Genomic DNA, 144179 nt, shown 5'->3' with positions numbered 1-144179 from the left:
GATTTTTGAAACTTTCACATTCATACCAAACAATAGCGGCAGCCTGGATGTAATCTGTCTCCAAGCTGTGTGTCATACCTGACTCTTCAAAATTAAATCAGGAAATACAGCTAAAATATACAAGCCAATTACTTCTAGGGAAGTTATCAAGTAGATGTAGAAGTAAAATCAAATCAGATAACCTACTGCATCTTAATTACTAGCAATGTTCTCTCTTGCTTACGTGAATCTAAATATTCATTAATTCTGAGCAATTAACAATAATGAAATGGAAGTCTGGGATGCTGAAGTTTGGAATTAGGTATGTCAGAGTTCAGTAAAAGATGCATGAATTAACTTCTTAACATTTTCTATCAAGAACCCTTCATAAGCATAATGTCACATGGTGACAAATTATTTACTATAAATGTATGCAGATCAGGATGTTGAAATTTGGCGAAGTTACTAAAGCAAATGTTTGTTCTAGAGACATGGAATGATGACTGCTTTTATATCTATGTACTCTATGCAGCACTGTGTTCAATTCAAAGTAGAAGAATTCATCTCTCCACAGTGTGCTCAGGGGTGCTAATACAATATCATGAGAAAACAGCTGTGTGGATCTATGCCAAAAAAATAACATAAATCCCATGATTTTCCCAGGAAACATTTGTTTATATATTTTATTTAAGCCTAACAAGCTTTTGGATGTTGCTTGCATAAATTCCCTATTACTCGGGTCTGTTCCAGTTGTGAAATATAATCAGTCTCTCTTTCAAAAGTATCACTGAATGCAAATAAAGTCCATGAAGAATCTTCTGCACTTATTAAATTAGGTATAATCCAACATTTCATAAGTACACACTATGAAGTCTTCAATGATGTAACATATAGCAATTCATCACCATCATAGACCTGTGCAACTGGTGTCGCATGACAGAACAAAACCAGGACGGAAAGTAGAACAGAAACACACAACTCAGTGTAGAGTCTTGACTTTCCTTAGCTTGCCTTATATAAAGACATTATTATTCTTTAAAGTAATTTTATCTTTTTTCAACAAATCAATGCAACTTCATCAAAAATCTTCGATTCATTATTGCTATGTGATCTAAATTAAAAAGAACTTCGGTACGTGACTATTCGTTTTTACCACTATAAGCATCTCACCTGCATGAGAAATATTATTACCCATGTTGATAACAGGAATACACAACAATGATAAAACTTAAGTTCCACCTTTAAACTTCTAAATTTCTGCTGGAAATATATTGGAACAACTATTTATATAATTTAGTGCTACCAGTAAGAAAACTAATGAGAAGTCCCTGAGGAGACATTAGAGAATATTTTCAAACAGTGAATGTGGTGAATAGCCAGTTTCTTTTCCTAATCACCAGAGGCACCTTCTACTTCTACAGAAAGAATGATTGTGCTATATTCAACCTGAAGGTTAATTAGAAAGTAGGTTACCAAGGGCAAAAGGTTCCGGAGGTATAATTTTTCTCTTAACTTTCAGTGATATGATATGAAGTATGATACAGTTTAATCAAGAAACTTTGAAAACTAGAGAAAAAAATCATTATTTACATGTTCTAGGAGGAGAAAACCCCCTGATTCAGGACAGTTTACAGATATAGCAAAATGCCAGATTTACCAACACAAGCAACACAGCAACTTACCAGGACCAGTCGTCTTTTGCTCCACATTCTTACTCTGAACTAGTTATTTTTTTTCAGAAAATCAAAAGGTTTTTTCTATTCATAGTAATGTAAGTCTAACAGAGCAACTGACAAAGAGCAAATCCCTCCAGGTCTTTGCATGGTATTATTTGTCAGTGCAATAATCCACTAGGTTGAACTACTCAAGTTTCCTAAGTCCAAAAGTCAAATTTCTCTAAGAGTTTCTATAGTTTAAACCTTCAGGAAACATTTCTTCTTTTCCTCCCCTTCTGGGGAAAAATAGCAAGACAACTTCTTTGTTTGTCTTAGCAAATCTATAACTTCAAAAATGTTCCAAATAATTGAATCAGATGCCTTTTCATATAGTAAAGATTCAGATAATACATCAACTGGTTGCAGGTGACTACAGTGCCTCCACAACCATAAGCTTTCACTTACTGAACTCATCACTTGGTGTCGTCTTCCAGGCAACACACAAAATCTCCTTCTTGAAATGGCAAGAGTTTGCTTTATGCCTTTCTTTCCATGTTTCTGAATGAAGATATTTAAGTACAATGCTTTGTTTCTGTGGACATTTTACTACTGCATCTTTATGCCTTAATCTGAATTCAGATGTTTCTCTGCCATGGTAACTTTATTAGTTTTCTCCAGAATTAAATAAATAAATAAGCTGGTAAAATAATTTTTTGGTACACTACACCTGCTCAAGTATTTTCTGGGTCAGGTCTTTTTATAATCTGAAATTAAATACGTGCACATATGTGTTGACTCTTTGCCACACTCTATAAATATCACAAAGGGAAATAAAGTCCGTTCAAAATTAGACTTTTGTAACAAGCTATAAAGTTAAATAACACATTACACAGCTTCTCCAGGACAGTATGCAGTATATACAATTTAGTTTATGCTTCATCAAGATACTTTTGAAATTAATTCATTGAATTAATCATTGATTAGTTTAAAGTATAAAACATAAGTTAGTCCTTATACTATTTACTGGACTATTCTGCTGGAATTTTGCTTTGAAAAAGGAAATCATATCAGAATTCTAGCCAAGATTATTTAGAAAATGTTGCTAATTTCAATTATGTAAACTGCAATTAAGTTTGCAAAAATGCCACTGCTACAAGGAGCCAAGCCCATGCACCAGGGCATTTTAAAATTCACCTATCAAAACTGAAGGTTTAATCAAAGACACACACCTCCACTCCTACCCTGCTCATTTCACTAGCATTTACTAAGGAAAATCAATACTAACCAAACTGTGATCTGTTACATTCTAGAACTGAGTTGGATGAAGGAAGCTTTGAGTTAGTCAACAAACCCATTTGTATTTATTTGCAGAAACTCCTGATGCCACGGACATCTAGCCTGATATGTTGATGACAAAGTGTTGAAAATCTTCTGCAGGTTGCACCACTGGCCTGCCTGGAATTACAAATAGCTGGACACACACAAGCAGCCAAACAAACTTCAGAAGCCACTAAAATAAATCCCTGAAGTTACTAGCTTTTGAATAAATATTCTGTTCTTTGGTGAGTGTGATGGATTGGTCTGTTAGGTTGTGCAAAGCCCCAGATGGCTGGCTGGCAAAAGGGTTAAATAGGTAATGGATGTTATTCATATAGAAATCTTCTAAGTCCCAGAGAAAAATGAAAAACAAAGCAAAGTGAGTTCATTCTGCAGGGATATTTACTTCTTTTCTCTTGCTCCTTCTCCATATTTGAAACAATACACTTCTTCCCTCAGGGCAATGCATTATTGAAGAGAGAGCATCATGTTGGTTAAAAGCTATGAGACTATTTTAGATGAGGCTTATTGGCTTGAACCTTTTAGACCCACAAATTATGAATCCCAACATCACTAGAGATTTACTTCAATTTGGAAGTTCAGCTTAGGTAGAAGCCTGTTTCAGTCCTGAGGGCAACTAACCTTATCTGTGAAATTTCTGAACTTTAGGTAGTTTCTGAAACTGGTAGCATAGTTCTATGTCCTCCCCCCCCACCTCCCCCGCTCCTTCTTTTATATTTGTAATGAAGATTCATATGGTTCTCAATATCTATGCAGTGGACAACACAAATTTCTCATAGGAGAGTTAGCTTAAAAACACATCACTAAAAATTCTATACTAACTAGATATGATTGCTTTATAGGAACCACATCTATGAACTCCACTGATGCTCCATCAATGACGTTCTCAACCTGGCTGAACCAATCACAAAGTAGGAATCAGTGGTCTATGTTCAGCACAATAGGACTGTGCAGGAACATCCAAAAATTCTGCACTAAGTTTTTTCCCCTTAAATGAATAATTGTTTGGGAAAAGCATTTCATAAGTAGGTTACAAGCAAACACCATTTTTTAAGTAGATCAAGAACAGAGAAGTCTGTGCATATTCAGAGGGGCCTAATACAGAACCAGACTGCATACAGGGTACGTGAAAGTCAAAGTTGATTAAGCTGCATATATATGCACATTGTTAGGCCAATCTAATAATCAGAAAACATGAGAAAGATTAATTTATCATTGGGACATTTAAGTCATGACATCTTTTCACTGCTCAGCTGTAAAGAAAACAACAGATGAAGTGTTAGAAAGCCTAAAAACCACCCCAGACATTACTGAAAATACTGCAAATCCTATTATAAAAGTCAATAGTGCTCATGTAACTCCTACCATGTTCTGCTCAGACACATTTTTTCAAAGACTGTAGCAATAAAGGATTTAGAGATAAATAAAAGATCTGAGAGTTTACCAAAACAGGAAAAAATATAACTACAAAACACAGATGCTTTGAAGTGCTTCCCAAATGCTTCTGACTGAGCAATTAAAAAAAAAAAAAAAAAAAAAAAAAAATAATATTTGTATAGTGTTCCTCTTTTCTTTAACAAATGCTTCCTACCATCAGTTTCTTGCTAAAGATCAGTTAGTCTCATATAGCAAAAACTTGAACAGTTTGGGATTTTGATTTTCACCTTTAGGTTGCTCTTTTGTTTCTGAAACAGTGAAGTCACCAAAAACCATCTTCACATTCCTTAAAAAGGGCCAAGGACTCATTCAACTGATGGAGATTTTTTGCAGCTAGTACTATTTTCATCTGTATTGGTTTCACTCCCATTCCAAAACCTTTTAAAACTGTATCACATGTCAGTGCACAGACACAGCAACATTTCTCAGAGACTGGGGAAATGTATCCAGAAGAGTATTAAACGAGCAGCTGAAGTTACCAGTGCTATCAAGATTTCAAGATAGTTTTATAATTATTTAAACTATTCTTAAATAAAATTTGACATTATCCTATTCCAACTAATCTTTGGTTGCCTTTTTTTTTTTTTTTTTTTACAATTACTTAATAAATAATTAAGAAAATTAGAGATTCATAAATGTTTTTGGAAAATTTTGGTCATATGTTCATGTTTCAAGAGCTAAGACCAGGTGATCCTTGGCTACACTTCTGTTCCCTGCTTTTCTCATTGAGAGAAAGCTCTCTAAAAACATTTTAGAAGATTCCCAAAAAATTGTAAGATCAGTTTTACACACTTTATACTTACAATTTATACACACACTACTTAGTGCGTGCACAAGCCACAAAATGAGCTGTAGTCGAACACTGGAACAGGTTTGCCCAAAGAGGCTGTAAAGTTTCTGTTGGTGGAGACATTCAAAACCCAACTAGACAGAGTCTGGGGCATCCTGCTCCAGCTAACCCTACTTGAGCCAAAGGGTTGAACTAGATGATCCCAAGAGGTTCTTTTCAACGTCAGTGATTCTGCAATTAATAATTACCTTAACAAGGCAGGTGAAAAGGTTGTATACTGAAAGATATATTTTGAATGTCAGATATGTTACCAAGTATAAAGTTTCATTGAAAAACATGAAGTGGACAGTTTATTGTAAACTTCAATTCTGATAAAGTATTGCCTTGCCTATAATCTTGTAAAACCAACAGTAGGAATGATCCTAAGTCCTCTCTTCTAGTTAAAGTGTCAGTAGTTAAAAAAACAACAGTGAATCAAAGCTCAGATTTCTCATACATGTGTTTATAGAAGCTAAATTATATATATTAATGTACCTAATAATCAACCTTTAGATCATACAACTGTCAAAACAATACTGATATCACATCGAAACATTGGTTTTCCTTTTATTCAGTAAAACAATAGCTAATGGGTATAATTACTTTGTAGCCTTTCTTAGAGATAACTAGTTTTATTATTATTTAAAGATCGTGTACATCATTCTTCAATCTAGCATGGATCTCGAGAAACCTTGTGAAAGTAATACTGTGTGGACTCAGATCTCTGAGTGGTAGACAAATAGTTTCTATTTGCTATTCACAGACTTTAGTACTGAAGAAATACTGGATTCAAAAGCAACTTGGGAATATGAGATTTTGTTTCTCCCCTCACAAAAAAAGAGTGTTTTCCTCCTGCATATGTTTCACAGACAAAATAATATCAAGAATCTCTACAAAATTGCAATACAGAGTTGCAAGTCATGTCAGAGAGCACTGTTCTGTTCATTGGCAACATACAGGCATTTGTACATTCATCACAGAACATAGAGAATACTTTAAAACCACCAGCCAGCACAACTGAAGTCACCACCAGTTTTCTGTAATTGTTCATTAACTCTATATTTGCAGACATTCATGTAGTACTTCCAAATAAAGTAACAGGGATCACTACTATACAATCATAAATTAATTTCTTAGTCATAAAAAATGGTTTCCTAATACTCTTCTGGAAATCAGATGTTTCTAATGTTCTCCACTGTAGTCATCAAAAAAGGAAGAACACACACACCCCCACGCCCAGAGAACAGAAACATAGAATCTGTCTATTCAGTAGATTAAAATTCACAATACAACAAAAGAGCTTGTATGTATATATTCACCATATCCTTTTCTTTCTCCTCCAAAAGCCTTGGGATAAGAGTTGGTGGAAGCAATAATACCCAAAATATTTCATGTTTCATATATTTTTCATGCATTTTTTCTTGCGTGTGTTACACTTAAGTTTCCATTTCACGTCCATTATCACTGTAAAACGTACTCCATACACTATATTCCAATGAAGTATCGTGTGCAAAATAGCAGAAATAAATATCGATATATGAAATGGATGTATCTGTACTTATCTGAATCCAAATACTTGCTACTGAACTGCAAATATGTAGTAGCGTAGCAATCTTTACTCCTTGTTCATCACTGTCTAAAAATTGCCATGGTAATCCTGAAGCCATACAAAAGCATCAGAGTTGGGATGTTTATGTGGTAGAAGACTGACTGTTATGTGAAATGTATATTACTTGAAATCTCTGAATACCTAATTCCTGCCACAAAATAAGACTTGCTCAAGTAATTGGAAAATACGCTGCCGCCAAGCAACTTATTTCAGAACTACAGTGTATATTGTCTCATTCTCCCTCATATGGAAAAAATAGATGAGAAGTAACATAATCTAATATTGCCAACAAGACTGATTGGTTCAAAAATATTAACAGTAAAAACACAGCAGAATTGTTGCAGCTTTCCACGGATGAAGCCTTTCTCTAGTGACAAGAGCACCACCTATAGACTTACAAAATCATCCTTTCGTTGTGTTTGCCCGTAAAACACAGCAGCTTAGTTTCTAGTCTTAAAAACTGTAAAATGTTTCACCTGTCACAAACTAATATTTAACAATAGTACCGTAGTTTTATAGAATTTTATAGGTCTGGCCCTATTTCCTTAAAAACAGTTACATTTTTAGAATATAAGGTCCAGCAAAAAAACATATATTGATAAAGACAACATTTGGCTTGAAAGGGACTTTCAGTAACACCACCTTTTAATAGTCCTTAAAAGACAGACAGATGTAAAACAATACATACTACAATTTGGTGCAGAAACAATAAAAACACTGAGTGCTATTAAGTTAGCTTTAGCATCACTGCTTTGTAAGCCACACATGCCTTACAGGGCAGTAAGCAGCAGACAGTAAATTATTTGCTTGGTAAGGGCTCGGTCATTCCACTAGTTTCACTGAAGTCAGTGAGGCTGCACTGGTCACACAAGAGGTTCACAAGACATTTCCAAGGGACTTATTGCAAGAACCATGTAAACATTGACCTAACGATAAATATACCTATGAGCTGATAACACTGTGAAATAACACTATGTTAACACGTTCCTGCTAATATTACAAAAATCAATTAGTACATTTCAACTCGCTTTTCTTAAACTACCAGTCTTCTCATTTTATGACAGCAAATGCAGTTTCCTATTTCTACAAAAACATCAGGATACTGGGTGGCTATAAAAGTTAATTTAGATTAAAGAAGGATACTGAATTAAGGAAAAAAAAAACCAAAACAGGCAAACTACTTTTTCAATAATTTAATGAGTAGACACACATGAATGACATTGACTTATTCTTAATTACTGCTAATTATTATCTACTTTGTAAAAGGTTAAACTAAACCAGAACAGAGCACTCTTTCAAAAAGGGTTTAAAAGTAATCACAGGGAATAATGTTTCTGAAGACTCAGTTGCAATTAACTCTAGGCATAGGTAAGTTCCAATTCCATTTTGTGCCTGTTTACATGGAGTGTGCAACATCTGTTATAACACGCTTTACGCTTACATCTAAGCCACGTAACATAGCATGAAGCTTTCCCCATCTCAGCTACATGTCATGATAGGATATGAGGCAAAACTCTCACATGTTCTGTCTTTTTCCTGTCAAAATAGTGTGATATTACCATCACAGAAAGCCTAAAGCCTTTCTTAGCTAGTAGAAACACATGTAAAAACGTCTAGTTTTTGTCTTTGTTAGAGAGATGAAATTCATAAAAAAAAGACTGGATTTTCTCACTTTTTTCTCATCAGTCATCTGAGTAATCTTATTAAAAACACACAGACTCCTCATGTGTAAATTTTAGACCAAGAGATTTTCAAAAACAGAGATTAGTACTAAAGTTACCCAGTCCTTATCTGAAGTGATGAAAAAATCTTTGGTATCTACTGGGCCTAAATTTGACCTTGCAGTGATGTCAATCCAGTTTCTCTAGATTATTCCACTAGGATAAAAGGTTCACCATTTCTTGTACTCCAGATAAATTCCTTTAAATCACGTTTCTAGCTCCGTCCATTCACCTCTGTTCAAGATCGTACACAACAAAAAGAAGGAACTATACGTAGCTACAAAGGCCGCCTCAGAAGCCTGAGCTAGTGTGTCAATTAGCAACTAAGTTGGCCAACAAAACCCAGGAAAACTCACTGCCCTTCCAAAGGATAGTGAGATTTAATAGTTAGAGAATAACCTGCTATTGGGGAACCATGAGGAACATTTGAAAAAGAATAATAAAAAGAGTTTTAAGTTTCACACAACCCTGTGAACAAAATTCAACAGTTCAGCCACAAATAAACCTTCAAGATTAGGATTGTCTTTCACCCATAAGCATCTCAAGATGCTTTTGCAAACACACAGGTGTTAAATCTTGGTCATTGCCATTTCCCTTTTCCCCCTCATATATATTATTCTTTTTATTTTTAAATAGTGCTGAAGAGTGGCAGACCATGACTCCACTACGTGGGAACTGCAGAAAAGCAAAATAAAAGGAGAGCTGTTGTCATGCATGCAAGTCATTAATCATAGTAATACAATATTTTGTAGAAGACAGAAGACTTCAGACATAACCAACAGAGGAATACCAAGAGAGGTCATCTCTTGGCCCACTCAATAGTATCAGCAACAAGGTAGGTGTCCAAATATTCCCAAGTTAAAAGTAATTTCAAAAAGAGATAACAGATACTTGGCAAAACTCTTCCACCTTCTGAGAAAGTAAGTCAATATCACTGGAAAGTTGAAAGGATCAGTGACCTTTTGAGTATGCAAAAAATCCTGATAGTACATCAACTAATGGGTTGTACAGTAGAAAACATAGAGGTTTTAAAGTAGAAAAATTGGAAGTGGAATAGAAGATGATGTAGACAAAATGACAAGTTAGGAAAGTCACCCATGCAGCAGGAATCTTGACAGAGATGAGGAGGAAAGCGTGAATTTGTCGAACATAGAGCTATGGAGTTATGAAATGATGAGATTCTGACTGAGAGTATCAATTAGGTGGATTGATAGGTTAGGGTATGTCATGGAGATGTTATGCAGAAAGAATGTGAAAGACCTACAGATGGCCTGAAAGTGAAATGCTAGACAAGTTCTTGTCAAAGAGCCATGATTTCTACACAGAATAGTAGTTAGCTTCTTCACAGCTTGAATCAAGCCGCTTCATCACTCATGTGCAATGTGAAAATTCAGGGAATTCAAACAATTCTTGTATAATACTGTATTAGACTCCCAACTGATTTAAAACAATTTATTATTAAACAGCAATTTAACTTCTCATCCCTTTTTATTAACTTAAGGACATAACCATACTACTTAATTTAAGTACTAAAGAATTCACAACGAGAGGCCACTGGAGAACACATTGAGATTACAGTTCTGAGTAAGAAAACACTAGTTTTCTGATTTGTTCATATTAACTGGCAATAAGCTTATAATAAATTTATGCAATCAACACTAAATTCATGAAAATAACTGCCTGGCAGAGAGAATGACTATCTAATGAGAGCTCAATATAGAGGACTAAAAAGTAATGTCAGAAGCTCATAGTTTTAGAGCCTCCTATAACTAGAAAACCCAGGGTAGAAGAAAGGGTTTTAATTATTTTATTCTTTTAAAAGGTAGCCATTTCTGATGTCTAAAATGATCATGAGTCACACCTCATATTATATTTAATTCTCCTTCACACCATTTATACTGGGAGTTGTCTCCTTAACTGTTGGGGGGGAATGCCATTTTTCTAGCCTAAGCGGGAGAAACGTGTTTTTTTGGTGGGGTTTTTTTTTTTTTTTGCCCTAAGCCAGGCTCACACTGATGATAGCTATTAGATTTTCTTTTGATAGAGTTTTCCCATTTATTTAATCCACCAAGGGTTAGTAGGGTAGTTGCAGGAAGTACATTTGACAACAATCGAGTTGTGATTATCACAATCATGACTTTTTGCTTTTGCCCGTCCAGGCAGCAAACAAACAAACAAAAAATTCTATCTGGACCACTGCACAGCACAGTCCTGGAAACCACTGTAAGATACATGTGTGTGCACTTATAAGGATTTGAAAAGAGATGATAGAATTTCTTTTTAATACAATGTCATGGATGTGATCTTGCTTTTGGCACAGTTGGAGTCAAATTGCTAGCAATACCAGAAGTCAGAAAGATCACCCAATTCAGTGTAGCTTCCAAATCAATGAAAAGCATTTCAAGCCTTCTGTCAAGGTTTTTATCACTTGTCACCATATTAAGCAGCTCTGTATTTTAGGGACACCACGACTCTGGATTTTCTCCTGACTTTTGTGATATTATAGTTCATTTGTATGAAAACTTCCCCTTGTTCTCTCTCAGTCCTAAATAGTCATTTTCAGAATCTAGCAGATAGCTTCAGGTAGAAGCATAAATTGGTGTTTGGATCTTGGCGTTCTTTATTTACAGAGTAGGCATATTTCTGAATACAAATGAAGCAAAAGGGGATAAATCCTTCTGTTCTCTTCTTCCCCAACTAAAAATCCTCCCTAGGAAGCACTATATCCATAAACCATCTGAAAACTTTTGCTGTGGGTTCAAGCTATTCAGTATTGCTGTGTTCCTAGCATTTCAATATAAATGCTTCTGAGAGTCAGTGCTCTAGCTCCTGCTGTACACACAGCTCAGGACTCAGTGTGTGACTACAGGTTGGTGATTATTCCAAATTATAGCTTTTTCCGTAAAGAAGATCATTCGTATATGCCTCAAAGCAATAGAAAGTAGCTACTGCGCAACGATTTCATTGGACTAAAGCTCCACTTGACCCGTCAGCTGGGCTGCTCTCAGGGAATTTATTTGCTGGGTTCCCTTCGTGCCCATAGGCCCCTGAGTCTACAGAGAACCCAGGTGTTTCCCTCTGGCTTTGGGTCATTCAAGTCCTTTCCTGGGCTATAGGCGGTGCTAACACCTGACTGTGACTATTTTAACACACAGTCTGGCAAATCCAGCTCTGCTTACCCAGCCCTGATTCCTCACCGTGTTCTCAGTCATTCTTTTTTCTCAGAATCTCAAAGGTTCAAACTGTTTCATTTAAATTTTTCATTACAATAGCCTCTAATCCTCAGAGGGGAAACAAAACACAGCAGAAAAATAGACACATTCCTGCTGATAAACACACCGCAGTTATTACAGAAAGTTTTATACTTCCCTATATCAAACTGGGTTTTATGTCTTTTGAGTACTCTCATTGTTCCAAGTGTCCTTGCACTAGGATTCCTTGCAAAGTAGAGTATTGTTCAAGTTGTTGTTAGATCAATCCAACCTGATTTAGTATTTGAAATGAATTCTCTTCAAAAGTGTATCCAGATTGGCAACTCAAGGAGATCTCAAGCTTAAGAAAAAGAAATTCTGAAATTTATTGATAGAACTCTCTGAAGTAAAACAAACAAACAAACCAACCTAAAATAACAGCACCTTTTGAATGTTTTGCTTTGTACTAGAACAAAATCAAAAGTCCTCTAACAGTCCATTTTCCCAAAAAGTCAATAAAAATCTATTAAAAGTCCATTTTGAATCAAGTAGTTTTTCTATTGAAGAAGTCCTCCTGGCTAAGCTTTGTGGTAATCCATACAGCCCTACAGACTCTCTTCAGTAGGAGGGGCTTCAACAGAATCATTTTGCCTAGTTGTCCTAACCACAGTAAACCACCCCATATGCATCTTGACAGTTACAAAGCTTTTCTTACAGAAGTGTTAAAATTTTGGACAGACATCATTATGAGAAAGACATAACAATAAGTAAGCACTACAATATAATTTGTAACAATATGAATATCACAAAAAATCAATTTTACACTAGACTGGCTGGGACATTTAACAAAGAATTTCTGTGTACCACAACTCAGAGTGCCATAAAATTGAAGTAAAATTAAATAATGTCTTGGTGATTCGAGTAACAAAGAAGCAGGTTTAGAATGATATTTGTCGGGAAAAGTAATCAGCAGTGGAATGTGAAATGTGTGAAGACTATAAGAATGGAATTAATTTACAATTTAAAACAGGTATTTCCATCTTTAATGGCATGAACAAGTAACTAGTTAGAAATTTTTGTTCAAATAAAGAAAATAATTATTTTTTTCTTTGCTTGGTTAAAATCAGAGAAAAGCTAAAAAAATAGGTAAAGTATTTCTTGAAGCTTGAAAACTTAATTATACTGAAACGCGTTCAGTCCTCAGAAAAAAGTAAGACCAAACCCACCAGATTTTCAGCAGATCCTAAGGAAAGATTTTCTTTTTGGGTGGGTTTTTTTTGTTGGAGGGTGCCTGTGTGTGCTTGTGGTTTTCCACATTTTTTTTTTATTTGTCAGTTCAGTGGAGTTAGATAACATCAAACTGGTGGCCACAATGCATAAACTGTGCTCAACCTAATCCTGAAATTAAATTCAATTAAGCCTTACCTTTTGAGGCCTGTTTCTAATAATTTTGAATATTAAACTACATTTTTTTTTTTAAATTATGACTCTTTCAGCTGGATGCATTTTAAATCAAACCTCCGGCTTAAAGAGTATTTACGAACTGAAAAATCAGCTAGCAGGACTTTGAGCTGTAAAACACAATGCTGGCTGAAGTGATTATTAAAATAGAGCACTGTACAAAAACATCTTATCTGCAGAATAAATGCTTATCCAAACATGATATTTCCCTCTTAATACTTGTAGACGTTGTACAAAGGATGGGACTAAATTGGCAAAAACAGTGAATCCAGGCAAACTGACATTTGTATGGGTGGTTATTCTCAGAACTGATTAACACACTCCTTCCCAATCCTAGAGGAATGGCTTTTAATTTTAGCTAAATATTTTTTGAGCAGTATTCTTTCCCATGTGGTTATCCAGCCTCCACTGGAGATTACTCACTGGCAATAACTGGAAACATGAGACTAAATAAACTCAGTTTTATCTTTTTAATCTAACATCCTCAGACAGACGTTCAGCTTCTCCATTACTGCTGTCAGTCTAGCTATCTGGGGGAGCTGGAGAAATTCTCCAGTGAAAATGTTTATTAAATATCTCAACAGAAAGCCATGCAACATATCATATCTGCCTAGCACTATATTACTAATATAATGCTTTGACATAACAGATTGAAGCACAGGTACTACATTAAATCAAGTCTATATCCCTGCTGTATATTATCAGTAGGGAGACATGACTAGCTCACTCAATAAATATAGGTAATTTTCTAATAGTATAAATTAATGCATATAAGTTTATTATTAAACAAGAGCTTTTCTGGGTTTGTTTTGGTTTTTTTTCTTTAAACAATTATAAACAAGTTTACTTATCCAAAGCAATGATGATCTTGAAAAGTACATAATTTTCCTTTACCCACTGACTTTGTATCAATTAGTCTTCATCTAAACTGACACATTTTAAGCTGCCCTTTGATATCCATGATAATTGTGGGCTACTAAAATGGTAGACACTTTAGTACAGTAAGCTTGGTATAGAAGTTAGTCAAAAAAAAAAAAAAGGACTAATTTATAACCTCTATATTTAAGTCATAAGGAAATCTCAAGCTGATAGAATTTGTTTGAGCTACCCTAAAAAAATACATACAATATCCTAATAAGAGTATAGTGAAAAAAAAAGGCTCAGAGATAGTAATTTCATATGCAGTCTTATACTTACTGAATATCACATATTCATTTTGTATTAAGTAATAATCCTTTTTCAAGTGCATCTCTTGGTGCCAAGCACTAAGTAAACAGAATCTTGAATAACAAGGTAATATCATGGCTTGCAAATGCATAAAAAAAATAAGTTACAACTAAAACATAAGTAATTTTAAAATTCAAGTTAAATCAGCATAACTGTCCATTTCATCCTTTCTGCTGCTGGCTAGAACAAGTCTGGAACACGTATTTAAGCAGCACGCACTAAAGCCTGTGTGCATATTTGACTTGCCCTATAAATGTGCAAACCCACACTGCACTTACAGGTGAGAGTTAAATCTCAGATGAGAAGTACATCTGAAAAAACATTTGACTGTCCTGAAAACATACGTAATTTGTATGGGCATTGGTGGAGGCACCACTCCATTTTACCTTGACTCCCCTTGCTAGGAGTGATTTCACATTAGGCTGCCAAGATAAAGTTCACATGAGGTCTGATCAGGCAAGACAGCTTTTTTAGAGAGAAAAACTTAAAATTTAAACTCTGGATTAAAGCTTAAAAGCTGTGGATTAAATACTCAGAGCTGTTTAAAGAACAGAATTTCACCAAAATCAACAGAATTATCACTTTCCTTCATACAAATGGTAACAAGAGGAAAGAATGAAACTCAGTAGTTTATTTCTGCTTTCTTTATGATGATCAGGTTTAGGAAAAGAAAGATGCTTGGACAATCAAGAAGAAAAAACAAACTATTGGAAGGAAGAGTATTTGCCTTGTCTCTAAGACTTGTGGGGAACACAGAATACAATTGTTCACAAAGGGTAGAAAAAACAACTTTCTTTGGGGAACTTCAAAAGGGAGTGTATGGAGTAAAACTAACACAAGTTAGTGGCCTGAAGTGGGACAGTGGCATCGTCTTGCAGAAGTGTACACAAACATTGTCATTTTGGACCTTTGAAAAGTAAATTGAGGAAAGAAAAAAAAGTTCAGTTTAGGAATTCAAGTATTTCTGAATAACGGGCAAAGATAAAAGATTTCACTCCAACTCAGGAATTTGTGCACCTGGTTGAACTTCTGTGACTCCCAGGGGCGTAAGTCTAGAAACCCTCAGCTCAATAGCAGACATTGCACAGGGATCCCCCTGTGCATGATAAAAAGCAGCATAGCACCAACACAAGTCAGGCAAAGTTTTTATTAGATGTGTAAGCCATTTGAAATACATTTGCCTCTTGAAAGTGCCATGCTCAGTAACATCTTAAGCAAAACATAGGCAACAAAATACAATTAAATCCTCTCTCTCTTTGAGACACTCCAAACATTAGACCATACACCAGAAAAAAGTAACCAACTCAGACCCTGACATGTTTCCTCAAAACACTGTGACATTTCAATTAAAAATAAATGTTACCTTTTTAGCACCTTTTATAAATCGTTCTGAAATAGTCCTGGTCTCTGTCTCTCAGTGGAAAAAACCAAAACAGAGTATGGAAAAAGGATAGCTTTTTTTATTTAGCTCAGTGGGGAATGGAAAGTTTCTGGAATTTTGAAAATTTTCACCAACTCCTGAATGTCTGTGCAATATCCCAGAGCATAACATCCAGTTGCTTTGCAAAGTCATCTGAATACAAACCTCAGCCTCCAACAGACGAAGTACAGCTCAGCTATGATAATTTTTCTGTAACCATCTTCATAACATAATAGCTAATTAAGAACAAATTATGTTGTCTAGTGTTATAAAATGGATAAAAAAAATTACATGCAATAACTGCTTTACACTTTTTTTCCCCCACCTTTAAAAAAAAAACTCTGAAGTATACTGCATAAAACATTTTCTAAAAAACCCTTGCATGGTAGTTTTAATGAATCTTTCACGGTTCAATAGACTATTGTATTAGGTCACTCTCCTGATGAAGCAATGTTCAAATCTCATTATATTTATTCAGAAAGGAATAAGGTACTAGTGTTATTGGATTTCTTGTAATTAGTTAAAAAGTAATTTGTTGGAATTTCCTTTGCTTATGCTCCTAGGGTTTAAAAATGAAAAAGAGAGTTGTGACAAGTAATATTGTGCTGTATGTAAGTAGCACATAGTGCATCACGCACAGTAACAATTGTCTGGCATCCTACAGCTGGGATGTGCTTTAAGCTTCAGGGTACAGCAGCCTTTTTCTACTGTATCCTTCCCCCTCCTGTCATCTCTACCGTTCAAAACAGCAGACCTGAGAATAAGCTTTAATGGCTGAATGCTCTGAAGAAAAAACACCAGGTGGTCCCTATAGCTGATGCATAATTAATAGAAAGTAAATCAGTTGCTTTGTATAGGACAAAGTAAAAGCCCAGTCAAAATAACCAGCCTCATCACAACGTTCTGTTTCCAACAGAAATTAATTTTGTGAGCTGCAGGAGTTTGAAATAAACATGTGAGTGCTAAAAAGACCTATTGCCATCATCTCAGCATGGAGAGAAAGATTGAAAGGTGCTTTCAGAATAAGGGTTACAGTCTCAGGACTACTCTGGGCATGGACAATATTCTTCCCCTGTGATCTTCAGGGAAGAAAAAAAAAAAGTAGAAGAAATAATACCACATGCCTTCACAGCTGGAACATCTGTGATTAAGAGGTTGGCACAAATTTATAATCTTAGATGACTGCATGAATCTAACTATAATTGACAGACATGGCTGTAATGACTTAGTTTTATCGATCTTCACTGGGACCAGGGCTCCTCAGGCTTGAAGTGCTAAACTGTGCTAAAAGAGCATGAGATTTTTCAAGCATTCACTGAGCAAAAAATTTTTATATTTTACAATCTATAGGGTTTTTTTTTTTCATATGAGCCCAAAGGCAGCCTGGACAAGTTGATAGAAGAATAATCTGTGGAAGGTTACTAAATACATAAACTGATGAAGCCCCTGCTCTGAGAATAGCTGGAGTCTGGAAAAAAAAGTTAAGAAATATCAGACTTGCTTCTCCTGCTCCTGTGTAGAAATCTGCTTGTGAACACTGCTAGAAATGAGCTCACTGAACCCAGCACAGATCTCTTAAATTCTTGTTTCACACAACCTATGTAATTACAACTCCTTGCAGGTAAATGATGAAGCAACATGCGAGTAGCACACTAAATGCCATTTTATAAAAATGTAGCTTTTTATTAAACACACGAAAGGAACTTAAAAGTGTTTGAATAAAGCACAAATTATCTTATCCAAAGTAAACAGCATGAACACACAATTAATGGGTGTCAAAACCCCTGCAGATTTTAAAAACCTCTCCTTCCCACATTCAAGATGTTTCTCTAAACTCAAGATTATTCCATTATAACTTCCCAAAGACTTTATTCCATCCTTTTATCTGCAAGCATTTTTCATTCCCTCTAAAATGTTTTCCAAAAGATTTTTTCCCAAAAGAAAACTCCAAACAAAAGCAACTCCAAAAGATTCAGACATACTTTCTCAAAGAATAATTGGCTTGCTGAGGAATTCAGAAGCCTGTAACATGTAACTACAAACCTCTTTCATCTGTGACCAAGACATCTGTATTCATAAATATTACAAGTTAAAGAAGTTTCTTACATGTCAGATAGAAGCTTTTTTTAAAAAATAAATAAATAAATAAATAAATAAATAAATAAAGCTCTCTTAGGATGGATAGATGAATCTTTGTTTTCATGGCTTTGTTTCTTGCTTTGAGGAGCATTGCCTTTTATTGTAGTTCTGTGGGAGATTCAGGGAATACACTCTTACATGTACTGAAATACTGAGACAGACTGATACAGAGGGATTCTCTCTCTCTGTTATGGATTTCCACACTTGATTCTCACTTTTAAGACTCTTTTCTTCAAAAGTGTTTTTATGTTGAATACTTTTCAGCACTTCTTTACAAAAAACACTGTTAATTTCTGATATTTAATTAAAATTATTCAACTGACCTAGATTTATATCTGAAACAAGCAAGAGCACAAAATTGGGGAAGGGTGAAAAGCTTCATACACAAAGAGTCGTACTTTTGCAATGCACAATGAATGAAGTCACACAAATATTTTCAGGCAGACAGAATATAGGAAGCAAGCACCTGAAGATGGAAGAATTTTTGATTCCTTCACTTTTCTCTTATTCTCGTTCATGCTCAGCAACCTCCTGACACCACGTCACTCTTAAAATGGAACTATAGCTTCTCACAGAGTAACCATTCTAGGGAGACTATTTTGCACTATATTACTTTTTCTAACAAGTCTGTAAAGTAGTATCAATTATCTACTATACTACACTCATTGAGAGTGAAATTATTAATGCAAAAAAATTTATGAACAAAGGCTGTTCCTCTTCATTTATCTGTCCCTTTCAAACCTGCTATGAGCTATGGAACTAAGATTTATTTTTTTTTTTTAAAACTGATCCAAATATTCATCCCTCCCTCTCCCAAAATTTCCAAAAACGTTGTCTGAATTTGAATACATTAGAAATTTTAACCCAAAACACATGAAAATTTCCTGTTCAACTTCATCAGATTTGTGAGTTTCAGGCACAATTCAACACACATTGAGAAATTTATGATGCCTGTCTTAACAAATTCTATAAACTTGGCTACTTTGAACCAGCCTTAGCCTTCACACTCACTGAACAAGTGTCCTCCTCTAACTGGTAGAAGCCTGATTTTATTTTAATCAAAGTAATAAGAGGCTGCGCTGGGCTGAATCCCTGCACACCAGCCCACTGCTCATGTAATCCATGCTGGAACATACTGTTATTTGTGCACTTTGCCATCTTCACTTTGAGCTTGCTTCAATTCAGGTATATGTCAATCTTAACCAGCTGTCGTGTTCTCACACTCTCTAAGGTTTTGGATCGTTTGGGGCTTATGCAAATACGGTCCAACTTCACTGCCACCAAAGCAAACGCAGTTCCAGCCACTGACACCAGCAGGAAGGGAAACAGGTCAATAACAAGTTACTTTTAAATCTAATTAAAATAAAAATCACATTGTTTAGAAGAGAGAGCTATAATATGAGGCCCATGAACAGCTACAACTGCGTTTACAATATTACTTGCTAGCTTTGATTTCCACATGTTTGGTTGCTTGAAAGAGCCCCAATGCCCTGAAAACAGCCAATGGCACTGAATTCAACATTAAACCCTTCCAGCCTTATTCACTGTCCACTTCTGTGTTAACTACACCTTTTGACAAAGAGCTAGTTTGGATACTGTCGTGTAAAGCTTCTCCTACTGCTCAGCATGACTGCAGTAACAGTCAGCAAAATATTAGCAGTTTACCTCTTCCTCTCAGATGCTGAAAGGACAGTTTGTGAATCCACCCTGTCCTCACTATCACCTTAACCTTTTTCTTTTGGTATAGTGTGGTGCGAATTTAGCACCTTCACAGTATGATTTTTTGGGGGGGGGCGTGGATGTGTTAAGGTTTATTACTTTATACATTTGTTCGATCAGCTGATTCTCCTTACGTCTTTTCTTATAGCTATTTTATTAGTGTCCCTTTCTAGTCATCTAAATACGAGTCAAATTAAACTGTTTCATCTAAAAAAGCTGTGAATTATGATTGCACAGCTCTTCTATGTTTCACATATTAAGAAGTCAAGAAAAGCTGCTTCACTGTCATGACAATGTAATTTCTTCATTTATCAAGACAGACACTCATGGGTGACTTCTGCACCACCTAACACTGACCATAACTTCAGAGTCCATAATTAAGAGTTTTACATGGCTCTCTAGGATTTCCCATGGAAGAAAGGTGCTCACATGCCCATACGAGACATAGGCTCATTATAGATGTACATCATTTTCCAAAAAAAAAAGTAAAGCAATTGATTAAACTATAGGAAGACATTCTGTATGTCTCCAGGGAATGTTTCCTGGAGAGGATTTATTTTTTTTTTTTAAAGGGCATTTCCAAGGAATCATGGGTTTTGGTAGCAGTACCTCACCTCCTGCTAAAAGGAAAAAAGCATAAGTGCTCTCCTTCAGTGCACCCTGAGAAGCCAGTTGTGATTGTCTCACCCTCAAACAGGATTTTAACCAAAAAATTCAGAGCAGGGAAACCAGTTTAACCGGAGCTATTGAACCACTTCCATAAAAGAATGGGTTAAGCAGATGAGGGTACTTGAGTTTGGAGAAGACATGACTGAGGAAAAAAAAAAACAGACAACTATGAATTTAGGAACTGCGCAGAGAAGTTGAACAGGAAGCAACTGTTCTCTGTCTTTTATACACAACTATGGAAACATCAAACTAAACTCGCAGGCAGCAGATTCAAAATGAACTAAGATTCTTCACAACGTGCAACGAGGAGACTTTTGACAATCTTACGTACTAGGTGCATTGCTATGGACACTGCCAGAGACAAGATACTAAACTAGAAATATCTTTAACTTGATTTACACCCTTGCAGCTTCACTGGGTAGAGACACACTCACCATATGGGTAAAATACAACAGAAAGCCACACGCATCAAGTTAGCTGTTCCACGGCATGATCTTCACCCATTTTAGCTCCTCTGCAATGATCTGAGCAGAAGTATGTCAGTATGGGGGAGAGTTTCCTGATATACTTAGTCTTTCTTTAAATTAAATGTATTCTCAAATCTTTTTAACAGAGGAGTTTTAAATAATTATTTCTAGCATTATTTAAATAAAATAAAAAATACAAAATTTTAAAAACCACCCATGACAGTTAAGGTCCACTTAAGATTGAAATAAAAGTGTTTCAACCATGTTATTAACAATCATTGCAGCAACGTACTCTTCAAATGAAGCAGAAGCTAGTGAAAGTTATTCCCACTTTCAGAATTTATTTGATTGTGAACATGAATAATTATTGTTATATCTATAAATAATATAATGTAGAAAATTATCAAATCATACAATTCAACATTTCCTTTTTAAAAGATTCAGGAATCACGCTATGACTTCACTGTTAATGTCAGTCTGCTGCATAGACTTTGCATGGACTACAACAATTGCAAATCACAAATTAGGGAGTGCAAACCACTGTTTAGGGAGAACAGCCTCTGAGAGACTATTCTTCTTCACATGTAGTTCACTTGCTCCTAAAGCCAAACACTGCACTGTAATGATGCTGAATGACTGGCACAGGAATTGTTTGATATATATGGGTGCTTGACCTCATCACATGCATCCATCAAATTTCCAAGCTGCTACAATTAAACAGGACTATTTTTATAAATTCATTCACTATTCAAAATTTGCTCAGTGATTTACCTCCATCAGAAAAAGCAATAATTTTAACTGTTCCCTGACAGCATAGCTCAACATATTCCTGCTAACGATTCAAAACACATACAACCCTGCCATTCACCCAGGTAATGCAGTGATTAGGCAACTTTCCAGCAAACCGTTCTTAAGGCTGCTTTATAAAAATTCCATTTGGAAAAAAGCTTTATTTCTTGTTCATGAATTTAATAATATATTGCAATAACTGCTTGGGGATATATATACAGTCCACCAACTGAGTTAAATTCTGTTTCCGCAAACCCTATCACTGCTTTTGCACTTTGAAATACTATAACTAGTTCCTGTGTACATAAAAGATGCAGTTAATATGGGTGCTGCTTTTTACAAACACACATATAACGTTCTAAAAACACACAATCACAGAGGTGAAAATATCCAGAAAATAGTCTACAAGAGACAACAACCCAAGAAACATAGCGGCAAAAACCAGTCTGGAGATGCAGAAAGAAACTCCTCTTGCTAATGGAGAAAGAATCAGAATCTATCTTCTGAAATTCCTCCCTAGGTAACACCCTTAAACTAAATCCAAAACTTCCAGAAATAAGCAGAAATACTACAACTCAGATTAAATAGAAAATGAAGAAAATGCTAAATTTTAAGCATTGTAATTCTTAAGCTTAGTGCATCAGTTTATTATCCACAAATGAAGAAAAGCGTTCACCTTGTTTTAACAGCATCTTACAAAAGACAGTACTCAACTGCAACCTTTATTGTTTAAACGTGTTTCGGTCAAAACAAAAAACAAAACTCAAAAATAGAAATTTTTTTTTATAATAGCTGATACTTATTAGCAACAACCTCTTGCTCTCTCCTATTTTCATTTCCTCAAAAAAGCAACAGAAAACTCAGAGCAACCTCACACGTGTTCAGTCTGAAATTTTTATTTGTTGTTTTTGGGAAAGGCTTTATAATTGCTTCACTGAAGGCTTTTTAAAAAACCTAAATGCTTCTTTCTAATTTATAGAGTAATAAGCTGTATACATTACATTTACATAAGACATCCAGAGAATGTCAAATGGAAAACAAATTGTGATGACAAAGTAGTATTGAAAGCCTCAGTACAAATAACATGAAGAGTTAAAATGTAAAAAAAAAAAAAAAAAAAAAAAAAAAAAAAAAAAAAAAAAACCACAACAAAAAACAACTAACCTAGTTGCTTTGGTTTTAAATAGTTTTAATATTTAATATATATATGAACCAACGCTGTCTTTGTAAAAAAAAGAGTGAATCTCTTTTAGAAATGGATCCAACCAGCCCTAACCAAAGTGGCAAAAATATGTTTTTAAATTGTCTATGCATATGTACTAATCCATCTGCACTATATTACATGAATCCTGTATTCCATAATATTTTACATGCTTATAAAACAACTATAACTCAGAACCTTACAATCCAGTTTCCTAAGAGAAGTTAACAAGACAAAATTATTCAACCTCTGTTTTCTATGGAAGGGTTTCATTTTCTGTTTGACTGCTTTTAAAAGATAAAAAATTTGGAAAAATCATATCTGCTTAGGGATTCTTTCTATGGATCTTACAGGCCATTGTAACTACAGAGGAGTGGCCTTGTATCGAACAACCTAATCCTGCTGAAGTAGAAAAGCATTCATTCAACAGATGTGGTCTCTGGAGTATAACAGAATGACAAGAGCATGAAAACACAGCATTAACAAATGCATTAAAAAAAACATTAAATACAATCCAAATCTTACTATTTCTTTGGTAAGATCACAAACAATGAGACAGTGAAAGAGGAATATGTTATAAAGATGCAACCCATTTTCCTAAAAGTGGGGCATCTGTTGATTGCAACATGCTTCAATTCAGATGTGAAGACATGCTTTTTACACCACTTTGGTTAGATAGATCCTACCTAACAGCTTATTTTAAATGGAAAATAACAGGCAAGTAGGGTAAATGAAGTCTATAGGTAAAAATTCTCTATGTGCTTATACCTTACTTTCAGATATTCTGCAAAATGATAAGGAGCAGAACCAATGGAAGACATGCTTGCATCAAGAGAGCCTAGATGGACTTTCCTAGCTGGTGGATACACACCCACAAATACTTCTAACTGATCGACATTCCACAAACCTCGCAAAAAACCTATGGCAACCATATAGGAGAGAAAACAAGGTTAACATTAAAGATCGAGTCTTCAAAATAACACAAACTGATTTTAAAGCTTTTTAAATGTTAAGAGGATAAAACTGAAGAATTTAATTTACTGTGCGTTGAACATTGCTCAAATGTAAATTGTAGATAACTCCACTACGTCAGGTCATTCTTGACTATATTAAATGCTATCATTATTACAAAAGGCTTTTGAAAATTCTGTGACCAGCAATCAATTTTAAATTAAACTATGTGTATTCAGTTAGTGTCCTAACCAATGAGGAGGCAAAGTAGGTCTTAAGGTGATAGTAGGGATTTATACCTCCAAAACTTTTGATGAAAAATTTAAAACAAGTTAGGATTTTAAAAACAAATGAAGGTTTACTGCATTTCCCCCACAAAGCTGTGCCTTTACTTTGATTTATTTCTGGCCACCACTTGTTAGATGGAAGCTTGCTGAAGGTATTAACACTTTTTGAGATGGCAGCATTTTTAGTCCGATTTAAAATCCACTGAATACAATGAAGACGACTTCTGTAAACTTCAGTGAGGTCTTCTAGGATCTGTAAGTGCTTAGCAGCTACTAAGCAGTAGGACTGGGAGGGGAATAAATTTCATGATGCTCAGCATATGATTTGCCAATCAATCATCTTTTAAAAAAGATCAGAGATGAATATTTATATCTTTTCAGTATGACAGTCCCTGTTCTGACAAAGCTTGCTGTACAGTGGGAATAGCAAAACCTATAAAGTTAGGAACAATATATATAGCTGTGACATATGGAAAAGCTAAGAAGAAAAAATCTTAAACTGTATTTATGTATGTATGTGAAAATACATATGCTGACATCTGATACATACACACAGATACTCATATATATAAAAAAAGCCTACAATGACTTCTCAAAACGCTCACTGGGGAATGCCAGGCAATATAGTCATTTCAGCTAAACTGGTACTTCAACATTCTCTTGACTGTGGGCATTCTGGGTCACGACCATTTCTTTTACAATATCTCCTGTCATAGAAGTGAAAATGATATCCACATTTGTTCTTTGGCAAAGCTACCATTGTCCTACTTGTTGACAGAATTACAGAAAATATTCTGTGTTTACTTTTTAAGCAATTGTCAGTAATAGTGTCTATGCTGTACATACATCAATCACGCTGGAAGTGTGATCCTTAGAAGCAGCTCCCTTTCTAAATCCCTAAAAAGACAGATATTCTGAATACACTCAATAGAATTGGAAAATGTTAGCTATTAGCAGTACAGCCTCCACATTTTAGTCACAGTACATCATTTCACCTCTTACCCAGAAGGATTTAAGAATTGAAAAGTCTGCTTTTTTCCAACTCTATTAGTCCCTGACCATGTAATTTCCATCTCCTGGATTGGCCATTGACAGTTTTTTAACATGAACTACATTAAGCAATCATCAACTCGTTTAATTTAGACTGTTGAACACTGTAATTAAATATTAGCAGGAATTAGACACAAGTAATTTTGCCCAGGGACAGGGAATGTTCCTTACCACGTTCCCCTTTCAGCCCCACATTTTAAGCATATAAGCAGTTCTGACAGACCTGAGTTTGCTTCCATCATTAATCAAATGTATAAAAATTCCTTCAGTTGTATTCCACAGCAAAGGATTCATAGCCATCTTTCTGGCTTTTGGGGAAGGAGGAAGCTGGTCAGGCACAAATGTTTTTCCTAACGATGCAGAGACACACTGTATGCAATCACTGTATGTACATATTATTCCTTCCAACAACTCTCAACTCCCACAAAATCCTGGAGCACAAGACCCATTTCACAGGTCATTTTTATGGATTATGCAATATTTGCTTGAGAATATACATATCACTGTCTTCTGCAGGAGGAACTGTCAGACCCTTTACGCAATCATCGGTTTACAATTTTCAGACCTTCTAGTAGCTGATCTGGAAAATTTATATAAACTACTAATACTCACAGATTGCTCAAAATATTCTGTCAGGTAGTTAGTTCCTTCAGTATGATTTTGTCCCAAAGGACATCAGCAGTCTGGGATAGATACTGTACAGAGCAATGATAATTTCACCACTGAACTGAAATTTAAAGAGTACAATAGCTTTTGCAGTGCAGACTTTTTGATGTTCTTTATTATTTTGTTATATCACATGTCCAATCCATCGAAATCAAATACAGGAATGCTTTTCAAAGATTGCATTTCTCCCAAGTAAATGTTAGGATCAGATGGACTGCAAAGTTATTGGTATTCATTTCTGAATCTTTTCAGCTGAAGGTAACCTTTGTCTTTCACTTTAACAACACAAAGTGCAACAAATTTGATATACCTCACAAGGTTAGTGAGCACCCCCAGTGTCATTCTGATGAAAGCTGTGCCAAAGAAATACTGCGTTCCTTTGTCCTTCTGACTTGCTTTCCTCTCTCATCAGCTATGGGAGAAAAGGAAATCCCCCCCCCCCTTTTTTTTTTCTACTTGCTCAAGAATATATCTATACATACCAGCCAACAGACATGGGTTTGGTAACAGAAATATTCTATAAAGTGTTCCTACTTGGGTATTACAAGGAAAATAACATCTCAAACATGACCTTAACCAGTTCAGGAGATAAATTAGAGACAATAATATTTAAATCACTATATACACTCAAATGTAATCTTTTTGTTCCTCAGTACATCCCTAAACTTCAGATTACTGCGGACAAGGAGCACATAGTGGAAAGGATCGCTAAAAATCTTTGCCTTACAATTTTTACTATTTACCTCCTACTAGTGAGTGCAACTGTTATGTTCCCAAATATATTCAGGTTATTAGATACACCACCTGGATATTGGGGGTCTAGCTATTCAGGTCTCTTTTGTTTATTGAAAAAAATTAATTAGCTAAATACAGAAAAATAAATGCCTGAAGTTCATGAAGATAAACAAAAATACCACAGTATGCTTAGAGACATATACAGAATTCTCCCCACCCCACCCCCATTTTTTGTTAACAGTCCTAGATCTAGGAAGACAACAGACATTCACTTAGGAAATATTTCAATACACATTCAAAAAAATTACATTCCAGGTTTGGATTCTTTACAAACCTTTACAGGAAAGGGTACAGTAGGAAGTATTAGAGATTCTCTTTTTAGGAATTACTTCATTAGAGGGAATTACTTACCTGCTGTTTTCTACAACTTCATAAGACAGTGTAGTTTATATCATTCACCGATATTATTTAGACTGAAGAGAACTATTTTCAGTAACAAAATTGTGTAGCGATCTCAATTTAGTCCTTCTATTTAGTCCCTTTAGATTCACATTCAAAAATATTTAAATCCATAGAGAAAATATTTTAAATGCAAGAACTAGGGCATATACATTAATAAAAATATATAACAAATACATTAAGTGAAGGAGAAAGGGTCCAGTTAGCCATGCACATATTTTTCATTTTCTTGTTTAACTGTGCAACTTAATGTTCATGTCAGTTTTGTGCTTATTCAGGACAACATTGTGTGTGAATGCTCTTGAAAATTAGGTGCCATAGCAAACAAATCTAAGTGAAATAAAGCAAGAAACAGAATAATTGGAAGTATTAAAAGAAAACAGACTCCAAAAATTTATTCAGAAATTCCCAACAGTTGCTACTGGTAAGTGGAAAATTAACAGTTCTGGTTTTAATGAATTATTTAATGTTTTAATAATGTATATCTCGGGGGAAGGGAGGGGAGGGATGTAAAATGGAAACACCTTAATCTATCTTGATAATTTTGGAAGGTGGAAGTCACTTGGTAAAACAGCAAAACAAAATCCCTATAAAAATAACAGCAAACATCGGAGAAATACATTTTGTGCATTCATCATAGATATTAGTTTTCATTAAGAATATAAGTGTACCATTAGGCAATGGCCTAATTTAATCCAGACAGAAAATGATAATACTATTTTTTAATAAGCTTCTAAATAGTGAAAGTGGTAAACACTGAACCTCTCTGAGCACAAATGAGCAGGCCATGAGCAGTGCAACATTATTCAACTTACGAATGCTATTGTCAACATGAAGACCTGTGACAAACCTTTAGTAAGTGGAGGGCATGATTCCGAGACAAGGACATCGGAGGGATTAATAGCAGACAGAGTCTAAACCACAAAGTTCAAAGAGCTTAGCTTGCCAGATGATCAGCTAAAACCTATAGAATCTCATTTCTGAATTTAAGCATAGAAAATTCAACTCCCACAGACATTCCCTTTTTTAAAAAGCTGTAGATAAATATATGGAAAAACCTGTATACAGGCTCATGTATGCAATCACAGTCTTATCAATATTGGTATGGATATATTATCAACATCGGTATGGATATATTATCAACATATGATTTTAGAATACACCTAAGTTACACTTAAAATGAGCACGACAGAAGTCACAAAATCCTGCCAAACCTCTGGCATTCCTAGAACATTAGAGGACAGAATATTAGAGGACAGAACTATTTTCCAAGTTTATCTACTATATAAAACTAGAGACCGATATTTCTCCTAGCTAGAAGGAAACACATTTATATTTAATTTCCACAAAACTGCAAACATTGAAAGCACATTTATTCCCCCCAAACATGAAATAGTTTCCTACCTTGAACAATCTGTTGAGTGTGTTGCTTTTTGAATCACTATATGCTAATATTTTTTGACAGACCACTAAATAACAGAGAAGTCAGTGAGTCAGCAATACAGAACTGTTATTGTCTTTGACACCTGACTCTAGCAGAGACATTCTTTACAATTTAATCAAGAGTAACTAACCCACACCTATTAACCGCAGCTGGCATTCAGCACTGCCAGCTAGATACAACATTTTCATACAGTTCAGAGATCCAACTATAGCACCACATTGGAAAGAATATTAGCCATATTATGACACTGTACAGCTAGTGGTATATAAATGGTAAAATATTAACCATATCAATTAGAGAGCTTAGATTGCTGTGGAAAAAGTAATAACTGAGGCTACAAAATGCAGGAGCTTTGTAGACAAAGACTGGCTTCCCACAGCAATCCTGAAAAGCTTTCCTGCTACCTGATTATAGGTCTTGTGAGGCACTTCATCTGTCAGAAAGGTGCACAGTGATGAGACTGTATAACAAAAGAGTCTTCTGTTTACAAGTACCTTCAGCACTGAATTCACTTGGATTCCACAAACAAATCAATATTTTTAATTCAAATAATTTATGATGAAAACAGTTTTCCAGTATTTCAGCCCCTAAAACAAATAACTAAAATGTATTCTTAAAAGTATTTCTAAATGTATTTAAGTCTAAATTACACATGAAGAAAGCACTCCCCAATAGGCAATGTGTTTTGGCAACTTTGTGGTTCTTTGGTCATCTTACTAGTTCGTTATTTCCCGTAACAGTACAAACTTTTCAGAATCACCCCAGCAGATCCCTGGGCTACCATGCATGAAGAAGGACAGATCTACGAGGCGATGCACAAATGTGACTTCACGCAAACATTTCTATCCTGCTCCTTGGATTACCTTATCCCTGGAAAGAGAACAGTCAGAAGTCATTCCCATTATCTCTGCACCCATTCTTCTGGCAGCTCAATTAACCCTTTAATTAATCCTAGACTACTGAGTGCCAACACATTTGACAGAAGCAGTAAGCTTCTACAATGGTTTTAATGGACTTAAGAGGAAAAAATCATTGGCAACTTAATTAACATGTTGCATTTCACTGCCCCCAGGCCCCTAAACTCTTTTATTAATTTAGGCATCATTCAACCTACATAAAATTGGGAGTAAATATAATTTCGAATACAGTTAAAGAAAGAAGTAGATGTCCTCAGCAGGAATCCTGTTAGACTCCCTAAAATCAGACTGTTATCAATACTCTCCACAGATATCTCCTATTACAGAGTGGAAAATGATTTGTCAGAAATGCTGATGGGATTGGAATACGCAGCACTAAGCAACCCAGTTGTGTTCAGAGGAGCTTCTCCCCACAATCTGGATTCAGAGCCCGTTGCCACTACTGTAATTTTAAACATTTGACCTGAGTTATATCATGTAGATGACACATTTCTGGCAGATACTGGCTGAAGACATAGATCAATCAAAACAGAGAAAAAGTATCATACTATTGGATTTGTATCTAATGCCTCACTGACATGGCTTGTGACACAAGGGTTATCAAAAAGTAAAGGACATTAACTTAGGTTTCCTCTTTTCGTGTCAGAAAATTATCAGTTCATTACAAATTAGAAAAATCTCAGCTATTCCAAAGCATGCAGAATACTATCTCTTCTTTATAAAAGCATCTGTCCTTCATTACCACTGACAGCTATGAAAAGCCATCTTTGTACCACGATAGCAAGAAACATCACAGGCTCCAAGCAACAGGCACTGTGGAGTTGGAGCAATATGCTTAGACAATCAAAAACATCAAAGAGAATTTAAGTTAAAAGGGCACCAGTGACAGTTAAATGACAATAGCTACCATTAAATAAGAAATTGTTCCATAGGCATTTAGAATCCTATAATGGCTCATGGGGGGAATTAACAGAACAAGAGAATAAAGACACCAAGTTATAGGTCTCTCTGATTTACTGGACTTGTCAGTAAGGTTCATAAGAAAATTGTTTTGTGCAGAAGATCACAGAGCAGCTTAAGTCTAGATAAAAGGAAAACCTGACAGAACATTTCCTTTTCAAAGGCAGACAGCTGTATGTGGCAAGTGGAGCATGAGTCTGGGTATAATACTGTAATCATATTAACTGTTGGATGCAGAAGACCTTTTTGAAATTGTAGCTTTCATACTTTCCAATCTACATTGTTACTTTGGATCTTTACAATTTGTCACCATCAATAATAAATAATTAATCAGATACTGCAATAGGGAAAAAGTAGACTTGAAAAGCCTTTGAGAAGTCTGAACATTTAGAAAAGGTCCACGAGAAAGACCACATGCTATGTATTCAGCACATGTATTTACAAAATACACATAAATACAACATAAACTAGTAAATTAACAAATAAGGTTCCAATAAATTATTTAATTTAATTTGAAAAGTTACCTTTTCTTGACACAAGAAAGGGATGCATTCATTATGCTTTAGGATTTCCATATCAATTTTTTAGTCAAATATCCTTTCATCATTTAATCTTAAAACCAAGTAAATATTAAAAGAAAGACAAATAATATTTAGATAGTGTACAAAATAGTGTAAAGGAAAATTGCTGCTACAGGAAACAGACTGTACTTGGTCCCAGTGGCCAGAAGTCACCCATAACCAAATCTAGAATTGCTGGTGCAAGTGAGAGTCCAGACGATTTCAACAAATTTCAAAAAACCTGTTATCAGATATGCAAAATAAATTTTTGACATTCAGTTCTGTCAACCTCAGTCTGAAGGATCGAAGCTGATACCAGTGTCCAGCACAGGAGCTGAGAGCACACCTGTTCCAGCTAGGGATCATATGCACTTGAAGCAGAACATTGTACTGACCAGAACCAATGCAGACTCTGAAAAATTTGTTCCATTGCATCTGTATGGGAAAAAAGCAAGTCTGTTGAATTTTGCTTAGGTAAGGATCATATGCAGGAAATGTTATTATACTCTAGAAAATAAAGTTGTATCTGTTGTATGTTATTTGACAGTCTTTAGGAAAGAAAATGAGAAACAACTGAATTATTCAATGCACTGATGCCTACATTATTTTTAATTTCATCAACACACTTTTGCACTTCTGTCTTCCAGTACAAGTAAGTAAACAAAGAACCAGTATATCCTTCATTCAACGTTTTATTCTGAGCTGTAAAAGAAAAGCTGTCACTATAACAGAAAGTATTAAAATGCATTCTGACACATGGGCGTTGTTACAAGCCTGTTTTAAAGGACAAACTGAAACTATACCATATAATGTAAGTATGAAAGCATCATCTGACTGACACAGGATACGAAGGTCTATCCTGACACTACAGAAGTTTTCTTCAATGCTTTAAGCAGGATTAAAACACGCTTCAAAGTTTTTTGAAATAACTTTTAAGTATTTGTGTGCTGTTGCTTAGTATACTGAAATCACAGGTTTTTTAATTGCTCCAAATTTTCTGTTACAAAACTCTAATTTTCTGATTCCATAAAACCAGTTCTTGCATCTTGATTTGGCATTTTAACACTGTTTAGTTTTTATCTCACATATTCATATTTTAAAGCTCCATAATGCTGAGTATCAACAACTCTAATCTTTTTAATGAGTCATCATGTTATTTTTAAGTTAATTCTCTGTTTTTCCAGTCCTCTATGACATTTTCCTGTAGGCTACAGAATACTGAATGTTCTAGCACCAGATAAATACAGCAGTAATTGAATATTAGTCTGCATGCTTGTGGGCAGGATACTTAGGGACATGAAAAAAAAAAATTATCTATGAGCAAAAAAATTAAAAATGTTTTATCATTGTATAAGAGCCAGTAAAACAATCTTAACTTGGCTACTAAAGCAAAAGGTGGGTGGTTATCAGTGCAGCTATTTAAACTGGATTTCATTAATCTCCAATACTTCCTTAGCAGTGTATATTCTCCAATTGTCCAGACCAGTGCAATAACAGGACATAAATTAAGAAAAGGTGTGGAAAAAAACTGATCAAGTCCTAGATTTAGTCTTCAGTCCAGCAATAAGGTGCATTGAGGAAAACCTGGTGCTCAAGTGAAGTCTGTGACAGTTAACAAAGCTCCTCAAACTTATTTACTAGTGTGATTACTGAAGTTCTAATTTCACATTAGATTGAAAATTTGACACGGTGCTTCAAGATTTAGTCCTATATTCAAATGCATTTAGTAATAAAATAAATATTATTCTCCCCTTTCAAAACATTGGTAACTAATTAATGCTCGCAGTTTGGATTCAGCCAGCAGGGAAATGAACATAGCTAAATGCAATCTTTCAAATTAACAGGCTATCTCTACAAACTATAAAATTATTCTTTAAACAGAACTACTGTTTTATTACTACTGGGATCTTAGGTTCATTATGTTCTCATAATGCTCTCAAATATATCTATTAATCTGCATAATCACAAATGGCAAGAATTAATTTTGAACAGATGCACCAAGTTGCTTGTTCATTCTTGATTTCAGTGACAGTTTTTATTACAGATATTTATATTTCAAAGAACACTTATAATACATAATGAAAAACTATGTCTTATTCGTAAGGTCATGAGTGTAGTCCCTTCAACAAATACTATAAATGTAACTTAAGAACTGAAGTGAATTAAGCACCTCTCCCAAGTCCCAAAGCCCACAAAACTCAGATTTTTTTTTTTTGCTGAATTTAAACATAACCCTAGCTGGGGTCAGGTTTTTTGTTTGGTTTCCTTTTGGGGTTTGTTTTTTTTGGCTTGTTTTTTTTTGTGTGTGTGTTTGTTCTGGGGTTTTTTTTAAGTCTACAAGCAACTAAATGAGTCTTAAAACTCTCTGAACTCAAGAGTCTTAAGTCTTCAGAGAAGATTTCTTCTGAAAATTCCAGGGTATTTCTCCACCTGCACATACAGTGCATCTTTTAAAAGGTGAAGTGAAAGTGAATCATCGTTTACACTAACAGCAAGAGACATGATCGTAAGATCCAATACGTTAGCATGACAACAAATGAAATTCTGCTATTCTTACAAGGAAGTTTTATAGTCGAGCTCACAGCTGGGAAAAAGATGCTTTTTCTGGGGTGTGGGAGTGGTTTGGGTTTTTCCAATCCTGAATCAAGTTTAGCTAAACCAAAGTTAGAAACAGCTGCAGAGAAGTGTGGAAAGCTAATCAATGCCTGAAATCCTTCTCATGTGAACTGCAAAATACTTTGTCCAGCCTCTCTACCTGAACACATTATTCCCCAACTTCTTCCCCAAGCCAATGACAAATACCAGGAGGTACAGTAGCTTTTACTACAACTTTTTCCTCCCTTGACTCTCCCTCCCCACCTTTACAAATATATATTTATAGATGTATTAGATATTATTATATTTGTACAGGAGTTGAAGCACAATGACACTTAGATGTAAGGTGCTTTGATACATCCCCTTGAGATCCACATATGCATAAAGAAAACCCTTTATGCATATAAACATATATGCATAAACATAACATAACATCATATTTAAGGGGGAAGTTAGTGGACAAGGGAATTATTTTCACATTAACTGTATCGAAACGATGTGAATCAAAATCACTTATGACAGCTTTGATAGGGCCACTTACATAGTCAACTACTTATGATCAAGTATTTTTAAAAAAATCAGTGAAGTGTTTTTATTTACCACCAGTAAATGATAACATTTCAGAGCCAAAGAATTTGGTAGAAAATTAAATATAAACTATTCCCCAGCTGAACCCTGGACAGAGCACAGAAGGCAGGCAGAAAGCAGAATAATTGGTTTTAGTCCATACATGTACAATATTAATCAAAAGACCAAACCATGCACTGTTTTTAGTGGGGAAAAAAAAAAAACATACACACACAAAAAAAAAAACCAACCAAACAACAAATAAACACCAAAAACCACACCAACCCAAAAACCTGTTGTAAGTTTGAGGAAAAGGTGAATAATAAGGTGGAAAAGGATCACACCTGATGGCTCTTTTGGCTGAATTGTTTTTGTCATTGTAAATACTCCAGACAAATAATTTCTGCCTTCCCATTATTTATGCTTTGTGCTGAGAAAAGCCCCTGGCATTTTATACGATGTTCTTTCTAGAGGTGAGCTGAATTAGTTCCTTTTATTGGCAATGTTTCTGTGATGTGAACTGTTGTTGGGAATTAACCAAGATCTTGTAATGAGACTATTTCTTCTATGTAATCTACTTGCCTAGTTATTATTTCAGCATGTCAGTTTGCGTTGAGGAGAAAATATAAGGAAATGTGATACATTGAAACAATGAACCAAATAATGGGGCGGAGGAAGGAAGTTAGAGCTGAAAAATGAACATGTATTTATTGACTGCAAAGGATTAAACAGGGATTATTTTTCTTCTCTCCTGCCCATTTCAGTTCATGATTTCTAAAAAAAGTCAAGTAAATATTAGGCTGTGTCTGTATGAGAGGGATACATTAATCCTTCAATTAATCCTTACCATCGCCTGCAAGTAATTTAATGAATTGATAAAACAATAATAAAGTTTCTAAAAGCATCTTCCATAACACAAACTTAAGTAGCTTATAAATATTGGAAACTTCTACATTTACACTGATAGCTGGGAAAAAAAGAAATCAAATAATTCATTCAGTACCAGACAAAAGGATTCTTCACCTCCTGCATCAACACTGACACAAAGAAATGTTTGTGACTGATCTAAACAGACAATGGTGAAAATCCAGGTATTTCTTTCCAAACACAGTATCACCATTGTGTGATGCTCTCTACTGTTGCCCACCCTGATCCCAAAGGCTATTTCTGCAGTCTGTCACTCAACTGCTGCTCTTATAAAAAATATAAAATTGGAAAAGTTTAACCATGAACAAAATCAAAAGCTATATACATAGACGTCCTTCTGTATTTCCTCTGTTTAGTGTATGTAACTTGTGCTACTTGTTCCAAATTTTGAAGGATTTTTGTCTTAGCTGTTGCCTCTACCTCAATTTTACAGTCCTTCATACATGTTCTTTCCCTTTAAGTTAACACAGCTATGGATCTATTTACATATGTAGATATTTTTCTCATCTCTCTATTTAGCAGCCCTTTTGAATAATACCCTTGTTTCTTATTATAGGGCCACGGTATACATTTTTCTTTTGTTTTCTTGCATATTAAATTTAATTGTATTATTGTATATGTTCAGGGCTCATTTTGCTACAAAAACATGGCATGTCAGAAAAGCCATGAGTTGTGTACGTAAAAGTGCTCTAATTTAGCAGTGATTCACTAACAATTTTATGTCTCCTTCTTAAAAAAAATGCATTTTGTATATACTGAAAAAACACTTATTCTCTTTTCCCAGCCTTTCCATGGGCACAGAATGTAGCTATAAGCAAGTGATCACATGGTACTGGCAGAGGTTTATTTCAAGCTTCACATAAAGCAGTCAGCTCCAGCTCTCCCAGAAAATCATTCTGTTCAATGTTAAATACACCAAGGTCACAGAGAAGATGATACTTCCACTAAAATAAATATTAGGCTTATTAGGCTTCTTTTTACACAGGACAAAAATCATACATTATCCAGCATATTCTTTGTATGCTTTACCAAGAGGCCTTCCAAGTTGTCAGTCATGGTACAACACATCTCCAACACCGCACCCCAGAGACATTACAGAAGGTAAATGGTTTAATAATTTATCAGCTGCTGTTGATATGAGATACTTCAGCACACTAAATCTTTTTATTACTCTTTATTGTTGAGAAGCTTTTATCTGTTCTCAGACTGGAAGGATTGTATTGCAAAGTCTTCATCTGCCATCACCAATATGATTAAGTTACCTAAACTTGATTACCATGTTCTCTTGAAAATCATCTTAAAAGAAAGATGAACAAGTGTCTGCAATTTAAGAACTGAACTGTCAATGATACAAACAGACCAATAGGTAGATGACTATTTGGTTAGTCTGGGTAGTGCTAAGACAAACTTCTCTTGCCTACAGTGAGCTCAGGAAGTGCAGTCCCTAAATTAATGAGCTGGCAGGGGACCACAAAACTGCTGGAATATTCTCTTTAAGCTTTATTCTCAGCAGAGGAATGCACTAGGGAATAACTGCAGGGCATCATCCACCAACATTAATAAGTACAACAGGCTACAAATGCATACAGATTATAGTTGCTATAAACAATAGACATGAATTTCCTATAAACTCCTTATGAGATCCTCGAGTCTATCTTCCCTGCAAGCTACAAAATGCCTTTCCAAATGAGTTGACAGAATGATATATGGGAGTCGCTCATCTTTCAGCTGGGTCAGAAACTGCCCAATTCAGCTTTATTCCAGTTGTATGAAAGGGGCTGGTTGTATCCCGTCTTTATATGTTATTGTCGATTAACACTATCATTTTCATTATCAAAGTGAAATTTGTTCATACCTACATGTAAATAGGCACAGGACCTTTGAGGCTTTAATTCATTAGGAATTTTAGAAGTGTAACTTATCCTTTATCAAAAGCCCAGTAAGCTTTTTTCAAGGTACTAGGCTTTACAAACTAGAAAAAAAGAATTGAACTGCATCTTCAGTTACCCAAGTTAAGAGCATTAACATACGACGATAACACCCAGTTTTACAGCTAGTGTCATCTAGTGTCAACTCTTAAAATCCATTTCTCATCAAGGAGTGACGTGCACAATTTCTATTTTACTTAGTTGTAGTGAATAAAAATTTAAATGCTTGAATACTCCAAACTCAGTTAAAAAAAAAAGAGATTGGAGCACCAATTAAATAATTCATTTTAAATCTCTTATATGTAGAATATTGCATAAGGAAGACGAATTAGTAGAAAAGTTTTCACACCTTACTTGAAAGTTTAACATAGCTCTCTTAATGGAAAATTTTGGGGTTTTAAGATTCAATACCAATATCTGTAAATACTAGAATCAAGTAACATGAAGTAGGGAGATTCCTACTCAAGAATTCAGAACACATTTACTACTAGATACTGCTTATATCAAACTGAGCCCAGCTGCCTCCAGCACTGACACACAGCACAGCTTGTAAAACCCCTGGATTGCATGGCAGGTTCACACTGTGTTTTGTGGCAATATAGCTAGGAACACTAATGAGTGTTAATTTAACTAAAACTCCGTTTCAGCTCTTAGCTTAGGAAACATTTTCAGAAGTATTTCAGATTGCATCAAACACTCTGAACAAATATTGTTACCTTGATCTGCATCACACTCTCATGATAAGCATCAGAAGGAACAGCTGAACTCCCCCACGCCCCAGGAGAGGGGCAAATAGCACAAAATCCTTATGCACAAAGTTCAAAACAAGCCTATTTCATCTCTAGCTTCTCTTATAAAAGTGCTGCCAAGCCTCATTGCCTTGATCTCAGAGAATAAGAATCATTGAGCACAAAAGCCATCAGTGCTGACTGTATGACCTCAGCTCCACGGTATTGCATGCTCATAGCTCATCTAGGATAGAAATTAATGAATGTATGAATCTAGTAAAAGCTTTGTTTCAAAGTTTAAAACCAATACAATTTGATGGTTTCTAAACACTCTTTACAGCAATCTATTCCTCTAATAAAATATGTGTATATTTTGTTATTCAGAGAGATATACAATACATATATTCAGCGGTAACACTGTTCTGATGTTACAGGATGTTGATGTTAAACTGCAGCTCTTTGCCTGTGTTCACAATGGTTCAGGTCAGCTGTAGCCTTCCTATACTAGACTAATGTCCTGCAAAAGCTTTAAGAAAAGTAAATAAAGGGGAATACAGATGCCCAAAGTTTTCAATCTCATATCCAATGGCCAGAATATCCAGCTGCTTCTACCTTTTGCAACTTTCACAAAGTAACTTTAGTCACCCAAATTGAAAATGATAAAAGTGAATAAATTTTGAGTATGGTGCCTACTAAATGCAGTATCAAAACAGGAGCATATGACTTCATGAATGTTCACCTTTAACTTAGCAGTAATGGATCTTTTAAAAATAGTTTTTAAAATGGTAGGTTGTTTACAAGAAAAAATTAATCATAGTTTTTTTTATTGAATAATTTGATATTTAACTCATGTATTAAGAGACCATCAAATAAATGGATTATTACTCGAGTGCAGAATTTCTCAGAACTGTGATGGCAGCACTTCAGTAAATGCCATTCTAGTTATTGCACAAATAACCCAGACCCTTAAGATATTCATGTCTGCCTTGACCTTACACTTTATGAATAATAAGAATACGACTACGTTCAGCAAAGGAGAACTTCATGGACTCATTTCAAATTCAGTGCCTTTAATCTGAATGCTCCTTTACCCTAATGTTATGTACAAAAGGAGACAAATATCTGTTTAGGTAAACAAACAGCAACAAATTAGGCTTATGACCCCATCTATGAAGTTAAGATCATGATTAGGTGATGGTTATATAAGCAGAATTAGAAGTGTTCTATTTGGTCAGATTTGAACCTTTGTTTCCAAAGTTTTCACATAAATTAATCATTATAGCACAATTATTTACCAAATCTAAGTAAACACTGTATCGATAACATTTTTTAAATGGAAATGCAGTTATTTAAGAATTGATTTAATAAAACAACCTCTAATTAGAGAAACAATAAACCTACTGCATACATTCCCTCCAATATTGCAGTTGCTACTTACTGCCAGTACCATGCCTTTCTTTGTCCAAATAGCACTATGGTTTGAATTGAAGTCAATGTAGGAATGCATCCATGAATATGAGAAAGAATCTGGTTCATTCTTGTCATTTAAAAGATTACAAAAACTGAACTTCATATTTACCTTTTTTAAAACTGTAGATTGCTGATAAGCTGTTTCTTATGGAAAGCCTTATTTTCCTTGTGTTCTTAAACACTAAAAATCTCTAATAAAAGAACTGCTACAGGAGACTCTAGAGAGTCTTTTTCCTTGCCCAGGTGTAACAGACAGATTTGCCATGCAGAACAACACCCAAGGCAGGGCTGTATGCATCCAAAGCTGTAACTCCTGACTTGAAAAGAGTAAAGCAGCTTTCATGCCAGTCATACAATTAAGGGTAACAAAGACACTGTGGGACCCATGGGAAATAATATCTGGCTAGTTTTACATACTTTCATTATCAATGTTTCACAGACAGAAAAGTTTGGGGAAAAAAAAAAAAACAAACAACAACAAAAACAAAAACAACAAACCCTTGAGTTGAACCCCTCAGGAATGGACAATTTCTCTAAGACTGATCTTAACTTTTAAGTGAGGAAACTGAAAAACAGCACTGTACCTTTGAAATCACTTGGACACATAGTCTAACAGAGACATGGAAAAGTGTTTACAAGCAAAGATCGTATGTCTTAGGCAGATCAAAAGGGAAACAAAACAAAACCCAAAAGCAACAGTCCAAAGTAAAAGGACAGACATTAAATTAATGCTCGTCTGTGTCGGACTGAGCATACATCACCACCCTTCCGTTCACCACTTTTGCTCTTTACTACTAGGAAGAACATGTAAAATTGAGCTATATAGGTGACAACATTCAATTAAGAGCAACACTTCTTCCAAGGAGAACTACAGAATCATCTTTTATCAACTGTATCACTAAGCTACAGCCCAACTGGCTTGCAGTCTAAGGAAGTGAACTAGGAAATCAACTTGTGCTACTGGTAACATAGCAAAGGTCTAGAATGCAAGCAATACTTAAGTATTAGCTATTTAACTTCCTTGGTTTACCCCCTTCCTTCCTGTGCATAATCTTGCTTGGTTTAAGGTCTTTCCTACCTTTGTTCTTTCGTGAAAATACTTACAATACACTGCATCATCAAGTATCCTCAATCCATTTTCAGTTCCATCCTCAGACATGAACCACCCATTCTTTTCAATAGCTCTCACCTGCTCAGCTCATTCTCTAGCAGAAAACTCTGACTTCCTTTAACTGTTTGCTCTCCCTAGAAAAATTCTGCTGCTACGTTAAATGAGAAGACCATGCATTTCAGTGCATAGAACGGTCATGGAGCTACTGATAAATGCTTAAAAAGTGGTTAAAAGCAACACCACTAAAACTGAAATAATTCAAGACTTAAAAATTTATGCCCCTTTTTCCTAGATCCCTAATTTCCTATTACAAATGTTTTACTTTTAGTTGCATTTTAAATTCATTTGAGATCAAATAGTTTACATTTTTCAACAAGTAAAAATTTCAATGCATAGCATGTGACTTAAAATTAATTTAAATTTTCAAGACTGTAACCTCTGCATAACCAAAAGAATGTATTAGATACCTTCCCTTCTGCATTCAAGAAAACATTTCAGGACAGCCATCTTCTGAATGTTATCTGATATTTTAAGAACTGAGGTTTTTCACTATACATTAGTGTAACTGCTCAGCCCCTAGCTTTGCTGCTAAATAAACACTCCTGCCTATTAAAATTATTTCACCACTATTGATCCTCAACTTTTGCTTCTCAGATTGTTATATGTTAGTACATTTGAGGTGTGATTTTTGAAAACACAAGTCAGTATGGATGTGTTTAAACTACTTGGAAAACGCTCAAGAAGTTGCCAAAGTTCACACTCCTCAAATATCACCTAAAGCATTAATTGAAATTCCTTTCCAGAGGGGCTGAAGAAACACTGTTATACAATGGCACCTACCCCTACTTGCTAAAAACAGAGGGTAAATTCCAACCTCTACAATTTGAAGCTAGTTGTGAATTGCTAAAATTAGCTCTATTGCTAAAATATCAAAGGTAAAATGTGTAAAGATCACAAAAAAAAATGATGAAGTTCAACCTAGGTAAACTGGATTGAAAACAGGCTGAATGGCTGGGTTCAAAAGGCTGCTATCAGTAGCAACCAGTCCAGTTAGTGGTGTACCCAAGGGGTCAATACTGGGGCCAATGTTGTTCATCATCTCTAAAGACACTGATGATGGGATCAAGGACACCTTAGCCAGTCTGGAGATTGGTTGGTAGATCAGATGGTTGTGCTGCCCTTCAAAGCCACCTTTACAGGGTGGAGAAGCTTCATAAGCTTCCAGATATGGAACTACAAAGCAAATTACCTAAGAACATCCGTATGTATCAGCACATGATTATCAAGTCCTAAACCTTGGAGATACTCAAAACCCACCTGGACATGGTGTTGAACAACCTCCTTCATTTTACCCTGCTCCCAGCAGGGTGGCTGAACTCAACAATCTCAAGAGCTGCCTCCTAACCACAATCACTCTAATTATTGTCAACTTTATGCTTTTGGACAGGAATAAGAGAACATTTTTTCATTATAGTCCAGCTGGATATAAAACATGGACTTTATGTCTTTCACTGAAGCCTGACAAGAATCAGACTAAACTGGTTGTCACATTTTGTCTGATATAGCAGATCTTAAAGTTTACCAACCTTATCAAACACTCAAAGAAGTATATTAAGTGTTGGTGAGGCTTTTTCTCTTCAGCATGCATTGTAGAGAATGTAAAGATGAAAGCATCCTACTGTCTAGCTTTTCAGGGCTAAGTATATTCTATAAAAACTTTTTTGTGAGAATCCAACTGCATCTGCCCTTTCCCTGTTACTTGCTCCCAGGACCCTTGGGGAGTTCCTTTGCTTAGAAATCTTGAGGCACATCATTCTGACAAGCTTTGGCTGTATCTCTGTATCCTGAAAGGAGTTTGTTCTTGTTGCTCCATCCAGTCACCTGCATACAAGTCACTATCTGCAAAAAGGAGAAACTTTCTACTCCAAATTAAAAAAGAACAAACAAAGAAACAAAACCCCCAAGAAAGATACCTTTCTTGAAAGAACACCCACTGCTTTATGTGGCTGCCAAAATCTATATAATGGTAGTGACTAACAACTGCCCAAGATACAGATATGAATCTGTTCTCCTTCATAACCTCCAGTTTTACTCAGTTTGAGTTGTTGAATTTAGCACTCTGTTCTCAGCTCAAACTATATCTGTGCCCTATTGGCAAGTTATCTTTTCTCCCCTCTGAATTTTTTCCTCACAGCTCTAATCAGAGATGACCTCTTCTACATTGACTATCTACCAAAGCTCATGCAATTTATAATTATTTTAACCATTCTGAAAAGCTGGGATGCCCTTGTGTAATTATGTCTGCGAGTAAATCATAGGAAGAGCAATGGCTGAACTGATATAGCTTCCCTTAAAAACATACTTAGGAAAAACACAGACTTCTAAATCCATAAAATGTGCATATAAATGAGACAAAACAGACACTAACAAGATTAGGCTCTGAAATCTTCATAATAGTACATTCTGACTAAAGTCCATGTGCAATTATGGTTGCAACCTAAAAACTTATATGCTATGTCATCTTTACAGTGCTTTAATGGCTTGAACAATGTGAATATTTCTCCTATTTTCTATTCTATGTTTCCAAAACGCAGACTTTAGCAGTGACTTTGGGTAACGGTAAGCTTAAAAGAGCTGATACCTCTGACCTATCCCCACATTCCTCAGCCATTTCATTTCCTGTCCCAGCACTGCTCCTTCTTAAGTCCTCCATGTTATGTTCAAAGCAAGGAGGACTATCCCATGGGAGAGGCACACAAGCATGAGACTGATAATCATCTGAGTGTATTTGCATAGTATAGGGATCCTAGAGAACTTTCTGCGAGACAATGGACATGTGAGCAATCCTGCCTGTGAGCAAGACTGCTAAGAGCCTCAACCTCGGCAAGGACACGACAAGGAGATCACCCTGCATGGAGGACAAAGAACTCGACAAACAAACAACTCCAGGAAATGGGTTGGGCAGAGAAAGACATCAAGCAAGGCTGATGTGGTGCTTATTATCCAATCGCAAGAAGGCTTAGGGCACGTGAACAAAGTTAACTATCCAATCATAAAGAATTGTATCACGTACCGTTCGCGTGCACGGGAGAAAGCATTATAAAAGGGCTTGCTTACCTTCAATAAATTGGCATTGCTCGATCATATTGGTCGTATGCGTGTCCATATCTCCCGCAGCATAGTTGTAACAGTTATTCAAATTGTTACAAATTGAGAAGTACAAATTTGAAACCAATAGGGGTGAAAGAAAAAAAATAAAATTGTGCCATCACACAAACCAAGCTTTTAATGTCTTTACTTTGACTTGACTGTACAATACACCTGCCCTCTGCTTACTTCTGCTGTGCTTTGTGCATGTGAGTCTTTGAATTCGGACAACTTATGCGTCTAACAAAGAATAAACTTACTGAACTACTCAAGGCTGTATTTCCCCGGAGGAGGCAGTTTGATGCAATTTGTCAAAGGCCAGAAGAGTGCTTTAATAGACAATTTACTTCAAATGACTGCAGCATTACAGAATAAAGGAAGAACGCCAAGGATTAAAAATTGTTTTACTCAGGTCAACTTAATTCTTAATGATTAATGAACAAAATAAAACCTTTGCTATTTCCTCTTTTTATTCAAAAGCAATATAAGTAATTAAAAAATGCTTCTCTTTAATTTCTGTGGTTTGTTACATCTGATGTTCAACTGAGGCAAAGCTGCTTGGGGAAATGTTAATAGGTGCTGTTAACAAAGTACTCATAAACATTTAGAAGTTATTGCTTAAGTCTTCAAAATAAAATCGGACGTTTTCACTTCTGTCATAGCTCCAAAAGGGTCGCTGAAAGTTTCTCTGAAATTCTACATAATTTTTTAAAAAACCCAACAAAAACCCCACCATACTGAGACCCTAGTTTGGTCCCAGGAGAGCTCTTACACTGTCATTGCAAGTAGTCTCACATGTAATACTTCACTGTCATACAATATTATAGTACAGTTGGAGCATACAAAATGATAAAATTAACTGTGCAAGATGAATATACTGTAAAGAAAGCTCAGATCATTCGTTTTGAAGACCTTTCTTTGCCTCCATATTTTTCTTTATTCAAATGTTGAGAATGAAAATTTCACTAACTATTTAAGAGCAAATGCAGGTAAGTTAGAACTATAGCATTCCATTATACTATAGGAAGTATTTTATTGTTCAAGTTAGTGAAGGAAGCAAATATGGCTAAACACCACACTTATTCAAAGACCAGGGTAACCACTGTATTTGAAAATTATTCACCACCTCTACCACGCAACTCCATCTTTCAACCCTCCAATTTTAATCACCTCTAAATATTGAGGCATATTTATCTGCAAGCATAGAAGAGACAATTCACACCACATTAATACGCTCTTTAAAGGTTTCAAGTATAGTTTTCACTCTGCTTATAGTAAGTGCTTATCTACTGGAGCTCCACCACTGCAGATGCTTATACTATTCCAGGACAGGTAAGTCTCTGAAGTCAGCTATTCTTTGTTAGTACCACCTTTCAAATCATTTAGTTCTCTTGAATTTTGTCTTCACAAGATCAAATACCTGCCTAGCATTTAATAGAGAGAATACTTCCATAGAATCATTTGTTGCCTGTGGAGAACGATTAGGCACGTAACTAAATTCTCACTTTTATCCCAAATCTATTTCCAGATGTTCTTAATATTGCTGTGCTGCAAGTAGAATGCACATGGCAGCGTGCCTAAAAATACATGAGCTGTGAGACTAGCATGTCATTTTTGTTGACCTGTGTGTCACTTTCTTGTCAAACGCAAGCACACTGGAAGTTCTTATGAACTTATTTGAAGGCAGGCTTTTTTATGATGCCTGTTGAATAACCACCAGCAGATGTATCTTAAAATTCAAAAAATAATACACCTTAAAGTGCTCAGAAGGCAAACCACCTTTCAAACGCATTTAGAATAAAACTCTGCTCACTCATATTTTATAAATCCATATACAAAGTATAAAGATATAACTTGGCCCCAGGCATACAGGGAATCGGTGCCCAAGTTAGTGCAGCCCCTGGAGCTCAGTGCTACGGCCATCTGTTCAAAGCACTGGATTAAGCTCTTAAAATTTGCAATGACCATGCAATTAAAAGGGACAAATTAACATTGTTTTAAGTGAAAAGTGACCTTCAATGTGTAATTAAATGCTAAAACCCAAAAATGCCACAGTAAATAAATCCTGTCCTGTCAGGAGGACCTTGAACAAAATAAACAAGCAGAATATTACTGGCACCTATGGAGGTAGATTTGTCCAACACTACATTGCATCTAGTTGTGTAACTGAGTAACAGCCACTAGCAACACAAGTAGATCAAATTTACACCAGATTAAGACTTTTTTTTTTTTTTAGTTTTATATAAATACAAATTTGTTGGTCTAAAGGCATCTTTAAAGACTTTTGCACATAACATAAAATACCCTAATTATAAGACACCTAAAGTGACAGAATGCATCCAGTGATAAGCACTACTTCAGAATCCACTTGCAGTTACAGAAAGAGATATTTGCCCTGCTGTCTATTTCGTAAGTTAGTTTGCAGGTTATTAAACATCTTTAATGTTATGGCAAAGCTAAAACTAAGGAGTTCAGCTTGCATTTCAAGATAGTCATACTTCTGATCAGTTGGTAGAATAAAAGGAACACTTTTCTTCAAAGTTAGAAAAATAATTATTATTTCACTGAGATAGATGAAAACAAAGAATCTCAGAAGCCATGATCATATGAGAATTTCAAAAAAGTCTCTTGAGTCAGCCTACTGAAATCTTCAGATACACTTTAAATTAGCATTCTAACTTCCATATACTCATGGAAAGCATTTTTCCCAAATTAGTGAAGTTGTCCTCTACAAGTTGTCTCCAAGTGAAATCAAATATACTAGGATATCTTCCACCAGGAGAAAAGCAAAATGAGTTAAACTCTAAGAAAACAAAGCAGTCTTTCTAAAGAGCCAGGAAGGCATCACTAACAGCACCTCTTGTTAATAGGAGGAAAAAACAAACTAGATATACTGTGTTTCATAAATACAGAAATTTGACTGGATCAATGAACTCCCATATTTCAACCTGCATGATGAAGCAGCTTTTAGTTCTACAGTAATGTAGTTTTATTTCTAAAGTTTATAAAAGGAATATTCCAACACCATTGTTTGTGTTGCAGAACTGAATTATTCACTTTGATCCATGCATTCAAACTAAAATTGGGTACAAATGTATAACTATTATCTCAATTATGTTCTAAGACTTGAAGAGACAGGTCTGATGCCTCAATTCTAAGAGCAGAAATGTATATCTAATCACACACACAGACTCCATCCCCATACAGTTAATCTACAGAATATTAAATATTTTTACTCCCAAATTGAAACTCCAGAAATTTAAGTTTTCCTTTCATCCTGTCACACCAATCATCAAACCCAAAATTTCCTACATCAGATTCACTCTTACTAGCTAAACTATATGCCTATATTCCCCAGTATCAGCTTTAACAGAACCTTTTAATAAGCTAGTAAGTAAATCAAAAAATTCAATTTCAGATGTTCTGTAGACAAAGTGAAAAAAAATTGATCAAAGTTGATAAAAACAGTTGATCAATGACAGTGTAGGAAGCACAGCAGTTTTCTCACACTTCTAATAGTAAATCACTATGTAACATTTTTTTTTTTTTTAACTTATCTGGCATAACAAATGGCTACAAATTAAATCAAAACCATATGGTAGAGGGTAAAGGGTAGAGCGCAACATGAATTTTATTATAGAGAACCATATGCTGCACCTAATGTCCGTGATGACTTTCTATTTCACCACAGATGATGACTATAAATTAACGCTGTAGATGGGAAAGCTCTATTAAATTCTACAGTCAAATGATCTTGAACGTAGTAATATAGTATTTTCCTTTATGACATAATATCAGAGGATGCTGTATTATCTGTATTACGGATCACTTTTGTACTATGATGGATAGCGATTTTAAAAACTGCCAGTTATTCAAGTAGCAGTTTGGCAATACCTAACGCAAAAGTTAATAAATCATTTAAGGACTAGGGGTCCTTAAAGTTCTGTGCCTAGGTTGCATAGTATTTATTATACAATATTGTCTCAAAATTTGGTATCCACCAATTCAACTGGAATCTATTTTTTTTAAAACAGATTTTTACCAAAGACATAGGCAACATCAAAAGTTACTATTCCTGACTACATAATTAAATCCGAAACAAAATTCTCACAAAGGATACCACTTCAACTGCACTACTATTTGAAATGCTGTTATTGTGAATCTGTCTCTGATGTTGCAACTAGCTGGCTCAAGGGAAGCACAACTAATATCATACTAAAAATCGGCTCTTGTGTATCTATCTACTTCACCGTTCCTGTCCTTCAATGATTTACCTGACTGTGGGTTAACAATATTGGCAACACTAAAGTCTGGATCTAGAAAAGCTTTAATTACATGGCATCTTAGACCAAACTGTTGGATATCACAGTCCAGCCAACTTCCAGCATTCTCAGTTCTATGGACTAGCTAGCTTCGGTGCTGACATTACCAAAGATTTTATCAAATTTTATCAATTATATTTATCTGCAATTGCACTTCCACTAGGGCAAGTTGGATGAATTTTGAAAGCAAAAGTGTAATTCTTTTACTACAGCTTTAAAGGAATTAAAAAAAAAAAAAATACACTACTTCTGAAAGGTTTTCCTAGGGAAATTGTGATACTGAATAGACAGATGTCTTCACAATTTCAAAACATTTGATTTCCATTTCTATGTCCTCTGATCACCAAAAAAAAAAAAAAAAAAAAAAAAAAAAAAAAAAAAATCAGCTTTGTTTGAAAAGTGACAGTATATTCACTTTCAGTTTTATTTTGACAGCCCCCGAGAAGTCACAGGGGGGCTGTTTCTTACTCAGGCTTGATCTGTTCTTCCACTACCCACCAATCCCTTTGCTTTTAACAAGGAGAAATGGGTAACAGAAAATGAAGAAAATGCAGTGCATTCACTCCTTTGGTAGTTTGCTTTGACATAGAAGTATAAGAAAAAGGGGGAAAATAGTTCCAGATTCACAGTCAGTTTAGTTAAGAAGTGAAACCTCCCTATCCTCTTATCCTGTGCTTATATTTTCCAGGGACAAATCTAAACATATGCAAGCCTTATGTCACTTTTTTTTTTTAGGCATTTTTCAAATTCTGCTGTTGTCAAAAGGCTTCAATAGTGAAAAGAATTAGTTTACATATAAAATTATTATTAAAATATTATGTAGAAAAATATTAATTTGTAGAAGATATAAACACATTCCATTTCTCCTCAAAACAACCTTCACTTCTGGTAAGAGAGAAGGGAGAGTACAAGTAGTGCAAAAGAAATGGGAAGCCAGAAATGCATCACACCATCAAATCGCTTCATATGAATCTTCTTTGCATAATGGGAAATATGGCATGACTCAAGAGCAAGATCTGTTTGAATTTTATCTAGTAATTCTGTTTTATAAATATCCCCAATAGGAACTTGCATCAAGGACTTCTTATAAGATTTGTTTCCTTGCAATTAAAAAAAGATAAACATATCTCATCTTACTTCTGCACACACAATCTAAAAGCAAAAGCAGCTCATGCAGGTTACGTGACTGTACCTGTGACAACACGTAATATTAACAACGCACAGCCCACAGCTCATTTGGCTTTGTTTTCCAGAGCATCTCCCAGAGGGGATTTCTTATGAGGACTGCTAAAGTTATGCAGCCTGTCTAAGAGGGAAATTCAGTGGAATGCTCTCATTAATGCACTTTTAATGAAATATTAAATCTGCTGTGGCAGAAGGTATATGGAGGTAACCAGCTTAGAAGCAGTCTAAGCAAATAAAACACATAAGTAATGAGAACACTCATTCTCCTCTCTTTCCTGGGAGATGAGCAAGATGAATAGCAAAGTGAAAATATAACTCATTATTTCGATTAGACAATGTTCAAAACATGTTCCTATAGTGAGCAGTTCACGTGAAGTGCTGGGTGTTATATCTTACAAGATTTTTCCAAATGGAATGGTGAATTATTTCCTCTAAAGTTTCTAGCAAGATCCTGTGCTACTCTGAGACTTAGTTGTTTTAAGAATTTTCTTGTTTCTATTCTTATGGCTTTAACCCATATAAAATCAATTTTCTCTATTAATTCACTATGACTGAAAAATTCAGCTTTAGAGCTAATAAAAAATTGATAATTGATCAAATGGGAGATAATCTTCAGCTTTTGATTTTCTTTTTAAGATTGGCCTATACATAGGATGAAGTTCTCTAAAATACATTCTCATTTTATGAATAAGAATCATTTAACAGCATTTAGCAATAAGTATTTGGAACTTGCAATTTTGGAACTGTAATACTGAGGAACAAGAACTCTTAGGCACCTGTACTGAGGTGGCACATGAATTTACAATAAATTTCCTGATGCAAATATAGCCAACATATTTCTCATTGACTTCATACAGAATATTATCTTCACACATACTACACAAAAATTTGTAAAATAAACAAGAATAAAGGGTACAAACTAAATTTGAGCAGCACAGGTGAAGCTAAATACCCAGCGTACCTATGTATTATAATTGATATGTTAGATATCCTCCTACAGTCAACTGCCCATTGGTAGTTGTAGTTGGTAGTGGTTGTCCATTATCCAACTCACCTACTACACTTACAGAAATGTAACTGTTACAACTCCAGTTTAACACAGTAAGACTACACAAACATTCATTAAATTAAAACCTAGAATTCTGATGGTGTCAGTCTGCTGTCAGTGGATTAATTAAAAATGGTGATGTACACCATTTTTTAAGATAATTTTTAAGAAGCCCTGAATGACTGGCTGTCTTTAATGGTGGAGTTTGTCTCATTTACTGTTAACACAAATAAGATCTCCAAAATCTGCCAAGTTATAACAGGTTACATAACCTAAACCAGTTTAAGCTTCCTTATGTTTTTAGTTAGTAGAAAGATTTTTCGTGTGAACCACAACCATACAAACACCACTACATCGCTGGAAATCAATGTCTTCAGTCTTCCAAGTAATCGAAATTATTTTTGAAATAACATCATTCTCAGAAATCTTTACCACTACAATAAAGTGATAGAAACTGTGGTCACTATCTAACAGATTAAAGCACTGAATTTGACCTCTCTTGTCATAGATCGAATCATTTGTTCCAACCTCAGATGTTCCCTCTTCCCTTATCTAAGTTGTGGTTTTAGTCAGCTAAGTTTTGATTATACTAAAGCATGCTGTGGATGTGACCAAATGACCTAATTAAAAATAAAAGTACTAATTAAGAAGGTTGACACACTGAAAACAAAGTTGTGGCACATGTGATAACATAGTCTTGTCTGTTACGACAAATCCCTGATTCTGTCACATCTCACATTATATCTGAAATTATTTGAAGCTAAGGCAAGTCACATTGATGTACTTCAAAATCAAGCATTTTTAATCCTTGTTTGTTAAATATCTTTGGCTACTCCTCTATAATGCTTAGTGATTTAATTACATTAGACCAACTATGCTGTTTTAAGTAATGCCTCACAAAATAGCCTAACCAAACAAAACAGGGGATTTCGTCCCACACACATCTCAAATTTGCTTCTGTTTGCTGCCAAGAAGTTCTTCCAAGATCCTCCAGACTGTCCCCACAATAACCACCTGGCTGCAGAGCACAAAACTCATGAGTTTCTGCAGAGACCTCCACTAAGGATGCACCTCTTTGTTAAAAGTGGCACATGAAACAGCACTTACAAGCAGAATTCACAATGCTCCCTCCAGCAGGTACAGCAAGAGTAAGGCAAAAAATATTTAGTTTTATTATCTAAATCCTAACAGTTCATATCTCTGAGGAATGAAAGCTTCTCCATTCACTCATAACAAGATGACCTATTTAAGTTGAAGATGGTGTTGTCTAGAACAACAGAACCCATAAATCAAAACAAAGTCAATCCCTCCAGTTCTGCTTAACATAAGACCCACACCACACTGTGACTACGCCACCCTAATCCAGGCCACACTCGTACGACAGTTCACCTGCACACTGAGTTTGAAACGATTTTCAGAGGTTTCAGAATAGTCTAATAAATATCTTGGAAGCAGGGAAATGCCATTTTAATAGTCACATTTTAGCAGGATTTTTATAAGGTGTAGAGCTTTTGAATCCATACAGAAGACAAATTACATACCTCTCCTTTCAAGGAGGTAGATACAGAGCCCAACACTGGCATGTTTTATTCTAAAAAAAAACTAAAAATACAGTAATTTTACCCAGTCATTGACATGTCTTAAGTTTTCCTGATGGGTGTAATGTGTGATTGCTGAAAATTTCCTCAGGATGGGACTCTAAAATGCAAAGAGGTTCATTCGCAATGATTTTCCTCAACAGTAGGACCACATAATGTGCCTACCAGAAAGAGATGTCGCGGGTTGAGTGTTCTACTTTGCCCCAATTTAAAAAAAAAAGGGTTGATTATTAAAATAGCTGTCAAAATACAAATATTAAAAAGCACGAGTTTTGTAGCAAACTGTGCAATGTAACCATCACTCACCACATTTGGTTGTCCCACCGCTATTCCTTTTTTTTCTGGTCTCAGTCCTGCTACTGGTGACAGGAAAGAGCTTTCTGCTTGCAAAACAGATACTTTGCAGCCCTTAGACATCCTCTGAGGAATTTCCTCAGGCTTCAGTTTGTTCTCATTAGATAATGGATGAGGGCATCGTCACAATTAATGTTCAGGCTAGCAAAATAAAATTAATTACATCATTCAGTGATAATGTAATACAGTTACTCCATTGAGATGGCACATTGATTACCCTGTTAACAGTTCACAAGCCACAGACTGTAAATTCACACTAATTAAAAAATTTTCATAAGCCACACTAACATCCAGAAAAGAACTCCAGAAGCACTTACAAAACAGTAAAAGAGAGATGATCCGAGTTCTATCAGATCCTAATTTTACCAAAAGCTATAGACTAAACTGATGGAACTATCAAAAATATGCAGAATGATTAGCATCATACCTGCTGGACAGTCACACATCTGTAAAGTTATACAAAATCATGATCAAGGCCAAGGTATTCTGGGGCTTTTAACTGTGATTTGTGGATCTTAAATCTGCCTTTACATGAACAGATTTATTTTTAGCTTACCACAAATATCACAGTGTATGTTGTTATGACTAAAAAACATTCCAGCAAACTACTCTGCCATAAAAATTGTGCAGCACAGCTTAGGTTATCACTGTGCTCTCCATCTGGGGACACAGTGCTCATTTGCCATGCTTTCAGAGCCTGGGATGAGACTTTCTAATACAAATGACAGTTCTGTTCATTTAAATTTTTGAAAAGCAAAAATTGTGGAAATACAAATATTTAAGGTAGATTTGTACAGTTATTATTGGTGTGAGAAAATAACTACCTATTCAAAGAGCCTTTAAAGAGACTGAGGGAAGGAAACTGAAATGGAGTGGGCAGAAATATTCAGGGAAGAAACTGGAATCATGAGGCTATGAAGGTCATCTATTCAATAATTCTTCAGTTTTAAAAGAAGTGTTATGCACAAACATTCTAAAATAATGCCCATTTTTATTACATTAAGCAGGCATATAAAGTTGTACTCTAAATACATATTTGTAAGAAAAATAAAACCAGTTCTGCCTTTAATAGCTTTTCACAGCTAATTACTCTGGTTTAGACCATCACAATCACTGTTGTCTTCTATATCGTAGAATCACTTCCTCAAACATGTAGAACATGGTAGCTAGCACATACTCAGCAACATTATTCCACACTCAACACTATCAACCAACATTTGAGGAATTATAGAACAAAACACTTTAGCATCCACTTAAAATTTTCTTAATTATTTGATAGTAAATATTAGGTAATTAACTTTAACACTGTCACAAAAGCATTGTGAAAATTCATTATAAAGTTAAGCATAACTGATAGATTGCATGCAGTATCTTTGGCAATTAGACCCTTATTTGTCTTTATAAATATCAAGCCGCCTCTGATGTGGCCCATGGAGCAATTTTCTGAGAATTATCTTCCTGCAAGAAGAGCCAAAACAAAGACACCTGCAAACCTTCATATGTACGTGTCTTGTGCAACCCAAATCAGTGCAACATGATTTGTGTGGAAAAAATATATATACAAACATCAAAGTAAAAATACATTCAAATGTAATTGGACAAAATGAATCAAGAAAAGCTCAGATAAAACCAATGACAAGTTAGAAGTTCCCAATTAACAAAAATTCAAACCTGAAACTCACCCTCCAAATGCCTTTTGGAGCACAGACAGAAGGGAGGATGGCCATAACCAGCAAATAGATGGCAAACAACATTAACCACAGTCTTACTACTTATAGGAGTACAACTTCACAGTAGAATACACACACACAAAGAAAAGTCTTACTGCAAATCACAATCACTAATCAACTTTTAAAATACCAAGTTTCTAATAGATCAGGAAACCGGAGTTTACATTCCATATGCAATGTTACGGCATTCTGGACAGTCTCTCCAAACCACAGAAGCAGCTTTGCTGAACTCAAGTAATCTAGACACCAAGCACCTACATCAGGAAAAAAATGTCTGAGGTGCTAAAGAATTTGTGTTAGCATTGATTATGTTTGGGTTTGAGATATTTTTATTTAATTTTTCTACTTTTTCGTTTCAAGTTTATTTCAGTATACTCAAGAGATATTGATTGATTGATTTTGATGTCATTTAGAGACTATAGACTGGAGATCTGGGAACAGACAACTAAATATAATACTAGATATATTATTTTTTTTATGAAGGGTAAGTTTTTAAGAAAACAAGCACTGAACAAATCATGAAAATAAGCTCCTTAACTTTAGAAACATAATTGTACTATAAATATTCAGAATCCTGGCCAGAACCGTCCCTCCAGAATCAATGTTTCTGAATGAAAGGAGCTGAATTTGTGTGCGCATGTGTGTGTCAGTGTAATCAGGATTCAGTGCTCCATCGCAAAGCAGCTCACTTTTCTGTGGTTGATGCACAGTTTGGTATTTCACATATTTAAAAAAAGAAAAGCCAAAACCCTAGAATAAAAGTGCTTTGATGCTAAGCATCCAGGTTACCTCTAAACAAAAAAGGAGGTTGACCACAGTAGCCTGACAACATCTAATGCAGCAGCTGAACAAGTCAGCAGCAAGGGAGAAACTAGAATGAGCAAAATATGTGAAGGACACATACTGAGTTAGGGAGATAAATCTCTTGCTATGTATTACACAAGTTATCTACAAGCTAAGCCGTTTCTTTTCTTGCTTTCTAGACAGAGACAACGACATTTAAGAAATACTAAAAATTATTGAGCAATACAGAATGCTTTCAAACGGTTTTTCAGTGTTAAGAAATAAAGGAACAGAAATACAGTACAATTGACTGCTAAAATTGGACAATTACGATGAATAGAAGCTAAAATGTTTTCAAATAAGTATTCTAGCAGTTTCTATTTTAACAGTATTTAGAAATACATAGTATGTCCACTGGCAGTGTCACAGGGCACACCGTACAATAAATGTTTCAGAAAACTGCTCACAGCAATGGTCATATCTCAAGGTAAAGTATTTGCACTACCAATGAAAAAGACACTTTTCAAAAGGAACATAGGAAGGTTACTTCATTTCCACCTTCCACCCACACCCTTTTTTCAACCAGAACAATTTACCGGTTTTACTTCAATTTACCAGGTTTTCACCGTTGCCAAAAGATGTTTTCAGAAGAACAGCTGATTTTATTTAGCTAAAGCAAACTCCTGGTATTAATGACATACATGGCAAAACCCTAACTGATTTTTGGTGAGAACAGTGATAAGTGACAAGCCTTGGTATTTCAACCTGATTATTATTCCCAGTCTCTTTCCCACTGCTTCAGACAGTGCCATGCTACCTCCCTAGCAAGTTTTATCCACAAAATAAGTGAAAAATGCCATTGCAAATATGTCCAAGAACCAATTTTGAAAAGGAGACTGCATTAGGCAAATATTCCTCCTCCTTTAATATTATGAAATTCTATTTTATCGTTTCATCTTAATTAGAATAAAAATACCAAGATAGTCTACCAAGGAAATTCCGTTAGAAAAATGTTTATACACGTAATGCAATTAATATATTAAGGATTGTTCTGTTCCTGGCTAAACAGTAATGCAAATCAATAGAAGTGAAATCAATATCTAATTTTATAACAAAACACAACCATGTAGACTGGGGGCGGGGGGTGGGTGTGTGTGTAGGGTGTAGAAGTTCAGCTTTCTGGCCTCTTCTAAATACTGACAAATCTGAAAAAAAATCTGCAATGGACAGAAACAGAAATGCAAACAAGCTTTAACTTTATAGTTTCTGTAATTCTTCACTAGGGACCTGAAGTAGATAGCATTGGTCGTATTTCATAAGTACAATAACTGATATAATTCATCATTCAGGATTCTCAGAGCCTAATTGTTCCAACACCAGAGGATTAACACAGTTAAATGCATCTGACAACATAGGCCTCGCAGATCCTACAAAAACCAAAGAAATCAACGTTACTGAAAAAACATTTAACCCCCTGGAATTTTCCCATGACTCCCATTGTTCTTGGAGCAAGACTCTTTCCCATGATCCAGCATCCAGCTTTCACACATGTCACCGAGTCAACAGCAGTAGCAGTAACTGCTGTATTTTATAGTCAAGAGTTGCATACAAACTTACTTCCTATCATACAAAAACATAGGCAACTTCTAAAACGCATGAAACTGAAGGTAGCAAAGGAGCTAAAGATTAAAAATTAAAAGGTAAGAAGTGTAGAGAGCTCATACAGGGTTAATAACGAAAGTAGCCTTGAAAAATTTCTATTACACAAGGTACCCAGTTTGATATTACAAAGGTAAGATTTTCTACAATAGCCTAATCTGAATAATAATTACCGAAGTTACATGAGTGTTTTTTGTGGGAATAAATAGTATTTCCAGTTTATTTAAAGTATGGGGCTCAACCACTAGAAGATGGATTTGAGAAGGTGTTCTGCTAGCCCTCTACATTCACATGTTACGTAAGATTTTATCTCTTGTATGACCCCAAATGGCAATTCCTCTGAAGTCTTTCCATTTCTTTGCCCTTCATTTCTGAAATCATAAAGCATGCATTATGATCTTCTCCAGGGAGGGAAATCTTCAGGAAAGACAGATCAGATAATATCATGGTAAGAGGGACTAAGAGAGCACTTAGGGTGTACTCGTAATGTATACCACAATAGTCAGTCTTTGTAGCACAATGCAATGCTGTATAGCACAGCTGATCTCACAAAATTTCTACCAGCAGCACAGTAATATTAATGTGATGCTTTACCCCTGATTATCCCTGATGAGATTGTTAACATGACTATGACACTCGTGAAACTAATCTGAGAGGGTCAAGGGAGACAGCTCAGTCTTTAGGAAGCACCATCTCACATCATGCAACAGATGAGGGAATAAAATGAATTCTTCAGTAGCACATTCAGACTTAATCATTGAGTACTTGAGATTTAATATACCTAATATCTATGTTATCTTTTATAAAAGAAAGCCTTATTTGTAGTTTTCTAGACTTTTAAACATAGCAAGCATATAACATGCATCAATGCAGGTATGCAGTATATACCGATCCTTTGAAATGGAGCAGAAATTCTTGTATCTACTCTATATGATGGCCAAAACCAGAATGAACACAGACATATTGCTTTGACATTACCAAATCTTCGTTTCCCCTCACACTTTATTAAATGAATAATCGGATCTTACTCATACACATGCATCATCTAAGGAACACTGCTCATTTTAATTCTAATCTGTTGCTATATTAAGAGCCACTGCAACCCACAAATATCTAACAAAGGTGTCATACTTGCATAAAATTACTGCCAATGATCAACCTTGATCTGACAAAAATAAAGTACATGCAGAAGCAATAGGAGAGACACTGAACCAACGAGACCATTACTACTAAGCTTTTGTTATGGTTTTGGTCATATTTGCAACCAAAGATCAGGGCCTTTACAGGAGACCTCAATGTTGAGTGTTGTACCAAAATAAAAGGAGCAAGTGGCATCAATATCTCCTTTAAGAAGGGAGCAAGTAAGAAAAACTGGAATTACAAGGGAAAAAATTAAAACCCAACACTTTTTTTATACTGGTTCCCAAGCTTCTTCGAGTCCTTCTGCTACTGACATGAATTCTTTACGTTCCCAGACTAACAGGCATTCACCTTAGAACCATATGTTTGTACCATATATATCTCAGAACATCTAAGAAGAAACAAAAAATGTTTGCTCAAGTTTCAAGTGCAGTAGAAGTTCTTGAAAATATGATTGATGATACAGTGAAATAGAGGTCAGTAGGTCTGAAAACTTACTAGTTTTTATTCAGTTTTAACTTTCAATTCAGTTTAACAAGCACCTGGCAAGAATGAACACTTACAGGTTCACTTGAAAATTACCTGATGATGAAGTTCCAACAATTTTAAAGTAGTAATATATGACAATCCTTAAAATAGAAACCATATCAAGTTATATAGAAAAGTTAAGGAAAATAAATGCATCTCCCTTACAGAAAACTTATTGAAAAGTTTTACAGAATTCTGCCAGACAAAAAAAATGAGTTAAGGTACCTAGAGAAAGTGTGTGTGTATAGATATCTCTATATACACACATACATACAGAGAATATACTTTGAAACTTTAGATACAAAACGATTATGTATAAGGCAAGACCAGGACCAGCTCAGACTTTTGCCACTCATTCCCAGTTAGGCTCACCTCAGCCTCCAACACAATCAGCTGCTGAGACCCCCCTGTCACTCCTGAAATACAAATGGATTCTGCCCCTTTAAAATTCAATGGCATTAGGGTGCATTGGGCACCAGTGTCCACTAGAGCCTATATTGCTGGAGACCAGATGTGCCAGGCCATCGAATCCGCACAGTCCAATAAACTCAGTTATCCCTGTCCTCCACCTGACTGGAGGCAGGACCCCTGTAACGTTGGTCTGCTATCAAATGGGTTAGGGTGGTATGCATGGGTCTCAGTCTCATCTTGGTTACTCACCTCTTGTGAATATGAATCAGAAGTTCTTCTCATAGGATCAGGAGCAAAGTCAACCTTTCTACTTTGTTTGGACAACGGATTACTGGAAATTGGAGCAGCATTTCTGATGGAAGAATGCTGATTTGTAGTTGTTCTCCCTTCTGACTCACATACCCAGTCTTCTAGGAGGCAGGTAGGTTTTCCATCCCATTTTCTCATGGCTCCTCCATGTCATGTAGGCAATACCACAGGTTCCCCTGTGGTGTATACTGTTTCTCTTGAGTAGGGAAATGCTTGCTCCTAAATATCTGAGCTCCCAGCCCATGCAGGTGAAGAGTAGGACATATTCTCTTTGAATTGCTAGAACTCTCAGGATAGTTTTTCCACAGCCATGACAAGGGAGGAGGAAAGACTTTCTTCATATTGTTGTAGTCAGCAAGCCAATTCATACGTTGTTGGTCCCTCTTCGTCTCCAGCCCATTACTGCTAATGTATTGGCATGTGACAACAGCGCTCTCCATATAAATTTGTGCCACATGGGCCAGGTGCATTGGACTTCATCTGGATCTGTGGGTAGCCACACATCGTCTGGGTCATAATGCATATCCTGCATGGCTAATTCCCTCAAGTATTGGATAGCTCTCTCTGTGGCACTCAGCTTTCTTGGATGACATGTAACATCTTCCTTGAAGGGATACCTTTCCTTCACGCCTGACAAAAGTCGCATCCAGAGGCTGAGGTTTTGTGTCCTTCTTCCAACTGCCTTGTCAATGGCCCCTTCCCTAGACAGGGATCCCAGCGGCCTGGCCTCCTTACCTTTTAATTCCACACTACTGGCCTCACTATCCCAGCATCGGAGCAGTCAGGTAATGAGGTGCTCACCCTGATGACAGCCAAAATCCTTTTGCATGTCTCGCAGCTCACCTGGTGATATGGATCAGGTGACTGTCACTGGCTCTACCTCCTTTTCCTGTTCTCATGATGGTCCTGGTTCATTGTCATTCTTTATAATGTGAGGTGATATTTCTGTAATTTTTTTTCTTAGGTACAGGAGCAGCAACTGACACTGTCACAGGTTGGTCCTCTGGTTCAGCTGCAGGGCCTGTTGTCGGGGTTGGATTAGCTGCAATACCTGGAGGTGGAGTGGCTGCAGCACTTGTCATGGGGGATGGAGTGGCTGCAGTGTCTGTTGTGAGCTTTGGAGTGCCTGCAGTGCCTGTAATTTTTTTATCAGGTCCGGAGCCCTTCACTTCCCTTTGAGGGTACTGAATAGTGTTAAATAGGGCTCAGTAGGCATGGTCCCAGCATGTTGCAGTGATCTGTCCCTCTCTGGACTTACCAGGGTGACAGCATAGTTTTTCCAAATATTTTACTGTTTTGGGGGACTCTGCACTTGTTCAGGGGTGAAGTTCCAAAACACTGGAGGTGCCTACTGTCCTAGGTACTTGCCCATGCTATCCCACACGCTCAGCCACTCATAAGTCTCCAACGCTGGGATAAATCTCCAGGTGATATTCTTAAATAGTTGCTTAACTCTGAACAAAGGCTGAACGACATTCAGGAACACCAGGTCTTCTAGCAGTAAGACTACCACATTAGGGTCAGCATTCCAAGGATATTAAAAATTCCCAAAATTCTCAGATGCAACTGTAAGTAGCCTGCAGGAGGAGGGGAAGGTGAAAGAAGGTGTCTCCTCCATGGATTGGCCCTCTGAGAAGAAAAGGTAAAGGATGTAATTGTTAACCCATTCTGTTAGAGAACCCCTGAGGTACAGAGGTGACAGCCATGCTGAGTACAAATACTGGACTAATCTCAGGACTGACAACTTTAACATGCCATCAATCAGTGTTGCATAGTACAGCAAAGCAAAAAACTTAATCCAGCTCCCATGGGTGATAAGTAGCAGCACAGGCACTATATATGGTAAGTGAGGTCATGATGCATAGCACAACCTAAGAATGAAAGCCACAATTCTAGGAGCCAATTGATCAACATTATGACAAGCAACAGATAAACCAGTATAATTAATGCTTATAACAAATTAATTATAACACACTGTCATTACCTCAACCCTTCAAGCCCCACATTGAACAACAAAAAGGACTGTCATGGTTTAAACCCATCCAGCAGCCAAACACTACACAGCCACTTGCTCACCCTTCCCCCAGCCTGGGATATGGGGAAAGAATTGGGGTAAAGGGAGACTTGTAGGTAGAGATAAAAACTGTTTAATAATAGTAATAAAACAATAACAATAATAGCAAGTACAGAAGAGTAATGCACAATGCAATTGCTCACCACCTGCCACTGATACCCAACCCATTCCTGCCTATCGATCCCTAAATACCAATCCTGGAAGCAAGAGAGAACCTCCTTCTTCTCAGCCACCCCTACTTTATATATTAAATTATCTAGAATATTCCATTGGCTAATTTGGGTCCAGTGCTTGAGCTCTACCCCCTCCCAGCTTCTTGCATACCCGTGCAGGGGCAGGACATGGGAGTTGGAGAGTCCTTGATCTCTTGGCAACAACTGAAAACTTCAATGTATTACCAGCATTCTTCTCACACCAAATCCCATACTGAATCCAAAGCGCAGCACTATTCTAGCTACTAAGAAGAAAAATTAACTCTAACATGAAACCAGGACACTTATTAGCTCCCAGATTTGGAATGCATGAAGAGATTAAGTTTGTGGGAGGTTTTATTTTTTTGGTTTTCATCTGTAATAAAGGGCAATAATTGTTCACAAACAAAAAAACCTCCTCTACTGATATCAATGAATGAACAGATCATGGCCTAATATGAACTGTAGTAGCGAAGACATCTGTAAGGAACAGCTTTATGTGCTCACTGCAATAAGGTGGAGAAGCAGAGTTTATTAGAAACAGTGCAAAGTGCCCTGTTTCTGTTATTTTATACTTAAAGTTCATCTTCAGCTCAGGAGAGGCCTGAAAACTCAACACCCCAGCTATCAGGCAGAGGATTACAAAATACCAGTAGTTTGCCACAGTCCTCCCTGCAGGATCTACATGCTGCCAAGATGCCAACCTGAACCTTATTCAGAAGAGGCTATTTTATTTTTGTGTGTTGAGGGAACACTATCAAGAATTGGCTAGCTTACAAGAAATCTCCCAAGGACATTCTTATTTCATGTCCAGGTCAGATTGAGAAGATGTTTTCATGTTGGTCCCATATATACGCAAAGCAGATAGACATGAGGTAGGTCCTATGCACAATTCACACAACTGTGTCAGTATAAAATGGTTACTGAGCAGTCAAGTGCAGCCACAATGAAGTTTACTGACACACTCCAAATGCTTGTGTGGCTTAAGTACACTACAAAAAAACTAGGAATGCAGCTGAACCCACAAGTTCCTGCAGTCACCTGCAAGTAACTACTCCGTACAACCGTTTTTCTAAAGAACTTCTCCACACAATCAAGCGTCAGATTCAATACCATCACTTTACTGGCTACTTCCTCCATTAACTACTAAATAAACAGGAAAGAAACAAAGGGGGAAGAGTTTTGATGATTTCCTAAAGACACTGCCAATGGCACCTATACTGCAAGAGCCCTAGACAAGAAAGGTTTCTTTATACTCTGTTTTGCATTTCTCAAAACTCTTCACTTCAGAAAACTCTGCCGGATTGAACCTTTACCGTTCCTCCAACACAGAGGTTACGAGAAAACAAGATGCAGTGTTTCTAACATTCCCATGGGTACTGTCACACCAGTATGACAAAATGCATCTCTTCTCTGCAGCCTTCTCTTTTAAGATCGTTTGTTTAATAAGTCTTTTTTTCAAGAAGCAGTCTCACATCTGTACTAGATTTGAAATATTTTAAGTGAATTTACAAATCATGATTTTGTAGCTGCTTGTACATCAGGGATTTCAGATGAGACCAACGCAGACTAAATGCAACCAGACTGACGTTCTGTAACCAAGGTCACTCATCATTTATTCACAGGATACACAGCCCTAACATCAGGCTGCACCGACACTCCTACCCACCCAGAGGAAAGCACACAAGCCAAGTTCTCTCAAGCTCAATTTGGTACTATTTTAACACACATTTACATCTATGCATACACACACAATATCAAGTGCAGTTGCATCACAACCACAAAACACTGTTTGGGGTTTACTGTAGTTTCCTCAGCCTTTGATGGCTAGAGAAACAGTAACAAGAGGGGAATGAGAGGGAAAATGCGCACTTATTCTGCACGGTGACCAAATTCATAACAGAAGCATGTACTCTGCTTTTTTTTTTTTTTTTTTCCTGACGCTAATCTATTCACATTGTGGATAAGGACTTTACAAGGATTTAAAAGTTATATCTACAATAAAGAAATTCCACAAAAGAAATCATAGCAAGTAATTTATGTTGACTTTCATCTCTGGTTTTGATGTTCTCTTGTGATACATAATTTCAAGTGTCCCTTTATTAATGGAACATACCTCAGTCCAGACTCCATGCTTACTTCTTGCTGTGAGTTACAGCTGACTAAACAGACACAATTGTAACAGTTCACTTGAAATAACCAATTTCCCTTCAATTGTGGTTGCAATCTTTCAGATACTGAACAAAAAGGATACCTACTTGAGCTTCAGAAGGTACTAATGCTTCTGTAAAGCAACATTTTCAACTACAGGAGCATGTTTATTATGAGATAGTAAAGTATCTCCAGTACCCAGGAGGTGTGCTATTCAAAATCTGAACCATTTAACTAATTTTGAGTGAATATTAAAAAAAAAAAAAAAAAAAAAAAAAAAAAAAAAAAAAAAAAAAAAAAAAAAAAAAAAAAGTACCATATGTCCTGGCTCTAAGCACCACATTGACCTTAAAACCATATCTAGAATGGAAATTATTCTCTCTAAATGTTTGCTTAAAATCTGTTGTTTCTACAAACATTCCTGCTTGTGAGTGCTACACAGTGAATGAGTACAAGTTGTAAACACAAGAGAGGTGTGACTTTTCCATAAGCAAGTTTATACATATAGTTGCAGAACTGACAGCAGTAACTTTGTTTTGACTGCTCACATACTTTACAGCTTGTCACGCTAAAATGCTGTAAAATTAAGCAAGGCTTCAATGAATTAGCAAGGTTTAGAATGTTTTGTAAAAGTTATTTTTTAAAAAGACCAATAAGAATATCTATTGATGTATTTAGTACCATTTTAATCCTCTTTGAAAAGGCCAGGGTTTAATTTTTTTCTTAACACCTTAAGAAAGTATCATAATAAAACACAAGAATTGGCTTCTGCTATCGAGATATGAACTCACATCCCATTTTTCATCAGTGCTTGGACGAACTCAAATAAATATTGCCTACATACATCTACCAAAGCACTGCAAAACTTTGCAGTTTACCTGACTCTTTATTCATTAATTCCTTGCGTTGTGGCAACAGGAAGACACACAGGTAGCAACAGCAGTTCAGAAAGCTCTTTGGAGTAGCTAATAACTAACCTTAGTGCCCTGGCAAATCTCAGCCCAAGAATTTTCTAAGTATCCTCAACACATTGATCTAGAGAGAATTACGAAAAACACAAGAAATTTGCTCTAACACCAATTAACACTCACCAGTGGCCAATAATACAGCTATGACCTATTAAAAAAAAAAAAAAATAAAAAAAATCAAGGGAATCACCTGAAATCGAAATTTTTTACCCTCTCCATCTCTTCTGCTTACGATATTATAAAATGTTAAGGCATTTAAATTGTTATAATGTACCAAAACCAATGAAGATGCACAAGATCTTGTGTTTTACTACTGTCATTTCTTCATGCAGCAAGGGGAGGAGGAATTGGAAAAAGATCTTTGACCTAGTATGGATTCATGCTCAAAGGACAATCATGCCATCTGAGACTAAGTTCATGTGATAATAAACTTGTACCTTTGTTCTTCCACAGCCCTATTACATACTTGTTCCCACCATTTGCAAAACGTTTTCTCCCATCACTTTCTTCCTCCCTTAAATTAACAATCCTTTTGTTCAGGCTGAATTTCCACTTTCTGTACGTTAAACACTTTCAAAATAACTTTGAATATGTAAGCAGTTAAAGTGGTTGAAATCTGGAGCTAGGAGGAAGACATAAATTAAACAAATTTGTTTAAACTCAGTGTGTTTATGAAAACCTTTCCTTTGGCTTTCCATGGCTCCATCTGCATGCAGATCTCTGTAAACTCACATACAGATTTAAATTGACATTATCTAATGTATCTTGGGAAAATTCCTGCACAGCAAATCGAGTTTTAAAAAATGGCATTGCATTCAGTAAGGAACAAATACATTATATTTGCTTGAAATGCAGCAGAATAATACTAAGGATAATAAACTCATCTGGAATTTACATTATTTAACCTATTTTGAATATTGAATATGAATAAAATATGCATTTGAATACATATTTTAAATTAACATGTTACAGTGCTGGTGTTTGGGGTTTTTTAAAATTTCTAGTTTTTATACATAAACAAAACACTCCAGTACGTTTGGCGAGTGAGGGGAAACCAGGAAAAAACCTCCATATGCATACAGCACACAACATGTGTCTTGTTAAACTTTAGTAGAGGTCATTGTTTTCACTGAAAATAATAAAATCAGACCTAGTTAAAAGCAAGTGCATATTACTTAGAATTTACTTTCAATCTAGTTGCTTGCCACTTTAATTCAGCCCTTGTTCTCACTTTTTGATATGCAAATATTTCTCATCTGAGCCCCTATGGCCAATCCAGAGTTTGAAAATAATCAAACAGAACAGCGTGCAATTTAAGGTCCTGACAACAAGTACAGAAATGTTGTTTTATGCTTGAGGGAACTGTGCACAGACCATCTGCTGCCTTTGTCATTCCCCTGATGCCTGTCAAAAGAGTATGTATGAAAAGGCAGGGAATGGAAACAGAGGTATTATCATGTAATTTGGTACAAGAACCTGAGAAACCCCAGCATCTCTGCTAGACATCTTTTTGAGAATCAGATCCCTGTTAAGTATTGTAAGCTCACCTACTGCTACATGGTCCCTTTGGGAACAACCCCACTGTGCATTTTTTACTATTATAGGAGCATTATGTATTACACGCAGAGTGATTTAGGCTAATACGATCAAACAGCACCGAATCATGGAAAATGATGGAAATTAGTGAAAAATATACTAACTGAAAGTATAATGGGTTTCATTTCAGGTTTGGTTTTTTGCATTTTAAGAAGGTCTATGTAAGGACGAGCTTAACATGCATTTAAGGCCTTATGCCCTGAAAATGACACTGCCTACAGAATCCAAGAACTGTGGTATCAAACAGCCTCAGAGACCTCCCCTGTTTTACCTGAAAGAGATAAGTGAAATTTAAATCAAAACGTAAACCCAGCAAAAAAATTCCTTCACGATTATATTTCACATGAAAGATGAATAAAATAATCAGATTCCTTTAAAGCATCCACACTTTTCAACACATTGTATTATTACTTCTACATGAAACATAGCTGAGCCTGACATGTTTTACTGATACATAAACTTCTGCTATAAGAAAGATGGCGCTACTCCCCTGTGCACATCTATTAGGATTTTAAAGCCTTAGCCAATTTTTAATTTGGTTTGGGGATTTTAACCAGTGATCCAATATTAGGTTTATTGGGATTTATCTAGAAAATCTACCATCTATACATCATGGACACAAATAGAACACATCTTGGAGTCTAAACCCCTCTCCTTTCTCATTATTTGAATCTTCTGTTTAGAGGAACGATAGATATATTCAAAGGAAGGGAATGATTTTGCATTTTACCTCTTCTTGATTTTACAGGGATAATAACTTTTTTCCAAGATACTTTGGGAAAAACTAAAAATCACTTTCCTTTATTATTTTCCCTAATATATGACAATGAATATATGATGAAACAGGAAAAAAAATGGTTTGAACTCTTCAGATCTGGAGATGAAGGGTTACAGGAAGTAGAATGCAGCTATAAAATAAATACATCCTCCTAACCTTTTTTATACCCAGCAGAACCAGCATAAAAGTCAAGTTGTTGTCTGTTCTGTAATAGATGTGAAAACGGGTGATCCAGTTGCTAGAGTAAGATTCTTTCACCCACTCCCTGTGATAACTGAACAGAAATAAACAAGGAAAAGGAGCAGATAGACAACCTAATTTCTGACACACTTCAGAGAAGTTTCCAGGGCATCTTTTAAGTGGTTGAATTCCTAAATTACACTTCAGAAACTCTTCCATATGTCACATTTACAGGGGAAACCCTTCTTGGCAACTGCCTCTGATCTGCGGATTTATGCATCCAAGATGTTCAAAGCAACAGGTTGTGGCTGACAGACTCCATGTCCAGACGGCGACGATGACGACTTTCTCTGAACTTACAGCTTGAAAAACATCCTGTGCTCCTTGACTTCATGACTTGAAAGCCATCCTATACCTTGTGTGCTGAGAGGAATCCCAATATCTCTTTCTTTTGTATATATTTTGTGACAACCACGATAATTCTGAAATCCAATATTTTAAGTTTTGTCTGATTTTACAAAGGGCATCATAAACCAGTTTGAAACATACTTTTTTTTTTCCCCCCCAGCAACTGAGTACATTTAATTTAATCTTCTCACAAGGTTTCTTAATAAAAACTTTTGAACCAAATATAATCTCATATTTTCATGAGAAATAAATCATCACAGATCTGACCTGCTGTGTTTGCTGTATCATTGATGACATGTTAACAGAAATAACTCTGCTTACTCACATGTATTTTAGAGTGATGCTTGTTATTCCTTCTTTTTCTTTTTAAAGAAGTCGTGCAACTTTCATGAGCAAGCTATTTCAGCCTGCAAAGTCACTCCTGAGGAAAATATTGCAAAATAAGGGACATGCTACAAGTAAATATTAAGAAGTAGCTGCTCTAAAAAAAAAAGTGAAAAACACCTATTATAAAGGATAGACAAGGAGTTGGAAAAAAATAAACTCTTATAGCAAAATCTGGTTGTTTAAATAATTAATTTTGTTTCAATACAAAAAAAGGAAAACTACTTCTGTGTTCCAAATTGTCTAAATATTTGTCTAATTAGTTATCCAAATATGAAAAAAAACCCAAGTACTGCACTTCAAATTCTTTCAGCCTGCTGCTTAACCCTTGGAGATGCCTTCTTGAAACAGGATACTGCAATAATTTTTCAGTTGCTATCAACAACTCCCATTTCTTTACAATATCATTAAGCAAAACAATGAGAAAACCTGGGAAACAACATATTACCAGATCTATAAAATTATTTTGTATCTATGGAAGACACTGACAGTAAATCTTCTAAAAAGTTCAAATTATTCTGTAACAAAAAACATTATTTCCTAACTGGGCATTTAAGGCATATAGAGCAGTTTTATCTGACAGATAAGACTCTACAGGCCTGGAAACTATATTTTTAAAAAATATATTCCTCCATCAAATAATAATTCCTGAAATTAACAAACATAGTTCAGACAAAACACAAATGCCAAGTCCATTATCAGTTTTAACAAATAAGGACAATGATTTGAAAAACATTAGGACACACCTGAAAACATAAGAGAAGCCCACAGAACCTTAAATTGTTCCCTTTAAGGAGAATAGCAGAACTGTAAATTGTCACTAGTACAAAAGAAACTTCTTGTACTTGGGCTCTGTATTCTAAAAACGCAATTAAAGAGACATATATCAGAATCCTTAAAGTTGTATTTGCTTCTAAATCCAAAGGCAAAAAGAAATTAAAAGTCAAGAAGGAAATTTCGAACTGACAGTGAAAGCAAGACATTATGAACAGTGGGAAAGTACTAATTTAGTTTAATTTTCTCAGCAGTTCTGAAGTGCTGCTCCATTGTCCTCTGCTTTCAAAACAAACGTGGAAGGGAACCACAAAGGAGGCTAGAAAGAACTTGCTATTAGGGTATGATTTAAAACTTTAGTCACTTATTTTCAGCAGTAAGGACACAGAAACCCCCTTCACACCTGCAGTGCAGGGTCAGAACAGAAATCTCAGCAGCTGGGGGTGCATTTTCCACATGGCTTCATGGCATCTTGGAACCGTTTCTGTTCTGCTCTATGCACACAAAGGCAAATTTTTTTAAAAAAAAAGACAACACAATGGATCAAGACGTTGTAAATGGCCTGGGGTTATTTATCTTGCTGCCTGTTTCTTTGGCTCATTTCAGGTGGTTCCACTTTCCTGTGCAGATGCTGTGGATCACAAGGAACTTTCTTTTTCGGACTAAATATTCAACCTCTAGTACCTGCCTACATGTACATTTTAAACCTGCCCTTCTAGTCTGTTTTCTTTGACCTCCAGCTCATACAGACAGGCTGTCCCAAGTTAATAATGATCTAAAGAAATACAGATACAGCGACACCTTTGTCCATCTACGTACACACACATCTAGGAAGCAGCCTTGCAGAAAAGGATCCAGCTGGACAGCAAGTTGACTGTCACTTGCAGAGTCACAGGAAAGGCACAAGGCAAGCCGAAACACGGACATTTCTAACTAGATATTAGATTTCTTTTTTTCTTTTTAAACACCATGAGAAAGACTAACCACAGGCTGCCCAAAGAGGTTGCAGAAGGTGTTCAAGACTCACTTGGGCAAGGGCCTAAGCAACCTGATCTGACTGGATCTGCTTTGAGCACAAGGTTGGACCAGGGCCCCATGTCTTCCAACCACAATTACTCCAATGCTAATCAGCTTTTATGACCTTGGAGATGGCTATCTTCACATTATTTCTTCTAGGCTTCTTTCTTCTAAGTTTTGTTCACTGCCACCCTGAGATGAGGCACAGGACACAGGTTTATTTCAGTTTACATTGCATCCTATGAAGCATAGGATAGGCATCCTATTACAGTGCATCCTATGAACAACTAACTGTAAAGCCTTTTTTAAAGATTAGAACTATTACAGTTTTTACCCTGCTTGCCCTTCCTAAATATTTGCTGATTGATTTCAGTATTGCAAATCAGATCTTTGCTGATTGATTTCAGTATCATTTTTTGCAATGGTATCTGGGCTAGAAAATAATGATAAAAGTCACAGCACTGGCCTCTTAACTTGGCCATCCAAAAACTCTTTTTAGAGAAGTTAGCCTAATATTCTTTCTCTATTCTGATTTTTTTTTCCTAAACCATCTCTGTACATCCCCAGCAGCATTCACATACTTTTAATCACTGTGTGCCCTGAATTCTCTTTACAACTGTAGCTTTCTTTCCATTTGTTCACATTTGCTCTCAGATATTCATGCCTTTCTGTGTAAGTGGTAGTCTGAAAAAAATTACCTTAAAGTAGACATTGTTCAACTGTTCATTAGCAGTCATAACAAAAAAAAATGGTTTTGAATATCAAATAAACATCATAAATATAGTAAAGAGGCCTTCAACCATTTTTAGTTGCAGTTTAGCAGAGATGGGAAAAATTGAGCTTTTGCAGGCAAAGCCTAAAGCTAGAAGATTTGAAGTACTTTCAGACACATATGAATAAAGTATAAGCAAAAAAAAAGTGTAAAAAACCCTACATGATGAAAAACGCTCTCTACATGCACACCCCTGCTCATTAAGAGGAAGAAAAAAACCTCACAAGATTAAGAGAACACTGTTAGGACTGGAAAGTAATAAGAGTTCTTTATAAATTATTTATTTTAGTTCTAGTATATAGTTTTTTCAGTTCTATGATCATGTGTTACTTCATTCTGGAGTACCCAAAAGCATAAACCAAAGAATCTAAGAAAAATAAAACAAGTATTCTGTTCTTGGAAACCCAGAGAAAGTGTTTTAACGATTTTCACAACTAAGTAAAACATTTCACGTTATTCATTGCCACTCTTTGCCTTTTCTAATTTCCTTGTGAATCCAAAGGTGATTTATCTAACCTCAAAACAGAGGGGTTACCATTTAGCATCGAACTTAGCTTAATGTATTAGATCACATCTATAATGATTATTCAAAGCTACACAGATCAATATCACAGCACAAGCGTCTAATCCAGAGGGCATTAAAATATCCTGTTAGAGTTTATCTGAAGGATTACATCTGCGTTTCAATGGGGATCAGTACAAAAGTACAGAAAAGGAAAAAGTCTCTGCCAACAGAAGCTGCAAATAAAACACTCTAGGTAGCTTTCCCTTTCCACTTTCTGTGGAAACTGTTTTACTTTAATTTGCATGTTAAGACAAGGTTTGTGGCACAGAAGAGAACCCTTTCATAACCATCCACTACTCGAGGGCCTTATTCTTTTAAGATACGATGAGCGTCTACACATTACACGCAAAAACGACTGTGGGTAGACATGGAAGAACATTAATCCAGCTCAGTCTGAAGTATAAGCAGACATATTGAAGTAAGTTAACAGTCAACTAACAATACTCAAAGCACATCACTAGGGAGCTACATGTTAAGTGAACACAGTGAAGAACTGACAGCTTACATAAGGTGTGGAATTTTGTTCAGTGTTACAAAATATCAGTTGAAGACTTTTTCTGATGATTTATCAGCTGTACAATTCTCTACCTTTAATGCAAAGATAAAGCAGATGATTCGCCCCAAAATCTGCAGTCAGTTTTCTTCACTTTCTCCTTTCCAAAGTGTAAACATTTCAAATTAAGCTGTAGTACAAAGAATACTATATGCACTAACACCTGCCTGTCCCCATTTAGTATGTCAACATATGAAAATGGGACACTGTTTAAAAAAGTGTTCTCCAGAACAAAAACTGAGAAAAGGCTAATTTTTTACAGCAATTACCTTCCCTCAAATCACAGTTTTACCTAATGAAAAAATAAAAAGCAAAGGCAAAAGAACAGTTCCCTCAAACCAGACAAAGATCTACTTGACAAGAAAGTCACATTAGTGATCTTTGAGGGAAAAAATCCTGAACTTTTACCTAAATAGAATATTCGTGTCCTCCTATGTACAGTGACTAGCTTGTTTTTATAGGTTCCACTTTATTGCTATATGGAAACTTTTTCACTTCCATTTCAGGTTAAAATTATATCTCCTGAAGTATGTTTGATGTCACAGAACTATCTGATTAGGTTAAAAATAGCAGTAGGGCTTGTTTGCTATCCTCTTCATAGATTTGTTAAACATTTTCCTTTGGAAAAAAACATCGTTCAACAAAATTCTTTATCCTTAGTCCCACACCTACAACTTCCCTCCTTCAAGTCCTCTGTACCTCCATCCTCTAATGCCACAACTACTTGCTCCCAGCACATCTCACATCTCTGTAGGAAACCATCACTTTTCTGGTTCCACAATTACTGACAGTCTTTCACCATCTGCTCCTACTTAGCTTCACTGCTATACTGTTACTTGGTTTGTGTTATTTATTCCACCCACTCCTTTTGCCACCACACTGTCAGGCTCATACACTTGCTTGATGCTTTCTCCCCATCATGTCTGGCATGCATGAGGACCCTTATGCAAAAGATGTCACACAGAGACACTTCCTGTCACCACATTACAGCACCTCCAGAAAACCCACTTGTCATCAGGTAAAGAAATAGTAACTTACTCTGACAGAAAAATGTGAATGAATATATCAGTTACATTAAGATTCCTAAAAATATATGCAATGGATTTGGTTACTTTTCCACCTCGTCCTTCTCCAAAGGATGATCTCTGTTGATCAAGGACTGAAGCTTCTTCTCTGTTCAAAAGAAAGCAGGGCTACTGTAGGCACATTCAGTCTTAATGGTTTCAGTGGGATATTCGATTTTAAAAAGTGTAAAATTTTCCACAACACATGATTTACAGACAAGTAGGAAAAACATGTTGTGCATGTTCAACAGCATCAACTTTGTAGGCAGTTTCAGGGAGATCCTTATGACACACAAATCTAATTCTGCATCCTGACATGCAATTGACACTACACAGAGGTCACCAGCTGTAAAAATGCAATGAAGTTTGAACCAAACTCTTAGATGACATTTCCCAGTAGTCAAGAATAAAAGTTTGTGCAGTACATGAGTGAAGCCAGATGATTTTATAGGTTAAGACAATAACAGTAACAAATCACATCTCATTGCTTTTCTGTTATAGAAAAAAGACACTACTACAAATTTTTACTTGTGTAGAACCTGGCTTTCTTTGCCTTCAAATCCGTTGCAGAATCTTTCCAAGAACAAGGAATTGTAAGTGATGTTAGAAATATCAGTTATTACCTTCAAAAAAAGGTTTCCTAAGTCAAGTACTAAAAATTTCTTCCTCAGGTTTTACAGCATGTTTTCATAAATTAATTTTGATGCATGGAAAAGCACAACCATTCTGCTGCAGTGGACATGACTAGTTAACAAGTGGATTACTCTGACCAGTAACGGTTATTTCCAGAGTCAAATGTAAGACAATTCGCTAAAAACTACAAACTTATGTTGCATACTTGCTATAAGCCACTACCCAAAGCAAAAAATTCAGGAATGTAGTACGACATGCCTGCAATTCTGAGTCCTTGTTTGCAGATAAGAAAAGCTTTGAGAGAGGATAAACAGCATATGGTAAGGACTTTGAAAATATTAGTACATCTCTTTCTTTAGGCCCTTTCTCAGCAAGCTACAATTAGTTTTGAAATCTGCTTTAAGCTATTGATGTAATCAGCCAGGCATTACAGATTGATGCTGACTCTAAAATTAGGGATGGATAGTCTCTAAAGCAAGCTCAATTTTAACACCAACAGGCAAACAAGAAGAACAAGATACTTGGCAATTGCCCAGACTTGCTGCATTGAAGACTAATGTGACTTTTCCCAGAGATCACCTTTCCTGCCCTCCAAATTTCTACAAGCCTTTAAACCCTTACACATCTTGCATTTTTTTAGCAAAGTAACAACCACCATACCAGCCTTGCAGAGGTCATGAATTTTCGAACTGACAGGACAACATTATACCGGCAGGCAAAACGTGAACGTTGTCTACACCCTAAGCCTGTCAGGAGTCACATGAACATGGAAAGTGCAGGGCTGATTCTGAGCTACAAAGCACTGCGGAGATGTCGCCTTAGCCTTGACGTTGCATTAATTTGCTACATCAAAATGACATCCACTTGGCTTGGAACTCGTGCAGAAGAAAATTTCTTCAGGCTTCAAACACTGGGAAGACACAATAGCTTTACTATTCCCAATGTCAAACTGTTCTGAGAAACTGTATATTCTTATGACCTTTAGCACAAGAGCGTACTACGCAGTTCTTTCAACATATTCCACTCGGATAAATAAACAGCCATCTCCCTAAAGTTAGGAAACAGAAACAAAACAGAATTACAAGAAATTTAGGGGAAAAAAGCAACTGTGCAACATACTTGTTTTGCAAAACAAAGAATACCATTGAGTTTTATTCAGAAAACGCTTAAGGTTTCCTTTAAAATCAAAATAAATTAAAATATAACACAGCATTAAACAACTTCAGAAACTTGTAACAAGCGTTCTAAAGCATTCCTGAGTTTGACAGGAATGTTCTACGATTCCTTTGTTGTTATTTCTTTCCAGATTTAATCTTTCCTGATTTATATGGGAAGAATTAACGAAGTTCAGAGGCTGCTTTAAAAGGCAGAGAAAGTCCCACTATAAAATAGCCAAAAGTTTGTAGGCCAAGTTGCTCATCATATATATCCAGGAATAAAGTTCAAAAGTCTAGTTTAATGTCAGAACATTATCTGGAAGTCTGACACACAAGGTTTTTTATCTCTTCCCATTTCATTCCTCATTTTAAGCTTAAGAGTTTGGAATTGTGAGGGGTGCACAGTTTCCCTGTTTGAAATTTCACTGAAGCAGAGCATGTGAAACAGGCTGCCATTTTGATGAAATAATATTTTCCCACCCCAGATAAATCCTGTTTAATCAGAAAACTCCTCATCAGCTCTTTTAGTATCTACATTCTGAGGGACACCTTCTCCCATGACTTTTCTAGTGCAGAAGCACTGAGTTGATGAGGTGCAAGAGATAATGTGAGAGATCCTGAAGACTTACTAGAGTAGGACCCCCACCACCACCACCACCATTTAGTTTGAAAAGGAAGAGCTAGACATAACTCGCAGCAGCTTCAACAAGAGCACCACTTAAGTGAGAAAGGGCTAGTCCATGAGAAAAAATAGTCTTCAGCAGACTTTGCCTCTTAGCCCATCAGTCTCATTGACATAACAATTTTCATCATAATGATGTTTTGTGCTGAAGTTTGCTCCCTGAACTCACTTCATCTGAACCATCGGACCTGCAAATGAGCTTGTTTTGTTGTTGTTACTAGCTGCATCAACTATCCTGTTGAAGTGATAAGCTCTCGGGGAGAACAAATAAAAATTTCTGAATGCTTTGTGTGTTACATGTAGGTGGAAAAGCAAATATGTTAGATGAAAAAAAGCAGAGATCGGGAGGGTGGGGCTTTCAAAAATAAGATAAATTGATGTAAAGAGGCAGCAAACAGAAAGTGCCCACAAAAAATATGCTTAGGAAAGTCTTAAATACAGTATTATTCTGACTTTGTGTTTCAGAGATAAATACACGCTTGTAAAAGGGTTAATTTGACATATCCAACATAATTTCACTGAATTATAGTACTGTGTGATTTTACACCAGCCAAGGATCCAGAAGAGAGAATTGCCCAATGAGGGCTGTCCAGGAATCTCTCCTTAATATTGAGTTCATTCCATAGGCTATGTTTTAATTATTTACACAAAGTGTTATATAGTGAACCTTTGCTGAAAAGTGTTATCAGCAAAAACTGTAAAAGTAATATTTCTGAAGACATCTGAGGGGAGAAGAGAGGAATCCATTCTACTTTGAAGCAAAACATTTTCAACTAAGATGAAGACAAAAAGAATGTCTCTTTCAGGTGTTCCCAAAGAGGGATGAGCTCTTCTGACAGACACTGCAGCTGGCTGCCTTGAGCACAAAAACATGCAAGGGAAGAGATCCTGAAGTTCTCAGGAGTTGGGCAGCAAGCATTAAACAGCTGAAAGTAACTGTGAAACCTGAGGGTAAAGTATTTTTCAGCTTGCAGAGCACAAGTTAAAAAAAAATTCTCTCAAGCCATCCTAACTAATGAGAAAAGAGTAAAAACGAAACACCGTACCCAGAAAAGACAAAGGCACAAGTATTCTAGGCTTTCAGTCACCACCAAGGTAAGTACAACAAAATACCTTATAACACGTGGTCCTGCTCTTTCAAATTAATTTTGTTGTAAAATCTTCATTGCTATATACTTCATATTTGTCAGGTTGTTACCTTATGTCTAATGAGACAAATCTTCCCCCATTAAAATGATCGGCCCTACGGAAGTGTATAGGACTGCACACTAACTAGACATGGCTGCATGCAACAGCCCCAACAATTCTTGTTATTTCTAGTTATCAGAAATGTTTTAGCTTCATAGCCTGATAAAAACATAAGGTTGGTTAAACACCTTTACAGACTAGCTGACTTCAAAATAGTTCATTCTGATATTTTCTTGTATTAGGAAATATGATTAGTTGTCTGGTAGTTTCAATTACCAGGCACCTAGAGATACCCTGTTTACAGCTATGACCATCAATACTAATATACCAATCAAAGATACTAATCATCCATACTAAGACACTAATCAAAGTCACTGCTTGGGTAACCCCCAAAGAGCATGAGATCATGTCTGCATTCAGGATGAGGATCAAGTTTCAGCAAAATCCAATTCTCTCTAGAGCCTTGATAAATATTACCCTACCGGACTTGGCTTCCTACTCTGCTTTTGTGCTGCCACCATCTTTTACTCCTCCCTCAGAAAAAATAAAGCGGTTGACACGTTGCTTTTGATTTCTTACATACCATGCATATTCAGCCTCGGGGAGTAAAGATGGAACTTGTTTAAAACACAAGGTTTTCTCAGAAGTGTTTTGTTCAATTAATCAAGATTATTTAAAAGCATTTTACAACTTCAAAAGAGAGCAATCATTTATTTAGTAACTACCTTTCTTAAGAGTCAGACCCGGTTTTTCCCCACGGTTCTTGACATGTGCTCCTTTAGTACTGCTGAAAGATCCACAGCCCACTGAAATGTTCCTCAGTGAGAGGATTGCACCCCCCAAAAAACTTGCATTACCTCCCACCAGTGACAGACCAACACTCCTTTAATCTGGATAGCACTGAAAACTGGACAGGTAAAAAGAGGCTCCCTTCAGATCATGAAAGTTATGAGCCAAGCCTATTTACCTCACTATTACCTTCAGAGGCATTCCAAAAACATACCATTGGTGCCCACAGCATTATCTTTTACATGACAGGGTACAGAATCCATTGAGAGTTAGATGGAGTTTTTGTAACCCAAGATAAAACCCAAGAGTTTATTCAAGTTCAAAAGTCATACCCATAATTTTCTTTCCTAACATCTCCTAAACTGGGGCTTCAGTGGGTGTTTCCAGGCTTTTCTACAATTCCTGAAGCACTTTTAAATGTAGTACCTATATCAAGCATCTCTTTGTATGTGACAGACTTGTGAGACCCTCGAAAAAGCCTCTATATTACAGACCATTCTGTGTGCAACAGCTTCTGATTTAAGAGGAAAGAGACACAGCAGGGGTCTTCACAGCAATTCTCCTTTGCAGTGGGTTAGATTTTAAGTGGAGATACTGCTCCCATCTCTTCACTTTCTCCTTTAGATGCTAACTTTTTTTCATTAATGAATGGGAGACGATTTTTATGCAAATCAAAGGCCTGAAGGAGTCTTTTAATCACCAATACTTCCATTTGTAGAACAGGTATAAAGAGAGCAATACATCCCCCTAAATGTATTATCGAGGTATCATGCTGTGCAATGAATCTTTCTCCAGTTTTACCTGTCAAAGAACACGGGGAAGAGTATTCCCATCAAGTTCAACTTTATCACCAAGTAAAGTTGTCCTATTCCTTCCAATAATGAACTCTGGATCCCTGATGAGTAACTTACATTTACTGGCAACATTCTGGGCTACTTATATTAACTGCAACAGTCTGAACAGCTTGAACCTCAATAAAATGTGCAGTAAATGACTGAGCTAATTTAACCTCATTAATCCTCAAACCAATAGAATAATTTGATGTCCACGCAGCAGCTTGTGCACAGCCTCCAACATAAACATGCCCCTGTAGGAAATCAACACCAAAAACGTGTTGCAGCCTTACTGCCAGGGTTATCACTGTTGGGAAAATAGCTACATAATTACCGAGACCTATTGCCAGCTGCATTGCATGAGTCACACACTTTATTTGGTCTTGTTAGCAGTCAAACTGTTGTTTCCAAACTGGATCTATCCTGGAATCTCCCCACCGCAGCTATTCTATAAGTGAGGCTCTAATTAATCTGTAAACCATTTACCTCTAGTTTCAACACTAACACAAAAAGTATTAGTAGGAGAGGAAAAACCAGGCAGTATTAGCACTTCTAGGCAGGGAAATTAGTTGGATTTACCTCCATAACAACCATTCATTACAGCAGCATTTGAATAATTTAGTTTTTAAAATGATTTGAAAACTACTGAGTTACAAAGAATGCAAAGTTCCCCCAAGTATTTATGAACATCTACTTTCAGAAAGACATTTAAAAAATATATTATTTATATATAGTATTTTTTCTTGAAATTACTGCTGAAAGCCAGATACTTTATTTCATTAAGTACAACACATTTAAAACAATAACCTGATAGTCTAATAGCAGAAGTACGTGAGCCACAAAATACTGTGTTGTGTGGACTGAGGAGGCAGAATGAGAACAGTTTCTAACACATAGAAAAATAAAATGGGGAACATTTCTACACATACAAATGCTAACTTCAGTACCATGTATAAGAACTTAACTTTAAAAGGAACCAGATCCTGTGACTTTTGGCTAGACTTGAGCTCCCAGGTGCTTAAGTCACTTTTAAAATGGGACTGGACAGTTAGGGGAAAAAATCCCCTCCCTTCAGATCATAAAAACTATGAGCCAAGCCTGGTTACTTCCAGCAGCACTCCAGACACACCATGGTACCCACAGATTTACCTATTTCCGTGACAAGGTACAGCCACCAACTGAAATTTAGATGGAGTAGCCAAGTAATCAGTACTAGGTACTTAGACCAATCAGACTATCACTGATAAACAGATACAATATGAGAATTTACTTCTACCTCAGCTTCTTAGTTTAAAATAATTGCTTTTTAAAGATGAATATATAGTTTTTTCACAGTTGCATTGCAACACATCAATGACAATGCAAAAGATGGCCTACAGAAACATGGCCAGACATGTCAATGGCTTAAGCACAGCACATGTATTCCACCAGCAACAGAGCAAGAACAGAGTGCATCATATCATACCACATTACCCGATTATTAAATGTTACTGCATCATAAGAGGTCATCAGAGCAATTAGATGTGTAAGGCAAAATTGATTTGTTAGCTGAACAAAGTAACATCCAGAAGCCTGTTTAAGTACCATCCTCACATAACCAATGTCAGCTTATATAGATAGAAACTGATGTTCACTGTAAATAGAAGGAGGTTTGAAAATATTTCTTGTCAAGGAGGCTCTGTTTTAGAAATATCATACATAAAGCTTAGCAAATAAATATTTCTGAACGAAAAATACTGAATTTGAAAAGGCTTTAAAAAAATAACCAATTAAGCTATTCTAAAACTACTAAGATTTTGGATTGCTTCCTTAAAATCCAGTTTAAGTGTATTCCCCATAAAAGGTAAAGAACAAAGAGTGAATTATATAATTAAATCTTGTTTAAAGTGTTTGAGTAGTCTACTTTCTTCCTGTCATTATACTGGTGTATATATAGGCCACAATTACAGCTAGAAACAAAAATACATTTACTTAACTAATTTTCTTTTGAGCACTCATTTCCCAGAACATTAGATCTCAACACTAATCCACCTTCTATCAGTGACTATGAAAATCAAACCAACAAAATTCAAATACAAAACCCCAATACAATGTATCTACCGTTCTTTCTTCATCAGCCATCTAATATTTAATGGAATGAAAGAACTTTATCTTTCCTTCCAACACTCTGACAAGGCAGGTTAAACATTTTGAAGAGAATTCAGATGAGTTACTATCTTCTGCAACCACACGAGAAAAGCATTCTCCAGAACACACGTCAAGAAATGGAATAATAAAATTGAGATTTAAATGGAAGTGAAAAGAGTGTTGCTCCACAAAGTTAATCTCTAGCTAAATCATCTTATGGCAAGTAGTTTTAAATAATTATTTCCCTCACAAATTCTCCTATAACAAGTTTTCCTGGCAAATGAAACAAGTGATTTCTAGTACAAACATAAAACTCTCCCTGACTGTGAACAGACAAAAAAATACTAGATTTTGAATTACAATAGGAAAAAAGTCAGTTTTATTAGAAAGATGATTTAATATGAAAACAATTTGGAAAGTAACTTTACTCAGGAGTGATAGAATCAGCCATATGTATTGTGAATGGGGAATTCCTCAAGAGACACGTTTTCCCTTAGAGCGAAACAAAATAGAATATACAATTCCCAACCACAATGCATGCTTTCTTTTGAAGTTCATTCAAAAAACTAAGAGTATAAAATCAACGACACATATCTGTTTCTTACATCCACCTGACTGCCTAAGAATTTCCATCATACTTTGTGTTGCATTCACTGGCTTTCCCAAATAATCAGTTTGTTTCACATCTATCTTCTACATCTACTCGTAACTTATTTGGAGGACTTTAGTTTTTATTTGTTGGCTTGTTTTTAAACAAAGCTATAGAACTTTATTGTGGTATTGAGGAAAAAATGGGTTTGATGCCATCTTTACATTAGAACCCAAATATTTTAATACCCTCTGCCTGCTTGTCCATTAACTGTCAATATAAAAGAGGGACACTAGAAGACATAAATCAGTTACTTTAATAGCCTTATGGAGGAGTAATTAAAGAGATTTCTGCAAAATAAAACAACAGCTTACAAAAAAAGAAAAATGTGTCTTCACTGAAGTTATCATCACAGCAGGGCAGATGTGACCACTGTATATTTGATTAGTCTATCTAGATTTACAAAGACAATAAGACATGTAGAAAGTAATACAAGTCATCACCACTTATGTCTTTAAACTATAAACCCATATATACTTGCACGCAAAAATTTATTACAATATGGGGGAAATTAGATCACCCTCTAATCAAGCAAAATTACCAGGAAAAGTTAACTGGCCTACTCTTGTTTGAGTTGCAGGGTCAAGCAGCACTAAGAGCATACAAACCAAGGCAGAATCATTATGTTACATTCAAAATCGTGCTGCCCCAGAAAACTCAGATTTCAAGTGACTGGGCTACCTATATACTGTTAAACATAACAAGGAGATTAAAGTACAGTGGTTGGAAGCATAGCAACACCTTCAGGGAAGGGCAAAGGAGGTTGAGGGGAGGAAACAAAACATCTAGTAAGATAATTCAGTCATGCAGTTGAAGGATAATGAAATAGCTAACCTAAAAGGACATCTGCGGAACATAAAAGTGTGTCCAGGCTATTATTCCCTTGCATGTACAGCCACATATCATGCTTCTGTTAAAGAGATCACGTCTACTGGAAAAGCATGTTCCCCTGTGTTAAAATGGCAGTTTCAAAGGTCAAAGGCTTCAAGATAAAATATGTATTCAGTGATAAGGGATCTTTTCTAAATCTGTTTCACAAATATTAGTTATTTTGCAGAACAAAGCATAACATCTTGTTAGAAGTGGTAGGGCAGTAAAGCACAGACTTGGAGATACAGAACTTCTGCAGTGGAATTGTGCAGTTACTTGGAGGGGGCTTATTTAGTACTGTAAATTTTTACCAGACCTAAGAACGGCAGGTAATGTTAAGTAGCCTCGCATGCTACAGTAAAAAGTGTTCACCTTCAGTTAAATGACAGCCATGTCCTCCAATTCATGCAGTCTGCCTCTATGGCCCCAAATAAACACTTTCTAACTGGTGTCACAGATATAACTTAAAGATGATAGAGGGACCCGGAAGTATTGATTGACAGCCGGCTGAACAGGAGCCAGCAGTGTGCCCAGGGGGCCAAGAAGGCCAATGGCATCCCGGCTTGTGTCAGCAATAGCGTGGCCAGCAGGGACAGGGAAGGGGTCTTGCCCCTTTACTTGACGCTGGTGAGGCCACGCCTTAAATACTGTGTTCAGTTTTGGGGCCCTCACTACAAAAATGACATAGAGTTACTCAAACATGTCCAAAGAAGGGCAACAGAGCCGGTGCAGGGTCTGGAGCACAGGTCTAATGGGGAGCGGCTGAGGGAACTGGGGGGGTTTAGTCTGGAGAAGAGGAGGCTGAGGGGAGACCTCATCGCCCTCTACAGCTCCCTGAAAGGAGGGTGCAGAGAGCTGGGGATGAGTCTCTTGAAACAAGTAACAAGTGATAGGACAAGAGGGAATGGCCTCAAGTTGCACCAGGGAAGGTTTAGACTGGATATTAGGAAGCATTTATTTCCAGAAGGGGCTGTTAGTCGTTGGAATGGGCTGCCCAGGGAGGTGGTGGAGTCCCCATCCCTGGAGGTGTTCAAGAGTAGGGTCGATTTAGAGCTCAAAGTTATGCTCTAGGTGGGACCTGTGCTAGGCGAACGGTTGGACTAGATGATCTCCAGGGTCCTTTCCAACCTAGATGATTCTATGATACAGTGGTCATGTATCAGTGACAAATTATAACTAGTGACAAAGCCAAATGTCCTCTTTTGAGAATGAAACACTTATTTACTATCACACAATTTTGTCTTAGCTATTTCATACTCCAGCTGAAGTTTTCCTCTGCCTAAAGGAGTAAACATTTCTTACTCTTAAATTGGAATGTGTTTTGAATTCTAAAATTACTGCAATACAACTATCTATGGACTGAACTGTCCCATACACAAACAGCACTGCTGTTTTTAACTGCTTTGATGCTTGTAGAAGGCATTTGCTGAGGAGACACTGAACATGAAAGCTTTACAAAATACTTTGGACTAACTTACCACAGGTCTTCCACATACAAAAGTTACATTATTAGCAAAGTGTTTCTCTCAAGTTCCCGACTGAAGTCCTTCGTTAGTCAGAAGTATTTTTCTTTAAAAATATAGAACTGAACTTTAATTACCTTAATCTCCTTTAAAGATTTGTAAATTCCTAATTAAAAATTATGAAATTCAAAGTTTCAAATTGATTTTCAAATCTTACCAATTAAAAAAAAACAACAAAAAACCAAAAAAAACAAACACCACAAAGTTGAACCAGTAAGTTTCTTCATTCAAGTCTCAGTTCAGGTGCAATCCATATTTGTTCCAGGTAGTTCAAGAGAACTTCAAAATGAACTAAGCATATCATAGAATCATATGCTATGAGAGTTCATTATTAAGCATTAAATGTCTGAGTTTAAAAGGCACTCTGTATACAGGAAGCTTCATAGGTTCAATTTCACCTCCCTAATATCAGGTAACAATAAACAAGGTTTCTCATGAAGATTATAAGCATGAGGAAAACACACCCATTCTCCTCAAATACCTCACTGTGGTTGTCTATTTTCATTACAGGTAAAATTTTGGTCATTCTGAAATGAGTAGGAACACTTCATCACTCAGTTAAAGCACTACTTCCTTTTAAGGCAAGTCTTACAAAAGTTTGATATAATTTCCTATTAAGCTTCCAAACAGCCTGCCCAACTGCCTCAAACTTTTCTAACATCCTAACAACTCTTCAGCGCTTGATGGCACAACTGTCAAAAGCTTCTCCAACTTACACTTATTGTGTCTGATTTCCAAAAGCCAGTTGAGTTACTTCCTCTGCTTAGAGAAAAAGCCAATATAATATTTTTTTAGTTTTGGGATTCCCAGCCTCCCAACACTCCATGAAGAGAGTCAGACTCAATCTGGTTTGTTTATACAATTTTGCCAGCCAGCAAGTATCCAAATAGCTTAATCATTACAGCTTCTCTTTATTTCCAGTAATCACACATATGACTGGAAAGTCTGACAGTGACATATGGCAACTGTAATATTCTACATATAAAAAGTCAAGATCTAAAATTTACTGCTGTACTATCTATATTTATGCATCTGAACATGTACGACATTTGACATAACAATGGCAGTTTGGTAGTTGGATGTCATTCCTGGATACTCAGTGTACTCTGTATTCCTTCCTTATCAAGAAGTTAATTTTATCTCTTGTAAACGTAGGATAGCAGTAAAGTTTAAAACCAACTGTGCCACAATTTTAAGGAATAAGTTATTTTTGTAATGCAAATAAACACTAGGTCCAGGTTTGTAAAATCCAAAGCATTTCCAAGAAAACTAGACAAGCATATCTGCACATCAGCATCTCCAGAGCACAGAAATCGTGGGTAGCAAAGAGTAATGGCATGTCATTGACCATGCCCACAAGGCAACTGATGCACAGTAACTTGTCTGTGTAGGATGTGACTTGATTTATCCAATAAGTACTTTACATGCCTGTATTTACTGCTTGATATCCATATCTTTTTCAAAGAGGAAGGATCAGTAGCTAAGTCCCTTGGGAATTTCATGCAGAATTGCAAACCCCTTTATTTGAGTGTAGAATATTCTGTCTTTGGTGAGGCAATTAACTTGAAATTTTTATGTCTAATTTCCCTGTTCCTCCTATCTTCAGTATATTGTCGAGAAAGGGTAGAAAGCAGTCTCTTCTGAAAGTACCACTGCTACACCAGAAAGTGATTTTAAGTGCAGGCTCTGTGGAGCATCCTAGCAATCATCATAACTCAGAGACTGGCTTTACCCTCTCTGAAAACGTTTTACCCTTTAAGCTTCAAGAAATATTTATTTATTTATTAGTAATTAAGAATGTTTTGCCTCTGTCTAGTTCTGTTGGTGGACATCATCTATTTGGAGACTGCCCCTACTATGCACTTGCTTTGAGCTCTAGCTTTGTTCTTTGCATTATCTGAGGAACTCGCATTTAACTTTAGTTTGCAGAAGGTTTAAATCCATCACTCACCATGAAGTCTAAAGGCAGTGATTTAAATAAATGTCTGAAACAGGGAATTCAAGAAAGGACATGAAGGCAGCTTCAGTGCTGTAAGGGACAGAAGAGACAATGCCTTAAGTTTCTCAAGCATTCCCTCTTCTCACCAGTGACGTTTGGTCGTGCTTACTCAGTGCTAAATATTTCTTGTGGCCATTTCTGTAGTAATAGTCACTGCACCAGTGAGAATAAATATACAGTTGAGTGTCATTAATATACTGATTTGTAAACAACTAAGGGATATATCGATCCACTGTCTGGATCAAGAATAACAGCCTGTGGATTAGAAAATGCACTTAATTACTAAGATTTATATTTTTTCAATAATTGGTGTGCATACAAATAAAGATTGAAAGGTTTGATTAAATTCATTTTCCTATAATTCTTCAAAGGTGAAGAAAAAGCCTTTTTGCTCATTTGAAAACATAGAGATAAGTTTTCAAACATTAAACCAATATTTGAAAGAATAAAGTGCTTCCTGAGGATCGCAATAAAGGTTGCCAGAGGCAGTAAGAGAACAGTAGCTCAGCACACCAAGGATAAAACTATACACATCTTAAGTCCAAGCCACTAGCAGAAATTATTTAATTAGTTCTGATGCATAAGGCTCATTTGCAAAATTTTGAGCACAAAATGATACACAAAATTGTTTTGAACCTCATTACTGCTGGTTGCTAGGTAACATGATATTAATGCTACCTTATAAACTGCTTTTCCTCAAGATGCATCAATCATTGTAAAACTATCTTATTCTCCAGAAATAAGGAAAGCTAATCTTCAGACTTTTTAACAGGAACCTTTCCATTACAGGGCTATATACTTTGTTTTGATACAAGCAAGACACTTATCAGAACATTTCTGCCTACTGACACAGAAACAGATGAACTCTCCAAAGAGACAATTGATTCCCCAAATTCTATACCTGAAATACATTGGCAGCTTATGAATGTGACAAGTTTGCACCTACAGGCTTCTAGCACATCCCAGTGAATCTAAAAGGAATCAAACCAACTTTTCTAAATCAGCAGAATCAATTTTCATGGAAGCTACTTGTTTATGGAGAAATCCAAATAATTTTTAAAAGCAGGCAGTGGGATGAATGCTACCAATACAGCCTGCATGCTTTGGTGTAACCTGCATGAATTTACAGCATCAACTACCACTAATACCTTAAGCATCTGGCTTTAGTGACTCTTCAAACATGTTTGAAATGTTTTGTCTCCAGTAAACGTTCCAGTCTTCAAAGAGATAAAAATTACATTAACCATTTTCTTAGAGCTCCCAAGAAAAATCTTACCTCAAATAGGTAAGCAATTAAAGCTATATTGCTGTCAGCATCTGGATCACAAGAACCCATTTTCCTAAACAGGGGATAGAGAATCTTTATCAAGAGTGCAAACTGCACAGCCAAGAAGAGACTGTCTCAGCCACACCATGAACAGTTTAAGGACTAGTACACTGGTACTTCACCAGCCTAGTGAGTGTCTAGAAGAGGAGCTCTGTCAGTGCCAACTGATACTGCAAAACATCAAGTTAACAGGACTGATTATTTTCACTATTCTTTCCTTACTACAGTCATAGATGGAACTGAAGGCAGTTTTTACACAAGGTATCCTCTTATCCATCCAATTAAATCTCTTCTGTAACAAAGGAAAACGTGCAAAACTACTCTCAATATAGTACTAGAAGGGAGAATAAATACCAGTACAAACCCTTAAACGCTTTCTCACTGACCTCCAAAGATGTGGTGTAGAAAATATCCATTAGATCAGTCTTCTTGCAACCCTGTATTCAGCACTCAAGGGGAATGGGGCAGAGACATGACACCGAACCAGATGCCATGAAGGTGTTCCTTGATCTCCTCAGACAGAGAAAGCAAACTTTGCAAAAGAGTAGTAGAGATGTTCAGACAGACCTTTTGAACAAGTAGTAGATATTTTACAGTAAACATCACCGCTACGCATACTGAGATGTTCATAGGGACCATTTAACAGCAAAATGTATTTGAAATAAGTTTGAAAGACTATAACCATAATCTAGACAAACTGCCCAGAGTATCAAGACACAGCTCAAATCAAGTGATTCTGAATGAAACATTCCTTTGAACAATGCACATAAAAGGCTTGACTTCAATTTTCCATTCCATGAAGTAGGTTATTTTTCACAACATCAAATACCCAACCAAAATACATGTCGGTTGCTTGGCCATACTGTGTTTAGTGAATGAAACCCAACAGCTCAATCACAACTTGGCAAACTCAAACCATTTAATTCTAAAATCCCAAGCCACGCTGGACATGCATGAATTTCAAAAGTGCAGAAAATCAGGAATCCTCTTCTGACCCTTTGCCACTTGCAAGAAGAAAGAAATTAGAGAAAGCACCTACTGAAAAGTAGAAAATTTGAACACTGTTTTCCTTGGTTTTGTAAACACGTCATTGTCTCTCCTGTCTCACTAAAAGCAGTAAATTTAAAGTGCTTTGGTCAACATATTTTCTGAAACACTGGAAAAGGCGGAGAAAAAAAAGTTACTTAACCCTCTAAAGACATTTTAAATCACTACTGCAACAATACAGCCTTAGTGCTAATATAATCATTAACGAAGCGGTCAGCTTACTTAGAGAATGGTTTTTAGAATAGTGAAAGGATTCCAAAGAGAAAAATTACTATAATTAGTTTGAGGGGCAGATTACGGAATGGAGAGAAGCAGACGCTAGTTTGAGCCAGACTATTCTCACTGTGCTAATCGTTTGTGGCTTTTGACAGCCCACAGAATTCTGAGTAAATTTGAATTACTGAGTCAGCAAGCAGAACTAGGAGGGTATCTAGAAGTTGTCTCTGAGAGCTCTCAGCACATAGATACAGCAGAACAGAGTCATTACTTTCAACTAGCTAAATGCTACATAACCAGAACATTACAACAGCACACAAGCAAGTCAAAAAATAGGCAGGCATTCACATTTTCTAATGATAATGGATTTCTCTTAACCTGTATAACTCTAAATAAGCAAATAATCCATTTTTCCTTACTGATTGTTTTTTGGAAACCAGACCTACATGCAACATGATTACCCTTTAAAAGAAAATCAGGAACTAAAAAAAAAATAAATTTACAACTTTAAGTTTCACGTTGCCCATTACTTGCTTGTTAATTAAATCTGTAATAGGATTTAAATCTATTTCTACTGTTTCAGAACAATAAATGCGCAGATATGCCAAGTTGCTGTCATGTTTCTATAGCATTTAGAAAGATAGCAGCTACTTTCTTTTTACACAGTGTAAAAAGTAAACAGATAACTAGTGGCGAGTCATTACAATTTTGAATTACTCCAGCCATTAAACTTACTGCTGCAGCCAATAGCGTCTTACTAATTTCATTAGATCCATATTTTAAAAAGCTCTTCAGCTTTCAACATGTTAGACATATGAAAAGGTCATGTTTTATTCATTTAATGGCATAACCACCTCAATCCAAAGTATCCTTACCCACAGTTTGTTTGGTCATTCTATTACAGCTATTAAGTTCAACTGGGTAACCTGTTGCCATAAAGCACAGATCTTAATGAACAGTACTTTTTTTCTCCCTACATGCATGAAAAAGTGTGCACCATCAGTACATCTTGTGAGCAGAGCGTGGTGGGTCACAGAAAAATAACAAGGAGCCTATACCTAACCCAATACAGATACTGAAAATTGTACTTTGATACTGAAAATAATGCTCTTCCATCAAGAAGAGGATGATTGGAAACAATACTGAGGATCGCTGCAACAAAAGACAAAAATTAAAAGGAGTGGGTAGAACAGCATAATTGAATGATTCTTTCCCATCACTAAGTTTTACACTGAATTATGTATTCTACAGCATGAAGAATAACCAACAAACTTGAAAGTACTCTAGCTCAGGACTGATACAGAACAGTGCTTACTAAAAACCATTCAGCCAAGGTTTTAAACACAGAAAAATAGCACATACACTAAGTGTAATAACCTTTTAATGTAATTGAAAGGAACTATTTTGCCCTCCCACTTTGTGTTGCATCATTTCAGATTTAAAAAAAAAAAAAAAAAAAAAAATCAGAAAGAGTGATAAAAAACAAAACAGAATTTGTCAAACTAACTGCCACAGCTCTCCCTTTCTCCTGCCAAAAAACTGCATGCTTTGAGTCCTTCCAGACCATTTCAGAGCTGTAAATCTGTGGCATTTTCTTGAAGATATACTGACTTTTCTCAGCTGTCTGTTCCATTAGCTGTGACATAATTTATCCTGGGAAGATTTTCAACTCACAAGGATTTTCTTTCTGAAGATGTTCTCATAAATCTGCTTAGTAGCTGAAATGATTGTGGTTAGTGATTACACTGATGATCAGGAGGAAAGCAGGACAGGATTAAGGCTTATTGGCCAGTTTGAAGATTGTCTTCTCCGTTTTCATACAAAATTAGATATTCCTTTTTTGGTCAAAAATACAACAAAAATAAAATAGGAAACCATCCAAGCATGGACAGCCCAAGCAAGAGATTACATTCAAACTAAATTTTAGCCAAGGTAATTTATGCCGTTCTCCTCTGAGATTATGGGAGACACTGCAAATGGCGGGCGTGCAGGAGGAAGAGGGATAAGAGAGACAGTTTTTTTCTTTTACATTATGGGCAGAAAAAAAAACCTACAGTGATGGATCACAAAGTATGCACCCTATCTCAGAGAAGAGCGAGTACAAAGTGATGAGTTCTTGCACTGAAACAACACTTAAGAATTAGTGCTGTTTTCCACAGCGAGGTGGAAAGCAGGCATGTTCAAATCATCTCCAGTAGAAAATCTGTCTTAGGCAACCCTACATATTAAGTATGCAAAGGGCTGCATTTGTTTAGCATCATAACAAGCCATGTTTGATATACTGCACCTTTGTCAACTTGATTAAAGCACGTTTTTACTACTGGAAGCCTACTGGCGCTGCAGACAGCAATTCTTACAATGAGGTTTATGGTGAGGGTTACATAATCAAGAATAGTTGGGCCATATGACATTTTTAATCAAAACAGCTTGAGTATTGCCTAAGGAATAGTCCCAGCCGACTGCTCACAGTAAGCTCTAGGTTGTCACAGTAAGCTCTAGGTTGCAAGATATTCACGGAAGCTTAGTCAACAATTTCAAGGTAATAAATGAATTCAAGGAAGAAAAATACATCAGTATCCTTGAACAAGTCAAACAGAAAAAAAAAAAAGAGCTATTTATTAGCAATTATTTATCCAGTCTTTCTATAATGACTTCAATGGCTTTTTACTTTCTTATACACATCTGGAGAAAATACAGTCAATTTATAGTGCATTCCTTGGGCCAGCTTGGCAGTTTATTTTAAACAGCTTATTCTCTCCGAGTTCAACAAAGCTATTATGATTTTACACCAACTGTCTGATCCTTTTTTATTATTGCTCAAAGATTTGTTTCATACTTTACATGGTGATTTTTCTATTTAGTGTTTGCTGTTTAAGAACAACCTACAGTAAGCACACAAGTCTAAAGGTGAGTTTAAAAGTTCAAGCTTTAACTTATTTGCACGTCAAACTTAACTCTCCAAGAAAACAGAGCATTTGTCCCTGGGCCTTTCATTCTCGATGACAGCAAGGGAACTATGAAGGACAAAGTAAAATGAAAAAGAAAAGAAATAGGATTGCAACTGTTGACTGAATGGAAAGTGGCATCTTTATTTCAGTGTCAGCAACCCAACATCTTTTCAGCTTCGCTCCTTTCAGTGAAGTGTGCTGGAAGGTTGCTGCAAACAGTGATAGTTGAACCATCCATTAAAGCTGCATCATTACAAATGGCATTTTCCCTCCTCATGTTTCAAACACAATAAAATTTCTGAAGCAATGGTTTGCTGTTCAGCCATATGAAGCACATTTGCTAAGGAAGACCACAGGAGTATCCAAATGGAAAGGAAAATTGCCATTAGCAACACCCCCACCCCCCCACCCCCAAATACTCATTTTTTCAAATACTCTCTCTACTGGAAATGGTGCTTTTCTACAAGTTTATTTACCAAAACTTTTATTCCTACTTTAAAATTCTTCCTCCTGGTACATTAATTTCACAATATTTCTGCACTCTCTCTCAATTCACATAGCCATTCACCCCTACACATCACTGGTGGGATTAAATAGTTGATTTATACCAAAAGGAAAATGCTTCAGTTCTAATTTAAAAGAGAGCAATTGGAATAATTATACTTTTCTAACTCTGTGTTTATATAAATGATATCCATGTAACCAACTACTTAAAACTGTGTGATACAGTTACTTTGTCTAAGTAATTTTACTTGGATAAACCCCAGCTTACACTGAATAATCATCCCATGAAATCCCAATATATTCAATTAATATATAAGGACAGAAAATGTAAAATCCACTAATCTGCATTTATTTTGCTCCAAAATGATGCTTATGTTCCCATAACAGTCCAAACAGAATCTATGTTTGGGTGTAGCCATTATCCCCATAGAAACTAGTAACCGTCCACTTAACTAGACATTTTTAGAGGTGTTTATGTGTATAAATTCAATCCAAAATTAAGAAAACATTCAGAAGTCTGGCCCTTACAATCTTTCCAGACAGATTGATTACTTTACATAGACCGATTTAAAAACAAATCAATTTTTGAAAACTGCACTGGAAGTTTTCTATACAAGTCCAAGCAGTATCTTTTGCAATCAGAATTATTCTGCAGAGGTTTTCATAATCCCTTTCCCCTTTAAAAAAAAAAAAAAAAAAAAAAACCACACACAAAAAAAACCCCACAAAACCCAAAAAAACATTTCAGTAGAAAATGTAATTAAAACAGATTATACAAGGTTACTGTGGAAAGTACCAAGTTGTCAGTGCAAAATAATACCCAGAATAATTCACTAAATTGATAAATTTGATAAATTTAAGCTCATTAGTGATATAGTAAAAACAAGAATTCAAAAACATGAGGTTTTTCCAAAGTTGCCAGAAATGGCAAGCTGTTTTATTAGAGCTCTACATAGGCCCTGATAAGTTTTATTCAAGTAAAACTCTGACATTATTCAATTTTTTTTTTTAAATCTCAGACACAAGGATTTCTTATCATAATCTGTTTCTCGATAAGAGATTTTCCTTTCTTGGTAGGTCTGAACAACTGGCTTTTCCTTTTACTCTAGCCCCATTTTATTTTTAAATGGGAGTAAAGGATGCATTTGCATTGCAGAAAGATTTAAAGGACCTGTCTGATATCATTACTCTGTGAGATACCGGCTATGGTTGGAGACATGGTGATCCTACAGAGAAACTCAGTGGTCTAAATCCATTATGGCAAGTCTATACTTCTTCCTAATCCAAACCTCATTCGTGTTCACAACACCAGTGAATTCAGCCAACACAGCAAACCAGAATGTACCACATGGATTCTGATTAAAATAAAAGGAGAGTTCATCTGTTATACAGCTCACTTTGGAAAACAGCAACACATGACACAATGTGAGAACTGCAAGCCATGTAGCGTCCCTGTGGGTCTTTATGGGCAACCATAGGTACAAGTATGTTTCAGGAAAAAAAGCCTTTGTTTTGCAAAAGCACTGATAAAGCCTCCAGGAATGCAGCGTAATCTGATAGTTATTACATGAAAGCATTCAGCTACAGGAGGGGTAAAATCTAGGGGCAGCATAACTTCACATTTCAACGGGTAGCAGAATTTTAACAGAACGTATGCAATAGCTGCTTCATTTACAACGCTTCAAAGCCAACACTGCAACAAGGTACTGGCCTTGAGTCACATGGACACACGTAGTCCTTGGGTCCTTTAGCAAGAAGTAAAATGGTAATACTGAAAATGAGTAGTAAAATGTAGTCATTGGCACATGCTGAAGACCAAAAAAAAAAGTAATTTTCAGAAAATTGGATACAATATAAGTTTCTCAGGTGGAGGCAGCAAATAAGAGCAATCCACATTGGGTATGCTCATGCTACTAGCAAAGATCATTACGGAAGTCGAGGGTGATGGGTTTCCCATCTCTCCAAAGTTTCTCTGCTCTTGTTTTAAAGCTTATGTTAAAATTAAAGTTCTTAAGGAACTTTAGATGAGATCGTCATCCTCAAATGACATCCTTTATATGAAAATGTTATAATTACACTGTGATAATCCCCACAGAGTGCCCAAGAGGCACATCCACTTTGTTAGTATCTGCTTTTGCTTTTTTTCTGCAGTAAATTTGCCAGCAGGATGCCTAGCACAAATGTAGTTATTCGAATCACACAGGAGATATGCTCTAAGAAGGTTCTGACAGTAGACGCACAGCAACAAAACTTCTGTAATGCAGGCTCAGCCTAGATTTCCCAGCTGGTAGGTTTGACCTACTGTTTTGTATCCAACAAGGAATAGTCCTAGAAACGAGAGAAAAAAGAAAATAGCATAATTTATTTATTTTCCTTTTCTCTCCTGCCCTTGTTACTCCTGAATCATAGTTCTTGAGTGCTTAAAAAGAAATGCAAGAGCTTCCAATTTGACCTGCAAAGCACAGCTGTCACAGAATCTACCTTCACTCTCTCCTATAAAATATTATTAAATGAATATATTAACAAATCTGAAGTAAGGGTCTTCCATTTCCCTTTAGGAAGGTTAGGCTGTGTTTTAATTGGTTTTTATTTGCTGCAGACACCTTCATACTCCCTCAGTATATGCACACATACACAAGATAATAGCAATAAGAAAACAAACCAACAGAAAGAGGTCTTTTCTCTCCTTTACCCTCTTCCTCCCTCCCTTTCCCCCTCAAAGTGATCTAAAATCGTTAAAACATTTAACAGTCTAGAGTTCATTATATAAGCAAATGAAGAAAACAAATCTGACTTTTAGATTATTTCGGTCAGACAGCTTTTAAGATGTAAAAAAAAAAAAAAACCACCAAACTATGGAGTTTTGAAGATGCTCCATTTTCCTCAACATGCCATCACACTCTCCTCCAAATGCCAGCATGCAACCACCTAATGCTCTCCCTAGTCACTTGTGTATATCAGGAGGACTATAGGACAATGTACAATACCCTCAGTCCTAGTGGATGCCATTCTAAAGTGCCTCTTCATACTATAATGCATTTTTAAAGTTAATGATTGCATATGTCATAAAATACAGAGCCTACTCAACTCAGAGGTCAATAGATGCTTTTGCAGCCACATTTTTACCAAATCACATGGTACATATCCATTTTGTTCAGCCTGCCATGAATTGACAGCCACCCCTCTGAATCTGTCATTACAAGAAAATGTGAAGATCAAAGATGAACCATGCTGCTGTAAAATGACCTTCAATTTACCACTACAGCCAGAGAGAGAGAATGAGTGTGCACAAGCAGATATGTTTTTCAGGGGGAAGAGAGGCTGTTTTATCCCCTATGTCAAGTTTATATTAAGCAATCTTACATTCACTGGATAACCAGAAAATGAACATTTTCAGACACAGTATCATAAAATACTACTATTGTAGTGATGAACCTCCAACTAGGTTAAACATCTGAGACTTTTTAAAAAAAAAAAAAAAAAAAAAAAAAAAAAAAAAAAAAAAAAAAATCACCTGCTTTACATCAATGCCAGCTGCTTTCTCACCTAATCTGACAAGGGCTCTAAACAACGTTTTACCCTCCCCTTCAAGAGGAATTTTACTGGCAGCATCAATTTCACTCTTGAAAAAAATGTCATTTGCTGGATGTTTCTGTCTTTGCTTTATGAGAAATTATTACCCAACTGCAGGTGCTTGGGAGGAATGGCTTGATTTCCCTTAAATTACCACTATTAAAAGGTTACTAGTGACACACAACAGATTGGTACCCATAAAACAGATTCTGTATCCGATTATTAGCTCACTGTTAGGACCATATGAGGCCACTTATCTAGGTAGCTTGTCAGTTTGCTTGCATTTTCTGTTTGAAGTAGCACAAAGAGGTAGCACTGTGAGTGACATCTAAGCCAGTGCCTGTAGTAATTTTCCAGCGCCTGTCAACCTAAAGACAAAGCTTCATGAAAGTGTTTTCTTTTACAGAGCAACAGAGGAAATTTAGTGGGATTAGGAGAGAGACAGCAAACCTGTGGGAAGGTTATTGCCATTGTATTTCTTGCATACATTACATAAACAAGGCTGACATCTTCTGGCAAGATGCAGTGTGAGTTCTTTGATGTTGCTGTTTTGGGCTAAAAGAAAGCTACTCCTGAGGAAGCAGTGTACTGGCATTTCAGTACAGAGACAGTGATTACTATAGATGCCTACCAATGACCCAAAAGCAACAGTTGCTGGAATACGATGACTAATGAATTTACAACAGTTCGGATTTAAAGTGATCATCAATATTAGCTGATGTCGATCCACTTCCAAACATCTGGTTGTCCACTTCTAATAATCACTTGGGTTTAAGACACCCCTGAAACACAGGGTCTACAAAATTTTTTTCATAAAGCAGAACTGGGGACTAGCTTACTGGAAATACAACCAGCACAACAACCAGCTTTATTCCTACACAAAGTCTTATCAAATATTAAGTTTTGCCTGACATGCATATTGCAGGACTAGGATCCGAGAAATGCATTCACTTGCTTATTAAACTATGAACAAGAGATTCATACAGAATGAGTAGACAATTTCTGTACTCAGCAGCCGCAGAATCACAGAACCGTTGAGGTGGGAAGGAAGCTCGGGAGATCATCTAGTGCAAACCCCTGCTCAATCTTGAACACCAAAAAGCATACAATAGTTACATGCTTAAGAGCAGCACATTTCCCTATAAATCAATGCAATATCCTAATCCCACCAAGACTAGTAAAAATTTCTACTTGGTATGTGCAAATTTCATTTTTTCAAATTACTTAATTATATATTTTTTGTGAAGTTCATACCTTGGAAGTTTCAATGATAAATTTTCTACGTGAAATTACACATGTATTAGTAAAGTATTTTTAAACCTGTTTACACAACATTACTTCCAGTGTTTAATTCAAATAGTTCATTAAATACTGATTTTTCCAGAAAACACCTTTTTTGTCAGCAAAATATAATAAAGGTACTCCAAAATGAAGTATTTAAGAAGTGGGGACATATACATTTGTAGACCACAGTTAAACTATAATTTTAATGCTAGTTTCATTGAAATATTCTTATTGGTATCTAGAATTTGACCTTCAAAATGGATAACATCAGCTACAAGAGGGAAAAGGTTAGGGTAATAGGACATGCCTGCATGTCATTTTTCCAAAGCTGGACAGAGCAGCGTTTTCTTTATAGCAATGTTTCCAACACTAAGGACAACTGTTTCGTTACATTTATATCATTATTCTGGTTGTGATAGCAGTTCAATTTTATTTAATTATATTAGGTAACAACAGTTTTAAGGCATATATTTACCAAATTCAAAGACCGGAAACATTCACCAGTCGGGGAGAAAGCATTCTTTAACTTTTTTTTTAGCTTCTGTTTGTAATGACAGAATGCTGGTCTTGAGCAAATTATAGGACAGAAAAGCAAATCCTGGTTTACATGAGTAAAATTTAAATCTGTAAATGAGTAAATTTTAAATGAGTAAAATTTAAATTACCATTTAAATCTGGTAAAATTTTCTCCAAGAAAAATATTCCAAGTTCAGTGATGCAAATAACACACTGACAAAAACCAGGGCAAACAACATTGGTGACATCTTTCTAAACTGTATTTACATTAGACTTTTATCTTTTCTGAGTTCAACTGCCAACAACATCAATGCAAAACTATATAACAGTTCCATTCTGGTTTTTGACAAAAAAAAAAAAAAAAAAAAAAAAAAAGAGTTTACAGTGAAAAAAGTCTCAGAAAAAAATGTGACAGAAGAGTAATCTTACCCAAAAGGTTGTTCATCTTAAACAGCTGTATGTGAAAAGCCAGTCTGAAGCAAGATCTCCATGTGCAACAGCAGGTCTTCTGTGTAGGCACATCAACAAGATGACTGCTGTCACTATGATTTAAAACATGTTGGAATAGCGGAAGAATACCCAGGACAGTCATATGTAGTATCCGATTTTACGCATCTTTGTCAACGCAACACATATAATTCCTTCTCAATAACAACCTGACCTAATGATTGGGAGAAAAAAAATGGGGGAAATTGGGGGGAAACCTCCCTGGATCAAGGTGTAAGCCACCTAAGTAAAGCAGCAATACTGCCTCAATATTTGCTTTTATCATAGGATACTCCATTCTCTTTTTTACAATGATACCAAGATAGACAGTGAAGTATTTCAGGAAACTGAGGAAAAAAGCCCAAAATCACCTGACAGTGGCATCATCATGGCTTTTATGGCAGTCAAGCAGTATGAAAAACTATCCCAAATTGTTAGGTTACTGTCTAATTGAATACAGTAGCATAATCTCTCAAGGCTAACTTTACAAAGTAATAAAAAAAAAATCTTTCTGAAAACTGTGCTATTTAAACTATAGCTTTAATCAATGGTAGTCTTTCTCCATGGTAAAACTCAATTTACAGTCAAGCACTAAAAATCTTATGTGCTTTCAAAATACAGTTGTCCCATTTCAGAGCAGAAATATGGCAGAATGAACATCTTTCATCAGCTCAAGGCTTATCATTTAGTCAAAGAAAAAGAGAATAATTTCCATCAACACTTACAAATAATGTGAAATTTGGAAACACTACCAGTAGTGCAAATATGTAAAACATCCCAAAGAGTTAGAGTAGAAAATAAAAAAAACTTCATAAACAACTTTATATACAAAATTCAAACAGCAAAAAATCCACAGTTAGCAACAGACACACAAGAACATTAAACAGTTCATAAAAGCAAAGTCATGTCTTTCAAGAACATTACCAGCATGATAAGGGCCAGTTAAAAGGTAAAAGCACTTGTGTTTACCTTGATTTTTAACCAGTAGTCTTGCCAGTAGCCTATTTAAACTAGCTATATTAGGGTAAAACATTATGACAGAGGCTACACATCAGGCACAGGCAGATGTCTTTGGAAAGCAGAAAAAAACGTCTCCAAAATCCAGAAAAGGAACTTATTACTCTAGTTCTGTTCCTGCTAGTGCAGACTGATCACTTGTTCTCATTTACAAGCACTTGGAAACTGAAGGTGTTTCCATCAACATCACGGTATTTCCCATGTTGCTCACTGCTGTTTCAAAATTGAATTGTCATGGTGATGAAAAGCCTACATTATTCCGAGTATCCTCTGGAAAAACTCCTATACCAGGAGCACAAGGGAGTATTTCCTTACGGTCAGTCTAAACCATTCCTCTCCTTAATTTCTGAATTTTGCTTTGATTTAACACCTCTTAGCATTCTAAATTATCACTGCCCAATCCTTTAGAGATCCCTAGTCACAGAACAACTGAGGATTAACTTTTGATCCATTAAAAACAACCAACCAACACTATATAGGTATTGTTCGTTGGTTTTGTGATGGCTTTTTTCTTACCCCCAGTTTAGTTACTAAGGAACCCTAAAAGCATTTATTATTGCATAGCAACCAACTTGTAACTTCCCTCTCAGAGTTCACGTAGGACAGGTCTCAATGGATGCAGTTTTTTATGCACTTAGAAAATTGGAAGCAATTATTAATTAGGCAAAAGCCATGTCTTCCAGGACTCTAAATAGGACTACAAGAATCAGGCTACAGGGAATAAAAATTAATCTTTTTACATTTTTTTTTTTTTTTTTTTTTTTTTTTTTTTTTTTTTTTTTTTGTGCAAGCAGCATAAGCATTTAATAGCAACATTTCCAAAAATAGAGTAATTCAGAACTGCATGGAAAAGATTTTTCGGGAGATTGATAATTGGATGCAGAGCATTAGATCATGAATGATTCAAACATAATCCAGCTCAGAACTGACCTTTAGTTGTTACTATTAGAAAGCCTAAGAAAATAAGCTGATGATCTCATTTAGTCTTTAGAAAGAAGGTATCAATTCCACAAAACCACAGACACATTTAGAATTAATTGTCACTCTTGTTGTCAATCACCACAGGGAGTTCACAGATTACGTGATGCTTCAGTCTACTCAAAGACATTGTCTAGACTCTTTTAAAAGGTACATTTTTCTACCTTAAAACAACTACTACATACAAACCATCCTCAGATGCAAAGACAACAAAGCCAGATAGTTCAGCATTTCTCTTCCAGTTAAGCAGATGCCGTCTCTTCACCACACGAACTGACTAATTTGACTCTTCTACAAGTTGTCTTGTGGGGTGGTTTTGTTTTGGTTTTTTTTAGTTAGTTGGTTTGGCTTCTTGGGAGGCCAAGGGAAACTGAAGGAAGTAATTTCACAAGCATATCGCCACTCCGGTTTCCAGCCATAGAAAAATTCAGAGACAGAAAGAACAGCTCCAATTTTCAAGTACATTTTGTATGCCAAAACTCATTTTATCAGTAGGACACTAAGCCATTACTCTGGAATATGGGGAATTTCCATCCACCTTGGTTTTACTGTCAATCAAAACAAAACAGAAACTACAGCATCATGTTCTGCTCAATAGTTGCAGGTGATAGACCTGCCCTGGAGGATTTCTATTTGTTGGGGGCTTTTGTTTTGTTTTTGGTTCTCTGACATTTAACATTTTTTGATTTCTTGCTGGAGCTAGGATGGAGAGAGAATGTTCTCAATGAAAAGAGAGAGAGAGCAAGGCTCTGAAGACTTAAAAATATAAATCAATAATTAAGAGGGACCATAGTTTGTTCATAAAATTTAATATCCCCATAGAACATAACACTTCTTACACTATGGACTAGTGCAACAGAAATACACACAGGACTTGATCCAGAGCACATGGAAATAGAAAGCTCTCACAGGAAGGACACCTCATAGAAGAAATTAATTTTGCTGCTAGGGTGACAGTCTGCAGTTGAAGTGACGAAAAGAGGCAGGGAGGGTGCCAAAAATCTCTGTAAAGGTCTTATGAAAGTCCATTGGGTGACACTTGATAATACCACTGTAAACAATGTAAACAATGAATCTCACTCCAAGTGTGAACAATTGTTAAGGTGCATTATAATGGTTTACACATTACTTCCATGACTGAATACTATTCTTCTTACATATTTATTAGCTTTCGAGCTCATAAACACTACTATTCTGAGTTCACCATAGTGCTGATGAGCTCAGTTTAGGATGGGCAGTGAAACAGCCTTCTCTCCCCTCTCATCTAGAAATACTGTCATTTCAAGATAGATGCTGCAAAAATCCTTGTATTAAAACTGCTTATTAAGCACTGCCTCCATCAGTGAACAAGAGACCTCGTTCTCCACATAAAATGCACTCTGATCAAGTGCACCCTTAATTACTATTCCTAAAAAGAAATCTCACACACCTTTCATCTGGTTTTGTACACATTACCAAGATATTAGAATTAAGGATTTACTGCAAATATAATTTATGTGAATATTTATTAAGCTTATTATTCTTCTTTGTATAATCAGGACAAACTTATCACCATTTAAGGAGGCATATCTCACAGAAGTTGACCCACTAATGCAAAGTTTACAGAGCTCAATCTACAAAAATTAAAGCTTTATAAAGATTCTGGGTTCTATTTTATTTTAAGACCAAGCAATCACTGACTGCAAAGCCAATTCTAAGTTACCCTGAACAATTAAGCATAGTCCATCTTTCATTCAGAATTAAATTTATTTTGTGAATATAAATGAAAGCAATATGAAATAATATTTGTGTAATTAGTTACGAGAGTCTTTTGTTCTTGACCTTTGTGCCTCAATCAAAAGCAGCTGAACACTTACTAATGCGCTGCTGTTTCAGTTCTGACTCTAGGAGCTATGACAAGTGCCCACTCTCATTTATCCTTAAACCAGATACACCGCCAAAGAAAGAAGCCTGACTGATTACAAGCTTAGGTTAACTCATTAGTACCACCTGTATAAATAGCTTGCTTGCCTGCTTTTAAAGATCAGAAGATATCACTCTACTTCAAAGATAAATCACATAATTATCTGTATTTCTGGATTCTGTCTATAAATAATTGTTTGATGCTCTTAAGCAATCCGTTTTTTTTTTTTACTGGATTTACTATTCAACCTCAGAAAAATTTGTTTCTTTGTACTAACTTTTCTGCACCTTTGACAGGTGATTTCTTTTTATGTTGTTTTTCATAAAAAGTGCACAGAGGTGGCTGGTTTGGGAAGGTATTGTTAGTCCTGTGTACTTAATAGTAATTTTGAAACATTCCCATCTAAAGACATATGATAAAATGAAATGTCATTTGAAAGGTTAAATAACATGTTCTAACTATTCATTTCTGATGCTTAGAGCTTGGTTTTTACTTGCAGCTGTAACGTCCTTTGAAGTTAAGCCTAATTCCATTAGAGGGAAGGGGAATAGCTATTCCAACTTTAAAATTTCCTTAGTGCTGACAGTGTTCGTTCTCATTACTATTAAAACAAAACACACAAGATGTAATATTTTCTCTTTTCCCATCATTCATGATATCCACTAGTCCCCTAAACAGCCTTCCTCTGTCCATTCAGAAGACTCCTCAATACACTACCTCTTATAGACCACAGGGACATTTTCCACTGCTCTTAACTCCAGGATGCCTTCATGTGTTCCAAACACACCCAACATTTAATGCTCTGTGCAACACTTCTGCTCACTTTCAAGTTCCAGGTTTCATATTTATATTTGAAGTTAATTTCAATCTCTCTAGTATTTTCCCAATTGACTTGCCCTGCAGGCATGTTTGCAACCTCTGTTAAAAGCAGTGGAATTCAATAAGTTTCTAACAGAAAGAACCCAAACTACAACACATTTTGTGGCACACAGCTAGAAAGATGCAGAGTTTGGTTATTTTATTTCATAAAAATGGCAGCAGGTAGGACTGGGACTGTCTTGAACCATAAGAGCAAACAAATCTCAAATTCCTCTACAGCTACAGACTGTGCCAACACAAATCATAGTCAGATCCTCACTCATCCAGTAAGTAGAGGATTAACACAAACCGAATCCTTTTAGAAGTATTTATTATGCAAGTCTATGCATTTGCAAGGAGTCAGAACTTCTGTGTTTCTACTACAGGACTATACATTTCTTAAGAAAATTAATGGTCAATGAAAAATACAGAAAAAGTTAGGACAGTGACTTTTAAACACCCTTTCGCCCTCGGTTAATGTGGGTTTACAAGCATTTCTATTACACGTGTATAATTTAGCAAGGATGGCCCATATTTACTAGCCCTTGTGAAAAAAAAAAAAAAAAAGCAATAAGAAATCCACACCCACACACAAAGACCAAGAAATACTCCAGCAATTTACTAACCGCTTTTGATGGGCCCAGCTCAGAGTACCACTGAAATCAACCAGATCCAAAGAGGACATACTTGCATTGGAGTCACCACAGTTTGAGTGAATCTGTGGTACAGTAAACTCAAGTCTAATGGACCAGCATTAAACATCACTGGCTTTGCAGTGGATACATGCTGCCATTCTTGTTAGTACCGTATTGAAGGAGGTGAGAGCCTGGAATACACACACTTTACAAACACCCAAATTAAATTCTCAGTTAAAACATGAGTTGAAACCCTCTGGTAGGAGGCAAATGAAAAAAAGTATCACTCAGCCCAAGAGACTTCCCAAGCATATCATGTTAACTTTCCACAGTTTCCTTGCAATAGCTGCACTCTTGAAAGTCCATGTCTCTATTCATGCATAATTCATATCCCTCGCTTGACCTCTCTTGTAAATATAGATAGGTGAATACACCATAACAAAGTTGCTGTAGGAGCTGTGGGACTGTGTACGTTTATACACACATTTTCCAGTAATATGTCCAATAATTCCTCTTACCGACAGGAACCTAAGACATTCAATATCACTTGTATACTATATACACATGCATTATACAATATATATTTATGCATGGCTGTGTAAAAACAGCCTGAACAAAAAAAAAGAGGAAGGGAGGGCAGAGTAAAGACACACATAATCTTTGTAACACTTTTTATTAAAGTGATAGGAGATGTTTGGCCCACATAGATCCTTGCCAAAAATTGATTCAAAACTTTCTATAGTTGCTCTCTAAGGCACATGCTTGTGAAGCACGTTTATGGCATGGGAACCACCTGCCCTAGCTTAGATTTTTTCCTCATTGACATAGCTTCTAGAGCAATGCAATTAGAAAATCATTAATGTAATAACAGGCACAAGACTGATGGAGCTACAACCGGCCCGTGCCATTTTGTAGAGCTCTAAATTGTAAAGAAGTTGTTACATTTCAGTTTTATCTTCCCTACACTGTACCATATATAACATCGCTGTTTTGTCCTGTTAACAGTGTCATCTTTGCCCTTCTTCCAAAACATAATCTGAACATTATTCCTGCCCCACTGCTTAAAGCAATGTTCCTAGTCAGCAAGTTTCTTAAAACGGCTTGCAGATTTATCTTCATTTATCCTGTTGGCGCTCTAAATAAAACAAAATTCATATGATTACATCTTTCTAATAGCATGAGGTTTATATAATTTTCAGTGTTTAAGAGCAACAACTTACAACTGCAGCATCTTCCACCTTGTCCATCTTCCTCTTTGCTCTTAGCAAGAGCACGCCCCCCCCCCATTTAAAACCTGCTCCTACACCCTTCAGGGAAGGTTATGAGACAGTCAAACAACAGCTGGCTCAAGGTAGAAAATTCGAAATAAAAACTAAGTTTTGGTTCATGTGTCAGAGAACCTAGTATTCTTGCCAATGAGTTATTGTAAACCAGAACTGTTACGTATCCACAACATTCACCTGCATACCACTGATCATCTTCAGCTTCTGTTTTCAGATGCATGCAGTCTCCAGTTTAACTACGGGTCATCAGGAAGATTTAAAGAAATTCAGGCACACTTTCTTCAGCAATCACTTGAATATGAGTAGCCTGGATTCTCAATCACAGGCAACAAGGATCATATAGATGACCTCAGTCATCACTGTGCCCCGAAGGCTACTGCAGTAAAAGTGCAGTTCAGCATCAAGATCTTCTCATTTGTTATACGTTATTGGAAAAATCTGATTACATCAACAGTGAAATAACACTTACTTAGCAACACCAAAAATCTACCCTTAGATCCTAAAAATAGGGAATAAGATAGTCTTAACAATTCTTCTGATGTCCCATCCTCCCCAGTGTAACACTTACCTTCTAGAAATGGAAGTCTATACCCATACTTTTCCTCAGACTAAATTGCTTTATATTTTCTACGTCAGATGAAATTGTGATGGATTTAAAGTAAAATCACTGACTGTAGAAAATGTACTAAAGCAGCACCGGTGCTAGGAGAAGCTAAAACCCTAAAAAATATTCAGACACATCTAATACTTTGTATCCACTCAAGTCTTCCTCAAAATGGTATCAGATGTTTCAAGCAGTACAGTACAAGATTCTATTTAAATATGAATAGTCCAGTACATTACTAAGCTGTGACTAAATTTAAATCACAAATGAGTCTGTCAGTTTTCGATCCATAATTTGCAATCTTTAATTTTCCCACTAATATTTCCATAGAGAAAATTTATTTATGATGGAATCTACTACAGCTTTCCCAAAAGGAAACAGAAAATAGGTTCCAACCAACTTGGAGCTTCAGTAAAGAAAAATACCAGAAATAGTTTAAGCAACCACAGAATGTCTTCAGGAATTCTCGACAAGTGTTCCTGCTTGGATCATTCAGGGAAGTATGTTAATTCTAGACCTCTGGAAAAAGGTAACAATTAAAATGTCTATCTATAGAGTCACTTAGTTTTGTGGCTGTTTTCTTAACTGCAGCACAAGGAAGAGTTGGCATCCTTAATTTACAAGCTGCAAGCAAATTTTGAAGATGTTATTTATCACTGGCAATATTGGCTGTTCAATATGCCCTCTTCATATCTGCTTCCTTCTTCAACACCTTTCCCCACACAGGAAAAAAATTACTTAAGCACTCTTCAGAGAAGAGAGACCAAATCACAAACACTTCATGGAAGGAAGTTTGAACAACTTAAACTGTTCTTTGCAAGCTTTGTAAATATTTTATGCAATTCAGTGTATTCATCACTCCACCTTTTTTGTAGGCCACAGGAAAATACTGCATTTGTCCCTTCACAGTTGAAGCCCAGCTCCTTTAACAGCAGAGGGGTTCTGCTATCTCTGCCAAAATCTTTAGGAGGGACAAGCTCTGAAGCACTATTGTAAAGAAAACAGACAATTATATGCACAGCATGCAGTCTGCCTTTGCATTTTATAGTCAAGATTCCATTCTTCTCTCTAATGACAAATTGAAAGTGTGTATTAAATTTATAAGAAGGATATAGAACTAAATAGTGGCAGCTAAAGCCCCACAAAACCACTGGAAATTTTCTTTTGTGAGATAAAACAAGACATAAGCATTTCCTTCTCTCCTGGATACAGATCCATTTACCCAAATGTGGCACACAGAGTTGCATTAAGAGGACAAGGTGGAGAAATTCTCTCAGTGGAGCAAATCAAAAACCCTGACACTGAGAGGCTTTATTCCAAGGCCAATTCTCCTCTGGTTCACAAAAGGTCTGTCTGCCACTTTACATTGCCAACACTATCTAGGAACCCGTACTTGGGCATCTTTACTTTCTCCCAACAGTACAACTACATGTTGATCTTTAGTTAAAAACACAGAGATCTGACCTCTTTGCTATCAATTCTGTAACATATGCTGTCCTGATTAAATAAAGTCAATAAAAAAAACCCCAAACCACAAGTAGTTTCAAGATACAGTTATGAGCAGCTCTCCTACAAATAGCATTGAAGAAATGAAAAATGTGAACTCAATGGAACTTAAAAGCAAGAAGATCTTGTAATAGCACACTGCATCTCGCTGTTAATGACAGTCCCACCATTTTCCAAAGGATGGGGAACCTGGGAGCATTCCTTCAAAGCAATGATGTTGGCCAACTGATCAGTAGTTTCCTGCTCTTTTTAGGCAGAACTAACACTGATCCAGTGACCAGAAGTCACAGGAAACCAGTAGCTTGCAGCTGGCTCCTCTTACAGACTCTAAAGAGTCTTGGCTCCCAATTCCTGGCTCTCCCAACTGTATTCAAGATATTCACAGATCTAACTTCATGCACCCTGTGATCCACATATATGAACAAACGGACCAAATGGCACTGCTCAAAACCTGCTGGATTTTCTTAACTATAATAGGATTTCCCAAAGGGACCTTGCTTTGTGTCTGTCTCTGCTCTCCTTCATTCCTGCAATTCCACTGCAGGTTTCTGTTCAAGGCTTAGTACAGACTATTCAACAAAACAGAGGAAAAAAAGGAATTCAAGAAGTATTTTAACAATTAAGCATTCCTCTGGAGTAGTGCCAAACTATATAATCCGTAGAATATAGAACATTTTCATCATTTTAAATTTTAAAAAAGCCACTAATGAGAGAATCTCAAGACTTTATAAAGCATATACCAGTTTAATTAATAAAATGACCAAGGTTTCTCTCGATGGAAGAAAAACAAGTGTGCGTGGGAGATAATAGCCACGGTGCCCAGTGTCACATTTCATTTTTTGAGAAATGAGTAATGGGGGTGTTTATCAAAGTAAAGCCTGTAGTAGCCTGCGAGGATAAAGGGTCATATTCATCAAATGCCAACTGGTCAGTAACTCATTCTGACTTTTAAAAACTGAACTCAGGGACACAGGTCAAAACAAGGATCCAAGAGCTATGCTGTCTAATTTCTACCAGTTGAAACTTATTTTGATAGCTGTATAAAACCAATATACGTTCCTTAATGCATGCATTTATATATGCTTAGGTTTTTTATGCTGGGTGATTTAACGTGACTCTGTAAAACAACATCTGATTTGCAAAGACAGTAGGTGAGCAAGAGTTAATTAGAGGCCACAAACAGTAGAACAGGAGTAACTGAAAAAGCAGTGGCTAATAATAACGGTTCAGTTCATGCACTCATGTATGCAGTCCCAGCCAAGTCAACAGAAGCTGAGTGAACCATTTCAAAAGTAAAATTCAGCAAAAGTTAAAAAAATATCTACCACCTACTTTAAATTTCAAAGTTCATAGGCACATTATTGAGAAAATTTTAGAAGAATTAAGAAAATTGAATGTTTAAAGGGAAGTAATAGAGTCCATAGAGTAGACTCAAGATTGTTTTCCCTTGGTTTAAGAATAGGAAAAATCTCTTTAAATAAACCAAAATTTTCTTTAAGACTGCTAAACAGCACAAAAATATTAACCATTCTAAAAACTGCACAGTGACAAACCTGATTAAGAGAACCTTGGAGCAGACATTCTGGTGATAAATATAAACACAGTTTAACTGATCTCAGTAGTGATTCCTCTAAGTATTTGGTCCATATTTGATTATCGGTACACATCTACTTGAAGCCTCAAGTTAAAACTTTACTACGAATTCTTACACTTTTCAATGGGGTTTTTTGTGAGGAACTAAAACCTTAATACAGCCGTTCATTTTATTTTACTGGCTAGAAAGTCATTTGGCTCCTATGTATTTTCTATGCAGATATATACACATGCATATGTATGCCTAGAAATATGCATATGTATATTTACCTTTCTGCTATGAATATTTAAATATACATTTAAAGCTATATATTTATATGCACTACTAAAACCCCATAGCTATGTTAGATTTGTATCCCTGTATTTTAATGGGGTCAAATGATGTTTGGCCCATTCTGGGTTTTACTGCTATTTAAGAGAAATGTGCTATAAAAAGGTTGACATTTGTCTCCAGAAGTGAGACAAAATTTCCCAGATGTCATCATTCCTTGAATGCGTTTTTTTGTATCTCTTGTAATAACAGGTATTCATGTTTAGAAGGAAAGATAAGCCAGATCAAGGCATACCCATAGACTTCAAAATAACATGTCATATATAAATACCTGACAGCTTGCCAGTAAAATGCTGTAGTCATACTAAAGAGCATTAAAAGGAGATGCCTGTATGAAACTACCAGTGAGGCTCAAGCAGTACTGTTACATGCACATTTCACAGTTTGCTTGCTATAGGAAGCAATAAAAATAGCATTGTTGTTTCTCCAATATAAATAGTAAGAGACTAAATACTTGTCCTTTAGTATTCTCACATGATACCAGGAGCCTCCTGAAAACTGTTGGATACAATCAAGTTTCATGAAATACACTGTTGATAAACCTCACAGATCAGATAAGACTGAATTTTACAGCAATCTCAGTATTCCATCTTAATATATTCTCTTTGTTGTGACAGGTAATTACACAGAACAAGACTGCCGGATGAACTTCAGTCTTGCAAATCAGAGATCACTAATTAACATAATCAGTACAACTAAACATTTTTTTAACTTCCACTGAACAGAAAAAAGTATGTTTCACTCAAAGACAGTAGCCTGAGGGTATTTAGAGGATTTCTTGGACTTGGGGACAAGAACAGAAAGAGATAGCTTAAGTTTTGTGGTTTCTCATCTGGATCACCAGCCCTTGAAAAACTGACAGAAGTGTGAATTGTCTCATCTGAACAGCTCTCATCTTTTAGTTTTTTGGCTTCTCTTGAGACAGGCAGTAGTACTTCCTACTGCTAAAAAAAAAAAAAATAAATAAAAAAATACAGCCTAGTATCTCTGAAAATACAGATTCCTAAATATGAAAAAAAAATGTAATGCTTCAAAGAGCAAGACTTTTTTATACCTTTTATAATGCTTAAGAAATTTTCACCTTTTCAAAGCTTACAAATAAATTAATGTTACAGCTGGACATATTCAAATTTATTTCTCTTCCAACCCGAGCCAAAAAAATATTTACATTTACTGCAAAATGTCTCAGTTTTCAATGTGAGAAGCCACATTCTCAACAAACAGATGATGGAAGTGTCAACATTATTGAAAAGAGTTAACTAAAACAAGCTGTCAAATTACCTTTTTCTTCTCTGAGGATATGCACTACAATACCAGCATCTACCTTGTTCTCATATTCAGAGTAGAAGAGACAAGACTGGAACATATCAGTTAGGTTTAATAAGGTCTGCTGCGTGTCTTTGCGATAGACATATTGTTATGTTTTAGCCTTGTTCTTAATTCCGCAAATCCCTTGGAATAAGCAGGAACCGGGCAGCCTCACAGACTTCCTAAGGGTCATGCCCAGTGGTTGCGGTGGGACCAACAGATAACACGCACTGAGCCAGGCTGCAAAGGCAGCTGCAGTGGAGCAGAGCGTACACCCTGCTCAGAGACACCTCTGCCACCAGTGCTCTTTCCACACCAACAAAGGTGGAGCTGCAGTACACATTTCCAGCACAGCACACCCCCACTCATTCACTGCACAATATCCCTGCTGAGCAATAGCTGAATTCTAGATACACTGCAAAGATGAGCAGTGCAGCAGGTGCGGGAAGCTTCGCTATCCTTCCACCGTTTCTATACATTTTCTCTTCATTAAAGAGAAAGTATTATTTGCAGAGACGAAGGCTTATCTAATTGAACCTATTCTTTTTATTGCAGCAAAGAGGGAAACAAGCAGCTTGCAGCTACACCGGTTCTAAGCTTTTACTAACTAATAGGCATGCACTGACAGCAAGAGAGACAAGATGACAATCTTTAAAACAGCACTTAGAGTAGCAAAGAAGGGTTCTCAATCTGACTGGCTTAATAGAACATATTGCGTTAAAATTTAAAATAAAGAGAAATCACATACATCTAGTAATTTTAACAAGAAGTATCCAGGTGCAGTTTTCTTTCCTTTTTCATGAGTCTAAATTTAATGCATCCTTGCCATGTGAAGCGCTAACATTTTCAAACAAATCAGATGACGTTATAGAACATGATTCTTTTCGTTACTTGTGAAAAGAACATGCTCTTGGTGCAATTGGTTTCACACATAAAAGGCAATGGTTTGAAAGACCAACACTGCTATTTTTGGCCAGTTAGTAGAAACTGATTTCTAAAGCTGATAGCAGCTCTGACAATTAATTACAAGCTAAAGATCAAGCACGTCAAATCCTTGTGAAATCCCTAGACATGAATCAGAATGACTCCCGAGTGCCTCAGTAGAGTTCAGAGGAACTATTCCCTCTCTTTTTGGCTCATCTTTCAGTGTGTCTGAGCTGCAAAGATTATCACCATGAATATTTTATGGAATAAGATAAAGGGAGCCAGAAGATTAACGATCTCCTGAGCTTATGTACATCAGACTTACCACTGGAAATAACTATTCAGTTAGGTACTCATATGTATTACAGCCAGGTGAGTAGTGGGGAAAGATATTCACAAACAAGACTAAAATATATCAGAATGTAAATTGCAATTATATCCATCCATGTCTGTAAACTTCATTTTCCACAGTCATGCTGGGCATTTCACAAAGGTGTCATGAATCTGTGTAGCGGCAGCGTAGGTATACAAATATATTAAAGATAGAAAATCAAAGATATTATGCCATACCTGTGCTCAGCCTGAAACAAGTCAGAGTAAGGGCTAAACCAGGTTTTGCTATGAGTTAATAGCCACAAAGACATAACCCAGACATGACTGTATTAAATACACACTCCACTCTTCCAACAGGCCAATCTAATCAACGTGTCTGACCATCTGCTGCAGAATTTGCATAAGAAATCCATTGAAATTGTTTGGTGTTACGGATTCATTTTACCAAAATATTAACTATAATAGGCTAGGACAGTAGTGACTTGAAGTTTTCCACAATAGCATGAAGTACTTATTCTTCTGTAAAAACAAAGTGGATTCTGATGCACCATTAGGGCTTCCTGGAAAGAAAACATGTAAACACTATGTAATTTTGAATTGGCCATCTCCAGGTTTCCTAAGATTGGAGAGATTGAAATGTATTTGGATTCTGATTAAATTTAGAAATCAACTCAGCAAGAGAAATATTAGAAGAGCTTTTAAGTAGACAAAATATGACAGTATTTACTTATTTTCTTTCCTCCCTACCCCCTGGAGTCAGACACTTCTAAAAAAAAAAAAAAAAAAAAAACAAAAAAAAAACTTAGGAAGCATCTGCTTAGTTCTACAAAGGCACATTGACTTTCTGACACTATGATAATTAAAATCAACAGGGAAAATAAAAGACAAAATAGAAAATCTAGGTTCTGAAAATGAGATGTTAACTAAGTCAAATCAAGCTTTTAAAATAAAATGTTGAAGAAATGAGTCACCCACCCCCCCTAAAAAAAATACAGTGAGAGAGACATTCATACCTAGTTTTGTATTCTGTTTGCATTTCCCTCTTCCTTCCCTGTTTATTTTAAAATGCAAGCCCTGCTTTCCTAGATACTGCTAAGACACTGGCATTTCCCATCCAGTCAGCTGAACAAATAACTCCAGCTTACAGGCATTTAGTAGCAAGGTGAAGTCTTTCTATGCTCTACCAAACGGCACACCTTCTGAAGAGACACAACGTTTACAGCCACAAAGCAGGACACAGCTACATGCTGCATTTTAAGTCTGAGGGTAGTCTTTTTGATTGTTTAGTACTGGTGGGAGAAGCTACCCTACTCATAGCAAGTTAACAGGTATATTTCTACTCATTAGGAGAAATGAGAAAAGGAATAAGATGACTCACTTATTTTTGACATCTTTCAGAAGTCATATGGGAAGCAGTGAGAGAAAAAGCTGATGCACCAATGTTTTAAAGTAAGCACATTGTTGCATCAGTGCCAAACTCCAGCCTGACAACAGAAAACTTCTTAAGCCACTATGACACACTAAAGTTAGACCATTAATTCATTCCTAAAACTAAATAATCATATTATTCTGGGATAGTTACTTCATAGGTTTCCTAACAATTTACACAAGAGAGTTTAGATTTCACTTTCAGAGAAAAGCCAAAGTACACTTTACCTTAACATATAAAGGGAATGGACATAACTGCAGAGCTATGCAAGCCTCCAAAACACTTGCCAAACAAGAGTAAAACACGCATCCAAAGTGCCCACACACAAATCCCCCCCATACCAACCAAGCAAGCACTCAAGCAGCTCTAGTTTGCTCACATCCTCTGAAAGACACATTGTACACAGAAGATTGTCCATTGAGATGGGTCTGAAATGTCCACGAGATACAAGTTAATATTTACATAGAAGAGAATGGTAGTTACAAGAGCTATTTCCAACATCAAAGAAAAGCAATCCTTCACGCCTTGCTAACTCAGGACCCTTCAGTCCCATGTAAAGTCTGTGGTGCTTAGTTTTTATTTTCCTCTTCCCACATCCTAGAGCTACTTAGTATTTTAATCAGAGTTCTGATATAAACATCTCTGCCAGAAAGAGGAGCTATTTCTGGAATAATCTTTTCTCGGCAGCTTTACATAAAACAAAGCCAGCCCTGAAACAGGAGACACTTTCCAAGCCATGAAGCTAGTTTTATTTTCCCAGGTGTAATTTCCACAGCTAAGCAAATGTTTCTAGCGGAAATTATGAAGTGATAAGTTTTGGCAACTACTCAAAATGCTGGTCAGCTTTGTATGGAAACCCACAGCCTATTGGTAAACACAGTCTAACGGAGATTAGGCAGTGAGAATAAATAACTTATTTTTACATCCCTGATGGCATTTACAACAGATAGCATAGTCTACATTAAAGTTTGTAACACTCCTACTGGCAAAGACGATTGTAGATTGACAGAGGAGGCAGTTCCAAGTAATACAGGTATTAAAAAAGGGACACACACTCAAGATTTATCACTTGCCATGCAATGAAGTATATATCTAGCAGTTTAAATTATTTTAAAATTGTTTCATTTAAAAGACTGTCACATGAAACTGTTGCTGCTATGCCAGGTAAGCAAACACATACCTGGTAAGTAAGCACTGTGCTTGAGAGATAGCAGTAACAGATTAATTAAATGATACCAGCTAAATAGTTTATATCCAAGTATCATCCCATGCTCTATTTCAACGTTTTTAACATTCTGATAAATGATTAAAACACAAATACTTGATGCAAAATATAAATACTCCAGATGGAGGAAGGAAGTGGGGAAAAAAAAAAACAAAAACAAAAAAACCACACACAACCACAAGCACTTATTTCTCTGAGCACACAGAAGTTTTTTAAATTAGGATTTCCTCTCTCTTTGCTGCATTTTTTCCATGTTGAGATTAAAATCATAGACACAGACAAGGTATGAAATGCAAAATAAAACAGAAAACATTGAAAGCCACATCTTTTGCTTATGCAATTTGAAGGTAGATAACAGAGGCAGCAGGTAACGTTCTAGTCCAGGACCCAAAAAAGTCAAGGTGTGTTTTACCGCTAAGTAAAAGGAAGGTCAGAAAAATCAACACCAAGAAGAGTGAAAATTTTTGGAGGGCCTTCTCAGATTTAAAACAGCTTTAGTTGCTGCCCTTCCCCACCTTGATGTGGAATTAATATCTTGACACCGTCCCCTTAAATATAGTCACATTTTTAGATTATAAATTTCTACAAAGATATCTATATATATGACTTGTTAAAATAATGTTTTCGTACTGCAGGTTAAGTTTAATAAAAGCAACTTTTAAGAAGGTTGAAAGCTAAACCAGCCTACTTTTGATCAACTCTTTACAGGGAAATGGCAGAAGAGAAATAGGCTCAGTCTATATATAGCCTTGTTTTCATCCCGACCGGAGTGATTGGTACTTTTCCCAAAAGACAGCATAATCTATGCATGATCAACTGTTTAAAACCCGTTGTAAATTGAAGACCAATGTTTTAATTGGAAGAAATACAGATGACTAAGGCATTTTTAAATTATGAAAACCTTTGAGCTACCTTTGTTGTTGTTTGCCATTCTTCATCAAAACACCATTTATCCTCTGTTCTAAATAGCCACAAAGCGCCTGATGTTCAAGGAGTAGCTATTGATCAGTGTAGAAGATCAAGGTTACTATAATCAAGTTTCAGTGTCCCACAGTAAATTTCAGTTTATCACATCATTTCTGATTGATTGTTCTTCATCTCTGAAAGATATACATTCTCCTCTTGTTTCTGTGGCCTGAATACGCTACACAAATGTGAAAAGCCTATTGAAGTTCAAGGAGAGGTTGGACTGTTTCATAGAAAAAAAATCCATTGAGATGTACAGTACCTGCACAAACTTTCAGGAAGTCCCTGAGCTACAGACGTTGGACATTGTTAGCATGTTTGAGAATTATCATACTTCGTTGGTTTTATACTTTTAAGTATCTGATGGGTGCCACTATCAAAGACAGAATACTCTTTTAGGTGGAGCCTGGATCTGACTCATCAGGACACCAATTTTTATTGGAGTTAAAGTGTACTAATCAGTTTATATCTATATAAATGTATACATAAATACCTCCATACAGGTTTGCAGTATTTTCTTACTCAGATAGACCAGGTTTCAGTATTTTTATTCAGATGGAAGCCAGTGCACTCTCAAGAGGGACTGAAATTAACACCTTCAACACAATGCAACATACTTCAAGCTTACCATCAGGTAAAAGCCAATCTCCTTCAGTCTCTTATACAAGAGATAACAAAACTGAAGGAGAGTTGAAAAACACCAAATTCCAAGCATTTGAAGGATGTGGCATTTCATCTCTCCAGCATATCCCGTATTTTTAAGAAAAGCCAGAAAAAAAAAAAAAATAGAAGACAGATAAGGGAAAGAGCTGATCATCATCTCATCCACCTGCATATCATTAGGGTACACACCTGGACTCTTCCAAACCCAGGATCCACCACCAATCCTCCCTTAAACCTTTGTGGGTTTTAGTACAATAAACATTAAAATATCTTCTGCAAGAAAACTACTTAGATTGGTTATTATTTATAAATAGTTGTAGATATTACCTTTATTTTTCTCATGGGGAAATTATTGAAGGGGATTTTACACAAAAACATATATTTATGTACCTATTCTAAGCAACTCTTTTAGTAGGAGACAAATGTGGGGTTCAGAGGACTTGTGACATTTCAGATTAAAGTCCTTCTACACCTAGAAGAGAGACTTTTTCCAATAATAGTGTTTAGATCTATCTATAATAAATCCAGTTTCAAGAAGACATTCCCCTTTTCATGGTTTTAGAGTAAGAAAATCCATTCGTGTAAGGAAAAAATACTCTTAGCCATAAGAAGAAAAAAATAGTCATAAATATCAGCTGGTTTTAAGTCAAAAAACAAACAAAAATTGTCATTAGAAGTGAAATATGAGCCCTGGAGCTTTTTTTCACCCATTATTGTTTTATTTCCCCCACTATTATGAAACACACAAAGCATTTTTCAGCTAAGTACTTGCCACATAGCAACCCACAGAAACAAAAAGCCATTCATGAGGCAGATACACAACTGTATCATTTATATCTAACTAGGTACAAGTAATGCAAACAATATTATAGGCTTTCACCAACTTCAATAAACATGCACAATGTAGAGCCTCTAGCACACTTTTATTTGCTACTGGCTTAGAACCAAAGCAGAAAAAAACCTAAACCTATAAGTAGTAATATAAAAGAATTTACTGAGTAGCACAGGCAGTATGTCGTAAACATACCCAAGGAGACAACAAAAAAATCCTTCATACCTGTATAGCAAACCCCAGTTGGAAGTATTAAAAATATACCACATGGACTTACTACTAAAACACACCAAGACAAAAAAAAAAAAAACCTCTTCTATTAAAATTCCACAACCAGCTTTCAGATTTTTTGCCTTGTTTTATGAACTACTTCTTCCTAAAGAATTGTTTCCATGCCCCTACTTCTAGTGCACTATCTTTGATACAACAGTTGCAATAACTTGTTTTATAAAACAACAAAAGTCATATCACATTTTACTCAACTACAGACCCAAAAAGTTCCCATCATTACATTATATGCATTTTATCAGACCTCTCCTACCATGAAATACAGAGATGGTATACTAAGGCATATCAGAAACTTTCTATTGCTGTGACTCCTCTTCCTCCAGTTGCAGGTGCTTCCTCTTTTAATAGAAACAGCTTGATTGATTATTGGCTATGCCTCATTAGTTTCAACATGAGGTTTTCTTAAGCAGTGACTTAGTATTTCTTCAATTTTTTGCCCTGTAGGAGCTAAAACGAAATGGAGAATTAAGACAAAGTTGGGACAAGCATGGTCTGAACAGAACTGAAAAACTCATAGCCCACCAGAAATCTGAAAATGTTTCCCTGGTGATAGTAAAGATCACACAACCGAAATAGAAGTTTCTAGAAAAATGATAGAAATAGTTTGTATAAGTACATCTACCTGTTCTCCATCATGTAATAAATAAGCATTAGAAAACCTTTCTTTCTTATTCTTTGCAAAGACTAATTATCAACAGAAAAGACAAGCATATATTAAAAGAGAAAATAAAAATAATCTTACAACATCCAGGTAAGTGGTAGACAGAGACCTTTTGAGGATCCCAAAGGTAGAAGCACAATTACTAAACTACTCTTAAGAGTCAGCTGCCAAAGACACCTGGGGAAAGCACCACAGGTGTTACAGAAGCCAGGACCCCCCCAGGCACAATGAGATTCTCCTGACTACATGTCCATTCCAACCTTACAACATCCAGGAGCAATATTCAGCCTTTTCTTTGAGACAAAGATCAAGGAGTTGACTAGGAAATCTTACTATGAAAATAAAAGAATACAGAGATACAAAATTGCTTATGCTGCACTTATTTTTTACTAATGGTGAAAAATTCAAAAGTGCTAGGTGAATTGTGACAATCTCATGGCATTACAATAGCTACCTCAGGGACAAATACTATAGAATACTATAGTGCTAAATCTGTGTAACTCATGTGAAACTCTAGTTTTATATGCACACAAAACATTTTCTGTGGCTCAGTCTTCAACAAATCCTTACAACTATTTTCTTTACAAGCTCACTCTTTCTACAGCTATTTTCTCTACAAGACCACTTTTTCTCTGTAGAGGTAATAAATATCTAAGGGAAATGCACAATATGTTATGGACCTTGAAAGGAATGGAACTGTTATTTGCCCTTCCTCTTCAAAGGAGGTCATCACCTCCTCAATGGACAGTGATGATCGGGCAAATACCATGGATTTGGTGATCATGGACATTTACAACAGCTCCTACTTTCTTGTCAAGAAACAAGGAGTCCCAATGCACTAGTCAGACACCTCAAAGAATGTCTCGCCTGTCAATAAAGGCTTCTGAAACACTACCTGAAAATACAGGACGAGGGAGGGCATGCAGACACCAGGTACTGCAGCTTTTAGATGCCTTTGACATAATTCATTCGATATGGCCATGCTCCACAATCTCTTTCCAATCGAGATTCTCTTTAGGTACAAATCAGACATTATGATGAAGGGGCTAATTCTCTACTGTATTTAGAATAAATCAGGGAACTTCCCCATGTTAATGGTTCATGGGGTCCCTTCACTTTAAACAGCTCCCATAAGACCTTGAGAGAGAATTTGTTGAACCACCAGGTGATCAAACTACATAAATCTTCAAATACTGTCCTTTCTAACATATTTTCTTATCATCCTACACTTATGAGATCTGCCTGTACTGCAGTACTAGCTATCTGGTCTAAACAATATTGTTATTCCCTCTTCCCTATTCTTACCTCTCAGAACTCATTCTTATCTCTCTATGCTCTGCTCCAAATTATGTTCAAATCAAGGCTTCTCATTTTTTTCTTCTTTCCCTCAATTGTGTTTAATTATTATGTTTTATTTTTTTTCTTTGAAGTCAAGGGAAAGAGTGCTATTCATTTCAACAAACATTTAGCCTGGCCTTTTATTTGAAATGTTCCACTTCACTGTATCTTCAAAAACATTTTTCCATAGGGACAGGGATGCATCCAAATAAAGATTAATAAAAATCCAGTTGCTGCGGTATTATTAATTGAAGAAATAGGACTGCATTTTTTAGTGTCATTGAACTTCACTAATCAAAATAATATGGAAGTGTCTTGGGTCTAGAATAGAAACAACATCTACATTAAACAAATCTGAATAATTTTCCCAAATATTGTGTAAATAATCAGATACACTTTGAAATTCAAAAATGTTTCCAATGCTCCAAAATGAAGCTGCGTGTATTTCACTGAGTGAAATGAGAGTAGAGATTTATTTATTTGCACCTTTTAAGCATGCAAAGCGTTATATTTTCATCTTGGTGTCCAAAAATAATTCCATTGAAAGGAGAATTTCTACTGCCCCAGTAGTCAGTACCCAGTAGTTTATGTGACTTGCCTTGTAGGGAGTTATTCTTCTCACACTGCAAGTCTGAAATTACTATTCACTTTGACAAACCTGCTCCTGATTGCACCCTGATGATGTGTCCTCAATCCAGCTCATGACATTGGTAAGATAAATGTGTAGAATGAGAACAGGGGCAGAACACTAATATATGTTGCTTAGCTCAAAGATATGCAATCAGAGACTTTCAATATTAGCTGATGTATTCTTGACAATATTATGAGGCAATTAAAGTCTACATGTATTGGCTGATGGAAGTGAATTATGGTAAGTTCCAGGAGGCAATTGTCTGAACCAGGAGATGCTGATTAATTACCTAGCAATAATTCATTATTAAGACAGTTAGGTCTACTTGTGCTCCACAAAGTCAGAGGGAGCAGTAGACAATAAATCATATAAATACCATTCAGACTAAACAGTGTTTGCAGCTATAGCCAGAGTAACATATATGCTGAGACAATAACATTTTCTTAGAAAAACTAGATTCTTAGAAGAAAATTAACAAATCAAGTGGGCTGGGTATCTCCATGCCATGCAATGAATGTACCAACATATGAACCAGGAGTCCCTACGGTAGAAGGGTTTGTATTTCCCAGATCCATCTATATAGAAGAGTCACTGTACACCTGAGGGTGCAAACAAGGAACCAGACTGCATAGCCTTGGGCTTGTATCTCATGCTGCTAAACTGAAGCAAACAGACATGAAAATCTATAAAGGCTGAATCCAGCTTTGGAGATGAACATCCATATGTTAGTACAGATGTTAATTGACTACATATCACTTAATGTAGATGCTTGCATGTGTATCTCATGACCACATAAAAATCTTTTTGGGGGTGAGTGCAAACACAGTGTGTCTATTGCACATCATTTCTTGCTTTCATCTTCTCTGTCTGGATCATCCAAATGTCATCTTTCTTTGCTGCCACCAAATTGTTTCCCTTTATGAGGACTGAACCCTAAAGAGCTTAAGTATTAGAGAAATGGGTTACTGCACAGCGCAAAATTTGAATTGTGACTTAAGGGACATTTTACAATGGGAATTTATCACAGTGGCACTCCTCAGGAAATCACAGTGGTTTAAATTTCACTGATGTTTCTCACTAACAAACTATAGCACCTTAATTCTAGCAGTGGTTCTAAAATACAAAATTTCCTCAGAACCTTTTCTTTCCTCTTGGTGTCACAGCGGTTTCCTCCAAGTCTTTTTGTGTTAAAAATTAATTGGCTGATTATGGTTAACAGACACAATATATTAGTTAGGGAATACCTGAAGAGTAATCTTCCAAAACAATTAAGACTCTCCTCCCCAGAATCTTGGATAGCAATTTCAGGTTACGCTGAACCTCTCTCCATCTTTGATTTCTGAACTCCTCCTTTAATCCACTTTTAAATCGAGTTCATGTATATTACTGCAATCTTATTTTTTGCCCTTTTTGTAATCTGGTGTCCAAATACAAGAACAGTCAGAGCACTGAACACCTGAACATTTCCATAAAGTAACCTTCTTCTGGAAAAGGCTTTTAGTCAAAATCTTTGTTTGGATAAACTTGCTTTAATAAAAGTTTCCACTGCAGAGTCCAAGAGCCCTCTGCCGAGAATGCTTTTACTTAACAAGACAGGCAGGTGGATGGATAGATGGTCCCTGTGCCTTGTAAAGGTCCAGTGCCATTCACCTCAGGATACCCAACACTCTTACATTTAACAGAGAATGTATTCACAGAAGATGAGAGAACTTTTTTACAGCAATCATATCCCGCCCCTTAAAAGATTCCTTAGGCATTTGAATTAACAAATTTTAATCTGCTTAGCTCATGATGCTCTGAGGAGGCTGACAAACAATGGAGTTACTCCATCACAGCATCCGTGCTCTTTAGCTTGGCTTTCTTTCTACATTATTGTGCGTTTTAAAAAATTTCTGAACAAGATCACTCGAAATGGGCAGCAATCTCTAAATCCTCCATGAAAATACAATGTCATGCAATAGACTGTTTGCTTGAGTTATCTCCCTGAGTAGAAGTCAGTGCTTGAACAGGCATGTATATATACAGGGTAACAGAAACAGTTCTGTTCCTAAGAGCTGCCTACTTTCCTTCTCTCCTGATTTCACATATACATCAAAGAGGTCGGCATTCAAGAACTTTTCATTCAGCCAGTTCTGTAACCCTCTAATTTTTTCTCATCTCATTACATTCAAGTAACTAAATTTAGAGTTATCAGAGGTTTATTAAGCAAAGACATAAATCAATCACTTCTATTATCTTCCAGTCTTGGTAAACCAAGAAGGTTTTTCTGTCCAATAAAACCCAGGTCTGCTTGACCATTATATGATAGACAGACATTTACTCCAGGAAATGCTGCCTAAAAAAATACTTTTTATTCTCCCCGGTCTTCTGGGCATAGTAGACATCATGTAGAGCTACTAGAGAAAAACTCTAAAAAACAGAGCAGCTCTAAAATATAATGCTTGTCCCAGAATTCTCACTCAGCAAAAGAGTCAGAACAATGAAAAGAAGATCCAGAATTGTATAGATGCTAGACATCTATACTCCAAAACATTGCACAGGGAAAACGGATGCAGTCTACTAAATTATAGCAGCTGCCAACATTAGAGTTAGGTTTGAAAAAACACTTTTCATTATAATTCTCCAAACAAACCTCTGAGGCCTCAAATTTTCCAAGCTGGATCTTTCTCAAAAAGTTGAAAATAATTTCCTTCTCTGTTTTAAATAAGAAATCCAAAGAAATAAATATGCACCATAAAAATGTTTGGAATATTTTAGAAGAAAAATGGAACATTATTTCACAGGCACGTTGAAAGAACACACACTGAAAAGCATTTCCTGTAGTGTTATGTTAATCTTTCTCCATTCCTACCAAGGCAATGCCTGTAGCAGACATTCCTTGGCAACTTTCTGTAGAAAATAATCCCCTGTGGTTATTAAAATTATTTTCAATTTAATATTCAACAGCTATATTGCATTACATAACTTCACAACAGAGCATTAGAAAGGTTCCCATACATGACAGACTGAACTGATAGAGGTCCAGCCCACCCAGCATGGTGAAGCCTCAAGATCTTACTAGCTCAGATCCAGAACCAAACTTATAAGGTTGCCCTTATCTACTCATCATCCTTATGAGACTGTAACATGTGAGTGCTATCCCATTCCTTCCATTCCTGAGCTGGCTTGCATGAAATGAGTCCTAGCACTTGTACTATGCTCCCCAGACCTTCTGGCTTCTGTATTAGTTTGGTGCCATGTCCCTGAGCCTACCTTAAAAGTTATCTTCAGAATATTTAATTAGATAAACTCAGTGCTATATTAGTGTGCTTGGTCTTTGAAATTTAACTTTTTGTCTTATTTTAAAATTTAAAGTGGATAAAGAATAGGGCCTCTATTTGTTTACTTCATATTATGTAAAATTTCTGCATTCTGTAAATGCTTCCTCATTAGTTTCTCTCTGCTTGCTAGACTTAATTTATTCACTTTAAAAACATAACAAGACCGAATACAAGCCCATAGCTGTGCTGAATGTAATTAAACTGGCAGTCAATTAATTAAAAGCAGAATTTACAGTCAATATTCTAAAAGATTAAAAACATACTTTTTTGATACCAAAACTCAGTAAAAAAAACCTTAAAAAACAGTTGTCCCCTGACAGTACAAGAAGGTTCTCATTATGGTATACATGCATTGCATTTTTTTATGCATGTTTGACTTCACAAACCTCATGTTTTTAATACAGTCAGCTACTTCGACCTTAGCAGAAAGAAGTGATAAAAACTAGTATTACACAGAGATACAGAGTCATGGTATTATACAATGATGCCTGGCAACAAAGAGGAGTAAATAATCAGCTCCTAAAACCATGACAGTATCTATATCTTACTGCACTGAGTTTCAGAAAATGCACTTTACTGGGAAGGAAGTAAAGAATGAAATATTGGTAAGACCTAGCACTGTTACTTCCAGTGTATACCAAGCCCAAATCTTTTATACATTCTTGCAAGAAGGAAACATGAATTAGATTGGCACTGGACAACGGTATGATTTTTTTCCTTCATCAAAAAAATCTCTATTCTATTTTTTCATGAAACAAACAACAGGTTAAGATACAAAATCCCACGCATTCTTCCTACAGTCATTTCAGCAAACTCACTACAGTTCTCAGTCCAAATATTTTAGCTAAGTAAAGAGAAAAATTAGTGAATGTTTAATTTCTGCATAATCATGCACACACAGATTCCATCTCCCTGCTGGAGTAAGAGCCCTTAGCGTTCCAGCATGATTCCAGTTGATGTGGCTACTACTACCTATGGGTCCCAGCAAAGATCAGCAGAGGAAGTTTTGAAAATTATACTCAGATGGGAAGTGGAAAGATCTGACAGAATCTGAGTGGATTAAGAGCTAGGCTTCAATTAAAATCCAACTTCACAGTGCTACAACTCCTTTTGTGTACAGTTCAAATAGCAAAACCAGTTATTTAATAAACTGCAGTCTGACTGTCTTCTAGAGCCAAGCTATTGGCATATTTCACAGGAGAGGGAGAAACCGATGTGGGTTTCATTAAGATCTACCTAGGAAAAGACTTGAGGTTTTGGTTCAGTCATGCTGCATACTTATTAATTGAGTTTGGCAACTAGCATGGCTAAACAGCCAAGTAGTAGAGGATTCCCACATCACATATCTGAGTCCACACACCTAATTCTGTGTACACCATTTGGATCTGAACCATAATTTCTCTCAGCTCATTAGAAGGATAGTAACATTCTCTTGTTTAGCATACCAATTGTAAAATCAAAATTTACAAATAAAATGTCATATGTATACAAGTACCTGGAAAATATTTTTGTGTGCGAGGTATTTTAGTGTTTCCAGTATACTTGAAGAAGCTGGTAGGGACATATATTCTTCTGTCCTATTCTGGATAACTGGAACACATTGACAGCTAGGAAGAAATTATCTACATGAGGCATCCTGGACTCTACACCTACTCCCTAATCTGGATAGTGACTTTAACAAGTCATCCTTCAAGACTACAAACTGAGTCTTAGTATTATTGAGATATTTGCCTACTCTAATCCCTTCCAATGCACACACACAACCATGAGGGGACCTGAGAAGCTCAGCTGGATGACAGGCTGCCATTTGTAACCCAACTTATTCAGTGAGAGTTTAGAAATACCTGTTGCAATGTCACCTTATGTACTTATGTGAGCCTCCTAATCTCTGCATCATTAGAAAAAAATACAAGAGGGGAGGTGAAAAAGAGAACATCGGGCATGCTACTTCATCAGCTGTGACAGGTACTCTGTTCTGGCCAGGAAAATAAAACTGGCAATGATTGAGGAACTATAGTCAAAACTTCCAGGGACATCTGAGGTAAATAAACTCTAATTACTGTTACCTGATGTTGTGATTTCACCACTACCTCCGGGCAAATGCCCCTCCTGTAGTAAATCATGCCATCAAGCCTTTAATGACTGCAGAAGGCCAAGACCAAAGCATTCCTTCCCACCTAAAATACGGTACAATCAGAAGCACTCTGCCTTCCAGCTCCATGCGAGGCACCGGTTCATTGCTGACTCAGAAGGAAAACTGCCACCTACTGAGGCACCGACACCTTTGCCAGCAGCATTCTCCATGTCCCTTACTGACCTTGTATGCAAGTCAGAGCAAGCTTGACCCCCCTTAATTTACAAGCTAGCAGAAGGCTGCAATGCCAAATAGCGTCCATATCATCAGCAAGGAATTTCAGCAAACTACATTTCTATTCCATTTAACCCCTAGTGGTAGTACACTTGAAATTAGTCACAGATTATTTAGAGGTTTCTCCCTCAGTTTCAAGAGATACTAGAAATTAGTCACTGCAGCTTCTAAATAAAACAACAAGCACCTTTTTATCTATATACGAAGTATATGATCCAGAATTATTTATGTTTGAAAAGCAAATAAAAGTGCAGTGCTACAAGATTCATCTGCTCACAGTGTCAATTTTCTGGAAAGATACTTTGCATTGCATGTCATCAGTTAAACAAGAAAATAAAGAAACTTACCTAAAAGCCAAAGTTCGTATATACCTGCGCGCACACACACACACACACACACACACACATATATATATATGTATATATAAAACTTTTAATTGTGTTTAACCATGACCTGTTTGTTTATTCAATGAATGCTGATCAGTGCTCACACAAAACTAATTTGTAGGCCTTCTTTTGTTATTTTAAACAGTCTACAGTAGTGGTTATTCTGGGTAACCATAAAAAGTAAACTGCAGGAATTTTGCTATAAAATCTAAAAATTATTACAATATAGGTAATCTAAATTTTGAATGAGCTTTGCTTTGCATTCAAAAATAGAGCAGTTAACTATTTATTGAGATAGTAGCTACACGACGTGGTTGATAAAACGTTATGTTAAACAACTATTACAGAATTTTATCATGCTCATCGAGGAAAGTTCCATGATACCTTCCCATATACAGAAAATAATACTTTAATTAAGCATGCAAAGAAAGTAATCAACAATCTCGCTTCACACATTGAGTTTCTGGATCATTTGCTTGCATATATGGAAAAGCTCCTTAAACATACCCTAAGAAAATAGGACACATTTCTTATTAGTGCAAATGTATGACCTATGTGCAAATTTATTCCTCAGAGCTAGAGTCATTCATGTGTTCCACTGCCAGTTTTAGATTAACTACTGGTTTGATGTACCAACTGATCAATTTGTTGTAAATGCATTTTCTTTCTTGTGGTGTTTAGTAAGCTCCTTGTCAGTTAAGTTAACTCACTCATCTGTGTGAAATTCCCTCCAGGATTCTGATCACCGAGAAAGGCTATTGCCCACAAATGAAGCCTGCTACTCTGTGTCAACCTTATTCTATTCTATTCTAACCCATCTAGTCCAAATTCTATGATACATCCAATAAAATTACATTTCGGAAGCCTCCATTGCTTTCATAATTCATCAATATAAACATCTACTATATAATGTGGAGTCTATGGCAAAGTCAAAAGTACTTCTTAATCATTATTTAAGTATGAAGATACATGACACATTTTCATCCCTAAATTTTTTGAAAGTAAAAGGTTACATATTAGTAAGTGGCATCTTCCAAAATTTACTTGCTGTACCTTGGAGACAGAGAAAAATCCCTTTGTTGCCTGAATATTTCCACCATCTTATCACCAGAGCTACAGACCACTAAACAGCAAAGCAGAAATCATCAATAAACAGAAGATACCATCATTTTGTAAACAGCTCTTGTTAAATGCTTCCTCTCTGCCCCAGCTACTTTAAAATTACAGTTGAGTTTCCAGCAAAATAGCAGAATTTCATTCAAGTATCAATTCTCAAACATAAAAAGCATAATTGGTCTATTCATGTAATAGGGAAGTAAAAAGTCATCCAAAGCATTATTACTAGTATAATTTTTAAAGTTATTATATAGCATTTAAAGAATTAGCCCACAATCATTATCTGCACAAGGTTAAACATTATTTGCATAATACAATACAGGCCAGATTCAACATTCACCAAAGTCAATGACAAAATTACTAAGATAATTCTTGAGCTATGATTATAAACCAGAGGTGCATCATGACTTCTTAAGTAATGAAGAAGCATTCATGACATTTGGTTGTTGTAAATTTCCTGGAAAAGCTTGAGGAAAGGTTGATTATAGAGAATTTTGTTATCCAGGCAACACAGTTTATACTTGGCCTTTGACAGATTTTTTTATTTGTCAGAAGTGAATGCAGATAATGTCTGTTTGATAGCTTAGCTTTTTAAGAGGTATTATCCAAGAATATTCTTGCTATTTTCAATCTATTTGGAGTCTTATACTCAAGGCAGAAGTTTACATCGCATAGCTGTGTTGAGAATCCTTTCACAAGTGACTTTTGCACACATAGACACACACTACAAAACTTACTCCAAATAGAAAGAAAAGTATACAGGTCTGAAGCATGTTACCTGCTTTCTGCTACTTTCAGGAATTATTTCTAGCAGATAAGGAGAGTGTTGTGGTAAGGTATTAGCTGTCTTTTTCTACCTGCCAATCCACAGACATGTGGTGCTCAGATCACAGCTGACCCTTGCAGGAGGTTAAAACCTTCGTGGGAACAAAAGCACAAACGCCAATATGGTGGTTGCTATTTGCTCGATTTATTAACTGCGCAATTGCTTTATATATGCCTTTCCATACATTGCGAGATCTTTAGTTCCCTGTTCTTCCCGTACATCGCGAGATCTTCCGAGCGCCTCTCCCTACAGGAGAGAAACTCCACAATCAAGGAAGAAACACTACTTCAATTTGTATAATGTTGAAGCTTATTTACACATATGAACACTCACATATTTTAATAGAAATAGAACTATTTATTCTGCCCTTTACAGGCATATGCATCTTGAATATATAACTACTGGCCCTTTTCATATAGTCAATTAGATGAAGAGGGTTTTTTCCTCAGCAGGATGTTAGTCTCACAATCATTCATGTACAATAGACAGTCACTTTTCAAAACTAAAAACATTTGCCCCTTAAAAATGCAAATTTTGAATATCTTACTGCCAAATATTCCAGCAGTAAATGAAATACATTCATGTTTTAAATAGTAATTAATTTAGAAAGTCAAGTGGCTTTGAAGCAAGAACCCACTTAAGCTTAAAAGCAATCCACACTAAAATTCAAAGAGATTAATAGACTTACTGATTATTACTTCCCTAAAATCATACTACGATCATGATGTTTATGATGTTATGAGAGTCTACACAATATTAGCTGTAATTTTCAATCAATATTCTCCTTTGAATACATAATTTTCATATTGGAGTACAGCATCTTTCTTTTAACCAACCAGTTTTTACCTAGTGAAAGCCTTAGGAAATTTTTCACTAGGTACACTATTAAATACTAGGCACCAGAGGAATTCTGAGGAGGCTTTAAGAAGATAATCTTATGCTTTAGCAATTCGTCCAAGACAAAGCATATAATCTACTGATCTTAAATAAGTAAATTCCAAGAATTAACAAGAAGCACTTCCTGCTCCTGTGACTGAATGCTGGGAATTGTTTTTCTCCAAAATTTAAATGGGATATGGAACTGAGTCTGGTACCAAACAAACATGAAGAAATACAAAGTAGGTTTACTGTACATGATTGAAGTCAAGGACAGGAAGGTGACTTTATTCACTAGAAGAACTCATATTAGAATCTTCTTGGCATTGTTACATCTAGCAAGCAGATGACTAAAGAACCACCCCCACAAGCAACATGTAAGGCTGGGCAGGTTTCCTGGCAGACTGTGGAAAGAGTTGACTAATTCCAGTAATTCCAGGAAGCAGACTTTAAAATTTGTAAATAGACTTTATGATCTAGGTCTGCTTTGCCATTGGTGATCCCTCTCTTCAGACGCTGGGTATTCAGGTCATAAGCAGATGTCTCTCCACTTGTGTTTTATGTGAAGTTTCCATGCTCTTATTTTCTGTATTTAAACAATTGATTATGTGGCTCCTTATTCAAATGTAATTTTGAGTTTAATTTCTCAAGTTGCTATGTGCACTTAGTTAGTTACATACTCATCTGAAGAGATGTATTTCCATTTCTGCATACTGAAAATACTTAAATATGTTCTTAAGTAATTTGGGAGACCACAGCATTTTTTCTGCCTGGTTTCAATCAATTATAATCTACTTGTGAAATTTCCTAATTTTCATATTTAGTTCGATACAGAATCATTATATCTTATATATTTTTCTGACCATGTTACAATTTCAATTAAGTGGATAAAAATGAATAAATCAATTTGCAGCGTAATTAATCCAAGTCTCTTTTAATCATAGAGAGGAGTACTATAAAATACGGAGTATCTTCTTGATTGATGATTATAAGTGATAAACAGAATCTAAATAAATTATTTCTTTAAATGTAGTTCGATACTTCTCATACTTCTTAAAAGTATTCCTATTTTCTGGTCTTCATTTTTATGAACTGACACAATGATTAACTTTTAAATCATACTTTGTAAAAGAAGTAGAGTCTGTTCAAGCAAAATAAAATGAAGTAGGCATGCACAGAAAAAGAATGACATATGCTAACACATTATCACTGGCAAAGGAGAACTTCTGTGCCTCCTAGCTCTCCATCTTTCTATCAGTCAATAGCATCATATGAAAAAAAAAATTAAAAATTGCCACTGTCTGTACACAATGTGAGAGGGTCTGAGAAAGCAATTCAGGTGTACAGGCATCAGCATCTAGTGGAGCTGCCGCCAAGCCCTGTCTCATGGTCACTTGTTATTCCAGAGGCATGCAGGTGCTCTGAAGTTTGTGCCGTATCTGCCAATCTCATGCGGATGGTCTTGGATATCGTAGGGGATCTCAAATGGTTGTAAATAGCCAAGACACCTCAACTGTTCAATCATTAAGATGTTGCATATTATATTTATCATTTAGTTCCTAGCACATCTTTAATGTGACTCTGTTTAGTCGTGTAAATGATGAAAATCTTTTTTTTATTGCTACTGTTTACAATGATTACACTATTTCTGTTGATAGAAGAGTCTTCCAACCTATTCTGCACAAAGATTTGCTCACTTAATTTGACAAATGAAAAAAAAAAAAGTAGTTGGAAGTGTGTACTATTCATAAGTGCTTGGTGACCAAGCTCTATATTGCGAGGACATCTGTGTCTGTCAAAAAATAGCTGGAGGTTACATTATTAGCAATACAGAATTGTTTTTCAATTAACAATGGTCATCTCTAACAGGACCAGACCTGAATTATTTGCGCATCCAAATTTTATCATCTGAAGTATGAGCTTTAATATGGAACATATTCATGAGAAAATACCTTAGAAAAAGTGAGGGATTTCGTTTAGTATGATCTAAGGGATATCTGAGTTCAGGATGCCGCTTATTGAGAGTCTGCTCAGGTACCCTTTGTGAGGGATCAATGGAAATCTCTTTGCTGGATCAGCTTTTTACAGCTCATTCTATTCCCATGGAAGTGAATACAAAATTTGCCACTGACTCTCCTGTGAATATGATGAAGTACCACATAAAAGGGAGAATTGCTATTCTTTTTCAGTCAGGAAACCAGCGTCACTTCACTGTAAGGCTGACAGAGAAGAGGTATATAAAAGAGAACACAAAGTAGGATCAGATGTGCTATGAAATCCACATCTGGACAAGTCCTAGCCCATTACAATCTTTTCAGCAGAGCTGTTTCTTCTCTGTCACATCACAGAAGTCAGGAAATATGCTGATGGATTGCAAACCCCTACAAATTCCCCTGTATTTGGCATCAGTGGTGTTACAGAGGGATTTCAGAGAAAATTGAGATGGGGTGAGCAGAGTCCCTACAGCCCAATTAATGTATAACCTATCAAAAACTTTTAAACTGTAAAGCATTTGGTATTTGATCCATGGTTCATAAACTACAGCAATGATTGCTGTCATTGGAGTATTTTCATCCATTAATTTCAAAATGTAGTTAAAGAATGTGATTGAGTTATTTACAGATTTTCCTTTCTAAAGTCATGGAGCACAGTTAACTCATTATCAAACAAGCTACTGCTGTATCACCATCATCTCATTATATCTATTCTATTACTCTTTGATCCATTGAGAACTGTAAGATTTACTCTAAAGAATATGAATTATTTTGATTGCCTCCAAATGGGCTTCAGAATGACTCATATTGTGTTTATTTCTTAATTAAAGTCAAAGGTAGGGAATATGCTTAGGCTTATAGAAATTTATAATCTTGCATACGCTATTTTTGTTAAAATTATTAGTTTACCAACTATCAACACACCAAGTCCAAACTGAATGAAACATACATTTTTATTAACTAAAATCTTATTATTCTTCTAATTGCAATGGATGCAAGCTTGTAAGCCAGCAGAGGGTCCAATTTCCACCAATTTCACTAAGTACCACACCTTAAGTCAACTTTACACAGAACAGTATCTTTAAGGAATTCTACAGCATTTGACAGTTCTAAGATTGCAGTCTTTCTTTTGAAAATATCTGAAGAAAACTGGGCTTTAACTGTTGTTTTCCACATCAATCCATGCTACACAAGTCACAATGCAACCTTTTCATTCCCACTGGATACATGAAATGTTATCATTATTAGCTACTAAAATTAATTGTTGGACACTATCATGTTCTTTAAAAAGGTTAAAAAAACCCTACCTTTGTTGCCCTTTTAAACTGCAATATTCTGAATTGCAAAAACATAAATAGGAAACAATAAGCAGCATTAGAGTAAATTAAGAGATACTCTTATGAATGAATGAAAAATAGCTTTATTTACCATCATATGAATGGTGTTTACTTTATTCTTACAAAATAGATGTGTTAATAAACATAGCCAAATAATTCCTCAGATCAAAGCTTGCAACATCATACCCTTCAAATAGTTACGTGTGGTAGCTTTGTACTTTTTTGTTCATATCATCAGTTATCCTTCCTCACAGTCCTCCACCCACCTCTGACCATCATTCATTGCACATGGTTTTATACTCCATATAATGTCCCCATAAGAGAATACAATGCATGCATCAGTGAATGACTAAATTCCAATTCCTCACTGAAACCAAAGTCTAAAACACAAAAGCCTTCTTTAATTAATACTATAATTTGGCGGCTCTCATTAGCCCTATGTCACAGAATCAACTTTTTTTATTTCAGCTTCTAGCTAATGAATTTATTTTCTAATGTCTTCCATTGTTCACCTAAGATTTGTTTTAAAGCTAGTTATCCTAGACTTATCACAGGTATTTTAGCAAAGCAAGACATCAGGACTGAGGTTTAACCAAATCATTATCTGAAAATTAGCTAAAAAAAGAGCAAGACATCCTTTCTTCTGTAACCAGCAGCATAGAGAGTGCATATGCTTTCCTTACTCCTATCTTTACAGTACCTCTGGTCTTGTCATGAGAATCAAGGTGTTCCTTTTCCTCTTCCCTTGCCATTTTCCTCCCTAAAAATTAACATATCCAGGTCAACTTTGTGATAAGAACTGCAGTGACAGAAGAGGGCTACCTAAACCTTAAAAATGCATAGCTCAAAATCTTAATCCTGTGCTAATCCTTCATGAGGACAGGTACATTCTTTCAGATGCAAAATGGCAACCTGAACTGCATTAAAAAATCTTTAGTCTCTCTCCTGTATTGCACAGCACCAAATATTTTGCTCTGCACCTATTTGTTCAAGCAGTCAAATATCTACACTTTCTCCTCTAGAAAATAAATGTAAAATAGGATATAAAAAGGACAGCTGCAGGGAGAAATAAAAGGGCAGAGTCCCCATTTCACATCTAAGACATTCTCATTCCCTGATTATGCCTCAACACATTTGTATTTTGTCCTTCCTTAAAAAAGTGTGGGGGGATTACTAGCACTTGTCATGAACATTACATGGGGTTTTTTTCAGAGATGTGATATAATTTACCATTAATTGATTTCAAAGGCACATTCTCTTCCAGCTTCCCCCTTAAATCTATTTCGCATCTTCGGTTTGATTTTGACAATCAAAAATGGGTCAAAATGAAAAAAAAAAAAAAAAAAATCAACCCAAAACTTCCAAAACTGAATGTGACCTTTGTAGATCACATCCTGTTTTACCAGCTGCTTCATCAACATCTGTGCACCTAAGAATATGGAAGTCTAAAACACTCTGAAGGACACACCTACTGCTACTTTTTATTCCACTACAGTAAAAATTCTTTAAGACGTTAGAGAAAAAAAGACCATGAGAAAAAACATCTATAAAAGTTTGAGTTGTAGTATGATACAGCACATAAATATCTTTAGTGGAAAAAAAAAACACATTTGGCTCATAAAAGCCTTCTTTCATTCGCTCTGTAACACGTTCCCATGCCTTGACCATCTGTACAATGATATATGAGTAAAAAATACAGGAATGTGTTATGCCAAGGGACCTACAGATTTGTAGTAGCTGACTACATCAGCACCATGTTGAGTACACCCCCTGGACATCCTTTAGCTGTGCACAAGCATCCACAGGTCCCTTCGGCCGTTTCAGAGTCATGCTGACTTTACCAACAAAAGAGTAAGTGTATTTTCGTAAAACATTTGTTTGACCAAAAGAAAATGTGAAATCTGGATATTATGAGGAGAAGAGAATTTAGAATGAACTTTCCTCAGTAAAGATGCTACTACATGTCCACTCAGCTCAAAATACTCAGACTTGTTAAGCATTTTTCTTTTATACCTCTCCAGTTTTTTACTTTCAATAAGCTACATGTACTCCTAAGAAAATAATACTGTTGTGTGCAAGAGGTACTAGAAAACAACATGCTTTGTAGATAAAATATAGAACTCCAGATTTTGTCTAAATTTAAATTCCATTTTTAATATAACATTTCATATCCGGGCTCTCCAGCCTTAGAAGTGTGGAATAAGATATAAAATATAGTTTGCATCAGCATGTGAAATCTGGAAAACAGCATTCTACCTAAGACTTCATCAGAAGTGAGCCTGTAAAAAAGTAGATTGCTATCAGTGACAGAGCTGGAAAATGAAGCTTATTCCCTAAATCCGAACCCTATGCTGAAGTTTATGCTGGACTCAAAGTTTTACCTCTTGATGGACTGAAAACGCTCTTTTTTTGGTAGAAAAATGGTATGAGATTCTCTTCTCAGAACTCAGAAACTTCAATGGAAAATATAGAGACCAAACATGAAACAATATTTATGAATATTTTAAATTGCTCTAAACCAGAAAGTGTCATCATCATAATAATAATAATAATAATAATAATAATAATAATAATAATAATAATAATAAATAATAATAATTCCTTTTGTTCTAGATTCACAGCAAACCGTTTTTACTAGGAAAACAATTTCTATACAGACTTGAACTGAGGCTTTCACCAATGCAAGTGCTGAGAACTGTAAGTAAATGTTAAACCTTGGGTTGTATTACGCACTCCAGCAAACCACAAGGTATCAGGAGCATCTCTAATCTCAGTATTTTTCCCATATAGTCCTTCTAGGATTTAGATTCATTCAGAATATAGGAAGGACTAGAGTTAAGCAGAGAAGATGCTTGATATCCATCTGGTTTTGAAGGAGGAAGAAAGCCCCTTACATCTTTACACAGTATTCCTGTTTTTACTGGGCCTGAGTTACCCTATGTCACAGAAAATTTCTGACTTTGGGGCTGAAATTAGAACTGCAAAATCCCGAAAACCAGGGATGCAGTGTGTCCTTAAGAGTAGAGAGAAACATCAAAAACTAATACACTTTGTACCAAATTAAAGGCTTCAAGTACAAAGATCTAACAACAGAAAAGTTAATCTATGCTAAATCAAAAAAATAAAGTGTATCCACAACCCAGGGGTTAGAAATTATTCATTAAAATAAGAAGTCTTCAGCCCTTGTTACTGCTTTGGCTTTCTTCCCCTTTGATCTTAATGTGAAACAATTTATAACATCAAAATGGTGTTATATTTCAGAACTTCATTCATAATAATTTGCTTTTCAAACAATCTTTGAGAAGAAAAGCATATTAAAATTATCATAATAAATCCACTGGAGGATTATTGTTGCCCTGGAATATCAAAGAATTTAGGATGCATTGAGGATTTATTGTCATATGAAACATTGAAGTGTTAATGATATTAATCTGAAACTGGGTGTTCTTCCTTTGATTAGATGCTATACATCAGTCTGACAGTCTTAATACTTTCTGGTTAGATTGATAAATGGAATCAATTTTAACTTACATTACTCAGTATGCCTACTAGTTAATTTAGAAATAAAATTATTTCCTTATAAATTTTAAATTACATACTACAGATGTGTAAGTGCAGTCCAACTGTTTCTTTATTTTGCAGTACGCATTGTATTATGAAATGGGTTAAGAAATGTGTGCAACTTCCCCCCCAACATGAGAAAATTATGAGAGTTATTCTCAGCTAATGTTCCGCTTTCTAAGAAATATTGCAGTTCAAAGTGATCAAGTCATTTGATATTTGAATGAGCTCATTGATTTAAGAGTAGTATTCGTACGCTTACAGCTAATTAAACATGCAGGACTTGCAAAGTGTACAATTATTCTGAAAAATCTTTAACACACATACCTAAGTGTGGTTTTCAGCATAGATGTAAAAAGGTATCTACATGGTTGCTCCGTGTTGTCTCTGTTACCATGATGGAATACAAAACAATAGAAGAAAAGTCATCAAATCTTTCGCTCACATGGCTAACTTTTAAGACAGCAGCACTCTGTGTCATTTAGACCTCAATGACCCCCAAAACTGAATTGCTTACCAGCAGCTTTATGTCGTGCTTTCTAGCACTCAAGGCTCAGACACAGCAAGAACAATTGCATGTTTTCTAAGATGAAGAGTCCTTGCTCATTCTTCATCTACCCTTACTAACAAAAACATAACAAACTAAGCTTTATATTGTAAATGGTTAAGCAAAAGAAGACCATAAATTTTCCTAAGAGCTATATGCAAGTAAAACCACTTAATCCATTGCAAATTACTTCATGCATACCAAACCTTGCAAAGGAGGCATGAAAACATTCGAACCTAGGCATTAAGTATTTGTACTGAGAAATGTAATCTTTCACTTGCACATCAGTATAAGTTGATAAAAATCTTTCAACAGTTTCCTCAGTATTTTTCAGTTTTCAAATATATATTTAAATAACTATCCATCAGAATCCACTTATACATAGATCAGACACAGCAATAATAGATGAAAAACTGACTCTCTGAAGGAGATAATTTAATACGTAGTATGCAAGATAATGCAAACATAATTAAAAGCAATAACTAAAAATAGGCATTATTTTCTCTTTTCCTTAAAAGCTGATTCCAATCCCTCTAAGAAAACAGCATGATCTACACAGGTTCCATAGTCCTATGTAAGATATAGTGGAATTTGTGACTTGGATTCATAGTGGGTCCATGACCTGGTTGGATATGGTATGTGGAGCAGAACTGAGCAAGCATGGGACATATCTGTAGCATCTGTTAAGTCCTACATAGAACATGTGCTCAAAGTCTAAGTGTTTGAAGGCAAATACATATTGTCCCTGAAGACTACACACATTATTGATGTGTCCAATGCATGTTTCATGATGTCATGCCATGCAATTTGTAACAAAACAAAGAAAAGCTAGAATCAGGTCACTTCAGAGAATACTTGCTGATTTACAAGGTTAATTAATTTACCATATCAGCATCTAGGCAGGTTAGTGAACTCTGATGCATTTTCCTTTCACAAATGGAATGGAATCATATAATCATTCAGGTTGGAAAAGACCCTTGGGATCATCGAGTCCAGCCCTCAGCCCTACTCTACAAAGTTCTCCCCTACACCAAATCCCTCAACATCTCATCTAAATGACCCTTAAACACATCCAGGGATGGTGACTCCACCACTTCCCTGGGCAGCCTATTCCACTGTCTGACCACTCTTTCTGAGAAAAATTTTTTCCTCATGTCCTTCTCCCAAACCCCTGTTGGAGTTTAAAGCCGTTCCCTCTTGTTCTGTCACTAATCACCTGTGAGGAGAGACCAGCACCAACCTCTCTACAATGTCAGGTAGTCGTAGAGTGATGAGGTCTCCCCTCAGCCTTCTCTTCCTCAAACTGAACAGTCCCAGATCCCTCTATCGCTCCTCGTAGGATTTATTCTCCAGGCCCTTCACCAGCTCCGTTGCCCTCCACTGCACTCGCTCCAGCACCTCGAGATCTCTCTCGTATTGAGGTGCCCAAAACTGGACACAACACTCCAGGTGTGGCCTCACCAGTGCAGAGCACAGGGGGACTATCACCTCCCTACGGGCACACTATTTCTAATACAACCCAGGATGCCGTTGGCTTTCTTGGCCACCTGGGCACACTGCTGGCTCATGTGCAGCTGCTTGTCAGTGAGAACCGGGAGGGAGCGGCCGTCGGTGTGTTAGAACGGCAATAATTAGAATAACAGGCTGACAGAACTGATGGAGAATACTCATTTTTTCCCCTTTCCTAAGGCTATTTAATGTGACTTGACATGACCCAACTGAGAAACACAGTATGAAGTGAGGCATTCTTTCTGTAAATGAACTATGTATGACAGGGAGAAGAAAAAAAAAATATTGTTTAGAAAGCAACACTCCCATAAACTATTAGCTTTCTGCCAATAGCCTTTGAAATTCCTGTTCAGCAGAGGACAAGTATCAATGGAAGGAAAGAAGGCAGGTAATTCCATATTCAAAATTAAATCTGTAAGCAAACAAAGCAGGATCCAAAATTCCATATTCATAAATTCTATGAAGTTCAACTCTCAAACTCAAAAGAGACAAGTTTTCTAAGTCACCATGACTGAGGTAAGAGACGCTTGTTCTAGAAGTTTTCCACTGCAAATACACAATTGCAATCCTGCCAGGTGCACTACCGCAGATCCTGCCTGCTCCAAAGGCCGTGCTGCAGTAATACGAGAACGTAACAGCTACTGTTTGTATACATCCAGGAGTCCACAGGAGATGTCTTTGACTTCTACTGACATTATGAACACGCACATTTCTGTGAACAGAATGACCGGCACAGTATTCTTAACTGTGCAAACTGGTAGCAGCAGCAGCAAGAAAACCAGGAGTAAAAGAAAATTCAAAACATGGCCTCACAGAGAAACTACCTGCCAGCTCTGTATTCCTTTCATTAAGAGATGTCATGGGCCAAGGCATTTTTTGCGAGATGCCATTCACTGAAGTACTTCATATGTAAAATTCCATCAAAATGATTGCATGAAGAATTCGAATGTACTGTAATTACAGTAGAAAATTCCAATTACAGTCAGAATTAAACATGACAGTACTGAGGAAATGAAATTAAATTTTCTTATATATAATTCTTACAAGCATTTTTGTAATAGATCAGTATGACTCTGCCCTGCTTCACAGGGCAAAAAGCAAACACTCTGGTGTAGCAATGTCTCATAGTATGCCTGCTCAACTCTGCAGCATAATACTAACTACAAAATTTTCTTTTAAAGTCCATTTAATTTTTATTATTATCACTCTGATATCAGTCATTAACTACATCTCACAGAAATCAAAACAAGCTGCCCAAATTAACATTAATATATCTTTAATATTGGTTTAAAGACTCTGAAGAATTTCACATGCTCTAAATTAATGTTTAAGTGATATCAGCAGATCCTTTTTGCCAGTATGCAGATATAAAACTTGCCTGGATCTAGTTTAGGAGGAATACACTTCTGTAAATGACATACCTCTGGGTATAGATGGGAACTTTTCTATGTAACTGTACTGCCAAGAACTTGTGGGAATGGCAGTGACTGAAAACCACCTGCAGCTGGACAAAGTCTGACAGTTTGAGTCCACCAAAAAGCCAGAGACACAGAGCTGGACTCAACCTTATATGTCTGCCTTTCACAGGCTTAGCAACTCAATGCAGTACTGCACCAACAACAGCTCCTCAGCTTCTGGTTCAGACCTGACCTCAGGCCAGCCACTTGGAAGGACTGAGGGCAGGAGGAAACAACTTTAGTGTCTAACAACATTTCCTCAAGTGCTCTAAGAAGGTCCAAACACCAAAACTAATTCACATTTCTGGGCCTCTGCACAGTTTGGATGCCTTCTGCAGCTTTATGCTTCAAGGTAAGCGCATCAGGAGCAGGCTTTGTCTGAAAAAAATTCTTGTCTTGTGTTTTCTAGAAACAACAATTTTCCATCACCTTCCTCAGAAGTTCTTCCATACTCCCTAAATGCCACCAAAAGTGTGAGACATCTTATCTACAGTTTGCTTATCCAGGAAGGCATGATAGATTTTCCAGATAACACACTCAAATAGTCTTCGCTGACTACAGCCGGATTTCTGACTACAATTACTCTTTGCTCAAATGAAAAGAGATAAAATGTTGCAGATTTAGATATTATTGCAAATTCTGTCTTTTTGGAATTATTAGGATCAGAGATTTCCCAAGAATACCCAGTCATTCTCCTGCAGCAACAGACTTTTGAACTCCCTCTCACAGCAGTTTGCACTGGATATGATTCATCTTAGAACTAAACAAAATCCCTGGTAGCAAAAAGTAAAGACTAAACCAAACCCACCCTTTTCTCTTTCTGCTACCACCTACCTCTGAATCTCTTCATTACTCCTTGGACACTCCTCTACCAATTCCATTTTCTATTTCTGTATTAAGGGAAAAAGAGATGGATTGTCATTCATTTGGAGTATCTTCAGAGCTAACTTCAGTAGTACAATTCATGCTTTATTGTTACCTGTTTTATTTAATTCAATGTAAATCCAAGAAAAAATGGAACTATGGATATACCCTCAATCTCATTTTACGTAACACTATGCAAAATAGCCTATCTATTGAAATAAATTTACTGTCAGCCACTGATCTGCTCATTGCACTTCACAACTGTCTGAATAGGACCAATTTTAGATTTATTTATTTTATGTTTTAATATTGAGATGAAAGAAGAGTAAGTTAAGAAGCTTGAAAATTAATGTTCTTATGATGCTAGGGGAATGTAAGAGACAGAATGCAACTCGCTTCAGAAGGTGGTAACTGGTTATTCCAAATCACGCTCTCAAATAAGCTGGTTCGTGAAAATGCTTCAAAATAAAACACATTTTAAATGAGAATCTAGTGGCTTATTCTAGTTTATAAATGCATGTATGTATGCGAAACTTCTGTTATCATTAAGAAAAAGAAGTATAAATACATTAAGAGAGAATGTGCATATTTCCCTTTATTTTCCAATATGCAGATATACACATACAGAGCATGAATGTATATCTATCAAGTTATAACACACAAAATGTTGACTGGATGAACCTGTAGAGAGTGTACAGAAAGCAGAATGACTAATGCTTTGATCTTACATCTCTTGAGTCTTATTCTTAAAACACCCAGCCAACAATAGTATTTGATAACATGGTTCAAAAGTATATCAAAGTATAATATATTATTTTATTTCCTTTTTAAATCAACTACAAAACCATCTAGATTCATTTCAGCTAGATATAATGCTAAAGAGACTGCAGAGTACTCAATATGAATGTATGTCTATATTGCATTACCGGAGATGCTGCTCATTTTCTTAAGTAAGACTGCAGCATTATTGGAATATTTCTAGGGTCAGGCAAACAATTCCCCTTATCTTTCTATGTATAAGAATTCAGGCTAATCTTGAGCTTCATTCACGGATACACTTCAGTTTAATGATATTTTTCTATAAAAGAATCATTTTCATCTCTGTGAAGATCAGATCTAGTTCAGATGCCATTTATGACACTGAAATTCTCATGACCATCATTCCTGAGGTACAGCAGTGTTTCTTTAGCAAAAATGGAGCTCTTCCATTTATAAAAGATACCCAAGAGGACCTGATAAAGCTGTAATTTGGTTCTTTTAATCTTTAAATTTTAGGATGGCACAGTCAATACTCCATTAGATTATGAGACAACAATGGTGTGTTTGTTTGGGTTTTTGTGTCATATATGTCACTATATATATGTTTATATATATAGTGACAGAGAAAGATTCTACAGAACATTTCAAGAAATATTTAATGTGTGGCCATGTCTATCTGCAAACTTAGTTTTCATTCTTCTATGACTGGAATCATTATACTGGCAGAATAAAGTAGGCCATAACTGCAGTATCACCTTGCACTAGCTCTGAACTTTTCTTCCACTTACAGAAAAGGTGCTTACTGCCATCTTCAGGGGTGCCTCTTCATTTAACCTACAGCACATTGTTCTTTACAGTATGGACAGAGTCAGTACTGAAGATGGAGGGAATCAAATCAAGTGTCCTCCACCAAAGGTACAATAAAACCAAAGCTAACTATGCCTTTTTTCTTTTTGGTAACTAGGTCTGGGTAAAGAATTTCTGATATAAAAATAAGCTCAACCTTCACGGAATTACACCAAAGATTTGAAGAACTCAACACATTTGTTTCATTTTTCATTTTAAAGTCAATTATATGGACACTTTTATTTGTAATACAGTCAAAATACAGGAATGTCACAAACCTCGTAAGAAAGATTGTGGACTCAAGTACAGTATTTATGACATTTCTTAAGTTGGCCTGACCTCTAATACAGTTGAGATTCACTTTTTTTTTTTTTAAGACAATAATACTTTGAACTTATACACACAATAGCATCCTGCTCTGAAGAATTTTCTGACAGAAATTTATTCCGCAAACTTGCCAAAAAAGAAATTTTGAATACTTCTATTTTACATACACAGTATGAAATATTTCTGCTGCACTAAATAAAAAGAAATTAGAGACCCATACAAGTTAGAAGTAAAATATTGTACAAGATTGCACCACATTTTTTTCCCAGTTAGCATTTATACCATGCAAAGATTCTGAAGTACAGAAGGTGCAGAAAAGTGGAGAATAAAAAACCCTTGGTTAATTGCAAGCAGTGTATCTTGCAAGAAAAATCAACAAAATATTTTAGTATTTGTTTTGTCATATCCTTTTAAAGAAGAAATGAAGAAAGAGCTGCAAGTGACTAAGAAAATAAATCAAAGGAAGGATGTGCTATTATATTTTTAATAACTGCTAATAAGCTCAAACATAGAAGCTCCCCCAGGTCTCAATGTAAGAACAGCAGAATTCTAATTGCTATGGGCAATTATTAATTTATACTGGCAGCTAAGTGTGTATACACTAATTATACATATAATTATACATTATGTTTTATGCATTCGAATTAACAAATTAGTCTCCAGAATTCTGAAACATGTTTATGATTTCTTCCTACTTTTTCTGAATGTTTTTAGAAGCTTGCTGTCTAATACGGATGTGACCAATATAGGCATCAATAGCACAAGAGTGGGTTAATGAGGCATAAGAAAATTCAAGTAAACTTAGTCAAACAATGACAACTAAAGACAATTGCCTGAGCAATTCCATATTGATGCACTCCAGATCTGTGACAGCTCACTTTGGCAGAGCTAAAAGAGGCACAACTGTTGACTAATTTCTTCCTATGGCAAGAACTATTTCAAAAAGAGGGCCAGGAACACAGGTTCTTGTAATAAAGAAACCAAGTAATTATACTGATTATGGATCAGAGTTATTGGTGCAGTTCTTGTATTGGAGCTCATTTCAGGAGCCTGACAATCAGAAAGTCTGGGTCCCAGACTCGCAAGAGATTCTCTGAGCTTTTGGCTAGAAAAAAAATCAAGTAGCATGACCTTCTTTACATCACAGGCTATTATAGTGTATTCCTATCTTAAATCCAAATAACTTGCATGTAACTAACCTATAATTTCCCAAATGATATCCAGATATAACTGGAAAACAAGTTGCTATATCTCTACTATAAATATGACATTTTTTTTTTCCAAGCTGCAAATTAGTTGCAAATACAGACTCCAATTTCGCTCCAATTTCCAGCCTTTCCAAGGTAGAGTTCCATTTGTACTCAGGACTGCCATGTTATGTTTATACATAGGATGCAAAACCAAGCATATAATGCATTCTGTTCTCTTTATTTTCATACCCTAAAATAAAAAAATAGACTCCAACTCTGTTACTGTTGAAGATGTGCTCTTCAGAGGGGCACAGTTTCTCCATTTCTTTACTGTTTGCTCTCTCCCCTTGATACTCGTCCCATTTTTTCTAAATCCTTATACAGTGATTTGACTATTTAATTGGTATGTCACCAATACTGATGTCAAGCATCCTCCCTGCGACAATCAAGTCCTCCCTTGCTTATCCATTTAGCATTAATCGGGTCTTCTTTACCAAAGTGCCACACCAAATATTCATGCTGAATTTTAAAGTATTGTTCAGAAAGTAGCTTGTAACCAAAGAAAGTCCCTTTTCATAAGCAGTTTTCTAGTTTCCAGAAAAAAAAAAAAAAATTACACTGGGTAGTAAGAAAACATTTTGTATTAGCACAGCTCACTAAATGGTCCAATTATTCTGCATAACTGCTTCATCTTCCTCATTTACCAAGCCATTTATTTTTGTCATCCATAATATTTATCGTAAAAATGTTATAATTACTTCCAGTTCAACAATGAAAATATTCAGAGAGGTCCTCTGCTGGTCTTGGCAGATGATCATGTTTCCCCACTGACAGATACTTCTGTGATCTCTTCATAGTCAGTTCTTAACACATTTAATATTGGATAAAGTACCAGAGTAGTTTCAGCTTTGTAAATTAGGAAATCATGTGTTATTTATGAAAATTTATGAAACAGATTTTTAACCATTAAATATCAGATTTTTTTTTCTCCCTAAGCCCATGGTGTTCATTAAAATGTCTTCTTTGCAACATCAAATGCTGTTACTAACTCTAAAATTCATTAGCTTATAAAGGGTAGTCCTACAAAGAGCTTATAAACCCAATACCGCTGACACTGGATCACCATAATTTTGAAAGCATTTGATTTTGCTGTCTCAAATGACACTTAAACCAGATGTCTCAAAATAGTTCTGCTATCAGGAGCCGACAAACATAGCCTGTAATACAAGAACCTTAGACAAAAGCATCCATTTAATTCTTAATATTGATTCATATTTTAAACTCCTATTAAAAATACCTCCTTAATTATTTATTCTTTCATGTTCAGGGAATGATATCCTCTAATAGAATTTTGAATTTATAATATTCAATTCTGTAGAGAGATCATAATTTTCTAGGATTCTTCTACAGGGACAGTGCAAGCTCTGAGAATCCTAACCCAAATTAATATACATGGAGAACACTTAGCATACTACAGGCTTGGTTAGGAAGATGTACAAAATTGGGACATAAAGGTTACAGCATACTTCCCAGAGCACAAGCCTCAGAAAGGCAACACCATCCAGCAATTTCTGTGATATGATCCAGGCTACAACAGGGTTATTCCAGGTATGGAGTTGATGCTACCCTAGTGCAAATCCAGAGAAAACTGCTGCCACCTCTGGAGACACCTCTCCTCTCCTTTACATCCCTGTATTGGCACTGACAACATATGCGGTTCCAAGACTATGGCACATGAGAAAAACCCGGGAATAATGTGCAGGTTTACATCCCTCTGGATCTTCCCCACTAAACCTATCTCTGAAACTTGCAGTCTTTGAAATTACTGTGTTAAATTCTCACTTCTTTTGTTACACAACAAGAAGCTATTCATTGTAATTTATTTTCTGTCCCTCATTCCTGGTGTGAAAAAAACCTTTTTTAAAGCTAAAATTTATTTAAAGTATTCACATATATGTATACGGCAATCATATGACTTTTCAGGAACCTGACTTAGAACTTGTGAACCCTTGTAATGACTCTGTAAATGACAGCCGAATTTGACTGTACAAGCTACACAGGTTTCTGGGCAATTTACTTTGAACGTGGGGGAATTCTGACACCTTATGGCTGTTCCTGTACACGACCTATGATAAATCCTGAATGAGCACGGCCCCAGCGTTAGCAGAAGCAAAATGACCAATTTAAGTGCTATTTGGCTTCCTGTAAATTCACTTACACTCCCACACACTTTGCACAGAGTCTCCTGATGCTCAAATAAAATTATCTTAGCGTTCTTCTACTAAAGATCGAAATTTTATGACCCTTTTTGTCCCTATTCTTTAGTCACCTATAACTGTCTTCATTCACTGTTTCTAACGCACTAGATTGGCTGGCAGCAATGGTGAACATTGTGCTAATTAGCATCTGTCTCATCACAGCCAGTGAAATCAGGTCAGTAGGTATGGCAAGAGCATCTACAATACACGAGAACTAACCACATCTCTGTGCAAGGCATAAGAAAAATGTCTCACTAAAGAATCTTTCCCTTTAAATAATCATTGAGCATATTTTGCTTACTCTAAAGTCAATCGCTAGCACATGACCAATGGATATAGGATAGCTAAGACTTCCCATTTTTTCACCACAGAATTAAAACACTTCTTCAGCCTGTATTCACAGTTCCAGCGTCCTTTTGCATATCAACTTTTGCCTGATCTCACAGTGCTCACTGTGCAGGACTCTGCTCTTGAGCAAAACTGCTCTGAAAACTTCTGAGACTTGCCCCCACCCCCCACAATTAGTTGGACAGTTACCTAGGAAAAGGGAAAGTAATGAACGGTTAGTTGTGACACATGCTCTGTTGTCAAAACGGAGTCACATAGGTGCACGGTTCCTCCCAGGAAAGGTGGCTTTCAAAAAGGTTTAATTATAAATAAATGCAGAAAAACTAATTTCACCTAACAGTAGGTGAATAAAATCTTTTTCACCATAAAGGCCAATATATTAACCTCACAGGTTTTCAGACTGCACATGGTCCTCATTCTTCCCATTTAATGGGGACAAAGGACTTAAAGCAGATGGTTTGTAAAGGCAACTACCTATGTCTCTGTGGATCATAAAAAAGCAAGCACTAAGAAAGTAAAAGATTCTATGGAAAAGCTAAAATCTAGGAAAAGAATAGTTTTTTAATGTCACAAGGCATAGTTAATATAAGCAGATGTTTTGGGTTCTAAGACTTAGCTAAAAGGCACAAGTTGATGGGATAGGTAAGGGGGTATCCCAACAGACAGAAGTTAGGAATCAGAAATACTGCTACCCAGATTTAAAGGCAGGGAAATACTGTGACAATATTAAATTGGAAG

This window comes from Athene cunicularia, assembly GCF_003259725.1.
Source record: "Athene cunicularia isolate RWA chromosome 7 unlocalized genomic scaffold, athCun1 chr7_part1, whole genome shotgun sequence".
NCBI classification, from domain to species: domain Eukaryota; kingdom Metazoa; phylum Chordata; class Aves; order Strigiformes; family Strigidae; genus Athene; species Athene cunicularia.
This window is presented reverse-complemented; position numbering follows the sequence as displayed.